Below are 104,842 nucleotides of genomic sequence, written 5' to 3'. Positions count from 1 at the left end.
GTTGTGAACATGGAATCTGGGAGGAGGAAAGAGGCGGTAAGGACCTGAGGGAAGATGGTTAGTAAGACAGAGGTCGTAAATGAATTAGAGGTCTCCGTGTCACCAGAGAAGGGGTTCTTGCCCCTTTTCAAGGATAGAAATCAAGAGAGGAGGTGAAACCGATTCAAAAGAAGAGCTTTACTGAAAACAAGGCAGAGGGGGCTCGTGCATCCAGGGAGCACACACTTGCTGAAGAATATGGCTCCCGAACTGCTGTTGGGGTCTGGCTTATAGAGGGCTGGGCTCCTCACGCAGGCGCAGAGTCGGCATCTCTGCTTTCCAGGTTCCCTCGGGGGCCTGGCATTCACCGGCATCGGTGCAGAGCAAAGCTCCTGGGGAGTGCCCGGAGGGAAACTGACCTCGTCTAGGAGAGGCTTCCGAACTGAAGAGCGTTCCTAACTGTTTAAGAACGGCTCACCCCGTGGATAGAGCATCAGCCAGTGGACTGAGGGTTCCGGTTCGATTCTAGTCAAGGGCACGCACCTCGGTTGCGGGCTCTCTCCTGCCCTACTCCCTTCATGTGTAGAGGCAACCGATCCATGTGTCTCTCTCTCATTGATGTTTCTCTGTCTCTCCCCTTCCCTTCCACTGTCTAAAAAACAAAACGCATGGGAAAATATCCTCAGGGGAGGGTTAACGAAAAAAACAGGCGCATCCTATCTCATCGGTAAGATTGAAGAGATAGTGGACCACAAACACTAACCTGGGTGAGATAGAAGCCTGGGACAGAGGGATCAAAATACCAAATCAGAATTCCTGGAATAGAGATTTTGGAGACGGGGTAAAGGGCATGACCCTAGGAGTGGCAGGCATGAGGGAAGTTGCATTTGAGGTCAGAAGCATTTGAAATCCCAAGATGTTGGATGTTGCCTCTGGGCAGACCGAAGATTGGCACAATATAGAACGTATAACATTAGGGAAAAACCTGATGAGAATATTCTGGCTTAAAACGAAAAATAGATGTTTGAATAAGCAGCTTGTGTTCTGCTTTCTTTAGACACAGATTTAAGATGGTGGGAACTATGGAGGTGTGTACATAACTGGGTTAGGAGAATTACATGCCACGGGGGTCTCTGGGGGCAGGAGGGTGGACTGGTTCATAATCTTTTGTAATGGTTGGTACAAGCCTGTGGGGGAAGAACACTGAAAGGTCCTGGCCCACTGAGATGTTAGCTCACGTTGTTGTTTATTTTATTTTAAATGTGTTTTTATTAACTTCAGAGAGGGAGAGAGAGATAGAAACATCAATGGTGAGAGAGAATCACTGATCGGCCGCCTCCTGCACGCCCCACACTGGGGATGGAGCCCACAACCCAGACATGTGCCCTGACTTGGAATTGAACTGTGACCTCCTGGTTCATAGGTCAACGCTCAACCGCCGAGCCTCGCGGGCTGGGCTCAGCTCCCGTTGTTTTGCTTACAAATTGCACAAACGTTTTGTTCCTTTGTTGGGCAAGCTCCACACACATGTTTACAATCTGGTTACAGAATCAGCCCCAGCAATGACGTTATTAAACACTGTACACACGTACACAGCGGTGGCCATAGTGACAGCATGGTGCCTCTGGAATGTGAGGTTCTCAAATCCAGTTTCCTCAGCAACCTATCGGAGGAAGGCCACGAAGACTTTTAAAAAGACGCCATTTTCCCAGTCACAGGAGAAAAACAAAAGCCCAGCCAGGTAGTGTTCACAAAGATTGTCGTGAGCCTCGCTGTCCTCCTGGGAGGCAGTCACAGCAGTAAACCCCCAGGATGCTCTGCTGTCTGGCTCTAGTCGACTTCCGTAACCATGTCAAGAAGCCATGGACAATCAACCAAGCAAGGCTGTGAGGCCCTGGGACCCTTATCAACCGGTCTGCAGCCCTGAGATTCCCTGTTTGAAACAGGAGGCTGGTCAGATGCCAAAAGAATGGGATCTTGGCTGCATCCAGTCACGCACATAAAAACCAGAGGGAGCTTTTATAAGGACCTCAAAGGCCAAAGGAAACCTAGAGGTGGCAACTGAAGGAAGCCCCTGGAGGGGTGGGGGTGAACAAAGGGAAGAAGTGGGAGTTACTGGAATTCAGAAGCTTGGGGGAAGAGCGTGAGGGGAAGTGGGACTCAGACCTCAGGGGAAGAATTGGAGCAACGTGCTTGAGGCACACAAGGACGGCTGGTTCTGAGAAGGGGAAAAGCTGAAAAGTCGAATCAAGCCCAGCTGCCAGGTAAAGAGCTGTTGCCACCAGGAAACTCCAGGTGCCCGAAGCAACAGCAAGAAGCAGATGCTTCCCTCCAGCCTTGCGGGCTTCCTCTAGCGCCCCCTACTGGCAGAGCCTCGCAAGGTGCCAGCGACAAATCCAAATAGGGTTTGCAGAAGCCCAGCTCCAGCAGCCTCAGGAAAAGAACCTAAGATTCCAGTTTGGGGCGGTGACAGATAATGCTGTTGTGAGCATCCTTGGACATACCTTTTGACGCACTTGTGCACTCATATTTGGGGTGATATGCCTAGGCGTGTACTTGCTGAGTTAATAGCTACATTGATTAACCATTGTGGTTAAGGTGTGGTTCAACTGTGATTCCAATTTGCACACAGTATTTCCAATTACACTATTGAAGTTGACCAGCTTTGGCCACTTGGATATCCTTTTTACAAAGGCGCCTAAGTCTCTAGCCCATTTACAGCTTTCTTTTTTCTTTTTTTTTAAAAATATATTTTATTGATTTTTTTACAGAGAGGAAGGGAGAGGGATAGAGAGCCAGAAACATCGATGAGAGAGAAACATCGACCAGCTGCCTCCTGCACACCCCCCACCGGGGATGTGCCTGCAACCAATGCACATGCCCTTGACCGGAATCAAACCCGGGACCCTTTAGTCCGCAGGCCAACGCTCTACCCACTGAGCCAAACCGTTTTCGGCCCATTTACTTTCTTAGGTGACCCTGCTAACGGTTCTCAACCTGTGGGTCGCGAACCACACGTTGAGAACCGCTGCTGTAGAGCCTAAGACCATCGGAAAGCACAGATATTTACATTACGATTCATTAACAGTAGCAAAATTACAGTTATGAAGTAGCAACGAAAATAATTTTATGGTTGGGGTCACCACAACGTGAGGAACTGTCTGGAAGGGTCGCGGCATTAGAAAGGTTGAGAACCACTGCTTTAGGGGTACAGGATGATGCTCCAAACAACGAAGCCACACCCGCCGGGGCAGATGTTCCTAATTATAGGTAGTGCAATTCATCAGCCTTTTCCTTTAGGGTTAGTCCTATCTGTGTCTTCTTTAAGAAATATTCCCTTATTCCAGGGACATGAAGATATTCTTCTACATTATATTCTTCTTCTATCTCTTTGTTCATAGGTACTGATGTCTGCGTAATTTCTCCAGATCTACCTTCTGATTTTCTAGTTCTGTTTTTAGCAGTTTCTAGCCACCCACTGGGTTCCTTATGAAAATACTCTATTTTTAATTTCTAAAAATTGTATTTTTTTCCTCCAATTCTGCCTGGTCATGTTTGATAGCCCTTGTTCCTGCATTGTCTTTGCACATTACTTTTTATTTCTTTAAACGTACTCAACATACGTAATGTGTATTTTGTACCTAAACATTACAATACCTGCCGTCGCTGCAGGTGTGAGTTTACAGTTCAATGTTCCTGCTCTCGCTTCCTTATGGTGGCTTCCTTCTGATCTTCAGAATTGTTTGCGATGAATTTGAAAGTTTGTTAAAGTTTTATCTGTGGGAATCCTTCAAAACCTGGATTTAAAGCATGTTCTTCCAGAGAAGAATTGTACTTGGTCATGCCTGGAGACACTCCTAAATCGAGACCACTTGAAACTTTTGCTTTCCCAGCATTCCCCCGCCCCCCCGCCAAAAAAAAAAAAGTTTACAGGCTTAGTAATCGGAGTTCTCCCACTCTCATCCTGAGCCAAGACCTGTTTGGACCAGCATCCTTATCTCTCTTTTATATACTGAGGGTGTTGCCTTTGGGGGATCCCCGCTTTGTGTCAGGGTCTCTGACTCAATACCCTATTTTGTGAGGGCCTTAGGCTTTGTCTCTAGGCCCCAGATTTGGTCTGTTAAAGCCTGGCCTTGGGCAGAGGAATCTGCAGATACTGCCAAGGCCGCACTGGCCTCAGTGCAGGCTTACCATTTTTGGTTTCATGCTTTTTAAAATCCCTTCTGTTATTGCTTTCCTTTATCTTTCTCCTAGCCCAACCATGCACTTGAAATATGCTTTTAATAGTTTGTTGTTGTTCATCCTCACCCGAGGATATTTTTTCCATTGGTTTTTTAAAAAAAGAGAGAGTGGAAGGGGGGCTGGGGGCGGGGGAGAGAGAGAGGAGAGAGAGAAACATCGATGTGAGAGAGACACATTGATTGGTTGCCTCCTGCTCGCACCTGCATGCCCTTGACCGAAATCAAACCCATGACCCTTCAGTCTGTGGGCCGACGCTTTAACCACTGAGCCAAACCGGCTAGAGCTTTAGCCATCCTCTTGAGTGTTCTGTACCAAGAGGATTTCCCGTCCACCATATTGTCAGAAATAGAAGTCCGATAATTTTTCGTAGAAAATATGTCACTCATGCAGGAGTCCTATAAGCGGGAAATTTCTTCAGCAGTTGGTTCAGTATGTTTTACAAACCCACGGTTTCTCTTTCCTGCTCTATTTCTTCACGTCTGTTTAGAATGTCTCTGGAGAAATTCCTTCTACAACTTGCATAGTTGCCATAAGTGAGCACAAACTGAACGAAAGCTCTGTAAGAATGGTAATGATTGCACTAAATAACAGGACCACATTAGGTTGGGAGGAAAGAAAAGCTACGGGAGAACTGATCAACCCCACTGATACCCTCCATCAAGGTCAGAGCCATCTTCTTCCACGATTTTGCAATTCAGGAAGATCCAGGAGTTGTTTCAATGAGGTGATTTCCCTGATTGGGAAAATGCACTACATGTAAATGGGGAAGATCCTGCCCAAGCGAGAGGGGTGACGTCAACATAGATGCTCTGTCAATCTAGCATTTGTGGGCCGCTTTTGGACAATTCCAGGTCCCGCCTTGTGCGAAGACCATCATTACAGTGCGTGAAAGAAAAATATCCTCCCATCCAGTTGGTCTGGCAGAAAGCCCACCAACCTCTGTGTCTTTTTAAGCCGGAAAGAACGCCTTTCTCCTTCTGAACAGGGCTGGAGGAGGACCAACATATAACGAACAACTGAGGGTTTTTACTGTTTCTGGGAGGCTGCCGATAGCTCTGGCTTCTCTTAATATGCATGTCACCAGCCCCTTTCTGATCTAGGACTTAGATAAGCATGCCATTAATAGCACACCTCATCACTTCACTGCTAGTGCTTGTAACAGCTGGTTTCTCAGTAGGATTTGCAATATCAAGATCTTATCTACAGCCCTGACTGGTTTGGCTCAGTGGATAGAGCGTCGGCCTGTGGACTGAGGGGTCCCAGGTTCGATTCCGGTCAGGGGCATGTACCTGGGTTGCGGGCACATGCCCAGTACAGGGTGTGCAGGAGGCAGCTGATGGATGTTTCTCTCTCATGGATGTTTCTAACTCTCTATCCCTCTCCCTTCCTCTCTGTAAAAAAAAATCAATAAAATGTATATTTTAAAAAATGACCCAACTTAAAAAAAAAAAAAGATCTTATCTACAAAGTGACACTGCCTTTCAAAAGAGCGAAGAAGTCCCTTACCCCCGCTCCCCCCCTCCCCCGCCCCCGGCTCATACATAACAGTTACTCCATGAAAATCTGTTAACCCCGGGTCCTGTAGTTATCAAAATATAACCTGGAATTTCCTAAGTTTTTAGTAATACCATTTCCCCCATGAAGAGTTCCACTTTTTCAAGGCACAGGTAGGCATTCAATGTATAGTAATGTATGAGGAGCCCAACTGTCTGGGTCAATAGCATATTTTTATGACAACCTTCCAAAAGCAAAACCGGTCGGTCCCGGTCTGCCCTTACGTCCAGGGAAACAGTGGTGGTGGCGGGTTGTTGCCAATAGGCACTTGGTGAGATTGGTGGAAAGGAAGCCTCACTTGCCCGGCCAGTGGGTGGAGTATTACCACCGTGTTTGCCAGGCCCATTCAGCCCGCCTTGGCGTGAGGAGGAAGAGGAACTGGCTGACGGGCACACCCCACACTGGCAGCTCTCCCAGTGTCGGGGCCAATGGCTTCTTGTAATGAGAGGCAGCCCTTCCCAGCAAGTTTGGCACATGCCCACACGCCAGCAGTCACGGCTGGGCTTTGCTGCAAATGCTGGTTCATGCCACTGCACTTCTTCTGAGAGCAGGTCCGATCTTGACGGGTTTATATTCACCGGTCATGGATGCATCAGTTATGGCCGGCTCCCTCCTCAAGCCCTACTCCAAGTTCTCATCTGGAGAGAGTGAGAGTACCTATATTTTCACCAGAGCTCAGTGCAGTGAGCTGTGGTTTCTGGGATGTGTGGTAGAGAATCTGTTTCCATCAATTTGGACCCAACCCAGAGGTTCTGACCCCCTGAAATATATATATTATTGATTTCAGAGAGGAAGGGAGAGGGAGAGAGAGAAACATCAATGATGAGAGAGAATCATTAACTGGCTGCCTCCTGCATGCCCCCCCACTGGGAATCGAGCCCACAACCCGGGCACGTGCCCCTGGCGGGAATCGAACCCGGGACCCTTCAGTCTGCAGGCTGACACTCTATCCACTGAGCCAAACAGCTAGGGTGACCCCCCTGAAGTCTGATGTAACTGTTGTCATTCGGGCCTGCCTGATTCACTCAGCGGTTTTTCTCCTTCGGGATCCTTCATGTGGGAGATGGTTTCTATTCTGATGACTAGATCATACTTATTTAGAATTTATTTTCAGGTTAAAAAAAACCCAGTCATCTTTGCCCCTTCACACCTCTCAGCTTATTCCATGGCACTGGTCCTTAGTTCCTGCTTCTGTCCCCAGTCATCGCTCGCTGATGGCTGGCGGTCAGCTCTTCTGCCTTTCCAGCATCTCCTGTCAGTTACCCGGATTCCTGCGGCTCCTGCCCGAGGCAGTCCAGGTGGTTGGTCCCTTGTCCTCTGTTTCGCTGCTCAGCAGCTGATGCCTTGCTGTGTTGGGGTCAGGTGATCCCTTCCCCACTTGAGTCTGGGGAGGCAAGACCCCCCAGAGAGGGGAAGTCATACGTGCCCCCTAACCCCTGGCCTGAGAGGAGTGGGAAACCAGGCTCCACTAGGAGGAGATAGATACTCACCCCTGGGGGTTCTCATCATCAAAGCGTGGACTGCGGTGGTTCCTCTGGAGGCCGGGGCGTGGGGACCTGTGGCTCTGTGCTTTCTGGGTGAGGCTGGGTCACAGGATAAGAGACTCAAAGGCTCCTTTGCCTTCAGGGAGAATGCAGGGCGAACCCTCGGACCATTTACCCCGTGTTGCCAAGACTCCTTGCCTTCCTGCCCGTGTCCTCAGAAGCTGTAAAAGCTACAGCCTATGGTGTCCAGCTTGCCCCCTTCCTTCCCTCTCCAGACCCTCGGGGCTCCCTTCATCCCTTTGCTGTCTCCCCGACCCAGCACCCCTTCCTCGGGTATTTGCCTGCCTGCAGAGCTGCCCCGGCTCCTCAGGAGAGCTCTGGCTGGGTGGGCAGAGGGGTCTGAGCGGGGAGAGTGCACCGGGCGCTGGCCTCTCCTCCCCTCGCCCCTCATGCTGCTCTCCCTTCTCGCTGGGCTCAGAGCAGGGTCTCTCACCTTTTCTGCTGGAGTCGCTTCCCCAGCCCTTTGTCTCCTGTGCACCCCACCTCACACCCTTTGCTCTGTGTGTCCGCAGGACCTCTCTGGGGACACCACAGTGCTCCCCGAGAAGACGAGTCATGGGATGCTGAAGAGCATCAGAGACAAGGAGGCCGTGGCAGAGCCTGAGGAAGGCCCAGTCCACGCGGGGAGCAGCCCCGCCTTCATTCCCCAGGAGAACTAACAAGCAAGACGCAGGCCTCTGCCCACACTCTGCCAGGCACTCCGGGGACCCCAAGCCCTTTGTCTCTCAAAGACCAAAACCAATGCGTTGTCTGCCCAGGGCAGAGGGCACAGCTGTCACACAGGATCGGGGGTGAGGTGGGGTCTTTCCTTGACCATCACCCATTTCTTCTAGAGCAAAAATTCTAAAACCTTTGAATTTTTAAAGAGACATTCTTTAAAAAGACTCTGAAGAGCTTTTACTTTTGGGAGTTGTTTCTATTGACAGTCACCATATTAGACATTAAAATAGAGACTTTTAAAGAATATTTATTTTAAAATAACATTCATTAACCCACTCTGTGTGAACATATGTAACACTTTTATGAAAAATAATTGTTTTCCACATTGGAGACAGCTTTGCCTGGAAAAAGCCTGAGGCAGCCTTAGACCCCTGTAATGTGGCATTTGCCCTTCCTCAGCCCTCCACCGGCTTCCTCTCTCTCTTTTGCCCTCCTGTCTTCTCTACCAGGGCGACGTGGGCGCCCCCCACCCACCCAGGGCACAGGGTTGAGTCTGACCTGGGTGGGATGGGGCAAGCTCCAAACCAATTTCCTCAGTTATCAGGAGAAACCCGATACTTTGGGGGGTAGAGCTGTCACATACAGGATCAGGGGGTGAGGCAGGGTCTCTCCCTGCACACTCAAAGCCCGCTTTCCCAGTTCCATTCCTGGAAGAAGACTGTGTGTCACCAGCTTGGGAGGAAATTCATCTGCTCCTCTTCCTATCAAACTCAACCAGGAAGATACCGCTCATTGGTTTTAAGAATAGAACACTCGAGCTGGACTTTTATGGTCTGTGAAGAACACTGCATTCGTGCCCACCCACACCTGGTCTCTGGCCCTGCCGGGCCCCGTCCAGCTGCCCAGAGCAGCTCTGCACAAGCTCTCCAGGCCCTCAGCAGAGACTCAGTAGATTTATGAGGTCAGCCTTGGCCGAGGCCCTCTCCCCATGGCTCCCAGCCACAGTCCAGCTGCTCTCCCACATCCCATGCAGCGTGACTAGGACGTTCTGTGTCTCCTTTCCTGCCTCCACCCCAACTTGCTGAGTCACCCCTTCAGTACCCTTCACCCTGTTCCCCGGGCCAGCCCTAAGGAAGAACAGCAACTCATCACACCGCTGACCCCCAGCCACTGCCAGCCTGCCCCAAACCTCTTACTCTCGTGGTGGCGATGGTGGCTCTAAGGCTTACCCCTCTTGGGATTCTAGTCGTCTTGGCCCATCCCCTCCCACTCAACAAAAAGGTGATCCTTTCTCTGTCTGGACTTCGGGCTCCTGAAGCTATACCTGATCTGGAAGATTCCTCCCAGTGTGTGCAAACTCTGTGATTAGTCCTCATATTATTTCTTCAGGACCAGAGGGAAATTCCACTAGAACTCTATCAAATTTCTGGCTCCCCATGGCAGGGCTTAGGGAGAGCCTGGGAGAGCAGTGTCTGTGGGGAGGAGTTGACCCTAGAGAGGTCATCTGTAGACAGACTGTAGAAATAATTTTAGAGCCAGCGAGTCCTTAGGCCAAAATCGTACAAGAATCCCACTGGACCCGGACCTTGTTTTTCCTGGAGGTTAGATTCCTAACATAATGGGAAGAGAAGACTGTAATTATCATCCCCTGGAAAAGATACACATTCTTCTTCTAAGGTCCTTCAAGGATGTAACTGAACCAATCAACATTCTTCTTACACAAGGCCTGGAGGTGCCGCGGGTTCAGTTTAAGGTGGAGGTGCCTCTGGGGTGAGGTCTTCTCAGACTAGGCAGTGGGGACTAAAAGTGTCTCTGGAAACTGGAATGTAAGCCATGTGAGCTTTATGGCTTCCCCTGTAAATAGAACTCATATCAAGGAAAGAGTGGATGGGTGCAGGGCCCTGAGAGGGGCAGCTGGAGAGACCACGATGCAGAGATAAGCCTCCTAAATGCCTTCCTGCCTCTTTGACATCCGTGTATGTCGTGGTGAAATAACAAAACTTTTGTTTCCTTCTTCAGTTTCCCCAGCCCAGCTCTGTTCACACGCACAGTGGCCAAGAGCCTGTCTGGTCCCATCAGCCCCTGTGGCTGCTGCCATCCCAGGCTCCTTCCTCTGCTTGCAATCTCCAGAGGGTTTGCAGGAACTTTGGTGGGGGGGGGGGGGCGCAGGGGGGGGGCGCGGACAAGGGTTAGTGCCATAACTCAGCCTCCAGCCCAATCAAACCTCTTCCTCTCCCATTTCCCTTGTAGCTGCCACGGAAGAGCCACTGGGAGTCGCCTCCTGGTGCCAAGATGAGGACTGACTCCCTGGTGCCCCTGAGCACTCCATCACAGACCTGCCCGCGGCTTTGTCTGACCTGCAGGCTGGTACCTGGGGGCTGAGTCAGATCCAATGGGTAAGAGTCAGCGTGAAGACAGGCAGGGCCTGGTAGAGAAGAAACCAGGTCCCTAAGCTTGAGTCGCAGTCCAGGGGTGAAGGTGAGTGTGATGGCCATTTATCACCAAGAACTGGTGGGGAGGAGAGCATCTGCCTCTCCAGGGACTTGGGGCCTGGCCTCTGCCTCCTTGGTTCTTTGGCCCAGGGTGGTGGCTGTGGTGGAGTCAAGGCCAGAGCACCCCAGGCCTCCAGCATAGAGACGAGATCTCATCGGCCACTTCTGCAAGACACGGAGATGGAAAGTGAGTCGTGAGTGATGCTCACTATTGCAGCCCCTCGTAGACCTTGGCACCCAGAGTCCGCCTTCCCTAGCCCCCCTCCCTGGGACCCTTCCCTGTCGTGACTGTTCTGATGACAGGAGTCTCCAACTCACCACCATTGCTGGCCCCATGCATTCTCCTGACCACCTGAGCCTGGCGGGGAAGCACTGGAGGGGCCGGCTCAGGAGCAAGGGTCCCAAGAGGAGCCCTCCCCCCACCACAGTAAGAGCTGGGGGTGGGGGAGGGGGAGGGCAAGAGAAGACTCCTGGCACTGATCAGTCCTGACCGCTTCTCTTGCACAGCCTCCCACCCAAGTGCCTCTGAGCCAGATGTCAGTGCTGCCCACACCCTATCACACCCTATGACTGGGGACCTCCCAAGATGGTCCCGCCTTCCAGCAGGAGTGTGGGCAGTCCTAGAAAGTCCCAGGTTGATTTTCCCCGAGGTCTGCCCTCTCCTTGGCAGCCCCTCCACCTGGGGGCTGGGGTGAGGGGCACTGCTCCGGGCTAACCAGCTCCACCGTCAGAGCTCCAGACCTTACCCGGCTCTCATTGGTTCATTCAGTGCATTTATCCATTGCTTCCTCCATGCAATGGCCTTGCTTTGACCACCATTGTACAGCTAAGGGAGCAACTATGGACCCCAGGGGCCACCACCGTCAGTACTTCAGAGTTGCCCCCATTTAGTCTCAAATGCTTGCATTTTGGCTACATTCGCATGAAAGAAAAAAAAAAAAAAAAACAACCCTCAAGTTTCAAGACATTTCAGAACTATGGTGTTTAGGGGAGACAGATGGTGGAAAGTAGCCTCCCTAAAAATAAAGCTGACCCCATTACAATGCTACCCTCAGGGGCAGAATGTCTCTTCCTTTGTAACACAGTTATACTCTACAACCAGCAATTTACAGGCCGTCTCCCGGGCCTGCTTGGTGGCTGTGAGCCAGGGAGGGGGTCCAAAGGCAGACACACTTGGGTTCAAACATTTAGTCACTGAATCTCCCTGAGCGTCGGCTTCCTCATCTGTAAAGTAGCCCTGCGTTGGTTCTTGTGGGGATTAAAAGATAAAAACGCACTAAAGCACTTAGCGCAGCTCCTGGCATAACCTTGGCATCCAAATCCTGCTAGCTGTTATTGACCTGGTGACTTACTGTTCATTATACTTTTTATGAATTATCTCATTTCATACACTGGAGGAGAAGTAAGGCTCATGTTATTTTTCCTCCCACATCTATCTATATAAAAGCCTAAGTGACTGGCCGACTGGTAGCTATGACGTGCACTGACCACCAGGGGGCAGATGCTCAACGCAGGAGCTGCTGAGCTGCAGTGACTTGGCAGCTGCGGTTCTCGGGTGACACACCTGGAACCAGAGAGGAGAGAGCCTGATTCTGGGGTGCATCACCCGAGAACCACCCTCTCACAATTCAGGACCCATTGGGGGATGTCGGAGAGCCGGTTTCAGCCCGATCCCCGCAGGCCAGGTCGAGGGACCCCGTCCGTGCATGAATCCGTGCACTGAGCCTCTAGTATAATATAAGCAAGGTTCGGGACAGTCTGGTAGGTGGTGCCCCCAGCTTGGTGGCTTCTAGAGCGATGCTTTCTTAGACTATTCTCTCCCAGAGGGGATCTCTCCTGCCACAGAAGCCCCAAGGACACTAAGGCCTGGTACAGGGGACGATGCCCCCCACATCCAGGACTCTCCGAGGTGCGGTTTCCTTTCCCAGGCACCAGCCCGGAACCTGCTCCTTTTTCTCCCCTGCCACTGGGCACCCCCTAGTCTTGGGGCCTCTGTGAATGTCCCTGCTCTCAGAAGAACCACATTCTCGTAAAGTCATTTCCAATCACCACTCCCCACTGCAGGCCGGGGACCCGAGTCCAATATCCCTCTACCCCAGACCCCCTTCCCCGAGGCCCTGGCCCCGTGGCCTACCTTGAGGGGGTGCAGGAAGCAGAGTCCACGCAGGAAGGGTGGCCAGGCGGGGCCAGGCAACTCGTGGCCAAGCGTGCGGGTGAGGTGGGCTATGTAGCTGGTGGCCAGCACCAGCACGTCCAACTTGGAGAGCTTGGTGCCCGCGGGCACTGCAGGCAGAGCGGCCTGCAGGGCCAGGAAGGCCTGGCGCAGCGTCCTCACCCGGCTCCGCTCCCGCGCGGCGTTCTCAGGACTGACCTCACTCTGCACAGAGGACCAGGTGAGTGAGTCTGACCGGACCCCCTCACCCCCACCCCCAGTCCCCGGCTTCTAAGAGCATTCTAGTGTGAGGTCTTCCGTCAGAGTGGTAGCACTCCGAACAGCAGGGACCAACGACATCACCCCCATTTGTCCATTCTTGGCCCTGCCCCACCTTACAGCTGAGGAATGGCGAGAAGGGCTCGCCTGGGGTCCTAGGGAACAGGAGGGCAAAGCTTGGCTCAGAACCTGAGATCCTGTTCTCTTTCTACTTCTCCCGGGTGCCTCATCCTAGCCCTCCTTCCATCCACACCCAGGTCTGAATCCTGCTGACCCCGTGCCCTGGGCCACAGGGAGCACAGAGCCATGATCTGCTCGGTAGAGATGACCCTTGGCCCAGCCAGGCCCTGAGAAGAGGCAGCTGTGGTAAGGCGGGAATGCCACCAGACTGGGCTCAAATCACAGAGTGAAGTCCTGGCCCTGCGGTTGATGGCTGTTGCCCCGGGGCCTTGGGAAATGCACAGCACTCCTCCGGGCGTAGTGTCCTGGAGAGAAGTGAGTTGGGCCAGGTCTCTTAGCCACACTCCCAGCTTATCCCAACCACAAAGCATGGAGCCTCAGCGTCGAAGGGGCTGGGCTCCCCTATTGAGGGCAGGGATGGTAACGTTGAATGACACTTTGCTTCGGAGGTGACCTCTTGCAACCCCTCCAACCCCTGCCTCCCCAGCTCCCTGTGAGGGCCGTATTTCCTTACCCTGACACCAGCCAGGCTCCCGGCCCTGGCCCCTCTCGGGGCGGGGGCAGCTCTGCTCCACCTCTGGCTGCTCCAGCTGGTCCCTTCCCACGGGTCCTGCCTGGTCCTGCTCAGGCGGCTCCTCCTGCTGTGGGTGCCCGCTAGCAGCCTCGGCCTGGCCTTCGCCGGGCTCTGCCCCCCTCCCGGCATGGCCGGTGCCCCTCTGGCCTTTCTCTGTGACATGCCACACCCTAGGGATGTGGTGTCACAGCCCCCAGGACAGGCGCACAGTGCCCGAGGGAGTCCCTCGGCTCGAGCTAGCCGGGCAGGCCGGTCATCTGGCCAGCGGTGTCTATATCTGAGGGAGCTGGCGCCAACGCAGTCCTGCCTCGCTTCTTGCTCTGGGAAAACCGCCCACCGGCTCGGCCCCCGCGAAAACCCTCCTGCCTGCCTCCCAACCAGCCGAGGGGTGGGGGTGCTGCACGCTGGGAGTGACCAAGCCCTGGGAGGAGGCCCTGCTGGAGAAGGCAGGAGGGTGGTGGGAAGGGAGCTTCCTTCCAGGAGCCTTGCCTGACCCTGACAGCCGTCTTATGATAGACCCGCGACTTCAGCTTTGGGGTTCAAGGTCATGGAAGGGCCCTGGACCTCCTTCTCTGCGCACATCCTTAGAAGGACTTTTACTCCCCTCGTCAGGGAGCAGGACCTTCCAGCCACAGGGCACTACTCCCCAGCCCCCACGCATTCCTCAGGTCTTCAGCCAGTGCTGTTCCCGGTACCTCTGCGTCCCCTGGAACACCTTCTCCCACTCGGCCAGGGCGAAGGCTGCCCATCCTGCAGGTGGTGCCTTCCTGTGGGCAGGCCGGAGCCCAGCGCCCAGGCCTCGCTGTTTCACTGGGGCTCCGTTTACGCTTGACCGCGCCCTGGCTGGCGTCCTAGCAGTTCAAAGTCCTCAGATCATGGCCGGGCCGTGTGCTAAGCACTTTAAGTGCATTATCTTTCTTTCAACCTTATAAGAAAATAGACTCTTACATCCTCATTTTTACAGATGGGAACACTGAGGTGTCAGGAGGTGACATCACTTGCCCAATGTCACACATCCAGTAAGTGATGCGGGTATGGAAACCCAGGCAGTGAGTGAACTTGGAAGTCTGCCCGCGCTCCCACCTGCCATACTGTTCTGCCGTGGCTGAGTTACTCACCTGTCTGCCCCCAAGCCAGATGTGAGGTCTCTGAAGGCAAGGACCAGGATGCTTGCTGCGTGGTGTTGTGTCCTCCATACAGCTAGTTAGGAGCAGGTGGCTGAAGAAAGAGCCAATCTGCCACAGTCGCCCCTGCCTGCCCTCAAGTTGCAACCTCTGCCTGCAGCAGAAGCGTCTTGCGTGTCCCTTGTCCCTCAATCTTGAACTCCAGGGGAGACCCAATAAGTAAAGGGGAAGTGCAGAGAGCACAGGGAAACAAAGGTGACTGCTGGGACAGCGAGGCAGACACCCAGCCGACCGGGGAGAAAGGGAAAGAGAAGATCAGTAAAACTGACTGAAACCCACCAGTAATAGAGAGAGGAAGACAGACCTCTGTAAAAGGACATGGAAACTCTCCAAGCTGCACAATTAAGTGAAAAAACTCATTTATGGCCGAAACCGGTTTGGCTCAGTGGATGGAGCGTCGGCCTGCAAACTGAAGGGTCCCGGGTTCGATTCCGGTCGGGGGCATGTACCTTGGTTGCGGGCACATCCCCAGTGGGAGGTGTGCAGGAGGCAGCTGATCGATGTTTCTCTCCCATCGATGTTTCTAACTCTCTATCCCTCTCCCTTCCTCTCTGTAAAAAATCAATAAAATATATTTAAAAAAAAAAAAAAGAAAAAAAAGAAAAAACTCATTTGTAAACTAACAGGTATAATAAGATCCAGCCAGGATGAAAAACAACAAAAAACAAAGCTGTGTGAATGTTTATGTGGTTTTGTGAACACAGAGAAAGGAGCCTGAAAGATGCACACCAAGCTTCTTCTTCTTCTCTTCCTCCTCCTCCTCCTCCACCTCCTCCTCCTCCTCCTCCTCCTCCTCCTCCGCCCCTCCTCCCCCCCCCTCCCCCTTCCCCTTCCCCTTCCCCTCCTCCTCCTCCTCCTCCTCCTGCCCCTCTTCCCCCTTCCCCTTCCCCTTCACCTCCTCCTCCTCCTCCTCCTCCTCCTCCTCCTCCTCCTCCTGCCCCTCCTTACGCTGGATGCAGAGACTTAAACATACCCCTCAGTTTGTGTCAATTCATGGCACACAGAGTCTTGGGTCCACACAGGGCCGATTGTTGGCCTCGCTCCCACCTGCCTTCCATTTCCTTTTATCCCATTCCCATTTGTCTTCCCTATCGCAGGCTACCGTTCCAAAGATGTGCTATTAAATTTTTAAAAGTTTATCTTGAATCCTGCAATCTTGTTGAACTTTATTAGTCTTTTTTTTTTTAAATATATTTTATTGATTTTTTACAGAGAGGAAGAGAGAGGGATAGAGAGTTAGAAACATTGATGAGAGAGAAACATCGATCAGCTGTCTCTTGCACACCCCCTACTAGGGATGTGCCCGCAACCAAGGTACATGCCCTTGACCGGAATCGAACCTGGGACCCTTGAGTCCGCAGGCCAACGCTCTATCCACTGAGCCAAGCTGGTTTCGGTGAACTTTATTAGTCTTAATATCCTATTGGTTCTGTTGGTTTTTCTAAGTAGATAAAATAATGGCAATGTTATCTCTTCCTTTTCAATCTTTATATTTCTTATTTCTTTTTCTTTCCTTAAAGCATCTTCTTTAAAATCAATACAAACATTTTTTTTTAAGGAGAGATTTTTAAAATATATATTTTTATTGATTTCAGAGAGGAACTGAGAGGGAGAGAGAGAGAGAAACATCAATGATGAGAGAGAATCATTGATCAGCTGCCTCCTGCATGCCCCCTACTGGGGGTTGAGCCTGCAACCCTGGGCATGTGCCCTTGAATGGAATTAAACCTGGGACCCTTCAGTCCACAGGCTGACGCTCTACCCACTTGGTCCTGAGCCAAACCAGCTAGGACAATATACAAACATTTTTTAAAAGATTTTAAAAATTAAATATAGACTCACTGTGACTCAACAATTCTACTCCTAGTTATCTACTCAAGATAAATGTATGCCAATACAAAACTTATACAAGAATGTTCATAGCAGCATTGTCCATAATTACCAAAAAAAATAAAACCAACAAAATGTCCATCAATTGATTAATGAGAAAGCAAAATATGATGTAGGCATTTAAAGGAGTATTATTTGGCAATAAAAAGGAATAAAGTAATGATACATGCTACAACATGAATTAACTTTTTTTTTTTTTTTTTTTTAAATATATATATTTTATTGATTTTTCACAGACAGGAAGAGAGAGGGATAGAGAGTTAGAAACATCGATGATAGAGAAACATCCATCAGCTGCCTCTTGCACACCCCCTACTGGGGATGAGCCCACAACCAAGGTACATGCCCTTGACCGGAATCGAACCTGGGACCTTTCAGTCCGCAGGCCGACGCTCTATCCACTGAGCCAAACCGGTTTTGGCCATGAATTAACTTTGAAAACATTATGTGACGTGAAAGAAGCCAGACACAAAAGGCCACATATTGTATGATTCTATTGATATGAAATGCCTAGAATATGCAAATCCATAGAGACAGATAGTAGATTTATTATTTCCAGGGCCTAGGGGAAGGGAGGAAGGAAGAGTGACTGCTAATGGGGATGGCCTTATGGGAACAGGGGGTAATAAAAATTTTCTAAAATTAGATTGTGTTGATGGCTGCACAATCATGTGAGCATACTGGAAAACAGTGAATTGCACACTTTAAATGGGTGGATTGTATGATATATGAATTATATCTCAATAAAGCTGTTAAGAAAATAATTATTTTTTATATTTTAGAGGTGGGAGATAGGAGCTCTAGGAAACTTTTTTTTTTTTTTTTTTTTTTTTTTTACAGAGAGGAAGGGAGAGGGAGAGAGAGTTAGAAATATTGATGAGAGAGAAACATTGATCAGCTGCCTCCTGCACACTCCCTACTGGGGATGTGCCCGCAACCAAGGTACATGCCCTTGACTGGAGTCAAAGCCGGGACCCTTCAGTCTGCAGGCTGACACTCTATCCACTGAGCCAAACCAGCCAGGCCAAGAAAAGAATTATTAAAATATATAAACACTAGAGGCCCAGTGCACACAATTCGTATACTTGGCGGGGGGGGGGGGTGTCTCTCAGCCTGGCCTGCACCCTCTCACAGTCTGGGAGCCCTCGGGGGATGTCCGACTGACGGCTTAGGCCTGCTCCCCATGGGCCTAAGACAGCAGTTGGACATCCTTAGCACTGCCGCAGAGGCAGGAAAGGTTCCCGCCAAAGCCACTGAGCTTGCCAGCCATGAGCCCCGCTTCTGGCTGAGCTGCGCTCACCCTGTGGGAGCACTCTTGACCACCAGGGGGCAGCTCCTGCGTTGAGCATCTGCCTCTTGGTGGTCAGTGCGCATCATAGCAACCTGTCGTTCTGCCATTCGGTCAATTTGCATATTAGCCTTTTATTATATAGGATTTCCCAAAGGGGGTGTGGAGCATGACCCCTGCTCAGAAAGCAAGGGAAAATAAGAAGTTGATGGGAGGACCCCGCCCACATAGGCGGTGTGGTCCAGGGGAACCCTTGGTGGAGGAAGTGGTATATGGGCAGAAAGCAGAGGTGATAACGGGGGCCTGGAGAGGAGATGAGTGCCCCAGAGAACTTTGCCGGCTTCCCTTTTGTCCAAGGCCAGCCTGCGGATGGTCTCTGAAAGAAGGTCCCAGAGCCTAGAGGCAGAGAACCTATGATGTCATACCCGACCTTTGTGACACAGGCACTAGATGTCACGGAGAAGTACCCCCAGGAAATGGGACTTCTAGCTCCCAAGGGGGGTGGCAGTGCCACCCCTTAGACAAAGTCCCAGTCTCTCAGAGGCTTTCACCAGCTAGCCACATGCTCCTGCTGCTGCTGGGTGTGAGAAGCCATATTGACTAGGGCCAGGCTGAGCCAGGGGACCTCAGCATTAGGGGCAGCAAGGCGTCAGGGGAACCAGAGTGTCCGGAAACCAGGGTGCTTGCAGAATCCCCGGTTCAGGTCTAGGAGAACAAAAGCCTGTCACAGAAGACCCCCCTCCTGTCTGAGGAGGACTAGACCAGGCTCAGACAGAAATCTGGGTCAGAGTGAGTTTAGGGGAAGGGACGCTGGGGGCAGAGGAGAGGGGTGGATCCACTCTTTGGTGACTGCTGCTTTTTGTCCCAGGTCCCCGCCTTTCTGAAGTGCCTTGTAAAACAGCCCAGAGGAGCCCTCATGGGTAAGAGCTTACAACACCAGATCACCCTCAATTCCTAGCTGCATCTCAGCCCCCATCCCCTCTTCTCCAACTCCATCCTACCCTCTCTCCCTCCCTATTTCTCCCTTCCTCAGCTCTAACCTTCCCTCGAGCATTTTGCTAGCTCTTCTGCCCCCAAAGGTGCCATGGGTTTAGGGTCTTAGTGAACCAGCCTGGAACTGGCCGCTGAGACAGAGCCGGGAATGGACCCATTCTCCCAATCTCTTGGGCTCTGTTTCTTTCTCTACAGGTCCTATGGGCGGTGCCTTCCTCCCTGGCCCGTTCAGATGATTGCTGTCACCCTGAGGCTCCCCAGAGGCAGCTCGGATTCTCCATCCCTCCACGTCCCTCCTCAAATGGCCAACGGAAAAGAAGAGAGAAGCCAAGCTTAGATCCCAGCTCCCGCCTGAACACCCAGCGAGCCTGGTGCTCCTGGGCTGGGTGTCTCCTGCGCTGCAACCAGAGATAACTGGTCCTGGCTGCCAGGTCTCTAATCTCTGGTCTCGCCGCCTCAGTCCTTGCCGGTTTCAAGGCGATGTTGCCTCCAAACAAGGACCAAGGGCTGCCACAGAAAGCAGCGCCCCCCGGGCGTCCCCCTCAGGGCCCCTCACAACTTGTGGACTCCTGTCCTCAGAACCTCCAGCCTTTGCCTCCCCAGAAATCGCTCCCTCCCTCCCCTCCGCCTTGCTCCCCTCCTCCACAGCCCCACTCTCCTGGCTCCCAGTCCTCCTCCTCGGACTCCAGCTCTGACTTTGTCCTACAACCCTGCTCCTCCTCTCTCCCAAGTTCCCCCGCTTTCTTTCATCAGAATTACCCGTCTCTCTCCCTTCCACGTTCCTCCTCTCCCTCCTACCATCTATACCCCTCCCCTGCCCCTACTCAGTCCTCGAACCCCTCTCAGCCACAGAACCCCTCTCCCCCACACTGCCAGTCCCCTTTCCACTCCGAAGACCTACCCAGCTCCACGCTCACTTCCCAGAGCCCCAGCCTACCTTCTCCTGGGGTCCACCCCAATAGGCAGACATGGCACTGGCCTCAGTACCAGGACCCCAGACCCACTGGGGTGGCGGCGGGATGCGTGGCAAGCGAAAGGGACGCTGCAGAGTTCCGGAACCCGGGAGCCCTGGCCCAGGCCCTGGTGGTTCAGCTGGGGTACCGCCGCATCGCACACGACCTTCGGTTACTCATTTTGCAGAGCCTGTGGCTAGGCAGAACCGACCAGCCTCCAGTGGTGGAGTACCCTATATGCCTGGTGTGCCTTCGGCCCCGCAGTCCCTCGTGCCCCACGCCCAGGTACAGGACTGGGCCCCGGCTGCTTGCCTTCCCCCAACTACTGCCCTGTGCACCCGACCAGGCATCGAGACCACTCCGCATCGGCATCGGCTTTGCTCTCCGCCTGCCTCAAGGCCAGGCCAGGGCTTTGCATCTGTTGCCAGAAAGAAGACGGGAGGAAGCAGGACCTCAGGGCGAGGCCATGCAGGCCCCTGGGTATCAAACCCACGCGTTTCAGGCCCCAGCAGCTCAGGCCTGGGCAGATTCAGCCTCAGGCAAACCCTCCCAGACCGGGAGCCTCCGGTGTGCAGGCCCTCAATCACCAAGTTCCACTCCGTGCTCAGGGCCTCCGCTTCAGGCGCTCAGACAGGCCGCGGTCTCCCTGACGCCCGGGCTATCCTCTGCTCCAAGGCCGGCCCCTCCAGAGCCTACTCTCCAAAAGTCGCCATCCTATTTCCAGAGCCACGGAGGCTCGCTGGAGCACCTCCTCTAAACCCTGCCGTCCCCACCAGGCCCCAGATCTCGGGGAGCCCCCGAGACACCCTGAAGGGCTGGCTGGCTGGAGGTCAGGTGTGTGCTCCAGCCCTGAACCCTGGAAGTCCCTTGTGGAGCCTGCTGTCTCCTGGCTGAAGAGGACCAAGGGTACCTACCGGAAGCCCCATTCAGCCTTCAATGTATCCAATAAAGCTTAACCCTGCACAACTTGTGTGTGTGTCCTGTTGAGCAGACACGGTGGGTACCTATGGGGGAAGAGGGGGCGGGGCTGAACCCAACAAGGGGTAGGGGAAGCGTCAAAGGAAACAGAGTGGCCAGGGAGAGTGGATGCCCTGTACCTGAACAGGGCAAGGGGCCCCCACAAGGCCTGAGCACCTGAGATGGGTGGGGCTCTGGCTGGCCCTCCCCACATTAAATTTGTTGAAACAGATAATGGCATCCCCAAAGAGGAAGCCACTGGGTCCCTTTCTCTGGGTGCACCTTAGGTTAACCAGGATGCATGCCGGTGGCCAGGGGAGCAACCGCAAGGGTCTCCTTGCGGGAAAGGGTCTCCTTGCAGGGGTATCCTAGCATTCACTTGCAGAAAACCACCAAGAAACATTGGAGATGAGAAACCCAAGGGCCCGCTCAGGAGGGTGGAGGCTTAGATCTGCCCTGCTGGGGGCCAGGTTGCCAGCCTCTGCGATGTCAAAGGGGAGCAGCCCCCCCCCCACCCCCAACCCTAGGGCACAGGTGCAGGGTGGGAGCCACGAGAATGGCCAAGTCCCACCGCTGTCAACCATGGACAGGAGGTGTTAAGGTGAATCGTTTCCTCATGCTAGAAAGCGATGGATTCGGGCTTTGAGACCAGGTTTGCTTTCAAGTCGCACTGCCTGCACGAAGAGGCGGGACGAGCCACATTTCCAGTGTGTGAACTTGGGACAAACCACGTTCCTCCCTGGGGTAACACGTAAAGGCTGCGCTTGTATGAGTCTGCGTATCAGTCTGGAAGGCAGACAGCCCTAATCCCAGGATTTCTTTATTAAAGGTTCACGAACCTCCCTCAACCTTTATTAGCTCCTCTCCACGCAGGACACTCCCGCGAGGCCTGAGCGCGCTGCTCCCGCCCCGCAAAAAGATGGCGGGGTCTGACGTCACAGTGGGGGCGGAGAACGGGGTCCGGGCGCCGGAGGTCGGTCCCCCTCCCCCCGCGACAGGCTATTGCTGACGCGTATCGGCGGTTCTGCGCCTGCGCGAGGGGAGCGGGCTGGGCGCGCTTGCGCACTGCGCGTCAGCGAGGCCGGGGTAGGTGGCCGGGAGCGGAGGCACCGGCTGCTCAGTGTGTGGGTCGAGTCTGGGCATCCCCGCGGGGTGAGAGGGGTCGGGAGTCCTCCCGGCGGCGATCGAATCCAGTTCAGCAGCGGCGGGGGAAGAGTGGAAGGCCGGGCGCGGCATGTCGCGGAGGCCGCGGTGCGGACGGTGAAGCGCGCGGCGAGCGGCGAGCGGCGAGCGGGATGGGTCGGCGCCGGGCGCCCGAGCTCTACCGGGCCCCGTTCCCGTTGTACGCGCTGCAGGTGGACCCCAGCTCGGGGCTGCTCATCGCTGCGGGCGGAGGCGGCGCCGCCAAGACGGGCATAAAGAATGGAGTGGTGAGAGCGCAGGCCACTCTGGCCGGGTCACCGTGGGCTGCGGGCGACTCCGGGAGGGTCTCGGGGGCGGGCCGCACCCCAGCTTCGGACCCTGCCCCCGCCCAGCGGAAATCCCCGGCAAGCCGGGCGTCCGACGCGAATTTCAGCCGAGAACTTAAGCACAGGGCTATTGAGAGACTCTAAGGTAAAGCCGCGCTTCCGCTGTACCCCAGGAGCAGCTCCGGGGGGTCCTATCGTCCTGTCCTGGCTGTCCCGGGAGCCCCGAGACTGCCTGCGCTCCGCAGCGGCGACAGTGCTGCGTTTGGCCCTTAGGCTAGGTTTCCTTTCCTCTTCTAAGCGTCTCCCTATCGCTCTGTAACCTGGAGGTCATGATCCCAACCCTGCCTGCTGTACAGATTTGTGAGGTTCAGGAAAAAAAAAAAAACACGGGTTGGGGGTTGGAGAAAGCCTTGTGAACTAGGAAGGGCGGTCAGCAAAGGGTCAGGGTATCAGACCACAGGAGGCAAGTTTGCCCTTGAGGTGAACTGGGCACCCCTGAACCTCGCCCATGCCGGTTCCCTCTCCCACAGCATTTTCTGCAGCTAGAGCAGATTAACGGGCGCCTGAGCGCCTCCTTGCTCCACTCCCATGACACGGAGACACGGGCTACTATGAACTTGGCGCTGGCTGGCAACATCCTTGCTGCGGGGCAGGATGCCCACTGTCAGCTCCTGCGCTTCCAGACCCACCAGCAGAAGGGCAGAAGCAAGGCTGAGAAGGCAGGTGAGGAGCCGGCTCTCTGGCTTTTGGGAAAAAGGATGAAATGAGTCAGATCGTCCTCACCTTGGTCTCTGAAGGAGAGGGGCTGGCAGGGGGGTTACGGTCGGAGGCGGGAGGCTGCGTAGAGAGGGGGCTGGTATCGCTTACTCACAGAAGCCTGGACTCTGGTGGGCTCTTTGTATGGCAGGCACCAAGGAGCAGGGGCCGCGGCAAAGGAAGGGGGCGGCCCCACCAGAGAAGAAATCTGGAGCTGAAACCCACCAGGAGGGGGTAGAACTGAGCGTAGAGAATTTGCGGGCGGTGCAGACAGACTTCAGCCCTGACCCGCTGCAGAAAGTTGTGTGCTGCAACCACGATAGCACCCTGCTGGCCACCGGAGGCACCGACGGCTACGTTCGCGTCTGGAAGGTGCGGTTCAGGGGGTTGGGGAGGATGCGTGTCCCCAGCAGCAAGGCCGGCATTGTGAGAAAGCCAACATGGGTTCTGGGAAGTAGTGAGCGGAGTCTGCGTCAGGGGCCTTTAGAAGAGAAGCGGGTGGGGATCGCTGCGCTCTCGGGGGGGGGGGGGGGTACCCGGGCGTTCTAACCGTGGCGGTGGTTTGGCTGCAGGTGCCCAGCCTAGAGAAAGTGCTGGAGTTCAAAGCCCACGCTGGGGAGATTGAGGACCTGGCTTTGGGGCCTGATGGCAAGGTGAGGAGGCGAGAGGGAGGAAAAAGGTGGTTGTGCTGCTTGTTCTGTCAGTGGAGCTCCTAACTGTCCCTCCTTGAACTCTCGATTCCTGACCAGTTGGTGACTGTGGGCTGGGACCTTAAGGCCTTTGTGTGGCAGAAGGATCAGCTGGTGACACAGCTGCACTGGCAAGAGAATGGACCCACTTTTTCTAACACGCCTTACCGCTACCAGGCCTGCAGGTGTGAAGATCCTGGAGGGGGGCTCAACCTAGGTGTGGAAGGGGAGTGGGAAGAGATTTGGGGGAAGCTGGTGGCCGTGGCCAGTATTACCTCGGGCCTCAGCAGGGTGCAGGAGGGTACAGAACTCTTGAGGAGGGCTGGGCAGGCCCCAGGAGCTGAACAGCTTCTCACCGGCCCCCAGGTTTGGGCAGGTTCCAGACCAGCCTGGGGGGCTACGACTCTTCACAGTGCAGATTCCCCACAAGCGTCTGCGCCAGCCCCCACCCTGCTACCTCACCGCCTGGGATGGCTCTACCTTCTTGCCTCTCCGGACCAAACCCTGTGGCCATGAAGTCATTTCCTGCCTTACTGTCAGGTCTGAGCCGGTGCTGGCGCGGCGGGGTGCGAGGGTGGATGGGGGAGCCCCACAAGACCCCGCTCGAGTCCCTGAGGACTGTTGTTAGTGCGGGAGTGGTGCTGCGCGGGCCTCCGGGACAGTGAGCGTTCTGGTGTGTGTTGCAGTGAATCGGGCACCTTCCTAGGCCTGGGCACAGTCACTGGATCTGTTGCCATCTACATCGCTTTCTCCCTCCAGGTAATGGGCAGAGGGGGCACAGTCCTGAGGGCTCTGTGGGGTGGGGACTGTAGGCCTGCTTCTACCGTGAGTGCAGGGAGGAGTCTGGCCCAGCCTGTAGAGGGAAAGCCTCCTGGGGGCAGGGGACATGTCTCCAGGAGGAATGTTTCCCACTGAGCCTTCCTTCCCTTGTTCTCCTGTCCCAGCGCCTGTACTATGTGAGGGAGGCCCATGGCATTGTCGTGACGGATGTGGCCTTTCTACCCGAGAAGGGTCGTGGTCCAGAGCTCCTTGGGTCCCACGAAACGGCCCTGTTCTCCGTGGCTGTGGATAGTCGGTGCCAGCTGCACCTGCTGCCCTCACGACGTGAGTCATTGGGGTGGGCAGGTACCACCCAGCCTCTAGCGGTAGCAAAAAGGAGCCTCGTGGAGAAGGGGCTGCTCGTTTATCGCCGTCTGTCCCCTCCTGAATGGAGTCGGTCGAGGGCTCTGTTTTTTGGCTTGTGAAGCCCCTTTGCCCACTGACTTCTTCTTGTACCCTCCCCTGCAGGGAGTGTTCCTGTGTGGGTCCTGCTGCTGCTGTGTGTGGGGCTGATTGTCATGACCATCCTGCTGCTCCAGAGTGCCTTCCCAGGTTTCCTTTAGTCTCCTGCTCCCAGGGGATCCGGGGTCTGGGACTCTGCCACCTTCTGGACCAGAGTGGAGGCCCCGACACCATTGTTCACTCCACCGCTACCTGGGTCCACAGCAGAGGTGGCCCCTGAGGAGACCTGACAGGAACTGCCTGCCCTTCCCAGTTAAAGCTTGACTGTGACCCTGTGTGACTGAGCTCTGGGAACCCTGAATTCATCTTTGGATCCACTCAGGACAGTGGTGACTGCAGCCCAGGCCACACCACCTGCCTCGTCTCCTGTCTGCTCTGCTAGGGGCTCCAGAGTGGAGCTTATCCTTTCTCCAGAATATGTGAAGGTGCCCCAGAATTTGGAGTCACTGCTGTCCTTTCTGCAGAAACAATCTGTTTCTCCTCCCTCACAACCTGTGGCCCGTTGCTCTTCACATGAGCCCCTGTGTTTGCTGGGGCAAGCACCTGCCTGGGAAGGAAGGAGCAAAAGGAAGACCCAGGCAGTATCTGTGGGTTCAGCTGGGTAGCTCTAAGCCAGCCAGGCTAAATATGCAATAAGTTCCTAGATGGTCTATCCTGGCTTTGAGAAAAGGGAAAATGAACCTCAGCCCGTTCGACAGGAAAAGCTGATATTTAATAAACAGGGAAGACTGAACTGAGACCCAACTGGCACTGTGGTCAGCTCTTGCCTCCCGCAGACGGTGACAGCGCCCCGTGGCCCAGCAGTTCCGCTGAGTGCTGGAAGATGGCTCTGGCGTACTGATGGAAGAGGCGGCTCATGTAGCAGTGCTGCCAGGGGAGCAAGCCTTCCAGGAAGCCGATGTGGCCGCCCTGGGCTGTGACGAGCAGTGCGACGTGGGGAGATTGTTGGGCAGCTTGTAGAGGAAAGGCTGGAGGAGGGGTTGGAGAGGAGGTCTGAGACCCCAGGCTCTCTCCACTTACACCACATGGCCCATTGTCCTTGGGGCCTAAAGCATCAAGATTCGGGGTGCTCACCATGGGCCGGGGAGAAGGGGTCATCCGCTGCATTGAGGCAGAGCACAGGTGTCTGGATGGCATCCACTTTGGTTCTTGGGCTTGCTGCCTGGTAGTAGGTAGTACAGTCTTTATAGCCAAAGGCCACAGCTGTGTAGCGCTCATCAAATTGACGGATTGTGCGGGCCTGTGGGTGGTGGAGGGTGGGATGGGCTGGGTTAAGAATAAGGAATAGGAAGATAATGGAAGAGTAGTTGGAAGAGGGGAGATGGTTGAAAGACTATACCTGTATCACAAAGTCTACATTGACCTCCTTTTCCATCACCTTTCTATTTCTGCAAAAGAGCACAGGTTTGGCTCTCCTCCTGGACCTGACCCAGAGCCCCCAGCCTCTTTGATTTCATGAGTGAAAAAGCCCAGATACAGAACTGACCCAGGCACTGGGAGGACCTGGCATGCCTGCCATCCTACCCCGTTGGCTGCCCCCTCCCACTTGCCAAGACCCTACCGGTCCACAACTCGGCAGAGCTCAGCAGTGAGGCGCTGATTAAAGAGCAGTGAGTTGAGCGGGGTCTCCAGGGAGCTGGTGGTCTCAAAGGAATCCCAGCAAGCAGATAGCGTCAGTGCTGCCACCAGCCCTGCAGCCTGCCCCATTCGTGCCAGGTGGTTCAGCACTAATATCCTGCAGGATTGGACCGGTGACCAAGAAAGAAGGGTTTGCATTAGTGAGTTGGGGCAGAGAAGACAGAGGAGAGGAGGAGAGAAGCACAGGGAGACGGCGTTTGGGTTAAGTCCAGGCGGCCTTTACCCTCCAAGAGAGATGCCCACGGCCAGCAGTGGAGCTTGGGAGTAGCGGTGCTTTATGTGGTTCACGACTGTCTCCAGATCTTCAGTATTGCTGGCACAGAAGGTCCTGTGGGTCTGAGGCAAACCAGGTCATTGGCTAAGGAGGGAAGCCCTGGCCAGAGGCAGAGAAATGGGAGGGAGATGGGAGGATAGGTTAAGTGGAGCCCCAGGGCCAAGGATCTCCAAGGAGCTTCCTCAGAGCTGTTCTGAGGAAGTAGGGTACTCACCAGCAGTTCTTCCCCATGGCAGCCCCGGTTATTGAGTACAACAGCCCTGTGGCACACAGGTACATCTTAGCCAGCCTGTCCCTAAGAGCCCCTCCCCTTTGCCAGCCTTCAGAAAGACCCCAGTCCAAAGGTGCCTTCCACATAGCACCACCTCCCCAGAGCTCTGAATTGACGTCCCTATTACCAGTTCTCAGATACCACCCTGCTCCTCTGGGTTGGGCCCATCCTTACCTATAACCATCCCTCAAAGCTTGGTCAACTAGATGCAAGATATATGTCTCCTGGCTATTGCCTGTAATGCCAGGAAGCAGTAACACAATGGGCTGGGTGGCAGGGTCAGGGCATTGACAGCTGTCCTGCTGGCCAGCCCAGTCTAGCAGGAGCTGTCCTCCATCTGGAGTGTGGAGGACTTCACTGTGGTTTTGGAGAAAAGGACACACAAAGATGCCATTAGGAACTCCATCTACTTCAAGAGATTTGCCCCTGCCTCGCCCAAACAACTCCCACAACTTCCCATTGCCATCATTTGAGGGCATACGTTAGGCAAAACAAGACTATAACAAGGTGTAATAGGGACATAAAAGGTTCAATATTACCTCATGTTGTGCAATTAAATAGCCCTCCATATAGCCACTCGTTTTTACCCTCAACACACTGAGGTGGATAGCAAAGACTACCTTCATTTTAAAAGAGATTGCCCTATACTTGCAGCATGGTGTTCACCCCCTTCTGTCCCTACTTACCTCCAGTAAGAGACTGGAGGCCGAGGATGCAGTAAGGCTCGGAAGATGGTTTGTAGCCGCCCCTCAAAACACCATAGCGTAGGATAGAAAGTTTCCACAGTGATTGGACAGTGTTGCTCCAGGAAGGCCAGAAACCGGGACCCAGTCACCAGTTGGGGCCTCTGTAATCACAATACAATCTGCCTCACTCCCCTGGTTTTTGTGCCAAGCCAGAGAGGGCATTGCTTCGGCTGGGAATGAGTCCAGCATACCCTAGTCTGGAGTAGCCAAGTCACCTGTGTTAATATAGTCCAGCTAGAGGCCCGGAGAACTGCCGTCCTGGAGTGTCACCTCTCCAGAACTGACCCTACAGACTCAACCAGGCCTGCTGCTGCAGCTGACTGGGTGCGGACTCTCCCACTTAGCCTATCCATGCCCCAGCCCCACTTTGGAGAGAGCAGTAATATAGATAAATTGCCCAGCCGATCCCCTGCAGGAAGGATTAGGACCCCAGACAGAGGCTGAAGAGACGTAGCACCGTTCAACCTGTGACCTTTGCCTTGCAGGTGCATTTTCCACACTGTCATCTTCCTAAAACCGGCGCAGCCCAGTGCTGCATATTCCTATTCCCTACTGTGTGCTCACTGCTGAAGGGCTTCTTCCTGCCACAGCACCTCATTTCCTCGCTCCTGGGCCCCTGCTGTTAGGCCATACCCCAGAGGAGGAATAGTTCCCATGTGACTAGATGTTTCTCTTCCTTCATGCCAGCCGGGGAGAAGGCAACAGACATGGGACAACAGGGACAGGTGAGTGAGTGAGCACTCCACCCCGACTTACAACCCCTCTGCTTGGTCCTTCCGGGTAGACCAAGTGAATGAGGAGGACTAGCCACCTAGGAGGCGTAGGAAGGAGGAGTACATTGTGCAGACTCGAAAGGGAAATGGCATCTCTGTCCCAGGCCCTAAGGAACCTGAAGACCAGACTCCTATCTCTTCTGCAGTCTTGGTTCTCAAAGGGGGCGAGGTACATGATGAGCTGGTGAGGCCAGGTCGGTAGTGTGTTGGAGATGTGACTCACACCCTGGTCCTTAAGCCTGAAATAACACCTGTGATTCATTGTGTGCCACATTCAGGCACTAGGCTAAGCCCACCCTATGAGATAGGACATTTTATAAGAAACTATCACTCAGAGATTAAGTTGTTTCCACAAATCACACAGCAAACAAGAGGCAAAGCAGAATTAATATTATATTACCACTAATACTAGGAGGTAAGATTTATTGAGTGCTCATTATGTTCCAAGCATTGTGCTAAGTATTTTACATGATGATATCCTGGGATTTTCACAACAGCTCCTTAAGTAATGTGATCCCTCTGTGGGTACAGGCTCGAATGTCCAGTAAGTTGTCAAAGGCCGTGAAGCTAAATCTAGTTAGTGGGGGAGCTGCGATTCACATCCAGCTCTGTTCAACTCTACAGTTTGTGCTCTTAGTCACTATACTATGTATTACCTCCTAATCATCAAGATTTTGAGTTATCAATTTATTAAATCCTTGGTCATGCAGCTCAGTGGTGTAGAATAAGGTCCTAATAAATTAGGTCACAGGTTTGATTTATGTGGGTTTCCTTTTAACTATAGTGAAGTATTTCTTGCCTCATTCCTGAGAATTACATTGTCACATGCCCATTGGTCACTGTGGATAAATCAAAACCAGTCTGTTACCATGCTAGACAATTCCAACGCCACATCTCCAGGGCCTCCGGAATGGCACTTTCCCTGCATTTTAACCAGTAGGTGAAAGTTAAGGAAGGGTTTGCAGAATGAAGTGCCAGAGGTCTCTGACTTCTGTGTGGCTTGTTGCAAGCAAAGGAAAATGTTTAATTAAGGTCTGAAATAAGTGACTTTCTAAATCAGACATATAAAGTAGGGTCTATAGGGTATTGTGAGGTTTGGACTTTTTAAATTGTTTTATTAAGGCAGACTTCTTGTATAAAAAATACGTGTGAATGTTGAAAGCTCTGGAAATACAGAAAAGTCTAGGTAACAGTAAGATTCCTTATTCATAAAGGGCTTGAATCAATAGGTTTCTTGTTACACTCAGCTACTTAGGACAGAGTTCAATGAAGATGAACTCTTTAGATTTTTCTGGATATGTAAATTATGTATTTTACCTAAATTTCAGTGAGAATATAATCTCCAAGTTCATCAAAATCAGCCTCGACATACTTTCTCACTTCACTAGACATGGAGAGCCCAGGACTCAAAACAAGGCTGAATGAGCGAGGGCAGTTAGGGTTATCCATTAATCCTGAGGCGGGAGAAGCAAGGCCTACTACCTGATGGGGCGGTGTGGGGAGTCAGCCACAACCCCCAGGCTCAGGTTCCTTCATTCACTGAGCTAATGAGGAACTTCGCTAGACTGCTGGGAAAGACAAGGAAACATCGCGTGATGTTTTCCTGACACTCGGGGTGCCTTCCACCCCGCCTCCCCGAATGCCTGTCCACACCATAGAGAGCAGAACCCCTCGATGCCCGAACGGCCCATCTGGCAAGCGGAGCAGGAGACTTGCAGAGAGTCCAGGCAGGCAAAGGAACGACTCTCCATAAGGCGGTGATCCAAAGTGAGCCTGGCCGGAGCGCGGGGCGGGGTGGTGGTGGGGTTGGGGCGTCAGATTTCACCTGGGAAGCGAGGCCCAACCACGCCGGCTCCCACCAAGGGCTCGGGCTCCCTGCTGGAAGCTGCCCCCTAGCCCCGAGCACCCCCAACTCCCCGGCCGGAGCGCTGGACCCGCACCCACCTGGGGCACACATGCCCAGTAGTAGCCCAAGTAGAGGGCAGCGCCGAGGCTCAAAAGCAGGAAGAACAGATCTGTCCAGGGGCACGGGGAGAGACTCAGCATCGCGCGCTGGGCTTCTGCTCCCGAGGTCTTGACCGGCTCCGGGGCCTTGGCTTTGACCAGTGGGTCCGCAGGTGAGCGCCGGCCTCGCCGCTACACCCGATTGGACGCCGCGCCAGTTCCGCCTCCACGGCCCGCCCCCCCCCCCCCCCCCCCCCCGTGAGCCCGGGCGCGGAGAGCGGGGCGCTGGGTGCGGGGCTGCGTCCGCCCGCCGAGCTGACCGAGTGACCCGCAGCTGTCTTCCCCGCCGCCTCCTGCTTCCGCTGGGTCACACGCGGGGCAGCCCCTGGGCGGGGCGGGCGGCCTCGCCCGCAGCCGCCATCTCCGGGAGGGGCCCCGCCGCCCCTTCCTCTAGCCGCCCGGCGAGGTGAGTCCCCAGCCTGGGTCCTCACGCACGGGACCCAGCCGCTCCGGGGGTGACGCCCTGCCCTGTCACACAGAACAGCCACTCACCGTGACCTTGACACTCAGGAAGCGGCCAGTGCACGTGGCGGCTGACGCTGCAGTGTCACCGTGTAGCCATCCACCCTGTCCTCACCCCGCAGGGCTCCACAGTCACGGAGTGGGGGGCTGACACAGTCACACACACAGGCTCAGTGCCGTTCGCTGTGTGATGTGACCCCTGCCAGTGAGTGCAGCAGACATTCACTCCTCACCCACTTGGCCCTGGATCCCCCGGCTGCTGTCCCTGTCTTCGCCGGGATGTGGAAACAAGCCATCTGCCAGAGCAGCGGCTGAGCCGTGGTTGAAGGTCAGAATCATCCGGGACTTTTAAAACGGACCAGTGCCCAGGCCGCACCTCCCATCTACAGACATACAATGTGTACACAGCCAATGACTCAATATTTACCCCTTTTCAGGCTTAACTGATTTGAAATAATGGATGAAGCCAGGCTAAACTTCGAACAACGAGTATTTATCCTCAAGTGCCACTAGACTTTTTTCCATGGGGATACATAAAAGATAAAGTTTACAGACAAAACGGGCAACAGTGGACAAACTGAGGGCACACAAATCCCAAACAAAATGACTCTTGATGTTTGTGATTCCATTGCTTTGAGTTATCAGCAGTGCCTGGACCAGAATGGTCATCAGTTTGAAAATAAGCATTGATTAAAAAAAAAAAATCATTCACTTCTGTAGATTCTTTAAATTTTGAAAATGAACTGTGTGTTAATAAACACTGGTTTTGTAATCATTCAAAGTGCGTATACATTTTTTTTGGGGGGGGGGGCACCCTGTAGTTGGTCTGAGGCAGAGCTTAAGTATCAATATAACTGAAAAGCTCTCCAGAAGCTTCACGTATGTAGTCAGGGTCGAAACCCTGCAATAGGGCATGGTGTTAACACCATGGGATCAGAGAAAGCATACCCAAATGTTAAATGGCAATACACTTAAGGCAAAACCAAAAGACGAGCAGGAGATTTCCAGGCAGGCCAGGGGGAGGCAGGCAGAGAACAGCTGTTCCAGGAGAGGGAACAGCCGAAGCAGAGCCTGGATGTGAGAGGCTTCTTAGGAACCAAAATAAATTTGGTGTGGCTGGAGCCAATGAGATGGTGCAGAACCAGGCTGTGAGCAGCTACATAAAGGGTGTTTGAGTTTATCCTAAGGGTGGGGCAAAGCCACCAGAGAGTTTGATGGAGATGTGGGCAACATGTTCAGATTTGTTTTAGAAGAATCACAATTCTGGAGACTAGAAGCCCAAGATCAAGGTGTTAGCAGGATTGATTTCTTCTGGGAGCCGTGAGAGAGTCTGTCCCAGGCCTCTCGTCTAGGTTCTGATGTTTTGCTGGCAATGTTTGGCTTTCACTGGCATGTCCAAGCTTCACCCAATCTCTGCCTGCATCTTTACATGTTCTTCTCCATGTGTGTGTCCACAGTTTTCTATGGGTGCCAGTCATATGAGATTAGGAACCCACTCTACTCCAGTATGAAGTCATCCTCACGAATTATATCTGTAGTGACTCTACTTGCAAGGAAGGTTACGTTCTGAGGAATTAGGGCTTAGGACCTCAACGTGTAAAATTTTGAGGGATGCAATTCAGCCTATCATACAGAGTGATGGAAGCTACAGGAGCAGATGCACACATGAACAGATGGGGAGTGAGGACAGAGCCCCGAGGAATTCTGAAGCACGAAGAAAACGAAGAAGAGATGACTACCGAGAGAGAAACGGTGTTGCCGAAACCAACAGTTACCGAGATCCAAGGAGGCAGAGTCCCGTCCACCAGGAAAGAGGGCAGGTTTGTTGTGATGGGAGTGGTGGAAAGCGGCTGATGGAGAGGGAGAAGATGAAGACTCCAGCCAGGTAAGAAGTCCTTTATTCCAAGAACTGAGTCCTCGGGCCGGTGGGCGAAGGCGTAGTCTGGAGCCCTGGTGGAGGGACTGGCCGCTGTGACTAAAGTTGGTGACGCTCCATTTTGACCACAGAGCTGCAGCCACACTCTGCGCTGGCAAACAACTGCCACCACCACCCTTAAGATGAGAGGTTTCCCAGACACCCCTCCCGGCCTCACCCGGAGCCACTTCCCCGTGAGGTGCAGTCAGTCACAGTCACACAATGAAGCTCGCGGGCACTGGAAACCAGCAGTCACAGCTGTCACTGCGGATCTCAGACAGCTCAGGCAGAGTTCACCCAAACACCCTAACACCGACCACCATCCTCCTCCTGCCCCATCACACACCATCACACACACACACACTGCACACACACACACACACACACACTGCACCATCACACACCATCACACACACACACACTGCACACACACACACACACTGCACCATCACACACCATCACACGCACACAGTCCCACACTGTCACCCCGGACCCACAGCCACACAAAACACCCCCTGCTGTGCCACAGGCTCCGGCAACACACAGCCACGTGCACCAATCTCTCTCTCTCTCTCTCTCTCTCTCTCTCTCTCTCTCTCTCTCTCTCTCTCTCTCTCTCCCCTCTCCTCCCTCCCTCCCTCCCAGCGGGAGCGGGCAGGGAGACTGGTGGAGCTGCGGAGGGCCAGCAGGCGGGGCGGGTCCGGGCGGTGCGGTGCCCTGCCCTCCCTCCGGCTGGCGACCAGGACTCTGCCCGGGCCAGGGCGGCGGCTGCAGCCGGGAGGGCGACGTGGAGCGGCCACGTGGAGCTGCCAGGGGAGGGCGGCGGCGAGGAGCTGGCGCACAGCCCCGGCCACGCCGAAGCCGCCCCTGCCGGAGCCTCGCGCGCTGCCGCAGGTGGGTCCGAGCCCCGCCCGGGCCAGCGGGCTGGGCGGGGGGGGGGGGGGGGGGGGGGGGGGAGGGGGGTGCGGGGGGGGGGGTGGGGGCGGCCGGGACCCTCGCCCCAGCCACCCGGGCGCCCTGCGCAGGGTGAGGCGCGGGGCCCATGCGGCCTCCTGGCCTCGGAGCCGGATGCTGCAGGCCAGTCCCTCCGCATCCCCTGCGGCTGGACGCGGCGCAGCGGGCCCTCGCCTCGGGGCACCTGGGGAGGGGTGACCCTGAGAGCAGGTGGAGGGAGAGGGGAAGCCGGGCTCCCTCCGCCTGGCTGTGAGGTTTCAGTCACCCAAGGGCTTTTCCCTCCTGACAGCCTGGGAGAGGGGCTGCAGGAGTCCCATCCTCCTTAGACAATGGAGAGGGGACCGACCCGCTGGAAGTGGCAGGCTGGAGCCAGCTCCCAGGTGGGGGCCCCTTTGGCTGCAAGCCACGGGCTCTTCTCTTGGGCAGGGGGAGGGGAGTGGGGTGGAGGTGTGAGGTGTGGGGTGGGGGTAGAGGTATGGGAGTGGGGGTGATGCTGGGCGGCACCAGAGATAAGTTAAGGGAGAGGATTCAGTTCCAAATAACTTCTGACAGAATTAGCAAGAAATGGATGGATGCCCTGTGGGTGCCAGGCTCCCTCCTGAAGTGGAGTGGAGGTGGCGTGGCCGCGGGCAGGGGCGCTGGGGGAGACGTTTTGCACTGGATGCGGGACCAAAGGCCCTGCCATATCCCAGAGACTCTGGACTCCCCAAGAAGCATCTGCTCCCCGCCAGCCATTTAGCTGACCTACATCATCGCGTGGCACCCTCCCATCCCCCACGGGAGGCGCTACCCTGGGTTATTGAAGTGAAGATCCCGGGGCCGGAGACACCTGCCTAGACCGCCCCGTTCGCCTGCGAGAGGCAGGATTTGATCAGAGGTCTGACCCCAAGGCCGCTCGCCTCTCCTGCACAGGCGCAAAGGCTTGAAGAAACCAGAGGCCAGAGGGTGGTGGGATGTGAGTGTGTGTGTGCGTGTGCATGTGTGTTGTGTGTGCGCGTGTGTGTATGTGTAGGATGTGAATAACTTTACTGAATTACATCGCAGCGGTTAACTGGCAGTTGTGGTGGCTTTCATGTGGCCATTAGGGTAAATTATGTTTACACATATGGTTATAGAAAATGATTAGAACATTTTTATTTGACAGGCAGTGGTTCAATAATGGCTTTATTTCTGTTGCTTACAGATGCTTTGTAAATACTTAGAAATGTGTGTGAATGAATCGCATTATGCCCACCTCATTACTCATTACTGGAAGTGCCTTAGGCTGACTTCCTTCCTTTATCTATTTATTTAATCTTCACCTGAGGACATGTTTAGAGAGAGGAGAGAGAGAGAGGAGAGAGAGAGAGAGAGAGAGAGAGAGAGAGAGGAACATTGATTGGTTGCCTTCTGTACACTCCCTGACTGGGGGTCAAACCCACAACCCAGGCACATGCCCTACCCGGAAATCAAACCGGCAGCCTGTCAGTGCACGGTCAGTGCTCAAACAGCCGAGCCACTCGGACCAGGCTGAGCCTGACTTCCCTTAAATAATGGAGGAGGTGGGTTACCTGCACCAAAAATGTCACCGTTGGAAGCATCACTTGAGAGAATATCACTTAGACGACACGCAAAGTCCACAGGCACTTGGTTAAGTTTGTGAAGTGACCACAACCCGACTGTGAAGGCTGTCCCGAGGGCCCGGGATATTCCAGGGAGAGGGTGGAACAGCTCCGGCAAAAACACTGCAAAGTGAAAGTGAAAAGCCCTGGCTGGTTTGGCTCAGTGGATAGAGTGTCAGCCTGTGGACCAAAGGGTCCCGGGTTCGATTCCGGTTAAGGGCACATACCTTGGTTGCAGGCTCCTCCCCGGCCTGGGCCCTCGTCAGGGTGCATGCAGGAGGCAACCAGTCCATGTGTTTCTCTCTGTCTTTCCCTCTCTCTTCTACTCTCTCCAAAAATCAAGGGGGGAAAATATCCTCAGGTGAAGATTAACCAAAAAATCGCCACCCAAAAATCAAAAAAATAGTGAAAGTGAAAAGTATGTCAGAGACTCCACTAACCGCTCTCTGGCAGCAGAGTGTTAGTGTGAGGGAGCGCTGGAAGATGAGTCTAACGTGATAACTCGATATCTGAGTGTAGAAGGTCTTGAATGCCCAGCGAGGACTCTGGACTGTAATAGAAATAGGGAGCCATTGAAGGTTTCGGAGCAGTGGAGTTCCAGCAAAGGAAGATTAATCTGATATAAGCATGGAGGGGTCTTTAAATGGAGAAGATAGAAAAAAAGAATAAAAACAAAACAAACAAATGGAGAGGATAGCACAGGCAGGGGCAAGAATGAGAGGCTACTCATTAGTTTGTGCAAGAAGTAATTCATTACCCAGTTAATAGTCACTCTAACCCTGTGATGTAAGTACTCTCTACATTATGCAGATAAGAGAGCTAAAGTTTAGTGAGGATAATTAACTTCCCCAAGGTCAGAGGATTCGAACCTAAGTCTGGCTGGTTCCAAAGCTCTGTTCTCTGTCAATTGCACATACTGAATAATTGCATAAATGTGAAGATACATAGAACGAAGAGGAGAGTGATAGCAATTCATGTGGGCAGTGTTCAGGACCAAGTACATACTTTTCAGGGCCCAGTACAAAAATAAGATTAAGAATTTCAAGACAATGAGAGCAGAGCATTAGACTAAGCACAGGACCCTTCCTAGAGCAGGCCACACACTCATGAAACCCGTTCTAATTACTGTGATGCCCTGGCCGGTTTTCTCAGTGGTTAGAACATCGGCCCGCAGACCGCAGTGTCCCGGGTTCAATTTCTGGTCAAGGGCACGTACCTCCATTGCAGGTTCATCCCTGCTCTGGTCATGTGGGAGGCAACCAATCAATGTGTCTCTCTCACATTGATATTTCTTCTCTCTCTCTCCCTCCTCCTTCCCTCCTTCTCTCTCTAAAAGTCAATGGAAAAAATATCCTCAGGCGAGGATTAAAACAAAAATTACTGTGACAGCCCTAGCTGGTTTGGCTCAGTGGATAGAGCATCGGCCGGTGGACTGAAGGGTCCCACGTTCCATTCCAGTCAAGGGCACATGCCTGGGTTTCAGGCTCGATCCCCAGTAGGGGGCGTGCAGGAGGCAGCTGATCTAGGATTCTTTCTCATCATTGATGTTTCTGATTCTCCCTCCCTTCCTCTCTGAAATCAATACAGACATATATATATTTTTTAATTACTGTGACAATTTACCTCAAACCTTAGTGGCTGAGCACAAGAGCATTGCCTTTGCTCACAGCGTGCGGTCTGGGCAGGGCGTGAAACGAGTGCATTTCTGCTCCATTCTGTGTTGGCTGAGGCAGCTTGAAGGCCGGGGATTGGAATCGCCTGAAGGCTTGCTCTCTCACCCATGTGCTCCCTGGGCTGGGAAGGTGTGAGCAGCTGGAGGCCCGAATGGCTGGGGCTCCTCCGGCATCTCTCTGTCTCCTTCTCCACTTGGCCTTCTCAGCACGGTGGCCTCAGGGCCGCCAGGCCTCTGCCATGGTGGCTGAGGGCTCCCAGGTGCATATCTGCAGGTCACTAATTCTCACATCATCTGTGTCTAATCCGTGTAACTCACTCACTGTATTTTTTTAAAATCAATCTTTTCTTTATATTTGCATACGTTTTATTGGGTTCATCTTCACATCTACTTGGTCATTTTTATGTTCTTATTCCTTCCTCATAGTTGAAAGCTTCTCTTTAATTTCTTAAAACGTGTTAAGTATTCTTTATGTTATGTGTGTGAGAATTGTAATATCTTTAGATTTCACAACCCTGGCTTTGCCTGCTATTGTTTGCCTGGCTCTTATTCACAGGGTCTTATTTCCTTGTCTGTTTATGACTTTTGACTGTGAGTTCACGCTCCTGGAACCTTACCCTATGGAGCTTCTTTGAGCCCCGGATTGGAGTTGTGTTCCTTCAGACAAGGTGTACATTTTCTTCTGTCAGTCAGCTGGGCCCACGATCAACCAGGTGCCCCTTCAAAATAAATGATCTGCGTAGGTTTCTGAGCCACAGAGGCCGCATTCATTTGGCCTCGAGCCCGCCTTCGAGCAGGCTTATTACACATTCTCAGGGAGGATGTTCTTCTCCTTTCTTCTCAGCACCAAGGTCAACATAAGCATGACTCTGGGCGGCCCTCCTTACTTTTCGCTCAGCCTTAGGTTGAGAGTGGAGCTGTTTGAGTCTCCCATTACTCTCCTCCCATTGCGTGGTCCACGCTTCCTCTCTGGTCTCCGCTACTGCACCAAGCACTCACCGGGGTTGATAGCTCTGGTTCACCGGGGCTGGGTTTGGCCAAAGCTCTTAAGGCAAAGGCTGACTCCGAGCTAACTTTTCCTCGAGATTACCGGCTTTACTGCTTCTGTACTGAGAACTTCTTACTTTCTTGCCAACGCGTCACATTGGAAAAGATACTTTCTATTTTTATCCAGCCCTGGAGTTACTTTTCACTGGGACGCTTACCAGCAGACTCCCAGCCACGAGGCCCGGAGAGTTCTCTAGTCCACTCTTCTGCCGGGGGGTGTCCACTGTGGTGGGACCTCTGAGGGTCCCCAGTTACTCCGGGGATCTCAGCTCCAGCTGCCTCCCTTGCATGGGCCCAAGACCTCGTGTTCTCTCCCGGGTCCGACGACGAAAGCACAAGGACCTATGTTGCCAGCCAGCGTTTGCGAACACCTTTGGGCAGCTGCGGCTTCGGAACCCACTGGGCCACTGGCGACCGTGGACCAACCGTGCAGACTCACTGTATCCTTTGGGGTCCACGGATGCACAGAACACGGAGAACAGTTTCCAGGACTCTCGGCAGCTGCGTCCCCGGGTGGACTTCCACGTTTAGCTGTGCTTCGCGGGGCGGCTCCGCTGGCGCAGCCAGGGCCAGGCTCCCCCCTGTATCTTCCTGCTGACCGGGTGCTCGCCCGCTCCTCCGCACCTTCGGAGGCTATGCCGCCCCTTGCCGTGGTTCTGAACCTTGTCGGGGTCATGGTGCTCTTGGAGAATCCGCCGAACGCTGTGAACCTTTCTCCAGAAACGTGCAGTGCAGGCAGTGCGTAGGGCACCGCTTCAGCGGGTCCCCCGTCCCCTGCCTGGACCTGGAGATGGGCACAGGGTCTCGGGTCTCGGGTCTCGGCTGCGGTGTGCGTCTGCTTCCTCCGGAACGCGCAGCTGCGGACCCACACCCGGGACTAGTCAGAAAGCTTCACGCTCCTCTCTCTCTCTGACTGTTTTTGTATAATCAAGTGGCTTTGCTGCCCGTGGGCCTACACAATGCAGGTCTAAGGGGGAAGTTTTTGTTTTTTCCTTCATGTTGGGATCTGATTTCCTACTTGCACTTCGCAAGTACCAGTTCCTGGGGCCACTGCTGGTGCGACTCTGGTTCGTTGTTTTCAATCGCTACCTGAGTTTAGACCTGTTTCAAGGAGACTGCGCCTCTTTTGATTTGTTCTTCGGTGAGGTTTTAATAAATGCAATCGAACAGCCTGCCTCTCTAAGTGTTGGTCTTCTTGGGACTCTCTCTGTTTCCAGTTTGGCCCTTTTCTTAACCTCTCTGAGCTGGTTTCATCTGTAAAGCGGGTGAACTGAACCAGATGAACTTGAACTGCCTCCTCCCAGCCCCTCTCGTGCTGCGGGGCCAGAGGACCGGGTGTGGGAGGGGCTCCCACCACAGCGCCCCTTCCAGGGCGGGTCTTCGTGCACTTTAACCCTAGATCTGGAGTCAAATTTACTTGGAGCAAAGTTCCTTGGGGGTGGGGGGGGGGGTGAGGGGTGAGGGGGGGGTGGTCGTGGTGGTGTCACAGATGTCCCTGTGTCCTGTCACCTGGGCTGCAGGGAGAGGAGCGGTTCCTGTGTACCCCACCGATCCCCACTCTGTGCAGACACCCCTCCCCCTGACTCCCTAACTCTGCTCCTAGGGCAGGTGTTACCTGTTCCAGCTCCAGGAGAGATGTCACCTTTGACGATGAGGATGTTCGTGCTGCTGCTGCTGCCCCTGAGTCAGGCTGCCCCCAAGGATGGAACCACCAGGTAATGGGATCAAGGGGTCTCTGGGCCGGGGGCTGGGAGCAAGGAGAGGGCGTGGTGGGCCCCTCTGGGCGGCAAGAGACTGGGACGTACGCTGCCTAACCTCTGTATCCCTGCCCGCCCACCCAGCCTCTCTGCCTTGAGCCTGCTAGAGTGCCCTGCACAGAGTGGGCACGTGATCTGTGTCTGCTGGACTCATTGGAGCCAGGAGCTCAGTTCCAATGAGGCAGGAAGCTCAGGGAAGAAGCTGCGGGCCAGGGAAGGGGCTGCAGTCCTCTCAAGACAGAGAGGGAACGCGAAGACTTAGAGGGTCACCTCTCTGCGCACCTTTCTCTGTGCACCTTTCTCGTACCCATGCAGAGGGGGCGCTGGCTGGGGCGGGGGCAGACCAGGAGCGGCAGGGCCAGCAGCAGTGACCAGAGTTGCTGCCGCAGCTTCTGTCAGCTCTCTGGCATCACAGGTCTGGATCGGCTCGGGCAGCCAGATAGCCTCGTCCAAAACTGAGAGCAAATCTTGAGCTTTTTTAAATTTATTTTTTATTTTATTTTTTAATTACTTTATTGATTAAGGTATCACATATTTGTCCTCATCCCCCCCATTCCCATCCCAAACCCCTCCCCACGCATGCCCCCACCCCCCTGTTGTCCGTGACCACTGGTTAAGCTCGTATGCAAGCACACAAGTCCTTTGGTTGAGCTGTCTCCCTTATCCCCACCCTCCCCTACCTTCCGCAAATCTTGAGCTTTAAAGACGGACCCAAACAAACAAAAAAGACTGGCAGAGACCCCAACCAGATTTAAACTCCTACACCAACACAGGTGGCCTCAGCTTGGGGAAGTAAAGAGGCCCGTTTGCGTCCTGGTGTAAACAAGGCCGGTATTAGGGTGGGCAGTGCCTCTGAGCTCAGCCAGAGACCTGCCCGTTGGCCCAGCATCAACATAGAACCATGGCCCCAATCCACACGTCCGACCCCTGACTGCGCTGTTTGCTTGGGTCTCCAACGTGTCCGGACGAGGTGTGGCCTCACCTGGCCTCCACCTGACCAGATGTTTTAAGGGTTTTCACTGACCATCTGAGGTAGGAATCTGCAAACACAGAGTCTGAGAGAGGAAGGCTCTGCTTCTGAGGAGCCCGGAAGGGCCTCCCCCCACCAGGTTTTGGGGAATTGGGGAAAGCAACTCCCTCTGGGTCTGGAGGAGAACTCTGCGTGGGGGTGGGAGGCTGGGAGGCTGGGCCCTCGGGGAGGCTCTTTGCAAGGCTGGTCCGCCCCTCCCTCCTCCAGGCTGGCCCCTGAAGCGCAGCAGCAGCCCCTGCCCAACCCCTTCAGGCCAGGCCCGGAGCAGCTGCGGTGAGTCGCTGGGCTGGGGCCTGACCGTGAGGCGTGGGGTGCAGGCCGGCCTCTCAGGGGCTGACGGTCCACTTTCCTGGCAGACTTCTGCAGAGCTACCTAAAGGGGCTGGAGAGGATGGAAGAGGAGCCGGAGCACATGAGCCGGGAGCAGGGTGAGGGGCTGGGCCGGGGGGGGGGGGGGTGGGGGGGAGAGGGGGCCCATGGACGGGAGGCTCAGGGCAGCCAGAGCGGGGACTGACCGCGGGCCGTCCCGTTGCCTCCTGCTTCCTCCTGTCCTCTGACGCGCCTCTGACCCAGCCTCTTTCCCCTAGTCCTGCTCTACCTCTTTGCCCTCCATGACTATGACCAGAGTGGACAGCTGGACGGCCTGGAGCTGATGTCCATGTTGACAGCAGCTCTGGCCCCCGGAGCCGCTGACTCTCCCACCACCAACCCAGTAAGCCCTGTTGGGGGGGGGGGGGCGGGGAACCTTTTCCTGCAAAGGAGCCCCAGCTCCTCGGGGCTTCGGTCTTTCTCATCTTGACTCTTTTGGCGAATCCCCAGGAATGTGCGGAGCCTGCATGGCAGGGATGGGGGAGGGGTGTTGGGAGGGCCAGGGCTCCCGGAAACACCTCAGGTCACTGTCGACCCCAGGGCAGCTGTGTGCTTCCGCAGGTGGTCCTGGTCGTGGACGAGGTGCTGGAGACCCAGGACCTGAACGGGGATGGGCTCATGACCCCCGCAGAGCTCATCAACTTCCCCGGAGAGGCCCCGAGGCGCTCGGAGCACCACGAGCCCCCGGAGCCACAAGATCCGGGGAGGCAGCCCCCGTTAGCGAAGAGCCCGTCACGGCAAGAAGCACAGGAAGCCGCGGGGCCCAGAGAAGATGAGGGACCGGTGGAGGCCCACAAGGAGTCCTCGGAGCCTGGACAGGAGGCCGCAGGGGAGGCCCCCGGGCCCGGAGGGGAGGCTGGGGCCCAGGCCGAGGCCAGGGACGCTGGACAGAAAGCGGAGGAGCTTCCAGGGGAGACACTGGAGTCTAAGAACCCCCCAAGTGAGTTTGAGGTCCATGCTGTTCAGTTGGAGAATGACGAGATATAAACCTGGAGGATGCAGGGGTGCGCCCCGGAAGTCTCAGTGCCGGAACATGAGCTCCGGAGGGCGGGACCAGGACCACCTCTGGCCCCTTCCTGGTCCCAGGAGGTGCAGCCCTTTCTGGGTGGCTCAGGGAGATCCTATGTCGAGGGGCAGCTTCAGGGCCCGGACCACCAATAAAGAGCTGAACAGACTCATCCCCCTGGGCCATCTGTCTACTGGTCCAGCCGGGCCAGGCCTCAGGGAGGGGGTGGGGGATATGAGGACTGGACAGGCCTCTTGGAGGGGCAGGGATTCAGCTTTCCCAGTGTTCCCAGCGGGTGCGAGCGCTCAGCCTCTCCCTGTCCCCCCGGGGCCCAAACACTCCTGAGCCCCCCCTCACCTGGTGTCCAGGCACCCAGCTCCCTCCTGCAGCTCAGGGCAGATCTGCCCCATCACCCTGTATCCGCCCCTCCTCCCCCCCATAATATTAACAATAACTACTATTTATCAAGAGCCTAGTACACACCAGCATTATACTGGGCGTTTCACATTGGGTGATTTTCTCCTCACAACAATTCTGTGACCACACAGAGTAAGCTCCACTTGACAGATAAGGACCTCGAGGAAGGTTGAGTTCAATAATGTACCCCAGGTGACCCAGCCACCCAGGCCGGCCTGTGGCCTCACACACCCTGCCCCACCTCCCCTGTGCCCTCAGCCCTGGCCTCCCCCAGGCACAGCAACACCCAGTACCCAGGTCACCTTTGTGGCTGAGGCACCGCCTTAACTGCAGGGTGGCTCCATGGGTGGGGCTTTCAGGCTGCAGGGCGGTCACTGGGAAGCTATTCTTGGAGGCAAAGTCCCCAGCAAACCACAGAGCAATTGGCTCAGTTGAGCCGCTCCCGGGGCCACGGAACCGGAGTCCTGTGGCAGCACAGGGCCCAGAGGAGCTTTGCTCGTGGTTTGTGGGAGGTTCCCTGCGCCAGCTGCAGGCCGCTGAGTGTCCTCCGCAGCCTGGAAGGCTCCCTGTGACTACCGATCCCGGAACCCGGCCTCCAGCACGGGCACCGCTGGCAGCAAGCCTGGAAATTGCTGCTCTGGTCTAGCAGCCCCTCCTTCGGGCTTGGGTGGGGAAGTGAATTGGGAGGATGGGGGAAGCCCCAGCCAGAGCAGCTTGGACGGCAGGGACAGACAGACGGCCAGACGGAAGCAGGTGCTGGGGAGCAGATTGATTTATTTGCTCCGTGGCTCTGCGGTGGGAGATGCAGGACCCAGGTGCAGGCAGAGCCCTCCCACGGCCAGCATCTGCCCAGGAGCAGGGCAGCCCTGAGGCCAGGCTGGACAGAGGGGAGAAGGCAGCAGCCAGGGATCCTGGCCCCCACGGGGGTGTGAGCTGATGCCGGCTGCCACCGGGCCTCACACGATGCCATCGAAGCCCTGCAGGCCACACTTCTTGCCGGCCACCTGGCAGCCAAACCTCAGCGCCTCCTGCATGCTCTTTCCTGGAGGGAGGGACCAGCCGCCGGATCAGCCAGGCCGCCGGGGCAGGGCCCGGCCCCAGCCTTGTGCCTTCTGCCCAGGGACTCTCACCTTGAGACAGGCTGAAGATGACAGAGGCGTTGAAGGTGTCGCCGGCCCCGAGAGTGTCCACCACGCGGGGCGGCGGGAAAGCGTCGGAGTGGAGCAGCTGCCCGTCCGGGCCCAGGGCGTCGGCGCCCTTCTCGGCCCAGGCACACACCAGCGTCGCCCTGCCGGACCCTCCACTTAGCTGGGCGTGAGCCACCCCTGGCCCCAGTCTCATTCCCTCTCCCCAGGGCAGACCCGAGGCCAGGCTCACCCACTTCCCACACCCACCCCTCCCGGGTCCCCCAGCTCACCCTTTCCTCACACGGCTGTACAGGCCCCTCAGGGCCTCCACCGCTGACTGGAACCCCAAGTGTTTGGCCACATCTTTGCTGACAAACACCTGTGGACCGTGGGAGAGGATCACCCTAACTCTAGTCCGAGCTCAGTCACTCCCACCAGCAGCCTAGCACTCCCCCATAGTAGGACCCCGCTCCTCCCACGTGGCCACCCCAACCCCCAAAACAGCATTTCGCTGCCCCACAGGAACACGTTTTCATGCTTGCTCAAGATATGCCAGGATACGGCCTGTGTAATGAGGACACGTGCCCTGGGCTATTTGTTCTAAGTTCCATGAATTTCCTCCCAATTGGAAACCCAAAGCGAGCCTGGAGCGCCCTCTTGGGGTGAAATCTACCACTGCCAAGTGAAACCGCCAACTCGGGGCAGTTTTGTTTGGGGTTTGTTTTTCTCAGACAACTATGCCCTCCAGGTCTGGTTTCTTTCTTTCTTTCTTTTTTTTTCAGGTCTGGTTTCTTTATCTTCAAAACAAAGGAGTAGGGCCTCAAAAGTTGCCTCATACGAACCACACATTAGAATCGCCGCCCTAGCCGGTGTGGCTCAGTGGATAGAGCGTCGGCCTGTGGACTGAAGGGTTCCCGGGTTCAATTCCAGTCAGGGGCACATGCCTAAATTGCGGGCTCGGTCCCCTAGTAGGGGGCATGCAGGAGGCAGCTGATCAATGATTCTCTCTCATCATTGATGTTTCTATCTCTCTCCCTCTCCCTCTCTCAAATCAATAAAAATATATTTTTAAAAAATTGCCAGAGACAGTTTTGGTAAAAAATACTTCAGCCCAAGCCCCACCCTTACCCATCAAATAACCAACAGGGGTGGGGGCTCAGGCATCCACATCTTTTAACCCGCAGCCAAGGTTGAGGACGCACCGGCCCCCACAATGATGCTAAGATGGCCAACCCGACCCCATTTACATCCCACCCTGCTCAAGCCCACGCGTGCAAGTCCCCTTCCCATCCTCCCTCACCCGCTAGTGCAGTGGTTCTCAACCTTTCTAATGCCACGACCCTTTAATAGAGTTCCTCATGTTGTGGTGACCCCCAACCATAAAATTACTTTCGTTGCTACTTCATAACTGTAATTTTGCTACTGTTATGAATCATAACGTAAATATCTGTGTTTTCCGGTGGTCTTAGGTGCTACAGCAGCGGTTCTCAACCTGTGTGTCGCGACCCACAGGTTGAGAACCGCTAGCAGGGTCGAAAATAATTTTATGGCTGGGGGTCACCACAACATGAGGAACTGTATTAAAGGGTCGCGGCATTAGGAAGGCTGAGAACCACTGCTCTAGTGGCTCCTACAGCCTGTCACCCACCCCAGAGCTGGAGGACACCTGGGAAAACAGTCCCATCCCCTCATCGGACAGAGAAAGACTGAGGAGGCCCGGGGAGGAGGTGCTTCCACACAGGCTTGCCCTGAGGCTGTCTGCCTTCGCCCTGTCCATGCCCATGTGGCTCTCCTCCTACCTACGCACCCCCTGGGGGAGAGGAACTTTCCTTGGCTACTGCCGAGGCCTGCACCAGAGCCCAAAGCTGGGGATGGGCCTCTGCTCTGTCCCCCTCCTGCCAACACCAGCGGGCCATGAGGAGCTAGCTGTTCCAGGCACGGCAGACAGGACAAGGGCCTTCTCAGGCTCCTTTTAAGAACCAAGTTAGCTGGATGCGGCAAGAAGCGGCCTGGGACGCTTACCACGTCTCCATAGCCAAACAGCTGGAACAGCTCCTCTCGGGCCTTCTCCACCTCCACGGACACGCGGATCCTCTGCCCCGGAGGCTGCCTGGCATTGTGCTGCTCGATCCGCTGCAGCATCTTCACCTGCTCCGACGCGTTCCGGCCCTGGAGCGGAGCAGGGCAGCTCAGGACCTGCTGGGGAGTGCCCAGCCACGCTGGCTTAGGCAGCCCTTCCTGCTGAAACTCTGGGCGAGGGCGTAGAGTGGCCTGGGAACCCCAGGCTCAATCTAAAAACCCCAGAGCTGCCGAAACCGGTTTGGCTCAATGAATGGAGCTTCGGTCTGTGGACTGGGGGGTTCCAGGTTCGATTCCGGTCAAGGGCGTGTACCTTGGTTGCGGGCACATCCCTGGTGGTGGTGGAGGGGGTGCAGGAGGCAGCTGGTCGATGTTTCTCTCTCATCGATGTTTCTAGCTCTCTATCCCTCTCCCTTCCTCTCTGTAAAAAATCAATAAAATATATTTTAAAAAAAATAAAAACCCCAGAGCTATCGCGGACCTTAGAGACCTGACCGACCAGTCCCTCCATTTCATAGGTGAAGAGACTAAAGCATAAAAGAGACTTCCCTAAGGACCCGCAGTAAGTTACTGACAGGACTAGGATGAGAACTCGGGCCTTCTTGGGGTTCCCTCCCAGCCAGACTCCAAAACCTCTCTTGGCAATGAAGATTCTAGTTCCCTTCATTTGGGAGGGGGGTAAAGGGTCAGGCTCCGGCCGGTGTGGAGGAGGTAGGGCGGCCTGCAGGAGAGAGCACGGGACTTTGCCTGGAGCCAGCATCCTGCTTCTGATGCCTACAGCCTACTGTGTGGTGGTGAGTAAGTCACCCAATCTTGGTGGGCCTTAGTTTTCTACCTAAAAACATAAAGTAGGATGGAAAGGGGATGGGGGGTGGTGGTGTCAGGTTTATTCATCTCTAAGGCACTTCATGGTTCAAAGAAACCAAGAAGGAGGCAAAACACGAGGAGGGGCGGCAGGTTGAGCCCTTCAAAACACAGGTAGGGCAGAGCTTGCCTCAATGTGGATCCACTTGAACCGAGTCAGATCAACCTTCTCAAAGTCCACAGCAGAGACATCTGGCAGATTCCTACGTCACAAGATGGAAAGGACAGAGAAGACGTGGCATGGTGAGAGGCTGGCCAGGGCCAGGATCTCCAACAAGCTGCTGGAGTCCTTATGCCTGGCACTGACTGAAGCATGGCAGGGGGCTGGATCTACAGCACAGGCTTCCGAGGCTCAGCTCCGGGACAGACCCTGTCCCAAGCTAAACTCACAACCACTCCTCGCCCCACTTGGCTCCATCCAGACGACTGCAGGCAGTCTAGGGTGCCCCTTCCTGGGTTGGGGGCTGTGATATTATGTAAGGGCAAACTCAACCGAAGTATATGTCAAGGAGCCAATTCTGTGTGCCTTGGAGACCACATCTCCCAGAATGCCCTAAGAGCACCAAGGACTACAATTCCCAGAATCCCCCCTTGCCAGCCACGCACATCACTCCCAGCATGCAGTGCCCTGGGAAACTACAAAGGCCATGGCTCCTCTGCTTGGAGCTCACTTCTGGCACCACAGCAGTGACAGCACCACTGCCTGGAGTTTGGCAGCTCCGTGTCACAACCATGTGGTTAAGCTTAGTGCTTGAGGATGAGTTCATATTTGACTAATTTAGGAGTGGACACCCCACAAGGGTCTGCCTTGTCCTCTCTGTATTCCGGAGCTGAAGCCTTCATCCACTTCGCTAGCTGTGGCACCTGCGCCTCTCGGAAGCTGCTTCCCCATCGGTAAATGGGGCCAAAACCCCCAGCCTCACAGGCCTGCTGCAGTTGGTTGCAGGTGATATGAAGTGTGGCTATGCCTGGACTGAGGCCAGGAGGCAACAAACATTTCTCCTCAGAGCTCTCTGCCTCCCTTCCTGGGAATACCCATGTTGTGTCCTTGATGAGAGTTGCTACAGATTGATGCTTAATGGGCAGATGACTAGGATTGCCCCATGTGAATGCTGCCCCACCCACTCATTCACTGGGACGCACAGAGCCCAGGGACCCCCGGCCATAAAGCTTGTCCTAGGATGACTGTCCCTCTCCAGATGCAGTGGTCATGCTGGGCAGTAGGGAGGGCCTGAACCCCAGGGCAGCTGAGTTTAGGCCATCTCATCTCTAACATAGCCCCTGGCACATATTGTGTGCCCAGTAAACTAAACCTCTTAGATTCTTCCCAGTTTTTAGCAAATCCAGTGACCCTGATCTGCTGGCCCAATGCTCCCCTCATCAATGGCTGCGGATGGTGTGTGCTGTGTGGTCCGGCTTCATTATGCTGGCCTCATCTTTTTTGAACACCCAAACCCCAGCTCCTTGGTGCCAGGCTGCAGGCCGGCAACTCTGCGGCTGACCCTGGAAATCCCTCCAGGTCCCCTCGGGGCTTAAGATGGTTTGAATCACATCTCCCATCCCTCTACCCCCAGAAAAATTTCCCGACTCCCAAACCCGGGCTGCTGATTGGCTAATTATGGAGGAATCACATCACCAATTACGTTTTGTGCATTCTGCCTGCCCATCCTTGGTGCTGACCAAGGCCAGGTTGCCAAGCAGAGCAAAGCCCACCCCTTCCCACCTCACTTCTCCCCTCATTGAAAACAATTCAGAAATCACTGAGCAGCTTGGCATAGGGACAATTTCTGGTGCAAAGAGAGAGGCCACAGAGGGTGGGCAATTGGGATGCCCGTGGCAGCAAGGGAGGGAGCTGATTGGTGGGTGTGGCAGGGCGCGGCCCAGGGGCCTTACGTGTCATAGAGCACAATGGTGCGGGAGCCATTGGAGTTGTTGACGATGCAGCAAGAGCATGGGGTCTCTCCCCGGCTCTGCCAGGCCACCTGAGACACGTCCACACCCCGCTGCCTGAAGTCAGCCACCAGGAAACTTGGGATGGAGCCCGGGCCAAGGGAAGGGCAAGGAGACACCAATTAGAGCCTAGAAGTGGCCTGGACCTTCCCCGGGGGTGGGGAGGTGCTGGAGCACGTGCGTGCTGGGTGCCCCTGCAAGAGAAGGCCCTGTTCTGCGAGTTCAGCGATGGCGGCGGCAGCTGGCGAGGCGCAGACGGTGTACAAACCTGTGGGCATGTAGGATCGTGCGGCTGCCACTGGTCTCGTTAACGATGACTGTGGAGATGGGCACGGAGCCCGTGGTCTGAAAGACCGTGTAGTGGAGGTCCACGGAATAGCGGCGGAGGTCGTCCAGGACAAAACTGCCGGCGGAGGAACCCGGGGGAGGTGCAGTTGACAAGGTTTGGGGGCCGGGAGGTCGCTGGCAGGGCCTCGAGGACCCAGGGTGCAAGCAGAGGGGGCCAGGAGGGAACTAGAAATCGCCGGCTGTCTGTCGGGCTGTGCAAGGAGGCGGGAGAGGCAGGAATGCATGGGCTGGAGCTCAGTGAGAAACACACTAAGGGACATTCTTTTAGGTCCTGACTCGAGCTGGAAAGGATCTGCTTGCACTCCTCAAGTTCCCGGGTAGACTTGGGGCCCACAGCACTGCCCTGTCTGCAGCAAGCAGGGGAGGGCACCGTGGCCTGCTTCATGCAAAGCCCAGGCAGCATTAATCATTACCACGGTGATACTTTGCCCCCCGCCGCCCTCTGCACAGGTCCCGTGGCTCTCTTCTCTCTGAAGTCCCTTCCAGTCCCACAGGGAGGCCTCGCCTTCTACACCGGCCTCCACTACGCCCGGCTTCGAGGAAGCTGGGGCTTGGGGAGCCGCTCACTGCCCTCTCCCCTTGCAGCGAAGCCAGTCCTCCCGGGCAGTGAGCAGCTCCCAGTGCCGGATGGCCCCCCCTCTGGGCCTGGTTCAGGACTCTGACCCAGAATCCCCTCCAATCAGAGTGAGTCGGGGGCAGCCCCTCAGGGAGACTGCACCAGCCCAGACTGCACCTCCCCGGCCCTCTCTGAAAAGGCAGTGCTGTGCCCAGGAGCTGGTACTTATGCCAGCCGCCCAGCCATCATCCTGGCTTTTCTCACTGAGGCTGGACCCCATTTCTGGCCACACCGAGCTGGCCAGTACAGGTGTGTGTGAAGGTGAAAAGACAATAATGCTGGGAGAGACAGAAGGCAGCGGGAAGAGAGGAAGAGCAAATCTGAGATGGACGGGCTCCCTAAGAGAAGCCACAGGGGCTGGGCAGGGCCGGTGAGGACAGGACGCTGTGGACATCACTCACTCATAGGGCCGCCAGGAGCTGGAGCCGGCTCAAGGGCATGTGATTCACACAGCAGGTCAGCACATGGATCCTTGTCTCAGACCCCAAGGGCCCTTTAAGTAGTAGCTTTTCCACAGCATAAGAAATATGGTCTGGTTTGCCAAATCACTTTTTGTACCCAGTGCCTGGCACGTGGCAGGTGCTCATTCCATGTTTGTGGAACACATGGAGAGAATTGGGAATGGCCCGCCATCAGCGCGATTGCTACATACAGGTGGGTCCACGACTCTAAGCAAGAGCCGGTCTTGCCTCTAACTGGAGGGGGGTGGGGGTGGAGGCAGCTGCTGAAGAGGGTTAATAAGTGACCCGCTGTTGGCTCCGGGTCCCTCCGTCCCACCTCACAGGGCAGGCCCCCGCCTCAATTCGCTCCGTGCCAGTTCACCAAGGAAAGGAACCTGGCTGTGGCTCAGGGGGCTGAGTGCGTGCAGCAGGTCCCCCTAACCCAGGGTTCAAAGGGCTCGGCTTCACAGGCCAGCAGCCCGGAGCCTGCCCCGTGCCCGCAGCGGGCAAAGTGTGGGCCTCACCTCCTGATAAACGCGTGCTGCGTCGGCAGTGCCAGGGGTCAAAGGACTCTCGGTCCCTGCAGCAGCCAACACGGAGTGCGCGTGGGCCGCTCACGGACGGCAGCCTCACAGCCGAGGAGCCGGGAGGCGTGGGCCCGGCTTTAACCCGTGGCTTCAGGGCATCCCGGGTCAGGGAGCTCTTGCTGCTTCAGAGAACAACGGGATGTGAGCACTGGTCCTGCCCCCTCAACTGGGAAAGAACCTGTGAGCCTGGACCCTTGGACCGTGGATGATGGACAAGCCTGAGGGAGGATGGGCACAGCAGGTCCCTAACTGCCTTCTGCCTCAAGCACAGCCAGGGTGAGGGGTTTAGGAAGGGCAAAGACACACCACTGCAGTCTGTGGGGGGCAAGGAAGGAGAAGGCGGGGAAGCGGAAGCAGACTCCAGCGACTGGCCCAGGAACCAGGCTGTGGGAAGGAAACCTTTCACAGGAGCAGCGTTAACAGCTGAGCAGCAGAGAAGCCACACCAGGGAAGCTCCGGGATGCTGGTACTCCACTCCGGGCCCTCCCACCTGCTCCCACCCGCTCCCACCCGTTGCTGGTGGCCTCAAACCATTGCTTATAGCCCACCCGTCCAGGGTTAGGACTGCGATTCCCTTTCCCTCTGTGGGCAGGCCTCCCCTGCTCCCTCCTCAACTCACTCAGCAACATGGCCCGGGGCCAGGGAGCCCATGAAGGCACAGGGGGCTCCGAGCAGGGAGAGAACGGTGCAGGAGTTGGATGCGTTGCCTCCACGCTGCCATCGCTGGGACAAGCACCTGTAAAACACAAGGAGGGTCCCCGCAGCTTCAGCAGGCTCATCCTGGGGTGACCAGGGCTGACCACAGTGCCCTGGGCAGGGCCCGCGGAATGTAATAGCTAGGAGAACGCCCTCAGAGAGCACCCAGGCCAGGCCCCGGCCGGGTAGCTCAGAGTATCACCTCGATGCACCACGGCTGCGGGCTCGATCCCTGGTCAGGGCAATTAATTTCTATCTTCCACCTATTCTTAGGACATCAGGAAACCACGCACTCAGGTCCATTACAATTTGAGGGTTCCACTCCCGCTGGGTTAGCTCCTCCCCAGTTATCATGCCCCCTCCCCCCCAGTACAGCTGCCATACCTTATGCCTCCCCTTAAGAGCTGGATAACGGAAGTGCCACTTCCCAAAGGTTTTACATTTACTGCCTGCTCCTGTGTTAGTAGAGCCGCTTCAATAATAACTCGGGTTAAACTAAGACAGGAAGCAAACCTGGACACTGTGATCATCTAAGAGGAGGAGAGCTAACTGTTAACGACGTCAAAAGTTAAAAAGATTATTGGGTGAAGACCAGTTATTCCTCGATTATTTTTGTTTTGTTTTCCTTTTTCCAGCGTTATTGAAATGTAACTGACGTTTAACATGTTGTACATTGAAGAAGCACAATGTGATTTGATATACACACACATTGTGAGATGATGACCACATTCATCACCTCACGCAGTTACCTTTTTGTCCTTTGTTTTTTTCTCCATCTTTACTGAAAGTCTAACAAGAGGAAACTAACTCGCCCTAGCCGGTTTGGCTTAGTGGACAGAGCATCAGCCTGTGGACTGAAGGGTCCTGGGTTCAATTCTGGTAAAGGTCATATGCTTGGGTTGCAGGCTCGATCCCCAGTGTGGGGTGTGCGGGAGGCAGCCGATCAATGGTTCTCTCTCATCATTGATGTTTCTGTCTCTCCCTCTCCCTTCCTCTCTGAAATCAATTATATATATATATATTAAAAAAGAGGAAACTAACTCAAAATACACCTGTATAACTTCACTGTCATCACCAAGAACAAAGAGGATAGCATGCATAATAGTCAAAAAGCTTTAATGATTTCTCATTTGTGCTCCAATAATACTGTGAGGTAAGCAGTGCAGGCTGCGATTCCTATTCTCCCAGTTCCGAAATAATAATAATAATAATAATAATAATAATAATAATAACTGTGAGCCAAGAACCAAAGAATCACTGGCGAAGGGAAACGAATGCAGCAGAGTTTCCAGACAAAGGTGTATCTGTACACAAAACTTCGCCCTGAGCTTCCCTCCAGCCTTGGGAAAGGAGGCCATGATCGCATTAGGAAGGGGACTAATTTGTAAAGGGACACCCCTTTCTCCAGCTGTGACCTTCCGAGAAACCTGCAAGCAGAGAAGAGAGGAGCCGAGGGGAATCCGATTTGCTCCAAATCACACCCAGTTACTCCTGACTCCCAAACCACGGCGATTCGCTCGTGCTTTTTAATGAAGAGCAATTAGGTCCCACCTTGGAGGAGTTTTCGGAGGAAGACGCAGTTTTGCTCTGTGGACACCCCTCAAGGTCACACCGATGCCCACCCTCACGTTCAGAAAGGATCTGCTGACCAGGAGGACGCCCTCTGGAAGGCTCTTCTCGGCCTGGCCTCGGCGAGGCAGGGCATTCCTCAGGGGCTGGCCGAGTCCCAGGTGGCAGCTCCCGAGAGTCCCCGGCTGCCCGTGGAGCACAGAGAGCCTGGGACAGGCGGGGCTGCGAGGCGGGGAAGGACTGGGTCCCACTCAGGCTTGCTCACCTGGGAGGCACCACAGAGTGGAAGAGCCGGGCTGGGTGGGATGGGGGCACCGGAGAGCGGCCCTGAGCACAGCCAAAGTGCTCTGCGGGGCAGCAGAGCCAAGGGTGTGAGGGCGACGGAGGTACACCCTCACGAGCAAGGGGCTTGGAGAGCCCGGGAAAGGTGTTCAGAGAGGCCCTCACTTACTCTCTTCCTGCCTTCGGAGCCAGGCCCAGTCCGGGGCCAGGTCTCCTTCTCCTCGCCACCTCGCTAGGCAGGCACACCCTGTGCCTCTCCCCCACGGCCCCTGCACCCCTGGCAGAGGCTCTAACCCCTGGCAAACGGAGCAGCCAAAGCAAAGGGCCAGCTCCAGCGGGACAGGGAGCACAAGGAAGGACTGTGCTGGGGCCAGGGGGGCGGGGGGAGGACTGTGCTGAATGAGGGCTGGAGCACTAGACTCGGAGTCAGGAGGCTTGGGAGTAGCCACCTCCCTGCCTCTCATTAAGCACACGGCCTCACAAAAACCATCTAATTCCTCCACATCCACAAAGAAAGGATCTGGCTGATCTTTCCACACTTCCCCTGGGCTGGATGGACCCAAGGCCTGAGGAATGCCTTGCTTCTCGGCTCCATGAGCCCCATGGCTCTCAGACGGGCGTGTCTTGCTGGGCTCAACCTTGGCCTTTTATCCAGTTGGTGGCTGAGACAACTGAGAGCCAAGAGGAGCAATTCTTCCCAGCGTCCCAAGCACTGCGCCGCCCCAGGAGAAAGCCCTGTATCCCGCCCACAGAATGCTTTCCCGGGATCACGGTGTAACGGTGTCGTTCTTATCAGGAGTAAATACAAGAACCAACAGATGACTCTTGGACTTCCACCAGACCCGCGAGAAGGGTGTTTCCCACGGACGTTTGTAAAAAGGACTCCTGGTAAAGTCCTCGGGGAATCTAACACCGGGGCAGAGTCTGTCCTGGCACATGAACCCACGCCATCCATAACCCGCAGCACCTCCAACGGGCCCGCCAGGGCCAGCAAGCCCTGAGCTATAGTGAAGCTCAAATACTTTGTGTTCCTGACCAGCCTCACTAACCATACATGTTGTAAGCTCCCTCAATTTCTCTAAAGAAATAGATGATAGAGGGGTGAAGGCGGGGGAGGGGGGGGGGGCGGGCTGGAGGGAGTCAATGGCGGGAGGGGACATATGCAATACTTTCAACAATAGTTATTTTTTTTTAAAGAAATAGATGAGATATATATGTGGTAAATAAATTAGAAGTAAATGCTTGTCGGGGGGCAGTGGGGGGTAATGGCACATGTAATACCTTAATCAATAAAGAAAAAAAAAAAAGCCGAAACCGGTTTGGCTCAGTGGATAGATCGTTGGCCTGCGGACTCAAGGGTCCTGGGTTCGATTCCGGTCAAGGGCATGTACCTTGGTTGCGGGCACATCCCCAGTAGGGGGTGTGCAAGAGGCAGCTGATCGATGTTTCTAACTCTCTACCCCTCTCTCTTCCTCTCTGTAAAAAATCAATAAAATGTATATTTAAAAAAAATAAAGAAAAAAATTTTAAAGAAGTAAATGCTAGTGAGAGGCAAGGGCATAGATATTGTTGTTAAAATAATAATAATAATAATAACAATAATATTAAATACTGGCCCTGCACCGGACCAGCTGCGTGCCCTTGGACAAATCACTTCCTCTCTGAGTCTCTACCTGCTTGTGGGTAAAATGGGGATAACCACGCCTGTCAGTCCCAGGGTTGAAATGGGAGCTGGTGAGCACACTGCTCTCTGGAGCCTGCGTCTTGTTACTAAGGGACTCAATCCTTTGCCCAGGCCCCGGACAGAGGGCGCGGGGCACCGGCTCCTGAGGCTGCACTCGCACAGCCCCACCCCGGTGGTCTTGGCCTCCGGGCACCCACGCGGGGCTGCAGCGGCCCCTGGGCTCGCTGAGGGGCCCGAGCGCCCCTACCTGCTGTCCGTGTCCTCCTCCGGGTACTTGTCCACCACATTGATGATGTCCAGCACCACCAGCCCCACGCACAGGATCTGCTTCTCTCCCATGAGGCCGCTCCCGCAGCTTTCCGCCCGCCGCCGGGGTGCAGGGGTGCGTCCCGGGCTCGGGGTTTTATGCCGGAGGATTGGGTCCCCGCTCCCCGAGGCTGCCCGGGCTCCTCCTCCGCGTCCCGAGCTCCGCCTCCAGGGAGCCTCCCGCAGCCGCGGGCGTGCAGCGTCGTGCCAAGAGCGCCGCGGGGCCCTTGCTCCCCACGCCCATCGACCCAAGCGGTCCGGGGAGCGCAGGCTCCGAGGTCCGGGTCCCCGGCCTCGCTTTAGCAGAATGCGTGGCCCCGCGGATGGCAACACCCCCCACTTCTCGGCCTCCGTTCCTTCCTTCGTCAGACGGACTCGGAGCTGTTGCAAACCTCCCTAAAGTACGGCCGGGCAAGCCCATGAACAGGTGCCCTGGCCCCGCCCTCTCCTGCACCAGCCGCTGCCGCTCCGCCCGCTAGGTCCGCGGGTGGGAGCCGGCCTCGCGGCTGCGGCCCGTCCCGCTAAGCCGAAGCGGCGCTGCACCCCGGGGCCCCGCCCCCGCCCTGGGGCCGCCAGGTGCGCCGCGCTGGTCACGTGACGAGAAGTGGCGCTCGGCGCCCCCTGGCGGACGCCGGCGAGACGGGCGGGACCGGGAAGAGGGTCCTGCTGGGGCTCTGAGCCGCACACTCAGGTCACCGCCCACGCGTCCATCGCCAGTGCGGGCGGAGCTGCCCCGCGCAGAGCGCTGAGTGCTCCCAGCTACCCCCGAACAGACTGAAGCAGACGGTGTGTTTTGTTTTGTTCCGTTTTTTATAAAAACCAAATGTCTTTATTCCTGAATAGTTTAGTATGGCGGTGGTTGGCGGAGCGCCTCGGGAGGGCCCTGGAACCCGGGGAATCGGCCTAGAAGCCGCTGGGGGAGCTTCCAGGGTCCAGGGCCCGCTCCTCCGCGGTCCGGGGCCTGCGGGGGGACAGCGATCGGGCTCAAAGTCTGGACGAGGGGACTCCGGAGACCCCACCTGACGCGCTCCGTTTGCAGGGAGGAGGCTGCTCGGGGCACCTCTGCCGCGTCGGGTCTGGAGACTGCGATGCACCTGGGGCTGGAGTGCCCGCCCCCCCTCCCCCCCATGGCTCTTTGGCGGCACAGACTCTTCAGGCCGGTCGGGCCGGGCCCCCTGCCTACGCCTGTTCCAGCTCCAGGTCCAGGTCCCCGTAGAGCAGGGCTCCGCTGAACATGGTGAGCGGCTCCTCCGAGTGCGCCAGCTGCCCCATGACCAGGTCGATGCAGACCGTGTCCCCCGCCTGCAGCGGCAGGATGAGGCTGAAGACGCCCAGGGCGCCCGGGCTGGGCTGGCTCTCGGCCACCGGCTTGTTCTCCAGGCCCTCAGGCTCGTAGCCGCCGGAGTCTATGCGCGCCACGCCCAGGTTGGAGCGCGACAGGACCGCCTCCACCTTTTCGTGCCGGTGCCCGGTCAGCACGGCGCTCAGCAAGTAGCGTCCAGCCAGCGGCGCCGTGAACACGCCTGGGGACAGGATGGCAGTCAGGAGGAGGCAGGTGGCAGGGCCCGCGAGGCTTCGGGACCCAGAGCTCCTGGACTCGGGAGGGGCCTGCTGGGTCTTTTCACCGCTCCCCCACAAGACTGTAAGCGCCACGAGGGCAGATCTGGTGTTGTGTTCATCACCGCACCCCCAGCACTCAAAACAGTGCCTGGGCATGAGCTGCCCCCCCCCCAAAAAAAAAGCTGTTGAACTAATGACTCCTCCCCACCCCACCCCAGCAGTCAGCCCAAGCTGTGGTGAAAATGGACAGATGAAGGGAAGATGAGGACTCTCCCCAACAGGAGCAGGGAGAGATCCACCTTGTCTGAAGAGGGGGAATGAGGGTATCACTGCATAACCTCTCCACTGCCCCCCCCTCTCCCCCCCTCCTCCCCGGGCCCAGCCAGCCCCCTACCCGGCTTACCGGTTTCTGGATCATAGAAGTCCCCATCATTGAGCAGGACTCTGTCGAAGGGCACTGTGCCTGGCTCAGACCTGGGCAAGCTCAGGGCAGCTGAAAAGGCCACCCGGGGCACGGGGGCTGCTGGTGCCCCCTCCTCTCCTGAGTGGGGGGAGGGTGGGTGTCAGAGTAGATGCTCAGTGCAGAGCTGCCTGGCCAGTTCCTTCCCCTCTGGAGTCTCTACCCCCCCGAGCTGCCTGGGGTCTTCCATCCTCCAACCCCTAGTTCAGTTCCCCTCCCTCCAGCCTCAAAGGAGAGAACTTACCTTGTTCACCTTGGGGACCTGTGAGAGGAGAGAGAGAGAGAAGAGAGAGAGAGAGAGAGAGAGAGAGAGAGAGAGGCTCTAAGTCTTCAGCAAACATCTGCTGAGTCTGTCCAGCTGTGCTAGGTGCTATACAGACTTCCAAGCAGGAATGGGGGTACCAAGGAAAGGAGGAGTAGGTCCATGCTGTCAACTGCTGGGCCTATGCCCTTAGCCTTTCACACCCACTCAACCCTTGTAGGCTCAACCTTGGTCTTCAGTTCAGCAGTGAGCCACCATATCCCATCAGCCAACACAGGGCCGATCCCAGGTCCTGGTCACCTTCCTGATCACTGCCAGCCATCTGGGACCCCCATTCCTCATCCCTTTCCCCACTTCCCTGTCCAGTTCCAAGGGGCATGTCAAGATGTCAAGCCTGGGGCTGCCCAGAGGGGTGGTAACCCTGCGGCTCAAGGATCTCAGCCCACATACCTGGTGGCCCAATGGGCCCCTTCTGTCCATCCTTGCCTGGAGGTCCTGGGGGCCCGGCAGGGCCTGGGGGCCCCTGTACTCCCGGAGGCCCTGGGGGCCCAGCTTCACCTGCAGGCCCTACAGTGACAAAGGTTTGTTGTAGGAGAGCCATAAAAGGGATTTCCAAAAGACAAAGAGGGTGATGGTTCCACGGACAGGCTGATGGGACCCCTCGCTGCCCAGGCTGGATGCCTGGCTGGCAGAGCAGCACCCCACCCCCCACCCACAGCCCCGCCTGAGCTGCCAGGGGAAGGCGGGGAGCTGGGGCCTGGGATCCTCTCTTGTGGATAAATCAACCCTTGGGACAGGGTTGGATCTTCAATTCATTCATGCTGCTAAGCAGAACAAAGAAAAAGTAGATGGGGTTAAGGCTGGGCTGTTGTGAGGGAGGGAGAAAGAGCTCGAAAGGGGTCCCCCCACACCCCAGGCCTCCTCTTGCCCCCTCACCGGTGAGGTCCCTCAGGCCGAGCTGGTGGAGCCGGTCCTCCAGGAGCAGCAGTGAGCTGTTCAGGGCACCGAGCCGCCTGCCCAGGCCCGCCTGCCCCCCCAGCAGCTTCTCCAGCAGGGCTGCCTGTGTCTGGCTGGTGCTGTTGGCTTCCCGTAGCCCAGCCCAGAGCCCAGCCACATGCCTGGAAAGGCCCTCACGTAGGCCCTGCAGTCCCCCGGCCACCGTGTCCAACCGCTCACAGACTCCCTCCAGACGGCCCAACCGCCCCTCCAGGCTGGGGCACCGGCCGGCCTGCGCCTGTCCCTCCTCCAGGCCTCGGAAGCGCTCCTCGCTCTCCATAACATGCTCTGTGGCCTCCTGCTGCAGCCTGTTGATCTCGGAGATGATGCGGTCCTTGGTGGCTCCCAGGTCGGCCAGATCAGCGCCCTGGCCCTCCACCGTGGCCTGGAGCTCATGCAGGGAGTCGTTGAAGGAGCTGACGGTGAGGATGACTTCGGAAAGCTCTCCTTGCAGGGCCTGGAGCGCTGAGCCTGAGCTGCCCCCGAACACGCTGAAGCCATCCAGAGGCCCCCGGCTCGGCCCCCCAACACCCGGGCCGGCCCCCGGGCCCCGCGGAGGCAGCAGGGGGCAGGAGCAGCGCTCCACACCATCCCGAAGGCGGCCCAGCTCCTCCTGGACCCCACCGCAGGCCCCGCAGCCCTCATCCCCACGGGCCTGCAGCAGACCCTCTAGCTGGCCCAGCCGCGCAGCGGTGAGATTCAGCTGGAGTGTGAGCTCTGCAGCTGTCTCATCCTGAGCATCGACACGACCCTGGAGCCGGCCCACGACCCCTTGCAGCCCTTCCAGCGTGGCCTGCCGTGTCTCCCCGGCTGCTCCCACCTTGTGCAGGCCGGAGATGACCAGCCGCAGCTGCCCCTCGCCGTCCAGCACCCTGCGCTCCAAGGCACTGAGGGTCTCACTGACCTGGGAGTCCTTCTCCCCCAGGGCCCCGGAGCAGAGCTGCCCACAGGCCTGCACGGCCCCTGCCACCTGCTCTTCCAGCAGGTCCAGCCGCCCACCCGCCTCCTTGCTCACGTTGGCCAGCAGCCCCTCCAGCTTCTCTAACCGGCCCCGGGCAGCAGGCAGCCAGTGGCTCAGTCCCCCAGGTCGCCCAGGCCGGCCCTCCTCCTGCTCCTGCGAGGGACCCAGGGTAGAGTTGAATCGGTCTTCCAGGCGGGAGAGGCGGGAGGCTAAGCTGGTGTAGCCTGGGGGATGGCCCCCCTGCCCCGCTGCACCTCCCAGCTCCGCGCCTCTCCGCCCACTCAGCACCGTCACCGAACCGGCCACGACCTCTAGCCTCCGCTCCAGCTCTGCCAGTCGCCGGCCCAGCTCTGGCGGGCAGCACTCCTGCGGGGGCCTGCGGCCCACGGCCTGCCGCTGCCGCTCCTCCAGGAGCTTCTCCAGCCTTCGCAGCCGCTCCCTGTCCTCCTGCTGCTGCCTGCGGAAGCCGTCGAGCCCGGCCAGGCACACGGAGCAGGACTCCTGCAGCCGCTGCTCCAGCTGCCGCAGCAGCTCCTCGCTGTGGCCGGGAGAGGCTGGGGCCGGGTCCAGGGCTCTGCCGCCGCCACCACCATGATGGTTGTCGAGACGGCCCAGCTCCTGGTCGTGGGTGGAGACACGCTTGTCCAGTTGCTGCAGCTGCTGCTGGATCTCGTTGAGGGTTTCGTGCACACCAGGGCGGGCAGCTGCGTCTGCTGGCTGCTGCCTCCCATTAAAGGCCGTCTCCACAGCCTTCTGGACATCCTCCACCAGGCGCCCACTCAGTCCCTGCAGGACACCTCGAAGGCCCTGTAGCTCCTTTGTCAGGCTCTGTACCTGCTCCTCCAGCTGCTGCACCTTCTCTGACTCCCCAGGACCTGGCAGAGAGGAGAAGACATAAGGCAGAGGGCCTGGACTCAGTGCCTACCTCCTAGGTCCAACTCCAACAAGAGGTCAGAGGTCCTAACCGGTTTGACTATGGCTTAGCGGGGTGATTTGAGCAAGAAAAGACAGAAACTCCCATTCACTGAATGCTCAAGGCCAGATCTTTCCCCCTTACAACACTCCATTGGGCAGCTACCATTAGCTCTTCCCATTTTGTAGAGTGGGGAACAGAGGACCAGAGAGCCTAAGTATCTGGGCCGTGGATTACAAGTTAAATAAGGGGCAGAGCCAAGTTTCAAAGCCAGGTTTCATCCGTCTGACCACCCAGCCCATGTCCTTTCACTGTCCGGAGGGCCTCTTAACTTTATGGAAACAGTTTCCTTATCTGTGAAACAGGTATGACACTGCCACTCCCAGGGAAGTGAAGTGGGAATGTGGGGAGGCTCTGTGGACTGCAGGACAGCGGCCACTCCTGGGCAGCTCCTCTCCACACCACCACAGGAGACAAATGAGGCTCTGTGGCAAGCCTCTGGGGGCTCTGGCTGGATGAGGGGAGAGTCAGCCAGAAGTTCCTGTTTCCATAATTACAACATGGCTTGCTCCCTGGCAAGCAAACACAGCACATCCGCAGGGCCCAGCACACTGGGGAGGGAAAGCAACAGGGACCGCTGCATTCTGGGACCTGCAGTCTCCAGAGGCCAGGGAGGGGCCTGGGACCTGTAGTTGGTTGCAGTGCATGCTGGGACTTGTAGTCTCAACAGTCTATCCCCTTGGACCAAGCTTCTGAAGGAATTCCCCCTTCTTCCCGCAGCTGTTCCCAACTAGGAAGTATCCTGGCCACATGTGGGCATGTGTAAGCGCATTCACTTTCTCTGCCTCCTTTTCCTCTGGTCCCTCTCAATCTCTCCATCTCTGTCTGGTGTACACACACACGCATACACATGCAAATGCACGCACGCACACACATGGATAGGGAATCTCAGAGATCCCATTAACTCTTTTCTGTCCCTTTTTTCTGACTTGGAACATGGGGGTTTCCCTCAGCAGCCTGGTCCCACATTTTCTGCCCAGCACCATTTCTCCACCAGGGCTCCCATACTCACCTTCCCCCCCTAGTCCACTCAGGTGGCTTCCTGCACTGGAGCCAGAGAGGTTGGGGCGGCCAGGCCGTGGCCGGGGGCGTGGTGTGGTCGGGGCAGGACCCAGCACTGGGGCAGGATTCTCAGCACAGTCATCACCCCCGTATCCCTGACAGCACCTCCACTCCATATCCGTCACTGTTTTGTAGGCCACGCGGTAGCGAGGACGGAGGAAGCTGCGGTACCTGGAGAGGTGGAGGGAGGGCTCTTTACTCCTCCCTGCACCGTCAGTGACCATGGCCCCTGTCCTCAGAGATGGGCAGCTGCTGCGGGGCAAGGCCTGTGCCTCAGGCTGGGTCCCCCTCACCGTTCAGCATGTGGTCTTGCTCAGCTGACAGCTGTCAGCTAGCTGGTTGGCCAAGGGCCAAATCGCTGTTCTTCCTCCGCTGTCCTGTGCTGGAGCCTTGAACGCCTCTCCTCGAGCATGCCCAGCCCAGAGGAGGCAGTTAGGGGCCGGCAGAGTGCTCTAGTTAAGTGTGCCCACCAGCCAACTGCTGCCGTAGCATCTCAGAATGGCTCTGACTGAAGCCCCTGGTCCTGCCCCTTGCTACCTGCTTGGTACACATTCCCGGAGTTGGCCGCCCCAGTGCTGTCCTGGCCCAGCCCCCACCAAGCACCCACTCCCCAGCGCTGGCTCACATGATGCTGCGGGGACACTGGGGCTGGCCCCAGCCACAGGGCTGGTAGTCGGGCTTGACGAAGGTCTCTACTCCATCCTCCAGCACACAGCTCACTGTCCGAGTCACCACGAAGGCACACCAGTTCCTGCAGGCACAACCCCACGTGGGCCCAAGAGCCAGGGACACACACCCTGAAGGGGGGCCCAGGGCCACCAGAGGGCCTGAGGGAGGGTCCAAGGATGAAGGGCCCTGGGGGACCAGTGGGAGCGGGGCTCTGGCAGGGCCAGCTCCCCCACGCCTTCCTGTCCGCCCCGGAGCCGATAAAGACTTTTCAAGACAGGAGAGGAGGCGCAGAATGGAAAACCACAGCTAGGAGAAGTCGATCCTCAGGGCTGGGGCGGGGGGTCCCGGGGAGCCTCTGGATTCACCCATTCATTCATGTCCCTTTTCTGTCTCAGTCTCCAGCCTGGCGTGGCCTGTGCGAGCCGGCTGGCTGGGGCCCTCTGGTGATTCCCAGGATGCTGGCTTCCACCCACCCCTCAGGGGAGAGGCCCCGGCAGGCAGGGGTCCAGCTCAGGGTTAAGCAGAGAATAAGCCATTGATGAGCCCTGTCCCTCAGGGGGTTTGCTGGCCTCAGATCTGTGTCGGCTGGAGAGGCCGAAAGGAGCAGAGCAAAAGCGTGTCAGGATCATGGGTCCCTGGAGGCGCTGAGGCAGCCCTAGGAAGGTCCTCTGGCTGCCCGGGGACCCCAGGCTGGCACCCCAGGCTGGCACGCAGGGCAGGAAGGCCCGGCCAGGCCCCTCAGGTCATCTCCCTGGACACCTAACTCCAGGTCCCATGGGGAGGCCGAGGGAGCTGATCCCCCTGAGGTTAGACAAGAGGACCTATTTATTGGGGGCAGGGGGGGGGCATGGAAACGCCCAGCAGGAAGGTGGGCTCGTGAGGAGCCATCTGATGGATGGGCCTCCTCTCCCTCTCTTCCCTGCATTGGGGAGACAGCCCAGGAGAGGGTAGCCAAAGTGGGGGCCTCGGTACCCGCTTCTGACCCACCCTCCCACCTACCATCAGCCTTGGGCTGGGACCCTCTTCACCAGACACTTACCTGTGGCGGCTGGCAGGCCGAGGGGCGCTCTGGGCCTGGGGCCCCCCAGGGCTGAGGGCCCCACCGTTCCCTGTGTAGAGGCTGTACCCGCGAGGGGGGTAGCTAGCTGCCCCCACGGCTGTGGTCAGCAGGCAACAGAGGTAGCAGCTCCAGAGGGTCCTGGGGGCCATGGTGGGGCGCTTGGCCGTGGCCCTCAGAGGCACATCCCGCCTGATCACTGGCGCCTCTGCCTGGAGCGGGGATGCCCGCAGCTCCGAGGTCGGGTCCTGTCCCCAGCTTCCTGCCAGCAGCCCCCAGCCACACGCCTCCTCCTTGGCCTCCTGGCCTGACCCCTCTCCCCCTCCTCCTCCCGCCTCAGGCTCCCGTCTGTCCCTCCCTCGGTTCCTTCCGCTCTCCTCTTCTCCACCTCTGAGGGGAGTTTGTTCTCGGTGCCCCCGGGCCTCCTGCGCCTGGTCCCTGCCCCTCTCAGATGCTGCTTCCTGGGCCTCCGCCCCCCTCACCCCCGCTGGCCCTCTTCTGGTCTCCTTATCCGTTTTCCCCAATGACTGGATCCTGGGGGTGACAGGACTTTACCCCTGTGGCCGTTCAGAGGCGCAAGAGTGGCTGTGTGGGGCGGGCCCTGGCCTCCTGCCTCCCTCTCTTGCTCACTCCCCTCCCTTCCCCCCTGTCTGGCTGGCGGTCCAGCCTCCCCTTTCCTCCCCCCACCTCTCCAACCATCGTGCGCCACATCTGCTTCTAGTTAACTCCGGGAAAGAGGGGGGAAAAGAGGAAAAACAGAAATGTGGAGTTGCCGCCGGGCTTGGAGCCAGCCTCTCAGACGGGCCACATGGAGTGGAGCCGGGGCCAGGGCTGGGGAGGAGGCCCAGGGCTGGCCGCTCAGCTAGGGAACAGGAGCTGAAGCCACAGCTCCCCTGGGCGAGGGCAGGCCTCTCCTGGGAGAAGAGACCTGACAGCAGGGGGGCGGGGGAGGGAGGGCGCGCGCCAAAGGTGAGAGGAAGAGGGGAGGACTGCAAAGAGAGAAGAGCTTGGAGGCTCAGCAGAATATCCCTCACCACCCAGTCCAGCTCCCTCCTTTTATGGATGTGAAAATTGAGGCTCAGAGAGGGAAAGTAACTTGTCCAAGGTAACACAGCAAGCCAAGAGCAGAGCTGAGATTAAAATCTAAATACCTAGTAGTGACTTGGGAGAAAAAAGGAGAATAGGAGAGAGGGCTACTGGGCCAGGGAAAAGGAAAAGGACTCCACCGAGGCAGGCGGGGAATTCAGAGAAGCCGGAAGAGGAAGAAAGGAGTCTGGAAATGGGGGAGCAAGCTTGCCAAGCATGGAGACCTTGAGCAAGAGGAGACTCTCGTTCTAAAAAGGCCAAATGAATATGGGTCCCAGACTAGTCTTGGTGAGGGTCAGGCCGTAAGTAGGGGAGGGAAGGGAGGTAGATAAATTGAGCCCTACTACATAGTAAAGGAAGTCACTCCCTAGCATGGAGGCAAGTCGGATAGCCTCTGTAGTAGGCTGGGGACTCATAGGACTCAGCGTCAGCCTGACCCGACAGGCAGCGCCTCCTGAGCTGTTCGGATCTGTCAGCGGGCCCCTCTCCACCACCTGGCCCTCAGTGCTGTGTTCTGGACCAGGTCCCTGTGTGGAGGGACACTGGGGAGGGCTGAGCGGAAGGACTAGGAGAGCGCTGTGTGCTGAGCGCTGTGGAGGCACCCAGGTGCAAAGGCATGTATGTATGACTCAGGAAGGAGCAGCTGGGGCTATTGAGGGATGGGACGCAAGCTCCAAAACAGAAACTAACATAAGGCGGGATAGACAGAGTGCCTGGGGGGCCAGGCAAATGGAGGAGGCTGTTGTGGTAAGAGGAGCGGAAAGACAGCGGCTGCTGGGGAGTCAGAAAAGAGACAGAGAGGTTTCGGGTTGGGAATGTGGTCTTCCTCAGCTTCCCCCTCTACAACCTGGGAGTAATAACAGTGCCTCCTTCCTAGGCCTGTGCGGGTTAATACGCATAGAGTTTAGAATACTGCCTGGCATGTGGCAAATGCCCCGCTAGCTTTTATTTGTGTCAAGAAGTAGCATAGAAAGTCAGAGAAGTTGTGGAAAAATCAGGGAGAGACCCAGATGACTGGCTAAGGGCCTGGATTGCACGATTTTGAGGAGGGGATCAGTGCACACGCAGAGAGAAGACCTCAGCGAGAACAGTGGGCAGGGTGTGCGGGCACGAGGATGCTGGTTCCAGTGCCTCCTCTAAGTATGTTATCACTTTGAGCAAGTCCCGGGACTCCGCTGGGGGTCTGTTGTCTGGGGTCCCTTCCAAACGCTGCACTGCAGAGTGGTGCAGACCTGAAGGAGAAGGCGGTGCCGGCGTGGACGGCCTGGGTACCAGGGGAGCCGAGGAAGGGAGACACCAGCGAAGATGCCAGGGTTCCACCAGGGCGGGTAGGTTGAGAAGAGGAGCAGGTTTGGAGGAAAGAAAGATGACCTTCATTTAAACACACGGGCCTTTAGCTTTATTAGGCTTCACAGATGTTGCTTTTTTTTTTTTTTTACAAATAGAAAATGTTACACATTTTTACAAATGTACTTCCTTCACCAGCAAAAGCATTACGACTCGCTTTATTGCAGTATTCACTTTATTGCGGTGGTTAGGAACCGAACCCGCAGTATCTCCGAGGTAGGCCTGTCCTGAGTTTAAGATGAGAGTAACACATCTCAATAGAAATAAACGTCCAGGAGATGATTCAGAATGTGAATCTTGATTCTGGGAACCATTCGCAGGGCAATGATTGGAAGCCCTGCGAGGATGCCACCAAATCTTCAGTGCGACCGAATGATCTGCCTCTGAGGTCCTCTGCACCGGAAGGGGATCCTGAGGGTGGGGAGCAATGCAACAAGAAGACCGGATGGTGAAAGCAAGCACTGCAACCCACAGACACGGGAGTCCGTGGCTGCCCTTAGGGGTGTCGGACGGAGATCCCGATTTCAAAGTTGCTGCCGGTGGAAGGTTGCAGCTTCGTCCCTGGTCTCAGCCTCAGTTCTAGGCCCTGGCTCTGGCAGGAAGCCAGCCCACTTCCTCTCTGGGTTGTCCTGGCTACTGCTGTGGCCTTTCTTTCTCTGTTCTTTCCCCTCTTCTCTCCCTCAGGAGGCCTCTGGCAACCTGAGGAGTCATCCCAGCCATCTTGCCACTGCCCGGTTGTCACCCATCCCTTTGCCTGACCCCTTAAGTTTAAAAACCGGTTATATTTTCAGTGTGTCAAGTCAGAAATGTTGGCTTTGGAATACAATTGCAGTGTTACGTATCATTTAGTCCTATAATTAGGGGCCGAGACCTAGGGGCTGACATGGATGTTTGTGAAACATCAAGTAAATCAGTGGCTCCGGGTTCGCTGCGAGGCCCGAGGTGCTGGGCAAGAGGCGGCAGTGGAGCCTAAGATGAGGGAGAGCGCAGTGGTGGCTGCAGTGGTGGTATTGGCAAATAGCCACAAATTTCCAAAGCAATTGGAATTCTTGAGGTCAACTAGGCTGAGTGCCTGGGGCACTAGGACAGTATCTATTTTATAACCTCTCTTGAGATGGGGAATTTCCAAGGGTCTAGTGCCAATGGGCAATCTTGGCTCTACGACGCAACTCATTCAGTCAACCATCACTAACTGAGCGCCGGGCTCGGGCCCAGGGCCAGGCCAGGGGACACCAGTAGTAGTAAGGAACATTTTATGTCTAAGCCTCTGTCAGAAGATAAATATTGAGAGGGAGGAGGAAGGGGGGGAGACAATATGAATTAGGCCTTGAGTCATGCAAACCCAGATGGGAATTCAAACTTGTGGGGACTCTTGAGCAAAAGTCTCCTCCTCCTCAAATGCATACATTTCCTTCCCCTTCCATCCCTCTTTCAGGTGCAGTACTTTAGGAACCAACCCCCCTGGACTCAGGGTTCAGTCCCCTCCTCCCAGGTCTTGTTGATTTTTTTTCTCCTGAGTCTAATTCTAAACTCGTCTTTTCCTTGAAAATGTCACACTGATCACAAAGATGAAGCTGCACACGTGCCCCCTCCAGATCCTCTCCCTCCTCCAAGTCTTCACGGGATGAGGCTGTGCCTGTCCCGTTTCCCACACACTCTTCTACCCAAGCTGCTTTCAGGCTTCATTCGCTCTTAGCTGGGTCTAGTTTTGTCCTGGAGACCATTTTTGTTTCAGTTCCTCCAGGCACCAGGCCAAGTGACCCATCCAAGGCTGATAAAGTCTCAGTGACCTAGGCACAGGAAGTTGTGGGAGGTGAAGGACATTTCTGGATGGCTCTAAAATAAATCCTTTTCCTCTTGTCCCTGACCCAGGACAACCTACTGATACCAAATAAATCAGTGGCTCTGGGCTCACTGGACTAGAGGAAAGAGAATCCGGTGACACTGTCTCTAACCGGTCGTAGAACCTTGGTCAAATCGATCGCCTTCTAGGCCTCCGTTTCCTTCTTTGTAAAACGATCTTGGAGGCACCCTTCCGCTCTGACCGCCTGGGAACCTGCACCTGGCTCCGCGGGTCTCAGGACAGCCTTGAAAACCTGAAGCACCTCGTGTCACTGGCAGTCTGGGCAGTCTGCTTTCCAGGATCTAGTTCTGTTCCAATAGTAGTTCTAAGATCTGCTTGGACTTGAATCTGCTTCAGATTTCCAGGAGACATGAAGCCTAATGTGTGTAATCCTTTAAGACCTAGACCCTCATTCTCCCAGAGCAGAGCTGGGAACAGACTGACCCTTTGAGGATATACATTCTGGGGGTTCAAGGTTATGTGGAAGGGACATGGGCTTGGGATTCTAAATAGGAAACTTCTGGGAAATACTGGGTGAGGGCTGGGGTGAGCGGGGAGGCCAGAGGAGCTCGGCTACTAAAGGCAGAGACTGAGCTCAGGAGTTACTGGACCAGAGCATGGAGGACAAGCTGGTGATGGTCCCAGGCAGGGAAGGCCACTCTGGGCGAGTGCACACTAGCTCACTGCACACACAGGCGGCAAGTTGGTCCCCGCACCCAGCTGTTCCAGCCCCGTAGGAACTCCTGTAGTTTTCTTTGGCTCAGAAGCAGAAGCGTCCCCTGAGCCCGGGCCCCCCTCTACCGCAAAGCAACTGGCTTCCATTACCCCTGTCAGCTCCAGCCCAGCCCCCCGCCCCAGCCTGGCTCAGTGCCGTTCCCTTTTATGGTGAAGCCGAGGGAAGGGAAAGCAAGGGGTGAGGGTGGAGTAGTTTCTGGCTGGGCAGAGGGTTATAGAGCCTCAGAGGGCTTCTCCCCTCACCAGACCCCCGGACATCTACCCCAGTCATCTTTCTTCTTTCTCCTCCGTGACCCTACTCTGCTCGGAACCCACGGCCCCTCTTGCTTATCCCAGCCATTCCTCCCCTCTCCCCTCCCTCACATCCGGGGGGTGATTTCCCACTTGGCCTAAGTCCCACGGTTTGGGTTTAGGTTTAGGGAGGGTCCGCCCTATTTCCGACGCCTACCTCGGGGGGGATGGGGGGTGGGAGGGGGCCAGGGTAAGGGAGGCACTGGTCAGATCGCAGGCAGGCTCGTTCTACGGGTAGGATATGGGGCGGAAAGGCTGGCTCCGAGGAGAGGAGCGCCCAGTTGCCCCAGCCCTGTCTCCATTCGGCACCGCCTCTCATCCCTCACCCCACCACCCGGGCCAGGGAGGGGATCCCGAGGGCAGGGCCCAAAGGAAGCACCTGGCTGGGCCGGGCCGGGCCGGGAACGGGTGCGCAGCATCGTGGGGGGTCGGGACAGGAAGGGGTGTCAGAGTCTAAGGTCAGGCCAAGCCTCCCGCCCAGCCCCGCTGCCGCACCCTCGCCCTAGCACCCCGCGGCTCCGGGGAGGCGGTCACAGCGCTGTCAAACACGTCCCCCGCCGCGCCAGCTGCCACCAGCTGCGCCCAGCTGCGCCGCGCTGGCCTGACGCGCGCCACCCCGCGGCCGCCCCACCCCAGACCACGCCCCTTGCGAGCGCGCTGTGGGGAGCAGGCGAGACGGCGGGGCTAGAGAGACCGACCCGGCCGGAAGTGCCTGTCCTGGAACTGAGCTGGCGCAACAAACTTCCGGCTCAGGTCTCCTACCTGGAGCTAGTGCGCGGACCGCGACGGAACCGAGCGCAGCTGGTCAGGTGAGAGGCGCGCGGGCGACCCGGGGGGCGAGGACGGGCCCTGGCCTGGGCAGGGAGTGTGCCGGCCGCAGGCTCAGCCCGTCTCTTCTCCGCAGGATGATTACCGACGTGCAGCTCGCCATCTTCGCCAACATGCTGGGCGTGTCGCTCTTTCTGCTAGTCGTTCTCTATCACTACGTGGCCGTCAACAATCCCAAGAAGCAGGAATGAAAGTGGCGCTTTCTCCGCCCCAGGTAACGGTCTGGGGCTGTAGCCCCCAGCCCCCGGATTGGCGAGGCCGCGCCAGGGCCTGCAGGGTTCGAAACTTCAAATCAGAAAGTGTGGGGCCAAGCAGGCTACAGTTCCGCACAGAGAAGAGTGCCTTTCCCCTCCCTCCCCCTTAAACTGTTCCCTGGGGTGGGTTTCCTAGTCCCCAGATGCCCAAGTTGGGGGTATGGGTACAAGGTGGCACTGACACAGGTAGGGATTAGGGTACTGAGGATACCATCCACGAATGAGGATTTGAGCTCTTCTTCACTTAAACAGTCCTCACTCTCCCAAGATTATTTAGACTTATTTAGGCAGATTTTTTTTGTGTGATTGAGGGATTGTAAAGATATAGAATTATATTTCCATGTTCTGGGGCAAGAGACACTGATTAGGGGTTAGCGGCTATAGACCCACGTCACAGAGAAGAAAGGGGGGGGGGGGCGGTCTGAAGGGCTTGGAAACCAACCTTTCCTGTGGGTCACAATGTAAAGGGGAGAGAGGGTGGATGGGAGTTGATTCCCGGAGGACTTCTCCAGAGTAAAACTCTGCATTTCCTTACCTCAGGTCTTTCCCTCTTTTCTAGGGTTCCAGGACATAGTCTGAGGCAAGATGGAGGGTGTGAGGGGCCTTCACACTTCACTTCATCCCTTCTACCTACCCATCACAGCATATAAAGCAACTACACCTGGATTTTTCCAAACAACTTTTATTTCCTCAAAGTCTTCTTTAACCCTATGGAACAAGAAGCTGCCACTGAGTAGGGCCCAGTATAGGGGCTGCTTTCTTTTCTACTCCCTCCCCCCGATATAAAAATATAGATTTTTTTTGTGGTCCCAAAATCTTGTGCTGTGGAGGGAGGGAAGGGGTGACACATTCCCTGCTTTGTCCTGTCTCAAGATGATGCTCTGTGATGCCTCAGCACGTGTGACTGGCTTTCCCAGGAGTTCGAGTTGTCACATGGAATCAGCAGCTGAGGCAGGGGACTAGCACATTTCTCACAGTGTTCCCCATCTTGTGGCTATATCCTGGGCGTGAAGGTCAAGGCATCAGACCCGGGGAGAAACAGTGAGTGGGGGAGATTTAGGGACAAGACAAACCTCAGGCTGGCCCAAGGGCCCCCCGCTGTAACAAGTCCGAGACTGGGAGTCAGAGAGACTACAGGAAATAGGAGAAATGGCAGGGGCAGAGTGGGGCCGTGGAGGCGCGGCCTGAGGCAGCCTGCAACAGAAAAGAGAGGAATCGGGGTTGTGAAAAGTGTGCTCCGCTTCTGGTCTGTTAGACAGGAGTGAGAGGTGAGAGAGGTGGGATGGGCAAGGATAGTCACAGTATTGAGTACTGCACAGTGGTCTGATGCTGGAACCTGCCAGCTCCTAGACCTTAGACCAGTGATGGGCAACCTTTTGAGCTTGGTGTGTCAAACTTCGCCAAAAAACTGAGCATAACTCGGGTAGTGTGTCACTTTGAGGAAAAAAACATTATTTCGCAAATGTTTCATCCTCAGGAGCAGCAAATGTTTCATCCTTGGCATGCGGCCGCGTGTCATCAGAAATGGCTAGGCGTGTCAGTGCTGACACGCGTGTCATAGGTTCGCCATCACTGCCTTAGACCCTAACAGTTGTTTTCTTATTCACTGGAGTGAAGACTGAGGCCATGATGGGGGAAGAAAACAGGTACTAGACTCCTAATGAAAGTACATTTAGTCTTTTGGGGGGTCAAGGATTCGGGAAGGAAGAAAATGATCCTGAATGGCAGAATTGGGAATGAGGGGGTAGAAACAAGAAGTGGGGTGAGGGACAATCTGCTCACCCTGGTGCAGAGCGGGGTCCCGGCTTCGGCTCACTGCTCTCCCTGGTCCAGAGGATAGGGGATGTGGGGCCCGAAGAGCCTCTCATCCCTCTGCAAGTCGGCGGTGAGCCCCAGCCCAACCTGGGCCTAGCCTGTGGACAGGGGGTGGGCTAAGAAGCTGGGTTCTTCCGTGAATATTTGTGCTTCTAGAGTTCCCATTAGTAATGCTGTAGTTTAGCAGTCAACACAGGTACCAGGACCTTTATTTCCTGGGCACTGTCCCTAGCTGAGAGGGTAATAGAGAACTCGGGTTCAGTCTATACCTATATACTCTGAGTCATATTTAACTAGGGGAGGCAAAAGGATCCACCATTTAACCTCCATGGCTATATCATGGCCAAGATTTGTACCAAGACAAGTACTGTGTAGAAAGCTGTTGGAGGATTGGTAGATCTTTCTCAGAGCCTTCTGTGCCTCAGCCCCTGCCAGACCAGCTTACGTTTCACCCATCCATTCACCTTCTGCCTTTACCCAACTTTAGCCAACCTAGCATGGGGTCTGGACTGAATTGGAGTTGGTGGCACAGCTGTTCCTAGGAGCAGCATTCAGATGTGTTACCTGGGGAATCCGGGACCCCTCCTGGCGGGAACTCTCCTCGGGCAGGTCTGGGCAGAAAGAGAGGAGAAACTAAGGGCAGGGGCAGACAAAGCCAAAGCTAGCAGGCTGAGGTTGGGGGATGTCCGGCAGGGACATGGGGTTGAAAGCAAGCAAGAGACCTGGCTTGAAGGGGATGGGACACTGGACAGACAGGCACTCAGACACCAGAACAGCTCTTCAATGGTTGGGGAGAGGTAAAGCAGTGCTGGGCATTTCCCCGCCTACTGCCCAGATGAACAGCTGCTTGTTGGGTTCTGCCATAGTTGTTATGCTGGGGGCTGGGGAAGACCCAAAAATGTTACCTGTAATCGGGTCCTGATACAGGGGATCCGAGGTCCAGCTCCCAGTAGACCTTTCCCAATCACCATGACAGCCTCTGGCTTGTCCCCTGAGGACAGGAGTGAGCAGTTGCTCCCTGAGGACAGAAGAAACATATCAGGGGAGGGGCCATGGAGAAGAGGGAACTTCCGTTGGATCAGGGTTTCTCAATATTGGCAGTATTGACATTCTGGGCTGGATAATTCTTTGTGCCATTGTAGGATGTTTAGCAGCATCCCTGGCCTCTACCCATTAGATGGCGTTCCTCTTCCTGCCCCTCCCCATTTGTAACAACCCAAAAGGTCTGCAGACATTGCCACACGTGCAGAGGTGGTGAGGCGGTTGCCCTTGGTTAAGAAGCTTGGCATACACTAATCTTGTTTGGGGGTGGAGCCGCAAATCAGAGCTTGAGTTAGTCTGAATTTATAGACCTTAGAGCCTGTTCCAATCAAATATGTGAGCATTTAAGGATCAAGTCAGCAGTACCCAAGACGGGTGGGTTGAGGACTACCCAGTGGAGAGAGTTAACAGATGAGGAGAAGCAGGCTCTGAGGGAGGTACAAGATGCTGGACTGGAGTCTTAGAAATCATTCCTACCCAGTCCTTTATACAGCTGGGCTATAACAGAGAGCAGATGGCCAAGGTTCTGTGTGCTCGATAAGGTCACACATTTGTGGTGATGGCAGGCCTATCCTTTTTTTCATTCTGCAGTTTTTTTTCTTTTCTTTTTATTTAAATATATTTTATTGATTTTTTACAGAGAGGAAGAGAGAGGGATAGAGAGTTAGAAACATCGATGAGAGAGAAACATCGATCAGCTGCCTCCTGCACACCCCCTACTGGGGATGTGCCCGCAACCAAGGTACATGCCCTTGACCGGAATCGAACCCGGGACCCTTGAGTCCGCAGGCCGATGCTCTATCCACTGAGCCAAACCGGTTTCGGCTCATTCTGCAGTTTTGTCTAATGTTGCCCAGCTCCTGGAGTCGGGGAGCTTCAATAAGTAGCAGGTAGGAAAAGTCATAATGTTCCTCAACTGTAAAAGTGAGGATTAAATGAGATAATGAGTTTACAGCAGTGCCTGCCACACAATAAATACTCAATAAATGGTAACTACTATTTTATTATACAAAGACATTCATTAAATTCCAGCTTCCTGTACAAGGGCATGGGTGTTTGGGGTTTAGGATAATCTGGGCAATAACTGATGTCCCTGATCTAGAGAGGCCTATACCACATCAAGTCAAGAAGGAGGTCCAGCCGAAACCGGTTTGGCTCAGTGGATAGAGCGTCGGCCTGCGGACTGGGGGGGTCCTGGGTTCGATTCCGGTCAAGGGCACATGCCTTGGTTGCGGGCTCAATCCCCAGTGGGGGGTGTGCAGGAGGCAGCTGATCGATGTTTCTCTCTCATTGATGTTTATCTATCTCTCTCCCTTCCTCTCTGTAAAAAATCAATAAAATATATTTAACAAAAAAAAAAAAGAAGGAGGTCCAGACTTAGCCGGTTTGGCTTAGTGGATAGAGCACTGGCCTGCGGACTGAAGGGTCCCAGGTTCGATTCCAGTCAAGGGCACATGCCTGGGTTGCGGGCTCAATCCCCAGCAGGGGGTGTGCAGGAGGCAGCTGATCAATGATTCTCATCATTGATGTTTCTATGTCTCTCTCCCTTTCCCTTCCTCTCTAAAATCAATTAAAAAAAAAAAAAAAATATATATATATAATTAATATAAATAATATATATATATATATTTTTTTTTTAAAGGAGGTACAGCCCTAGCTGGTTTGGCTCAGTGGATAAAACATTGGCCTGCAGGACCAAAAGGTCCCAGGTTCGATTCCGATCAAGGGCATGTACCTTGGTTGCAGGCTCCTCTCCGGTCAGGGCTCATGCAGGAGGCAACCAATCACATTGATGTTTCTGTCTTTCCCTCTCTCTTCCACTCTGCCTAAAAATCAATGGAAAAATATTCTCGAATGAGAATTAACAAAAAAAAAGGAGGTCCAGGTCCGGTGGCAACGGAGCTGCAGGGATTTCCTCAGGAGGGTCTACACCCTGCGTGGTGAGGAAGGAAGGAGGCTGGCAGTGCGGTACAGACCTGATATGCTGAGTGAGCTGGGCAGTAGGCAGGGGCCCATGTTGCGTGAGGAGGCTGGGCTAGAACTGGCAGGAGTTGGGGATGAGGCCAGGCTGCTTGAAGTAAGGCGATAGGTGAGTGGCTGCTGCCGCCGTCTCCGGTCCTGGCTTCGGGGCTCTGAGTGGAAGGGACACAAGCAGAGAGGGCAAGTAAGTGAGGCACTCATCACCACCCCACTGGCTCTCCTTGTCAGAAGATGACCGTTTTCAGACTTGCCACACCAGCGTCCCTTGTCTGAAGAAACCTAAGATGAGTAGAAAGTCCTCTAATACTTATTCCAGTATCCAGTTCTCAGCCAGCCCTCATCCTCACTTCTCTGGCTAACCAGCTTACCCACAAGCTCATTCTTTTGGCAAAGGAATTATTGAGCTTGGCTTCTAAACAGCTTTCCTAGGTTCTCCTCTTACCTCTAACTGCTCTTCAACTAATCTTCCTGCCCCTTAAATTGTGGTGTTCCCCACCATTCTATCCTTGGTCCTCTCTTGCTCAGCATATTTTACACTCCCAAATCCCCCTCTAGCCCTTTTCTCCTGAGCTGCAGTTCTAACTGTCCACTGGACATTTTTCTACCTGGCAAAATCCCAAACAAAATCCATTTTTCTCCCACCCTTTCTTTTGTTCTCCCTGTCTTCGGGAAGATCTTGCTAGAAACCTTGTTTCATCTTTCAACTCTTCCCACACATTTATATTTGTGTTTAACCAAATCTGGACAATTCTACCTCTACCTTCATTTGAATTTCTTTATTCTCCCTTGCTATTGCCAGTGTCCAGATACAGGTCTTTAGAGCTCATTCAGGCTTTTGAAAAATATTCTCCACTGGCCCCCCTCCTTCCTTTTTACAATCCATTCTTTATGCAGATGCCAGGAATTGTTATTCTAAAACACAGACTTGATCAAAAATCATTTTGGCTCAGAGAAGGGGCAGATACTGCAGGTCTTTTAAAGGACAGAGTCTAAACCTTTGTACACAGCATTTAAAGCCCTGCCCACTGATTCGGGTCTACTCATCCTCAGAAGGATGCTGACTGACTTGTTCCTTCACATCCTCTGCTACAACCCCTGGGGCTCCTAGCTGTGCGGTTCTTCTAAAATGTCTGTTGCCTAGGGAAACTTTGGATATCTTATGAGTCCCATCTCAAATGTCACCTCGGTGAGAACTCCTTGACCATTACTGGTAGAATTAATTGTTCTCTTCATTGTCCTTTATTCATGTGGCTAGTAATTATTTATGGTTTCTCCCTAATTAAATAATTTAGTACATGTAAAGGACTTAAAATAGTATCTGGCACATACCAAGAACTCAATAAATGTTTGCCGATATTCTAATTAGAACTTGAGTCCCTTGAGGGTAGGGACCTTCTCTAATACTATGTATGCTGGGTACCAGTTAGAGGCTAAGACTGCAGCCAAGAGTCAGAAACAACCAGAACTTAGGGGGCTAGGAAGAGTTGGTACAGCAACGCCAACAAGACAAAAGTTAGAGACTCAATGCCAGTCAGGTAACCTGCAACAGAAATGCAGTGGAGTCCAGACCTGGGTAATTCTTTGGTTTAAACAGGGATGTCGCTATGATTTCCAAGTGACAGTGCACAGTAGGCAGAAATAACGAACTTGGTAGCAGGGGAAAGAGCCGGGTTCTGGATGGTCTGAGGAACCTCCATACACAGATGCATGTTGAAAATATATTAAGGGCTGAAGCCCTACCCACCCCAAGAAAGGATGAGAGAAAACAAGCAAGAGTGGGCGACAGCCTTTGGGATGTTTGTAGGTTCTAGTAAGGAACTGCATGATAGTCGAGGTATGAAGCAAAATAGGCAAATGATGTAAAAAAATGTCATGTGACATGTAGGGAACATGGGAAAGATACTAAGGATACACGCAGGAATCCTGCCCCGAAGGAGAGTTTCAGGATAGAAGACAAGGTCTGGTTTAGGGGAGAAGGCTGATCTGGAAAGTGTAAGGCATTTAGAGACAGCATTTCAACTCGTCACTAAGACTTAAGATCCAGCCAGCCCTGCTGTAAATGTGGCAGTGTGAGCGCACAGCACTTTCTCATGTTGGGCCTTTGGCCTTCTCAGTCCCCGTTGAGACAAGAATTAAAGGGAAGAGCCCCAATTCTATTATTTCTTGGTTCTGAGGTATAGAAATGGCAGCTTAAGGCTGAGAGCAGGAGTGATAGCAATCAGCTCTGCTTCTAGAGGTGTGAGAGGATGTGTTATGGTCATCTGCTATAAGTTCCATTCTGGCAGTGGCAGGATAGTCCTGGGGCAAAGGTCTGAGAGGAAGAGCCAGACTGACCTCACCGTTGTATGAATTAGGATGGATATTCTAAAGCTCCCAAGTTCTTGCCTTTTATTTGTTCAGCAAATATGTGTTGATTGTTTAATAAGGGCCAGGTAGGTGCTGGGTGATAAGGGATAAATAGATATGTTATGAGACATTTCCTGCCATCAGTAAGTTTTAACAGGAAACTTGTTTGCAGTAGAAAAAGTAAAGGTAGTGATAGTGCTAGAGGCATTCTTCCTGTGTCCTTTGACTCACTTCACAAAGGAACCTCCACTCACTATTAGACTTTAGCTTCTCTACCAAAAGCTGCCTGTCAGCTGAACCATGGATCAGAGGCCAGGAAAGGGTTCTAGTAACCTCAGGTTAAGCATCAGAGCTGGGAGGAATGAAGCCGGTGGTGGAGGACAGGAGCTGAAGATGTAAAAAAATGCAAGTCCCTTGTCCTTTACCCCAGTGTCCCGCTGGATAGGCTGGAGGGCAGGGCGTATGTTTCAGGTATTGAGACTATTGCTTGAATCCAGGGCCAGGACCAATATGAAGCGAGTGAGGCACAATGTAAGGAGACCCTGGCCTGACCCTGAGAGCATCTGCCTTCTGTTGTGTGGCCTGGGCACCTCACTGGCCTCCCCGTCCTTGCCGTTTTTGTCAGTATGTAACCAACAGAAGCTGGTTTGCCTCTCCACCCTCTCCCTGGCTTTCCTTTGGCCTCTGTTGCATCCGCTTTTACACCAGTATCTCGTAGACTTTTGACTTTCCTCACTCTACCATTGTATTAGATATTCCCATGACCTTCTGTCTCCTCTGCAGCAGCTGCTACTAATGCTGTCTGCGCTTCTGAGCCTGGTCTGGGAAGGCGGTGCTCATGGCCTCTTTGGCAGCCGGGGGACAAGGAGGTGCAGAAGATCCTGGCACTGTGGTCAAGGGCGTTGGGAGTGAAGGTTTACTCAGAGGCTCTTCTGGCCTCCTGCCCCAGGAACACTCCGGTTAAACCCAAGCTGGTTACTTGTTAGCCTTCTAAAATGTCATTCTGTCTTCTAAAAGACAGAATCTGCCAGACTAGTTCCCTGAACCTCTGCCTTAAGCTTCTGACTGGGCTGCCTGGATCTTTTCTGAAATTTCCTGGATAGCCCAATCTCATGTTTTGTTCTAGCCAATAAGGGATAGTCACTAATTAAATGTATAGTTAAGTGTGATATGATTTTTATACATTAGAGGAAATCTGATCTAATAAAAGAGTAATATGCAAATTGACCATCACTCCAACACAAGATGGCTGCCCCCATGTGGTCAAAGATAGCTGCCCCCATGTGGACACAAGATGGCTGCCACAAGATGGCCAGCAGGGGAGGGCAGTTGGGAGGGACCAGGCCTGCAAGGGAGGGCAGTTGTGGGCGATTAGGCCAGCAGGGGAGGGAAGTTGGGGGCAATCAACCCTGCAGGGGAGGGCAGTTAGGGGTGACCAGGCCAGCAGAGGAGGGAAGTTGGGGGCAAACAGGCTGGCTGGGGAGCAGTTAGACATCAATAAGGCTGGCATGGGAGTGGTTAGGGGGTGATTAGGGAGTGGTTAGGGAGCCAGCAGTCCTGGATTGTGAGAGGGATGTCCGACTGCCCGTTTAGGCCCGACCCCAGTAGGATCGGGCTTAAACGGGCAGTTGGACATCCCTCGAGGGGTCCCAGATTGGAAAGGGTGCAGGCTGGGCTGAGGGACACACCCCACCCCCGTGCACGAATTTCGTGCACCGGGCCTCTAGTTTTTTTATAAATAACTACATAAGTGAAAAAAATCTCTGTCAAATCACAATCCCATTTTTTGGGTTCGGAAAGTATAGCTGCTTTATAGTTAGATCTCAGAGATACGGGGTCATGTTCTTCCTGTTTCGGATCCAAGTATGTCTGGATCACAGGTCCCTGTCCCTGGGCCTTATTCTCTAGTCCCAGGGCCAGTCTACCATCCTCGGGTCACATCAGGGACTTTAAGAGATGAAGCAGCAAAAACTGCAGCACCAGTAAATGCCCAAGAGAACATAGGAGGCCGGATTCCTGGGATCTGACCTTTCAGCTACTCATAGTATTCCTGGTTTGTTATTAGCAACCCTCTTCTTGACCCCTTTACTGTAGACATAGTTTCGTAGTTCTTATACAAATATTTACTCAAGTCCCTGGGATGTCTCTTTACACAAACCAGTTCTCTCTGCTTCTAAGCTCATTCACCTGGGGGAACAGCGTCTCACTTGGTTTTACCTGCGCCTGTATGTGGGTGACTCCTAGATCTGACTCTGATGTCACCTTTTCTGCACTTTGGCCCTTTTTCTGCCTGCAGGACATCTCCACTTATATAAACTCATCACCTTTTCTTCTAACAACGTCTGTGTCACCATGATCTTTTCTTTAGCTTGTAGCCCTGAAGCTCTCCCCCACCATCACTGAGGCCTACCACTCTGTTTCTTATTCTCTAGACCCTGGTACAGGCGCTAGTCTTCTCATGCATAACCCACTCCAAGGACCCACGTCCCCTGCCCTGCCGATATACACAGTTCAGACAGCTCTCTTAACCTAAGTCTTTTATTCCCACTATTCTCAGAAGCAGCACATATGTCTCATTAACACATAATCTTTGTTTTCAAGACCTTCTTCACCTGACTCCCATGGTAAAAGGTTTGGTCCTTGGAGCCAGCTAGTACACTTGCTTTTTGTCCTGTCTACGCAGCAGCCCTGGTCTGGCTATCATTCTCATCTCTGGAATGTTTTTGTCAAACCATACACAAACACCCATTCTTCAAAACCACTTCTCAACTAAACATTCTTTGGCTAACTACCCTCTTGTTTACCTATGACAGTAGCTCCCCAAGTTCCCTGTATGTTTATAATGTGTGTGTGCTTTTATGTTGTGTTTACTGTCCTGTGTCCCTATTAAGTTTCAAATCAGCCAACTGAAAATTACTTTGTACTGACTGAGAAACGCAGTTCTTGTCCCTCATTCAAGGAGTTCAATACAGCACTCTGCATTGGGAGGGGTCAGGGAGGATATGTTTGAAACTGCCAAGAATCCTCCAGTGAGGGCCTAGAATAGGCTCTTTACTATTTCCCTGCTGTAGAAAGGGAAGGAGAATTTATAATGCTGATATTCCTTCCTACGAACTATGAGTTAAGAGGAAAAGAAATTAGAAGATAGGAAACTCAAGTATACTGGGGCATGAAAAAACATGTGTGAATAACTGCCACTAAATAGCTGTGCAATTTTGGATAAGTCACCCTTAAACAGCCTTAGTTTCCTCATCAGAAAAATAGAAACGCCATCCATCCCACATGGACCTCATGAGTGTTAAATCGAATCTATGTGATACTGTTTTGTTCACTGTTTAATGTTATTTAAATATAAGGCATTTTATTACTTTAATACTTCCCTTCAAACACAGTATACAAAAGTGCCCTTTTCAATGAAGATAGAATCTCAAAGAATGGGACTTGGAATATAAGCAGAGGTAACGATGCTGCATGCCTGGGATCGAACATGGTACTGCCAAAGCTGGGAAGGCCCATTGCTCTCCTCCGGCCACTCTAACTAGGGCAGTCAGATGCCCACGGCAGTGACCCCGTGCATGTTTCTGGTCTGCACCAAAGCTTTGATGCAAGCTGAATAGCAGGGAAATGCTAACTAGGCTGAGTGTGGCTTGGAGACCAGCAAAGCTCTTAGTTCCAGCTTACAAGCCTCCATCCTCTGGCAAGACTTGTGTAGCCCAGAAGCCACATACAATATACCTGTGGTTTCGTGTACTTCCAGAAGTGGCACTGCAACAGTCTCCCTACCACAGCCTGGCCACGCCCAAGAAATGGCTCCACAGGACTTTCCTCTTCTTTTTCCCTCAAGGCCCTTCTGCTTCTGGTGTACGTTTTGACCCAGAATCTCGTCTTATCAGGCAGGGTCTCATCAGGCCAAACTGCGGGTACTGAGGCAAAGCTAAGCAATTGTGACCACTGCTGGAAGGGGCTAGACTGCTGCTTGGTAAGCCTACAACAGAATCTGTCTGCAGTCCTTTTTTCTTTGGAAACGTTAGAATCCTTCTGAAAACTTTCTGAATAGGCTCTGAAGCCAGGAATAATTTCAGCTCATAGGACCTTGGATAGGATTCTTCATCATTTCACAGTGCTGCAATTTGGATTGTGAGGGCATTTCCTTATACTGCCTCCAAGGCAGCTTGACACTGTCCTTTAAGTGGAGGCTCCATGTCTGTACGGCCTTGCTTCAGCCAGCGTTTCATCCTCACACACTCCCCTGCCTCCCAACATGTGCTGAAGCACAGCCCCCCGGGACACCGCCTCTGCCACACAATACCGCTTGGAGCTCATGCCGCAGGGAACACCAAGGTCACAGGAGAGGCTGCAAATTCTGCTATAAACTAATTTTATTGGTTCACTTCCTTGGTCCCAGTCCAAGTGTATTATCTTCAAGCTCTCACTTCCCCCAACAGTGCCCCAAACAACTAAACACCTGTTGCAGGGGCTCCCAGACTAGCTTACCTCTCACGGGGGCCAGCACCCGGTGGCTGACCTTTTGGGTGCTAGAGCCCAGGCCCGGCAGCCCTGCAGACCGACTGCCATGAAAAGGAAAGCTGGGGGAGGTCTTCATCTGTGGAGAGTTTTGTTGGCTGCCGAGGCTACCGCCAGCACTTGCGCCAGTGCTAAAACTTCGCACGCGGCTCAAGGTATTTTCAGAGCAGGAGACAGGCAATCCACTGCAAAGAAGCAGATGCCAGTCAACCGTGATTCAGGAGGTTGTGTCCCAAGTCTTTCCCCATGGTCGATGCTCAGTAAAACTTCACCTCTGGGGTGAAAACGCCTAGGGACTCATTCACAGGGAAAGGGAGGAATTCTTTTGCTGACCGGGGCATCTCAGCGGATCTCAGAATGCCTAGTGCCCTTGTTCACACACATGCTCCTGCAGAAAATACATCAGGAGCCGGAAGGGCCATTCCTGGGCATCTTAAACCCGTGTGAATTCCTCATTGCCTTGGTGCTGGCCTTTGGACCCCTCAACCAGTTACAACCACTGGAAGCTGAGCCCTGCCCCCACCCCAATTATATTTGACTTTGTGCAGGGCTCTGATTCCCAATACCTAGGAAGCATGTAGCTCCAGGTAAAAAGGAAGAGGATCCATTCTCGAAAAATGAGCTGATGTTACTCATTTTAATTATCCCTGAAAATATTGACCGTGTGGTCCTCTTAGAAGTAGGGAAGGAACATAGATGCCTGGGAATTCCTCGCTCGAGAGCACTATTTCACTCATACTCTCTCCCTTCCACCCTGCTGGTCTTACTTGTTAGTTTTGGGTAGAGTTCGAGAGCCTCTCTTCTTGTTGACACTCATGTTCATAGTGCTGCTCGGGCCTCGAATGCTACGCACGTGTTTTAGCATCCAGGCCCGGAGGTTCGTGAGGCTGCTGTGCTCGGACAGCACAATCCGGGGCCATGGATTGCATTCGGCCATGTCCAGAGCTGCAATGGCCATAGCTCGTCCCACCTGTGGGGGAGTCGTTTGGCTCAGTGTCTTGGTCTTCCAACCAAGGCTGCTGTGTTGGGGTGGGGTGCACAGCACAGAGGAAGGGGAGGCCAGACCTCAGATTTGTTCAATGGGGACTCCAATCTTTGTGCCTAGGCTGTTAATTGATAGTGTATTTAGAGCTGCTCCCTAAACTGTTGTTCATTTGGGGCCCTCATCCATCACGAGTTGGGGCAGGTGTGCTTTCCGGCTGGCACCAGGAAGGGTTTCTCTTCCATAACCAACAGCCCTTCCTACTCCTCTTGTGCCCTAGGACACCAGGGATCATCAAGATCCCAGCACAAGGGCTTTTAGCCCAGGGGTGAACTAGCCCAATATAAGGAAGACAGGCTCAGAGGCAAAGAATCTGACTTAGATGTGCGAGGGGATTCTGTGGTGGTGAGGTCAGAAATAGAGCCCATCCATCCTCTCAACACTATTACAGTCAGAGGCCTGCTCCTATTAACTGAGGAAAAGAGCCAGTGGTGAGATGGCGACAGTGGTGAGCCTCTCATCAGAGGAGCTGAGAGTCAGGCAGCAGGAGAGAAGGCCTTCCCAGACTTTGAGGGTCTCCTGTCTCCCACTTATCCCTGTGTTCATACCTGCTCAAACAACTCCACAGTGTATCTGGAGGGGAAAGCCGGCGGGGGTGGGGGACTGGCACGCCCGTTGTCATGGCAAGCGGCAGGGATGCTGTTTACTGAGCGTCCAGTGTTGTAGTTGCATTCAAGTGTGTAGCTAAGACACAGAGACCTGCATCAGTGTCCTGCCTGGACAGAATCAGGACAGAACTATGGGGGACAGCCTAGCAGTCTAAGAAGGTAATCACTTGGGGGGAAAATGGACACAAATAGAAAGTCCTAATTCCTAGCCACCAGCAACAGATCTCGACACTATATCACATACACAAGAAGTCCCAAAAAGGTAGACTCCCAGACTAAAGCCAATAATGCTAATTGTGAGCTTGCCTTTTCAGAAGACTTGGGCCGCCCCCTGCCCTGCAAACCCCAAGTATTGCTTTCTTTAGGGAAGCTGTCTCATCTACCGTATCCCGGTTCCCACCCAACCTGTGGATGATCCCTGAGGCTTTGTAGATTGCAACCCGGCCGCTGCCCTCCTTGGACTGGCCATCTCTGCGGTCTCGGGCATACATGTTCTTCTCTGAGAAATTGCAGCCCTGGAAGTCGAAGTGGGCTGAGTTCAAGGAGATGAGCTTTGGATAAAGCATATTTTCCACCTGTTTGGGGAGGAAAAAGGCAACTCAGAGACAGAAAGAAAGCTTGAGGGCAAGGAAGACATGGCAAGCATGGGGCCATGTGACTAAGATACCTTCACAACCATCAGACGGCGTTTCTTGAATTCTCACGGAACGTTTGACGTTATTTCCAGCTGTTGGAAAGGTGCAGTTCTACCTTTTTAAGCTCTTAGATTCTGCTCTTCAATAATGCAAAATTTTCCTTTCCCCCTGGTTTCCCCAATTCTAGAAAAGACTATGATGCCAACAGTTTGACCCTCTTTTAGGGTCATGATGTAACAGGCCCCAGTGTCATTCCTTCTTGGCCTTTTGAAGCTGTAGTCCACCCTCAGAAGTAGTCTACTTTGTGTGTGTGTGTGTGTGTGTGTGTGTGTGTGTGTGTATAATATATTTTTATTGATTTCAGAGAGGGAGAGGGAGAGAGAGAAAAACATCAATGATGAGAATCATTGATCGTCTGCCTCCTGCACACCCCCTAATGGGGATTGAGTGGGCAACCTGAGCATGTGCCCTTGACTGGAATCCAACCCAGGACCCTTCAGTCCGCAGGCCGATGCTCTATCTACTGAGCCAAACCGGCTAGGGTGGTAGTCCACCATTTGCAGCCACAGGCTTTCCTGACCTGACAGAAGGTTATCTTCCCTCTGTTGGCCCAACCTTTATGTCCTAACCCTGCAACACCTCCCACACTCACATGACATTCTGTGGATTCCTACCTGGGTGGTCTCGTCACTAAAGCTGTTTCCATACATGAAGCAGCCCCTTTTGGAAGCATGTCCGTGCAGGTCCACATAGTAAGCCACACCACTCTCTTTGGGGGGGATGGTGTCGGGGGCTGGCTCCTCAGCCTCCGTGGACTGTGGTGGCATAATCCACACACTGCTGGCCTTCTGTTCTGCAAGCTCAGTCTGTATCCAGGGCTCAGGGTTATCCCCATCACACAAGTGCCCAAGGTGAGGTTCAATTTGGAGATTGTCGGCTTTCTCAAGGTCAGAAAGCGGGGCATCAGGATGAAGACGAGGACTGTGCTGTTGTGCAGAGGGACTCTGGGAGTTCAGACGGGAGTGCACATGGTGGTAGAGAAGCACAGCTTTAGCCCCGTAGATGGCCGGGTGCAGGACTGCATCAGGCTTCAGGTACTGACGGTTCAGGTTCACTCCACGCGAGTCTGTGCTGTAGGAAAACAAGGGCTGAAGCAGGGTCTAGAGGGCTGGACCAGCAAGGCAGACACTAGAGTAGATGAAAAGAGACTATGGGAGACTGACTTGTAAAAGGAGAGGCTGAAGTTGCATCAGGAAAGAAAGAACTGGGATAGGCGCTCTCCTTAATCTGCTGTCACTCCTGCAGACACCTAAGGATAGTTCCCAGGTGGACCTGCAGTTATTCTAGCTCTGCTCCTTCCAGAGAGTGCTAGGAGATGGGATCCCATTCCTTCTCAGGTCACTGGACGATTAGATGGGCTTACCCTTACTAGGGTGCAAGAGGGTGGGGAATACAGGAAGCGGTAGATGAGAGGCTGATAGTGTTTCACTGAGCTGGAGGGCATGAGGGGGACCGGAACAACCCAGAGAGGTCAGGGAGGCTTCTTACCGGTAGTGGCCCCGGACCACACCATCGGGGTTCAACATGGGAATCAGCTTAAAGACAAAGAGGCGACGTAGGGTTTGGGCCCGGGGATCATCAGGGCGAAGGATGAAGTCCAAAAAGCCATTGAAGACAAAGCTAGATGGAGTCTCTCCAGGGTGTACCCTACTGCTCAAGAAGAATATCTGATACGGAGAAGAGAGCAGCCATTAGGTCAGTTACACTATAGTTGGACTGGAGCAGTACTTAGGGGGCGCTGTGGGGAAGGGGATGAGGCAGGAATGAAGAGCCACTGGATTTCCAGCCGCTGAGTCTATAGGTGGAGTGGGAGCTGTCGCCCTTGCCTCAGAATGCAGGCTGAGCCTGTGATGAAGGTGCCCAGTGATAACGTGACTGTAAGCTCTCAACAGTGCCTGCACTAGGAACGGTCAGGGTCTTGTCTCTATACTATTCCCACTCACCCTCTTGCCTGTGAAACGGAATGGTCGGGGGGTGCTGATATCAGGAAATAGCTGCTCTAGACGGGGCTCTCGATCTTCTTCAAGCCCATGGTAGGAACTGATCGTTAGCAGATCTACACGAAGTCCATCCAGAGAATAGCAAAGGATCTCCCGGTGGTAATAGATGGTATCCAGAGGGCTGTAGGGATACAAATCATTAAGCCATTAGAAGTCCCTAAAGTCCTAGCAAGAGGTGGCCTTGACAGGAGCCCAGGATTTGTAGGACCTGGTACTTCACCCTGCCTTGGGGACCTTACAGTCCCTCCTAGTGTTTCAGGGGGCTGAGGATTTGGGCGGGTCTGCATTGCCAGAACGCAGAGCACAGGACAGGATGAACTTGTTTTTTCCCGTTTATGGCTCCCCAGGATAGATTATTTTGCATTGACAAAGAGCTGCCCTCTGTTGGGACAGAAAAAAAAGGTGTGCTGACTAAATCCTGGATAACTGATGGGAGCTGGGGTATTAAGGGCTTGAACTGCACAGCGGGGTGAGTGGAGTGGAGGTGGAGGTATGCTGAGATCAAGGTTACACAGTAATTTATTTGTCAAAGGTGCCCCAAATCCCACATTCTGTACCGAGAAAAGAACCGATGAAGTTTTGGTTCAGGGTCTTAGGGCAAGTCCCAGCGGGAGCAGAGGTGCTGTGCGGTCCAGGACTGTGTGGCAGGAGTAGGAATGGGGCTGGCACCTGTTATGGGTAGGGTGGTTCTCCAGAAAGCGCTGGTCTAGCTGGTTTAGCAAATCCTGGCAGTCACTGTAGGAGAAGGGGTAGCAGAAGGCGAAGAAGGTGGTGGCCCCACGGCCCTCCAGGAAACGGTGAACAAAGGATAGCACAAACTGCGTCTCTGTCATCTGAGGAGCAGAGGAAGAGGAGGGGCAACATGCCACGGCTGTCAGAACCAAGACCCTCGTGGAGTCACCAGGGGCTGACCTCACCCCCTCATCACATTTACCAACTTCCCTCCCATCACATTCACCAACACACACTCTCAGAAAGCCCCTCTGAGGCTTTCCAGATGACAACCAGCTTCTCTGGGGCTCCGGGAGGCAGGGGCTTCTCTGGGACTCCTGCCGGCGCTGCAGGGAAAGCAGGTACCAAGACCCGGTGTCCTGCCTGCCGAGTGCTAATGCCAAGGGTAGATCCTCTTCCTTTCCCTCCTCTGCTTTCAGCACCCAGGTCTCTCTTTCTGCCTCGTGATAACTTACCTCAAAGGTAGGCCGGTCTCGGATGCGTTCCCAGCGTGGCCGGCTGGGCAGTGTGCGCACAAAGGGGGCCATGCCCTGGGAATACAGCTTGCTTTGCTTGTTCATGTTCATGACATTGATCTTGATGAGTTTCCCTGGGGATCCTCCCCGGACGCTGAAGTAAAACCATGACCTGAAGGCCAGAGTGGGAGAGGCTGGTCATTATAGAGAGGGGGCTGGAGAGGGGAAGGTGGGAGAGGGGAAGGTGGGAGAGCAGGAAGGAGGCGGGAGGGAGGAAGGAGGGGTAGTGTGCTGGTATGAACTGCAAGTCAAAGGGCTAACGGAGCACGAGCACGGGCTTGGGGTCAGGGGCATCCCTCTCGTTTCTTTCTTCCACCCTCCATTCGTTTCCTCTTACCTGTTCCCATTCTCATATTCTGTTTCAGCACAGTCTGGTCGGGTCCACACGTTGAACTCATAGTCAGGGGAAGAGGCAGTGCTGCTGGTGGGGGGTAATGCGCCCCCTAACACTCCCTCCGCATCACTAGACACAGACTCCACTTTCTCCACATGGGCTAGGTTCCCCGAGTCAAATCGAGAACTGAACAGCAGTCCCCCACAGCGCAGCTCCATGGCGGGGCTGGGGAAGCATCCTCCTGCTCCACTCTGGCCCTGAGAGCTGAAGAAAGAGGGGGGCTGGGTTAGGGAGAGCGAGGAAAAATGAAAACTTTTTTTTTTTTTTTTTGGGGGGGGGGGTATCTCCAGATAAATGAGCCCTACTCTTAGGGAGTGCCCTACGAAGTAAGAGGCTTTCTCCCTGTCGGAAAAGGCAGCCTTCTGTCCTCACACCAAGGGTTATAACTGACCTAAAGGGACTCCATTTCACCGCAGGTTGGCTATTCCAAAAGGAAATACTCAACGGCTTACCTAGGCTGAGAAATACTACGAAATACTAAACTCTAAGCTTCTTCGCAGCCCAAAGATTAGAGAATATCATCAGAGAGGCCGGACCGCCCAAACCTAGCCAAGATACACCCGCGGCAGCACATGGCCATCTTGCAAGATGGGCCTAGGTCGGCCCCCACTCGCCAGCCACGCAGAGTGGAGAGAACAAAGTTTCTAAGTTTCCGTGGGCGGCTTCCTGCCTCCACTCCTCTGTCCTCACAAGGACTGACCAGGCATTCTCTCCCGTGGCCCCACCGAGCCCTGCAAGGGCCGGCTCTTCCTTTTTGTCATTCCCAGGGGCGTGTGGCCTTTGCCAAGCCAAAGGGCACGGGGCGGAAGCCACTCACTCGCTCACCTAGAGGCTGCAGCTCAACTCCAAGTAGGGCACGGATCTGTTTCCACCCTCCTCAGCCCTGCAAGCCCGGGAGCCCCGAACAGCCTCCTCTGGTAGTTGAGGGTGAATATTGGGTGTTGTCAGTACCCCTAAAAAAGTGGCCGGTAGAGAGCCATTTGGGGGCGGGGGGTGGCTTCACCACCCTGGACCCTGAAGGACCGGGACTGCCCTGGGCGGGGTGGGGCTGGAGGCAGGAAGGGGGCCCGACAGACTCCAGTAGAGGGCGGGCGGGGGCTGGGAAAGGAGGCAGAGGTGAGGCCCCCGGGGTGGGGGTGGGGCGGGAGCCCGGGCTGAGGGGCGGGGTGGGATTCCAGAGGCGCTCGGGGCTGGAGGGGCTCGGAAGGGGGCGGCGCCGGGGCGGGCGGGGCCCGCACTCCACGCACAGCCCCTCACCTCTCTCTGGGCCGGCGATCCCGCTCCCTTTCCCGCTAGCGAGGCGCCACCTCGGGCCCCGGCACCCAGGACCCAAACAAAACCCGAGCGCCGCGGTGCCGGGACCCCGCTCTGCCAGGAAACAAGAAGTCTCTCGCCTATTGGCCGCGGGTACAGCTGGCGACCCGCCCAGTAAAGCCCGCTGCCATTGGCCAGCGCGCGGGGTTCCTGGGGCGCGCGGTTCCCGAGCCAGTGCCGTTTGCGGGCTGACCCCCCGCCGGGCGGGAGGTGCCGCGAGCGTTTTCTCGGAAGCTAGCCAACGGCCTGCCGGCCGGCAGGAGGGGACGAAGTGACCGAGTAGTACACTGAAAAGACTTACGTTAAAAATAAAGGGGCACTGTCTGAAAGTAATCGTCGCCGGCCGCGCTCCTCTGGACTGTCACAGACACTCAACCGGCTCCGCTTGTCTCCCGCTCCCCGCTCGGGGAGGGAAAAAACGGAGTGGAGGATGCGGGCATCGATCCCGCTACCTCTCGCATGCTAAGCGAGCGCTCTACCATTTGAGCTAATCCCCCGGCTGTTGCTGCCTCCCTTCCAGTTACCTTACAGGGTGTTACAAGATGTCTGCTGACCAATGAAAAACCAAAATTCAGGACATTTATTTAGCACCAGAGTATAATGGAACCATAGGCAAATTTTTTAAAAGGTAGAAGTAACTACACGTAAGCAATAGTAAGAAAGCCTTATTTAAATAAAACACCTAATATATCTGCATTTAGCCCGCAGTGTACTTACACTGTACGTACCCTGACCAGTTGCATATGTTTTACAGGACATCGGTGGTGCTCAGGAATTCAGTCTGCCTTCAAATAAACCTCCCCACGTAACCAAGTTGGGTGGAGGTTAAAAAGGTTGTACGAAGTCCTTCGAGCCGGAATCGAACCAGCGACCTAAGGATTGCCACAGCTCATCCACTACAGTCCTCCGCTCTACCAACTGAGCTATCGAAGGCCCCGCTGCTCCAAACGTTTGCAGATTGCTCTCTAATGCTTACCGAGGCCTCGCTATCCCAGGGCCTCAGAGCTTCCTAGAGCCTGGACTCCACTTTCTATAGAAGCTCACACGGGCCGAGCCCCTCCAGGCTACACAGAACAGAGAAAGGCAGAGACAAGTGAGAGCAAAGGACCCACTTCCCAACCCCGGATGGAGGAAACACGGGCAAAATACACTTCCCTTCCGTTTTCCTGCTTTCTACAAAACAATGCGCCCCCTCCCGCCGCCCCTCCCGGAGGCTTCCACAGGATTGCGGACGCTTGGAGACCCCGCTCGCGACCCTGACCTCCTGGGCAGCATGGCCCAGCGGGGCCAGCACGCTCGCACGCTCTACAATTGCAACGCGCAAACCCCGTTCGCCCAGCCGACGGCTTGCTTTTGCCATTTCTGCTCCACATTTCCCTTCGCTTTATCCGGGGAAGCCAATAAAATCCTACTGCTGTCCTGGTGTGAAGTACGTTCATTCAGTCAATGAACCAACGTTTTCGTCCCGACTAGGGCAAGCAATATACCAACCACAGAGCTGCTCGAGGTTTGCAGGGCGGCGCGGGATCCAGCTGCCCCGAAACCCCGCGAGGTGGGACTGGCGGGCGGGGCCCCAGAGGGGCGCTGGGCACGGCCACGTCCACCGGCCCCGCCCCTGCCGGCTCACACCTTCACTTCGTTCCAGGGTCGGGCAAAGCCAGCCCACAATCCTTTGCCCACAGGGAGCTTCGGGGGTTTAAAAACGAAGAAGCCTAAAAACGAAAACCCAAAACTCTTCCGTGAATCCTTGCTTCGTCGTCTGGTGGGGTGGGTGTGCGGGAAGACCTGACCCCCATTTACAGCTCTGTGGCCAGCTGCCTGTGCAGCCTGGGGATGATGTCAAGCCCCTGACCGCTCCGACAGGTTATGGGCTCTCGGGGGCTGTGCTTTTAAACCCGAGGTCTGCTGGCGCTGAGCACAACACCGCTTTGCGCCCACCCGCAAAGCTGGATGTTAACATCTTGATTGTAACTTTGCTCTGCTGCTGAAAATGGTACCGTTGTGTCTCCGAGCGTTAGCTTGGGGTGTTGAGCACTCTCTTTGGGGGCGGGGGGTGGGAAGATTGGGAAGCAGAACATATTTATGTTGCTATTTTTGGGGGTGCGAAACTCACATAACACAATCGATGACTTTAAAGTATGAACAATTCAGTGGCATTTAATGTATTCACAATGTTGTGCAAATTACCGCCTCTCTCTAGTTTCAAAACTTTTTGTTTAATCACCAGGCTTGGAAGAACACCTCCTACCCTTTTAAGCAATTACTCTCAAGCACCAACCCCTGGCAACCACTCATCAGCTTTCTGACGGTGTGGATTTGGCCTATTCTGGAGATTTCACGGGAAAGAAATCACAAAACATGTGACCTTTTGTGTCTCATTTCTTTCACTTATAAAGTTTTTGAGACTCATCCAAGTTGTATCCTGTATTAGTACTTGCTTCCTTTTTATGGTGAATACCATTCCCTTGTATGGATATACCCCTTTATGTTTATCCATTCATCTGTGGTGTTTTTGTTGTTTTCCATTCATCTGTTTTGATGGACATTTGGACTATTTCCACCTTTTGGCTTTTATGAATAATGGTTTTATAAACATTCGTGAAGAAATTTGTGTGACTATATGCTTTCATTTCTCTTGGTTATATACTCAGGAGTGGAATTCTGGGTTTTATGGTAACTATATGTTTAACTCTTTGAAGAATTGTCGAACTGTTCCCATAGTGTCTGAACCACTTTACATTCCCACCAGCAATGTAGGAGGGTCTCAATTTCTCCTCATCCTTGTCAACACTTATTTTCCGTGTTTTTTATTATAGGCAATATTTCAATAAATTGAGCTCAATTAAAAACATTTTCTCGTATCATTATAGATGCTTTGGAATAATTTGGAAAGCCATTTCCCAACCTTTGGTTTTACCACAATTTATTTAAATATTCATCTTATTGTCAGACACAGTTTATATCCAAATTTTTATTATTAATACTGCTACAATAAATGTTCTGGAATATAAATCTTTGTCCATGTTTCCACTTACTTTTTTACTCTCCAGAATGTATATACTTGTTAATCTTTTATTATCTTTACTTAGTTTGGAACCTCACATGATTTTGATAAATAACTCTTTCAGAATTATGCAAAAAGCCAGAATATATTTTTAGGAGTGTAACTACTTGGTAAAATAGCATGAAAGTTTTAAACCTTTTGATAAATATTACCAAATTACTTCTCAGAAACATTATACCACTTTCTACCATAGCATTTATTGAGTCTATTATCATTAAAAATAATTCGTCAATGTGATATACAGAAGTAAAGTGTATCTCATTTTAAATTTGTACTTTTAACCAATGAAATGACTTTTTTCAAGTCTATGTTTCATTTGCATTTATTTTATGAATTATGTCTTTTGTCCATCTTTTTATTATTGTTTAGCGCTTCCTTGATTTGTAAGTGTTTAACATTAGGATGTGTTTATGATATGCTCAATAAGGAAATGGAGGCCTTGATCAACACAGCAACTCGACCTGACAGACACAGGACATACCACCCAACAGCATCAGAACACATTCTTCTCATGCACACACAGAACATTCTCCGGGATAGCTCACGTTAGGCAATTTCAACAAACTTAAAAAGACTGAAATAATTCAAACTACGACTAATGTAAACTACAAACTTTGGATGACAGTGATGTCATGGTAGATTCACTGGCGTTAACAGTGGGAGAGGCTGTGCAAGTGTACAGGCAAGGGCTATGTATTTTTTGCTCAATTTTAATGTGAATGTAAAACTGCTCTAAAAATAAAGTCCATTAAAAATTTAGTAACTGGCATGCTAACACAGTAAAAAAAATTATACCAAGGCATATGCAAAAATGTGTCTGAATTCAATTATTTTATTCATAGGCAGAATATCCAATATTCAATAAATATTCACTCATACCCTGAACAATGGAAGCTTCCCTGTCCCCTCAAATTTCTTCTATCTCAAGTGTGGGGCAATGAAAAATACTCAGTAAAATGGAAAGCAAAGTCCTTTATCCCCTCAAGTCCTTTTGGGAGCAGAACCATGAAGAAAATTTTTAAAAAGTTAGATCACTTGAAGTGTTCACTTAAATTCAAACTCAGGAGATAAGACAGCATTAAAATGCTGGTCACCCAACCATTGAAATTTCAGTGTCACTGACAACTGGGTCATTCTGGAATAGGGCAGGGAAGGCACGTCCCTCTCTGTGGGAAACACTTCACCTCAGGGTGGTGGCATTTGAGAATGGGCCAGCAGGCGTGAGACCAGCGTTATCTGCCTGGCGTTATCTGCCTGGCAAGATCATCTATCCATAGTAAGTTGGGCAGGTCCATCAAGTTGGCCTGCTCTAAAGCTGTAGACTGGGTACAAATAACCAGAGGAATGTGGAAACATAGTTTAAGCTTAGAAAAACGTGTTTCAAGTGAGTCTTGTGATGTAAATTGCAGGTCAACACAATCTGTAATAACTGGTTAGTAAGAGATAACCATATTTAAACTGCCCTTCAGCTTTATGGCACGTTATCTATAGAACTCCAGCTGGGTGTGAGAAGTAGTTACAATGTCTAGATGTGACCCTCTGAGTTGTCAGATTCTGTTCTAATAACACCAACAGTCCCCGCCCACCCGTCAGCACCAGTGTGCTTGCTCCACCAGTCCACACTGGTTCAGCTCACTGATAGCCTACCATAACTGCATTAGTTCTCACCTCGAGTTTCTTGGATGTTTCAAAACAAGCAGTAGGAGAGGTGCACTGCCCACTCACATTTTTGGATTAGTTTGTTGACAGTTCTGCAAAAATGAAACATCTGGATATCTGGTTTAGCATTAATGGACAGCAGGTGAAACGCTGGACTACTCCCTTGACACAGGAAGAATTTTGGGCAATTCCAATATTGGGTCCACCAACATCTATCAAAGCCAATTCAGGTGTTAGTGTCCTTGTGAGAGGCTGTGGATACCTCAGTTAACCTAAGTTGAAGGGAAATGTTGCACCCCAAGATTACGTCAGAAATGAAATGAACCCGGCGTAGTACACACAGAAGCCAACGAAGCACTTGTAAGTAGCATTCTTGGAGTTGCTGGATCGCAAGAACTCAGCCCAGCAGCCTTGGCTGGACTCGAGGTCATTGTAGGACAGTGTCATCATCCCTTTGTCCTTTGCTGTTGCCAATGTAGGATCACACCAGCCCCTTCTACTTGCCACGAATACAGGCCAGTTCCAAAGCTTCACTATTCCTAAGAATTGAACCCATCTGTTTGATTGGTGAGGAAGAATTGAGGAAATGGGACACGTTTTGGGACCCGTAGGCAATCCAGTCCAGCAGTCCTAGACCATTGCTCTTTGCCAGGCAGGGTTTCCAATTTCTGTGAAAAAATGGTCATGGCTGCCACCAGGAGAGCTGGGTTCTGCCCAACGTGGGCTATTTAACTCCCAAGAGGTAACATTCTAACAAGGAAACAAAAATGTGAGTGGGCAGTGCACTTCTCCTACTGCGTGTTTTGAAACATCCAAGAAACTCGAGGTGAGAACTAATGCAGTCATAGTAGTCTTAAGTCAAAAATTAAAAGGGACTTTGGTGGTAAACCCTTGATCCTGTCTCTTAAGAGTTCTAAATCGTTCACTCGCTGCCTTAGAAAACAAACCAATTAATAAATTTAGGTCCTGGCAAGGAAGAAGACACCTGACTGCTGGCCAAGAATTCCCCTAGGAGACTCTTCCCTGCATTTCCAAGCATAAATCACGTAAGCTGTCAAGGCAAATCACAACTGGGACATGAATCACAGTGACAAGTGAGACTAGGGGAGCAAGAGGTCAGAACCCTCAATAGGCCGAAGTTTAGGATGGGTGTGGGCTTTCCTTAACCAGAAGTTCAATTACCACCAGCAGCTACAACCTTTAGGCGGGCAGGGGGCCATGGGGAATATGCAGGTGCCTATAGTTTATCCTGTCCAAGCTATGGGAATGCCTATGTGAGGAGGCAGAGAGGAAAGCTAGAAATCAAATCTCTGTCCTTTATTCCACCTGTAGGCATATTTAGGAGCATCTACTGAATCCTGTCCCAACAGGCTGCTGGAAGGTTCCCTGGGCCCGAGGCACACAACTAACTGGACTCTGCTCCCCAGACAGAATGAGGGGTGGGGGACAGCGAGAAGCTGAACTTGGAGGCAGAGGCCCTCCACACTGAAGGGGAATGGGGAGGAGAAAGGATCGCGATGGAGCGGGCAGTGAGGGGCCTGGAAGGACCTACGCTGGGCATTTGAGCGGAGAGGTTTCTCCATGCGGCCCTCTCATGTGCAGGCTGTGGGCGGAAGTGAAGCTGCTCTTCCCCTCTGGGGTGCCAGTCTCCTGGAAGTCCCTCTCCTTTTCCTGCTGCGGCTGAAGTATGGGAGCGAAATCATTCATCGAAGAATGCAGAAGCCACTCACTGGAGACCCACCTTCGGGGATGAGGTGTTTGGGGCTTCCGGAGTGAGATAAAGGCAGGAGACAAGAGAGGAGGCTGGAGAGGCTACCGCCCAAGGGCAGATGCTGGGAGCTATGTGCAATAGGGCCAGAGAAGTGCTCAGTGGGATCGTGGGTAGGACGCTGAGATACCCCTGGGCTCAGTCATCACCAAAAATTGGGGAAGAGACAACTGGCCACTTGCCTAGAAGACAGAACTCAGGCACCAAGTAAAAAAGACCCCATGCAGAACTGCCTGCCGCAGTCTCAGATGGCCCGTCTCAGACAGAGACCAGTGGCCAAGGAGGCAGGGCCTATTGCTGGGATATCATAGCAAGTGCCCAGTCCAGGAAAGCCACCGTGCTGTCCTGTAGGCAGAGCCAGGTCCAGTGGGCAGCCTCGCTGAGCTGTGTCTTCACGCAGTCCCAGGTCACCGGACCTCTGGGAGGAAAGCAGAACATGTGTGGGACTTGGGCAGTAGTGGTGTGCAGTTGCGTCAGCCACCAGGCTGCAACTCAGACCCACAACCGCCCACCACAGTGGCCAAGGGAGGAGCAAGGGGCGGGGCAGGGAGACTGAACAGAGAAGCCTGTCCCTGGAAAAAGGGCGTGGGGGCCACTGGGGTTCCTGCCGGAGCCCTGGCTGAGGGTCTCACCTGCACACCTGGCGGCAGTGCTGCTGGGCCTGGGCCAGGGCCTCGAGCAGCAGGTGCCACACTGGCAGCAGCACGCTGTGGTGCAGCAGCAGGAGCAGCTCCCTCAGAGAATGGAGCAGCTGGTTCAGGCCCTCAGGGAGCTGGAGCTGGAGCACGGAGAATGAATGGGGTTAGGGTGCCCCCGAATGCATCCTGGCCCTGAGGACCCAGTCCATGTGGGGCTGCACCTTCCCAAGAACTCAGCTGCTGGGGAGACCGGCCCGTCTCTGGCTTACCCTCTGGGAGAGGCTGGCGAGGCTGTCACCCAAACAGACAAGGTGGGAGGCACCGTGGGCAGAAAGGAAGCTGACTGTGGCATTGATGTGGGTCCAGGCGAGCTGCAAGCTGGGCCTCACCACAGTCAGCAGGTGAGAGCCCCAGGCCGGCAGCGTCTCCTCCAGCCAGCTGCAGATGACAGGAGAGAGGGGGGCTGAGTTTCCTCAGGCAGCTCGGCTCCCCATAGTTGGGGAAGGGAGGCCTTGGAAAAGGAAAACCACACTTCCTTCCCACTGACTGTCAATGCCATCACCACCCTGAACACCCAGTCCACCTCTCCCCCCGCCCTGCGAGGTGCTCACCTGTAGCCTTGCAGGCTGTAGGAGTAGATCTTGGCACATGCTTTTTGGCCAGCAGGCAAGAAGCCAGATGATTGAAGCAACCGGCCAGAAAGGGAGTCTGAGTAAAGGGGGGTCTCTGGTGAGCTGGGAGGTGGGGGGCAGGGAGTGGGCAGACAGACACTACAGGCTCCCGAGCAGGCCCAGTGAGGGAGGGGGTCGACCTTCGTGTGTTCACAGGGCTTCTGCTGACCAGCTGTGATCTTACACTAACTGATAAATCTTTCTGAGCCTCAATTTACTCAAAAATCATAAAGGAGATAACACCTACTTAAAGGAGACCATGAACACGCAAGCACTTCTACTCTGCAAAGCACTGGCCCAATCTGAAGTGGTAATGTCACAGTTGTGGACACAAAAATCTGTCTGAAAAGTGTTTGTTTTGCAGCATCAGGGCAGAGCTGTGTGCTGGGGACAGGGGTGCTACAGCTAGCTCTATGACCCACCCCCATGCCACCTGCCTTGCCCGCCAATCCCTGCTTACCCTGGAAAGAGCTGTGTGACCGGAAGTCGTGGCACAGGAAACCTATGGCAAAGATCAGCACCAACAGGAGCAGCCGTGTCCAGGGCAGCCGGAAACCCCGAGCCTGCTGCAACAGACCCTAGGAGGAAAGGGGGTAGGAGCTGTGGTCAGAAGGGAGAGGGGTGGTCTTGCCTCCTAAGACAGACCTCAAGCCAGACCTTCCAGGGAGAGGGGCAAGCCCTCACCATACCCGAGGCAGTGGGGGCTCCAGGGACAGGTGGGGCAGGAATGTGATACAGGCCCAACCAGGGTGTGCCGAGACAGGGATGCAGAGCAGCGTGTGGGTTGGGGAGGGCCGGTGCTGGCACCTTGCAGGCTGTGTCACAGGTGACGACATCCTGGTTATTACAGCTGCCTTTCCTCAGCAGCTCCTGGTTGGTAAGCTTGAAGGATTCAATGGTTTCTTGCAAAGACTTCTGTGCCTATAGCGTAAGAAACATCTGGGTTGAGAGCATAAGCTTTGGCCCGTGAGGGAACCCTCCGCCATGCTTCATTTTCCAGGCCAAATGTGCTAGCAGAGCGCCTTCTCAGGGAAGGGGGACAGTGGCTGGGGGTACGAACCCAGAACCCAGACGAGGCTCAGCCTGCCATGTCCTTCCAGCTCCTCACCTTCTTGGGAATCCGCTCCCAGGACCTGAGCAAATGCCCCAGCAGCAGGCTGTGGGGAAAACATAACCCCTTCCAATCAGGGGGCCCACTTGGCCCTTCCCCTCCTCCATTAGGCCCCTGGCTGCCTCTGGCTGAAGACTGCACCCCACCAGCACAGGAACTGCTTCCTAAGAGCCACATGCAATGTTCCCACTCAACTTGGAGGCATGAGCCCCAAAACAGTAACAGTGTTCCCCTTCTGCTTCTAGGACAGGGACAAGCTGGGTGGCACGAACTAAGGCTCTTCTGTGTGGATGAGAGGTAGGTGACAGCCCCCTCCCCCACCTGCCTGGATTGTGACAGGTGCTTGGGGTATAGCTGCCTCCAGACACTGGCACTGAGGGGGTCCACCGTCAGGCATTCGGTCAGGCTGCTCAGGAGCTGCACAGGAGACAGGAGAGAGGAGAGACCGCTGGGGCATGGGGCTGGTGGAGGGGAGAGAGCTGAGAAGTAATCCCCTTCTCCTAAGTGAGACCAGGCAGGCAACACATCCACCCTAAAGGGCGGACAAATCGTGCCAGACCCCAGAAATCTCAGAGGCTGTGAAGGGGAGGCTGGGGTCCTGAGCTAGACCTTGACCTCAAAGATCACTCATCTGCGAGGGGGAAGACATCAGAGACCAGCCAGACCTGAACGTGCTGTCCTTCCAGCTCTGTTCTTCTGAGGGCAGAACATGACAGAGGGGGGCAGGAGGCTGTCAGGAGTGAGCTAAGGGACGTCCAGAAAACGGGTCCGTGAAGACAGGGCCTTGGTGTGCAGACAGGGACCCCTGCAGCTGACCCCTGGAAGGGAAAAAGGAGCCTCCCCCCATTTCCTCACCTCTTTCCTCATCTTAGGAGGGCAGTCAGGGGTGGCTCTGGACAGGAAGGAGGGGAAGTAGGTGTGCAGGGTGGATTCCGGCTTTGCCCCAAATGCCAGCACCTTCAATCGGGGGTAGAGCTGACACAGCTGCTCCTGCAGGCTGGGGTGGGGGTGGGGGTGGGGAGGAGAGCCAGGCACAGGCTCTAAAGGGAGCTGTGCATTGTGTCCCTTTTGCCTGCCTCAGAGTCCACACCCCACCCGAGGATGGGAGTCTAAGAACCTTGTAACGGCTCTGGATCTTTTTTTTTTTTTTTTTTTTTTTAAATATATTTTATTGATTTTTTACAGAGAGGAAGGGAGAGGGATAGAGAGCTAGAAACATCAATGAGAGAGAAACATCGACCAGCTGCCTCCTGCACAACCCCCACCGGGGATGTGCCCGCAACCAAGGTACATGCCCTTGACCGGAATCGAACCTGGGACCTTTCAGTCCGCAGACCAACGCTCTATCCACTGAGCCAAACCGGTTTCGGCGGCTCTGGATCTTTTTTAGATTCAGAGACTCCTTGGAAAATCTGCTGCAAGTCACAGATCCCCTCCCCAGGAAAATGCCCACATGCCAATCACACTCAAGGGTCCATAAAATTTCAGGGCGTTTACTGAACCCTTGAACTTGCAGGTTGAGAAGCTTAGATTTAGGGTGGCTGAAGAAGGGACAGGAATATATTGCCTGCTTCTGACCCCCTGCTGGGATCCTTCACAGCAGGTATGTCCCAGGGTGGCCCTACCTGGGTGTCAGGGAGTTGTTGGGCATATAGGCAAAGTCCAAAAGTGGGAAGAGGTCCTTGGGGCCAATCATGCCAAAGCCCTTGGTGAGGTTGGGGTGCATCCTGTGGAGGGAAGAAAGGCTTGTTGGGACCATCAACTAGGCCGTCATCCCAGCTAAGACTAACAGCTGGGAAAAAGGGCATAGACTCTACCCCACACCTCACCCCTTAATGGCTCCCTCCCCTTCCTTCTTCACCATCACATTCCGAGCTGGGAGGAGCTGGTCCTGGTCTCTATGGAGACCAGTATCCCAGCATCTCATTTTACTGAAATAGCTACTTGGAGACTCCCGGGCCCTCCCCTTCCCATCTCCCCTTTACTCACAGGAGCAGCCTATCCAGGTATGCAATGGCGAAGGGGGACAAGGATTTAATGCCCAGCACTGGCAGCATGATCCCCAGCCACACTGTGGAGACAAAGGTCAGGGAGGAAGCCTCAGGCTCAGACCCAGTGGGACATTAAAGAGAAGTTTCCTGGCTCCAAGCCCACCCCCTCCTCCCCACCGCCTTGTTACCTTTCAGCCCCTCGGTGAGGTTGGCGAAACCTGCTTGACCCAGGGCCCACATGATGGTCAGACACTTTGCTGGTCGATTCTGGTGAGACCTCAGCAGTTCCAGGAACTGAGGAGCCAAGTAAGAGAGGCAGGCTGGGATAGGGCAAAGCATCAGGAGCACCCCCAAAACGAGGCAGGAAGAGCTGTCAACTGGGGCAGTGGAGCACCATGGTAGTGTGGTGTAGGGACTCAGAGCGTGGGCTCTGGCACCAGACTGTGGCCTTCACCCATACTTGCCACTTACTAGCTGACTGACTCTAGGAAAGTTACTGAACCCCTCTGTGGCTCAACCTTCTCATCTATAAAATGAGAGTAACCGCAGTACTTGCCTCATGTATGTTTATGTGTGTGTGTGTGTGTGTGTATAAGTATCTAAAAAGCAGACACACAGTAAGTGCTAACAGTGTCAGCTATCATGACTGGTCTTACAGGGTCTTCTGCTAGCTCTTGACTGGATCCAACAGCGTAGATTCTGCCCGACCGCCCCAGTCCTAGCCTCCTGGTGTTCCTACCACCACCCTGAGCTCACCTTGCCCAGGTTCATGGTGGCAATCTTGGGCTTGTCTTGCAGAATGGCCTGGATACAGATACGGTAGCCATGGAGCGACTCCCCTGGAGAGACACATGCTCTTAGACCCACACATGGGAACAGACATCTGAAACCTGGAATCTCCCTACTGGCAGCTGTAAGCCCAGAACTCAGGCCAACAAGTCCTAACTTCCTCCTCTCTTTCCCAAAGTGTCAGAATTAGCATGTTTCTCTACTGGAAACAACCCAGCCACTTCTGAAGCAAGAAAAAAGGAAACAGGACCCCAAGATGGGGCTGGCTCCCCCTCACCTGGCGTCTTGTCCAGCTCTTGCAGCATGGTGAACAGACAGTGGTCAAAAAAGAGCTCCAGGGACCCCGCCGCCTTTGCCAGCAGCCCTCGGATGATCCCACGCAGCTCGCGGCTCACCAGGCTGTAGGGGTAATCTGGGCGATAGGCCTCCACGTGAGTGCTGGGACCAGAAGCCTCTGCCAGCTGAGCACACAGGTGGCACCCTCCCGACCCCAATAAGGCCCAGAAACGTTCACACCACGATGGTCTGAGAACAGCTCCGCCCATGCAAATCAGGGCAGCGGGGAGCACTGGAGTCTGCTACTAAGTAATGTGCTTACACACAGCCATTTCAGAACTTTCTTGAACTTGTCTGAGCTTGAGGGAGTTGAGAGAACTCACCGTGAGTATGCTGGCTTAGTGTGGGCTCACTCAGAGGGGCTTGGAGCTTGTAGTTGAGATAGCTGGCCAGGTCCTTCAACCACACGGATGGGTTCCCGGAGAACACGCTCTGGCTCTTGTCCAGTTCCTTCTGCAGAGCTGCCACGTCCAGCTGCCAGGGACACAGGCCCCACATGGTCAGTTGCGGGAGGAGGAGCAAAGGGTTTCTGCTTTTGGACATAAGGATGTGGAGTGCCACAAGTTTCCTGTACCCAGATCTTTAGAAAGTTTAGGACAACTGGAACTGCTGACCCCCAGGACCAGCACTCTTAGGCCCTTCACATGTCCAAGGGGAAAAACAAAAGGCAAGACGCTCCCAGGGGGTATGTCCCAGGGTGGGGACATCTCTCATCTCTCCCTCGTATCTCTGGGCTTCAAGGCTCTCTTCTCACTAACCCATGTCTCCCTCTGAGCTTCTCATTTCCTTCTTATCCTGAGAGCAAACATTCTACCCCTTGGGGTTCCATCCTTCCCTGAATGCCTCCTCTCTGCCAACAGTGTCCCATCAGCTATCAGCTGCCCGTCCTCCTCCTCCTGCCCCTTTTCGTCTTCTCCACTCAGGTCCGCGCTCTCCCCCCACCTCAAGGCAAGGCGCACTCACGGCTCTCAGTGCCTCCTCCAGGCTGCGGAAGCGGCCCTGCTTCTGGTTTTGGTTGGTGAGGGTCGCCACCTTCTTGGTCTGCTTTTTGTTGGAGGGTTTCTTAGGCTCCGCGGCGGGGGGTGGAACCTGCTCCTTATTCTGCTTCTTCATGATTTTCTCAAAGCCCCGCTCATAAAGGGTGCTTGTCGTCTGGATGGGAGCTGAGGTGGCGATAGGCAGAGAAAGAGGGGCCACCCTCGGGTCAGGAGGGCCTCACGGGAACAGGGGTCCCTTCTCCCACCTGGCACCTAATTCACCTCCAGGGAGGAGCTGCCTCAAAGCCCCTCCCTGCTGTCTGTCCTGCTGAGGGAGCAGGCCGGCGAGCCTGAGCCTACCTGCTGCTCCTTGCAGTCCCCACAGCACGGGTTTCGCAGAGATGAGGCGTTTGCCACTAAATCGGAGGATGCGGGAACTAGTGGAGGGGTGGGGGGCAGAGAGGATGAGGGAACTAGTGGAGGGGTGGGGGGCAGAGAGGATGCGGGAACTAGTGGAGGGGTGGGGGGCAGAGGGCTGGCTTCTTTGGTGAGAGACTAGGAGTCTGGGAGGCCAGGATTTTTCCATCTTGGTTCTACCCCAGTTCCTCTTGGTTCAGATGTGACAACTCCCTAATCAACAAGTGGCAAGCGTTCTCCACGCCTCTGGGAGGTTTGAGGGAACAGGCGCCACAGAGAGTAAGGCTTGGCGGGTGTCTAAGCGAGCGGTGGGCACTGCTCCCGCGGCCGGGCCTCCTGTCCGCCCTCCCCTCACTCCACCTGCTGGCTCCTTAGCGGGGGCACCTTACATAATGCACAAGCATGCCTCTCCCCAGCTCTCGGACACCTGCCCAGAGAGGCCAGGCTAGGGCCCGGCAACAGCTGGTCGGGTGTGTGCGGTGAGCCTGGCGTCCAGACCGGAATCCTTGTCCCCTCTGACAGGTGACTCTGGGCAAGGCATCTGTCTCCACTGGGCCTCAGTTTACTCCTCTGCGAAGCCAGGACAGCCACCTCCCTCACGCTGTCTACCATGTGTGAGGCTCAAGGGACAAGGCAAGGGTAGCGCTCGCCGAACCGGAGGCGCCGATCGGCAGGACGGCTCGCGCCTGGAGGAGCCCGGGGAGGTCAGCTGCTCGGTAGCCCCGGGAGGGGCAAGCTCGGGTCCGGGCGGCGGCGGGCCGGGTGGGTACTCACGGGTCAGGTCGTATTTCCACACTCCGTTCGCCTCCCCGAGGGTCCGGCGGTCCGCTCCGCCGCCTCGCCCGCCGCCGGTGGCCCCCGGCCGCCGCCCCTTCTTCACCACCTCCCAGCGCCCCGCACCCGCCGCGATCGCCGCCATCGCTCCCACCCTCCCGCCGCTGTCGGCCACCTCCCCGGGCTTTCCGGTTGGTGTGCACGCGCCGCGCTCTGCCACGTCTCTTTGCAGAGCCTCGCGGCGCGTGACGCCGCCCCCAAGGCATCCTGGGACTTGTAGTCTTTCGGGTTTGCCAGGACTTGCCAGCGCGTCGTGGGAGGGGAGGGGGGCGTGGCGCGCGGGGGACGTCTGGGCTCCTTCGCAGCAACCAACTTCCAAAGATGTCGAGACGGAGGCTATTACGTTTAGCGACCTGTCACGGAGCACCTACTGTGTGAGGGTCGCTGCGTCAGGTGACTTGCTAATTCAACTGATGCGGTTTTTCTTTCTCGCAGTGCTAGGAGGATGGCATGGAAATAGTTCTCTTCACCTCCAGGAGAGCTGGCAGATTCAACGCTTCCTTCGCTCTAGGAAAGGGTTTGTGTTCTGTTGCTGGTGACTAAACTTTGAGTTTAATGGGCTGTAAAAATCTACTGTGCAGGAACAGGGAAGAGGATGGAGCTGGAGGGAAGAGGCACTTTTTGGAGGGCGGAGAGGGGAGAGTTCTTTTGACAGGAGGCAGAGGAAAGTCTGGGGCTCTGGAACAGCCGGGCTGGGTTTCCTCTCGCAGACTGTGCAAAAGCAGTGCTCTGGCTCCGGCTGCAGTCAGTCCCAAGTCCCAGATGTGGCAGAGAAGGGATCAAAAACCACAGACCTGAGCAACCACTCCAACAGGTTACTGCTCAGACATTCACTATCCCTGAGGGCCTCCTACCTTGCTTGTAATATAATGTGAGACCACAAAGCTTGAAGCTTCCCGGCAGGGGAGGACGAGGGAAGGTGAAATGAAAGTAATTTATCACAATTAAGGAAATGTGCTATTTTGTATACATTCCTACGTTTGAGGATGAGATTCAGACCTGGATAACACAGGATTCTCTCATTTTCGGGTCAACTGATTAGCAACTTAATTCTATCTACAACCTTAATTCCCCTTTGCTATGCAACCTAACACATTGGCAGGTTCTGGGAATTATGTGGACATCTTTGCGGGGAGGCATTAGTCTGCCTACCACACCTACTTTATCAGCAGGGTGAGGTCTGGGCCTGAAGATGAACATTGGACAACGCAGAACAACTACTGTATCCTTTTATAGTATCTACTTGGGATACTATAAAGGAGAAAAGGCCTTTTAAAATGAGGCAAGGGATTAAAAAATCACAAAGATCAATAAAAGCAGCCCAGACTCAATGGCTCAGTGGTTGAGCGTTGACTTATGAACCAGGAGGTCATGGTTCCATTCCCAGTCAGGGCACATGCCTGGGTTGTGGGCTTGATCCCCAGTGTGGGGCATGTAGGACGCAGCCAATCAAGGCTCTTTCTCATCATTGATGTTTCTATCTCTCCCTCTCCCTTCCTCTCTGAAATCAATAAAAATACATTTAAAAAAAATCAATAAAAGCAGGCAATGAACTTGTTAGAGGAGAAAAAGAGATAAAATAAAGCCAGAAGTGTCTG

The 104,842-nt window shown here is 54.6% G+C and overlaps 9 protein-coding genes and 2 non-coding genes across 24 annotated transcripts; 3 read left to right on the top strand and 8 right to left on the bottom strand.

The window, feature by feature from the left end:
- Nucleotides 1-10,477: 10,477 nt before the first annotated feature.
- On the bottom strand, nt 10,478-13,818 carry TCF23 (transcription factor 23). The gene is made up of 3 exons (XM_008138351.3): nt 13,597-13,818; nt 12,606-12,848; nt 10,478-10,636 (listed from the first exon to the last, which is right to left on the bottom strand). Exons 1-3 carry the CDS (start codon nt 13,816-13,818, stop codon nt 10,478-10,480), a joined length of 624 nt encoding a protein of 207 aa, XP_008136573.1.
- Nucleotides 13,819-18,480: 4,662 nt separating this feature from the next.
- PRR30 (proline rich 30) lies at nt 18,481-20,932 on the top strand. 4 transcript variants are annotated; one of them, XR_008558532.1, is made up of 4 exons: nt 18,481-18,807; nt 18,887-18,938; nt 19,207-19,442; nt 20,152-20,237. XR_008558532.1 is itself a non-coding variant. In XM_028140246.2 (3 exons), exon 3 carries the CDS (start codon nt 19,492-19,494, stop codon nt 20,719-20,721), a length of 1,230 nt encoding a protein of 409 aa, XP_027996047.2. In that variant the 5' UTR covers nt 18,490-18,801; nt 18,887-18,938; nt 19,207-19,491; the 3' UTR covers nt 20,722-20,932. The 4 variants fall into 4 exon arrangements, 3 of the variants coding, with proteins under 3 accessions (XP_027996047.2, XP_008136574.2, XP_027996049.2); XM_028140246.2 differs by having other exon boundaries at nt 18,490-18,801; nt 19,207-20,932; XM_008138352.3 differs by having other exon boundaries at nt 18,490-18,807; nt 19,207-20,932.
- Nucleotides 20,933-21,954: 1,022 nt separating this feature from the next.
- PREB (prolactin regulatory element binding) lies at nt 21,955-42,807 on the top strand. Of its 5 annotated transcripts, XM_054727888.1 has the most exons (13): nt 21,955-22,351; nt 22,921-23,113; nt 23,298-23,518; nt 23,719-23,799; nt 23,896-24,020; nt 24,202-24,375; nt 24,522-24,594; nt 24,780-24,939; nt 40,077-40,188; nt 41,468-41,533; nt 41,617-41,687; nt 41,847-41,971; nt 42,190-42,807. In XM_054727888.1, exons 1-13 carry the CDS (start codon nt 22,217-22,219, stop codon nt 42,613-42,615), a joined length of 1,962 nt encoding a protein of 653 aa, XP_054583863.1. In that variant the 5' UTR covers nt 21,955-22,216; the 3' UTR covers nt 42,616-42,807. The 5 variants fall into 5 exon arrangements, with proteins under 5 accessions (XP_054583863.1, XP_008160545.1, XP_054583864.1 ...); XM_008162323.3 differs by lacking the exons at nt 40,077-40,188; nt 41,468-41,533; nt 41,617-41,687; nt 41,847-41,971; nt 42,190-42,807 and adding an exon at nt 25,123-25,855; XM_054727889.1 differs by lacking the exons at nt 22,921-23,113; nt 23,298-23,518; nt 23,719-23,799; ... (2 more) ...; nt 24,522-24,594; nt 24,780-24,939 and having other exon boundaries at nt 40,082-40,188.
- On the bottom strand, nt 25,807-30,993 carry ABHD1 (abhydrolase domain containing 1). Its single transcript, XM_008162325.3, has 9 exons — nt 30,763-30,993; nt 27,986-28,146; nt 27,474-27,656; nt 27,243-27,288; nt 26,978-27,090; nt 26,678-26,851; nt 26,456-26,504; nt 26,191-26,356; nt 25,807-26,084 (listed from the first exon to the last, which is right to left on the bottom strand). The coding sequence occupies exons 1-9, from the start codon at nt 30,862-30,864 to the stop codon at nt 25,873-25,875; spliced, it is 1,206 nt and encodes a 401-aa protein (XP_008160547.2). The 5' UTR covers nt 30,865-30,993; the 3' UTR covers nt 25,807-25,872.
- A 1,011-nt stretch (nt 42,808-43,818) lies between the features above and the next one.
- On the bottom strand, nt 43,819-56,167 carry KHK (ketohexokinase). 3 transcript variants are annotated; one of them, XM_008162327.3, is made up of 8 exons: nt 55,541-56,167; nt 51,682-51,798; nt 49,340-49,474; nt 47,252-47,324; nt 46,201-46,347; nt 44,469-44,557; nt 44,182-44,339; nt 43,819-44,093 (listed from the first exon to the last, which is right to left on the bottom strand). In XM_008162327.3, the coding sequence occupies exons 1-8, from the start codon at nt 55,630-55,632 to the stop codon at nt 44,008-44,010; spliced, it is 897 nt and encodes a 298-aa protein (XP_008160549.2). In that variant the 5' UTR covers nt 55,633-56,167; the 3' UTR covers nt 43,819-44,007. The 3 variants fall into 3 exon arrangements, with proteins under 3 accessions (XP_008160549.2, XP_008160548.2, XP_027996050.2); XM_008162326.3 differs by lacking the exon at nt 49,340-49,474 and adding an exon at nt 49,015-49,149; XM_028140249.2 differs by lacking the exon at nt 49,340-49,474 and having other exon boundaries at nt 55,541-56,166.
- A 241-nt stretch (nt 56,168-56,408) lies between these two features.
- On the bottom strand, nt 56,409-63,898 carry EMILIN1 (elastin microfibril interfacer 1). Its single transcript, XM_008162328.3, has 8 exons — nt 63,582-63,898; nt 62,499-62,624; nt 61,824-62,044; nt 58,818-60,713; nt 58,332-58,448; nt 57,864-57,881; nt 57,563-57,700; nt 56,409-57,122 (listed from the first exon to the last, which is right to left on the bottom strand). Exons 1-8 carry the CDS (start codon nt 63,749-63,751, stop codon nt 56,779-56,781), a joined length of 3,030 nt encoding a protein of 1,009 aa, XP_008160550.2. The 5' UTR covers nt 63,752-63,898; the 3' UTR covers nt 56,409-56,778.
- Nucleotides 63,899-69,608: 5,710 nt separating this feature from the next.
- On the top strand, nt 69,609-70,783 carry OST4 (oligosaccharyltransferase complex subunit 4, non-catalytic). 2 transcript variants are annotated; one of them, XM_008162330.3, is made up of 3 exons: nt 69,609-69,710; nt 69,806-69,943; nt 70,543-70,783. In XM_008162330.3, exon 2 carries the CDS (start codon nt 69,807-69,809, stop codon nt 69,918-69,920), a length of 114 nt encoding a protein of 37 aa, XP_008160552.1. In that variant the 5' UTR covers nt 69,609-69,710; nt 69,806; the 3' UTR covers nt 69,921-69,943; nt 70,543-70,783. The 2 variants fall into 2 exon arrangements, with proteins under 2 accessions (XP_008160552.1, XP_054583970.1); XM_054727995.1 differs by having other exon boundaries at nt 69,642-69,710; nt 70,524-70,783.
- AGBL5 (AGBL carboxypeptidase 5) lies at nt 70,648-89,041 on the bottom strand. Of its 4 annotated transcripts, none has more exons than XM_054727992.1 (16): nt 88,933-89,041; nt 88,501-88,628; nt 87,619-87,879; nt 87,222-87,393; nt 86,704-86,867; nt 85,978-86,155; nt 85,523-85,701; nt 84,649-85,105; nt 83,745-83,914; nt 83,280-83,415; nt 82,457-82,659; nt 81,660-81,874; nt 74,816-74,971; nt 72,704-72,816; nt 71,766-71,896; nt 70,648-71,177 (listed from the first exon to the last, which is right to left on the bottom strand). In XM_054727992.1, the coding sequence occupies exons 3-16, from the start codon at nt 87,831-87,833 to the stop codon at nt 71,006-71,008; spliced, it is 2,661 nt and encodes an 886-aa protein (XP_054583967.1). In that variant the 5' UTR covers nt 87,834-87,879; nt 88,501-88,628; nt 88,933-89,041; the 3' UTR covers nt 70,648-71,005. The 4 variants fall into 4 exon arrangements, with proteins under 4 accessions (XP_054583967.1, XP_054583968.1, XP_008160551.2 ...); XM_054727993.1 differs by having other exon boundaries at nt 88,501-88,589; XM_054727994.1 differs by lacking the exon at nt 70,648-71,177 and adding an exon at nt 72,363-72,409 and having other exon boundaries at nt 71,771-71,896.
- Nucleotides 89,042-89,413: 372 nt separating this feature from the next.
- TRNAA-AGC (transfer RNA alanine (anticodon AGC)) lies at nt 89,414-89,486 on the bottom strand. Its single transcript has one exon. It is a non-coding gene; the product is annotated as a tRNA-Ala (tRNA).
- Nucleotides 89,487-89,833: 347 nt separating this feature from the next.
- TRNAY-GUA (transfer RNA tyrosine (anticodon GUA)) lies at nt 89,834-89,922 on the bottom strand. The gene is given in 2 exon segments: nt 89,834-89,869; nt 89,886-89,922. It is a non-coding gene; the product is annotated as a tRNA-Tyr (tRNA).
- A 2,943-nt stretch (nt 89,923-92,865) lies between these two features.
- TMEM214 (transmembrane protein 214) lies at nt 92,866-103,350 on the bottom strand. The gene is made up of 17 exons (XM_028140258.2): nt 103,185-103,350; nt 101,980-102,179; nt 101,340-101,490; nt 100,958-101,092; nt 100,648-100,730; nt 100,080-100,185; nt 99,890-99,971; nt 99,526-99,627; nt 98,756-98,897; nt 98,226-98,317; nt 97,898-97,946; nt 97,597-97,710; nt 97,250-97,367; nt 96,730-96,826; nt 96,388-96,556; nt 96,113-96,258; nt 92,866-95,898 (listed from the first exon to the last, which is right to left on the bottom strand). Exons 1-17 carry the CDS (start codon nt 103,327-103,329, stop codon nt 95,772-95,774), a joined length of 2,058 nt encoding a protein of 685 aa, XP_027996059.2. The 5' UTR covers nt 103,330-103,350; the 3' UTR covers nt 92,866-95,771.
- Between the last annotated feature and the right edge of the window lie 1,492 nt (nt 103,351-104,842).

This window comes from Eptesicus fuscus, chromosome 16, assembly GCF_027574615.1.
Source record: "Eptesicus fuscus isolate TK198812 chromosome 16, DD_ASM_mEF_20220401, whole genome shotgun sequence".
NCBI classification, from domain to species: Eukaryota; Metazoa; Chordata; class Mammalia; order Chiroptera; family Vespertilionidae; genus Eptesicus; species Eptesicus fuscus.
The sequence above is the reverse complement of the archived record's forward strand: the minus strand, read 5'-3'. Positions and strand labels throughout refer to the sequence as shown.

Coding starts and splice junctions, on each gene's coding strand:
- TCF23 (XM_008138351.3), bottom strand. CDS start 13,818: ATGTCACAGAGAAAGGCCAGAGGGGCACCGGCCATGCCGGGAGGGGGG. Junction 12,849..13,596: donor GGAGCCTGGCTGGTGTCAGG/GTAAGGAAATAC, acceptor TCCTCTGTGCAG/AGTGAGGTCAGTCCTGAGAA. Junction 10,637..12,605: donor GCTTCCTGCACCCCCTCAAG/GTAGGCCACGGG, acceptor CGTGTCTTGCAG/AAGTGGCCGATGAGATCTCG.
- PRR30 (XM_028140246.2), top strand. CDS start 19,492: ATGTTGCCTCCAAACAAGGACCAAGGGCTGCCACAGAAAGCAGCGCCC.
- PREB (XM_054727888.1), top strand. CDS start 22,217: ATGGGTCGGCGCCGGGCGCCCGAGCTCTACCGGGCCCCGTTCCCGTTG. Junction 24,376..24,521: donor ATTTCCTGCCTTACTGTCAG/GTCTGAGCCGGT, acceptor TGTGTGTTGCAG/TGAATCGGGCACCTTCCTAG. Junction 24,940..40,076: donor GCACCTGCTGCCCTCACGAC/GTGAGTCATTGG, acceptor CTCTGCTCCTAG/GGCAGGTGTTACCTGTTCCA.
- ABHD1 (XM_008162325.3), bottom strand. CDS start 30,864: ATGCTGAGTCTCTCCCCGTGCCCCTGGACAGATCTGTTCTTCCTGCTT. Junction 26,852..26,977: donor GTGGGCATCTCTCTTGGAGG/GTAAAGGCCGCC, acceptor CCAATCCTGCAG/GATATTAGTGCTGAACCACC. Junction 26,357..26,455: donor ATGTAGACTTTGTGATACAG/GTATAGTCTTTC, acceptor CACCACCCACAG/GCCCGCACAATCCGTCAATT.
- KHK (XM_008162327.3), bottom strand. CDS start 55,632: ATGGGAGAGAAGCAGATCCTGTGCGTGGGGCTGGTGGTGCTGGACATC. Junction 44,340..44,468: donor TACAGCCGTGTGAGGAAAGG/GTGAGCTGGGGG, acceptor AGGGTCCGGCAG/GGCGACGCTGGTGTGTGCCT. Junction 44,094..44,181: donor CATCTTCAGCCTGTCTCAAG/GTGAGAGTCCCT, acceptor CCCTCCCTCCAG/GAAAGAGCATGCAGGAGGCG.
- EMILIN1 (XM_008162328.3), bottom strand. CDS start 63,751: ATGGCCCCCAGGACCCTCTGGAGCTGCTACCTCTGTTGCCTGCTGACC. Junction 60,714..61,823: donor GAGTGGACTAGGGGGGGAAG/GTGAGTATGGGA, acceptor CCTCTCTGCCAG/GTCCTGGGGAGTCAGAGAAG. Junction 57,123..57,562: donor CTTCTATGATCCAGAAACCG/GTAAGCCGGGTA, acceptor TCCTGTCCCCAG/GCGTGTTCACGGCGCCGCTG.
- OST4 (XM_008162330.3), top strand. CDS start 69,807: ATGATTACCGACGTGCAGCTCGCCATCTTCGCCAACATGCTGGGCGTG.
- AGBL5 (XM_054727992.1), bottom strand. CDS start 87,833: ATGGAGCTGCGCTGTGGGGGACTGCTGTTCAGTTCTCGATTTGACTCG. Junction 86,156..86,703: donor AACCACCCTACCCATAACAG/GTGCCAGCCCCA, acceptor GTATCCCTACAG/CCCTCTGGATACCATCTATT. Junction 71,897..72,703: donor GTATCAGGACCCGATTACAG/GTAACATTTTTG, acceptor CCCTGTCCACAG/GCTAGGCCCAGGTTGGGCTG.
- TMEM214 (XM_028140258.2), bottom strand. CDS start 103,329: ATGGCGGCGATCGCGGCGGGTGCGGGGCGCTGGGAGGTGGTGAAGAAG. Junction 99,972..100,079: donor CCTCACCGAGGGGCTGAAAG/GTAACAAGGCGG, acceptor TTGTCTCCACAG/TGTGGCTGGGGATCATGCTG. Junction 98,318..98,755: donor CTCCTAAGATGAGGAAAGAG/GTGAGGAAATGG, acceptor TCTCCTGTGCAG/CTCCTGAGCAGCCTGACCGA.